The sequence below is a fragment of the Buteo buteo genome, chromosome 6 (assembly GCF_964188355.1).
Source record: "Buteo buteo chromosome 6, bButBut1.hap1.1, whole genome shotgun sequence".
NCBI classification, from domain to species: domain Eukaryota; kingdom Metazoa; phylum Chordata; class Aves; order Accipitriformes; family Accipitridae; genus Buteo; species Buteo buteo.
The window spans coordinates 9,968,198-10,088,642 of NC_134176.1; the positions used below are offsets into that span (position 1 = coordinate 9,968,198).

General features: G+C 45.3%; 1 protein-coding gene across 3 annotated transcripts; it reads left to right on the plus strand.

The window, feature by feature from the left end:
- The first annotated feature begins 22,871 nt into the window (after positions 1–22,871).
- GPR132 (G protein-coupled receptor 132) lies at positions 22,872–110,108 on the plus strand. Of its 3 annotated transcripts, none has more exons than XR_012650650.1 (2): positions 22,872–23,036; positions 61,150–61,409. XR_012650650.1 is itself a non-coding variant. In XM_075029681.1 (2 exons), exon 2 carries the CDS (start codon positions 106,073–106,075, stop codon positions 107,174–107,176), a length of 1,104 nt encoding a protein of 367 aa, XP_074885782.1. In that variant the 5' UTR covers positions 22,872–23,036; positions 106,049–106,072; the 3' UTR covers positions 107,177–110,108. The 3 variants fall into 3 exon arrangements, 1 of the variants encoding a protein (XP_074885782.1); XR_012650649.1 differs by lacking the exon at positions 61,150–61,409 and adding an exon at positions 56,085–56,429; XM_075029681.1 differs by lacking the exon at positions 61,150–61,409 and adding an exon at positions 106,049–110,108.
- Positions 110,109–120,445: the final 10,337 nt, after the last annotated feature.

Consider the following 120,445-nt stretch of genomic DNA (forward strand, 5'->3'; position numbering starts at 1 on the left):
CTAAATAAACACACAAAGATACTTCTGCATCTGGTTTTATTGGCAGCAGAAAGAGACATTATATGTCTCTGGAAATCTGATAAAGCACTGACATATAAATCCTGGATTGCAAACATTGCCAGTTTAACTCCACTGGACTGCATTTACTGCAATGCTTAAGGCTGAAAATAAGCTTTCTCACTTTTTCTAAGCACTGTAAACCAGACAATTTTAAAATTAGTATTTGGCAATACCTACAACTTTCTACCAGCAGATAATAACCCCTCAAATTCGGTTTCTGCAGTCTGACACGCTACAATGGGGTAATGACTTTTCATTTGTTCTGCCTTATTTGTGAATCATTGCACAAGCCTGTCTTTCTGCCATGAATATTTAAAAAAGCTGGATAGCTGCTTGGTAAAGGCCTGGGCTGGTGCCTGAGTATTGTGCAGTCTATACCATACTCTGCCACGAACTTTCTGCGTGACCTTGATAAGCGCCTGCGTTTCTCCCATTTCTCAGTTTCCCATAATTGCAGTGTGCATTTCCTTTCTTCTATGGTTTGTCTCTAAATTCCTTGAAGCACGAAATATCACTCTATGTATGCATCTTTATACAGGGCTTACCACAGATGTTGTTTAAGTTTTCAGATGCTAGAAGCAATGTGATTCAATTAAGAAAAAAAAAATTGTACTGTTGGTTTTGTCGCTACAATATTTGACATTATTTGAGCATGAGGTATATATATCTGTTTAGCCCATGTTTGCAAGAGCCATTCAACTAGCATGAGACAAGGAGAAAACAGCCAGTGCTATGAACTAGTGCTGGGATGCAGGCAGGAGACACAGCTGAGACGAGGGAAGAAGAGCAACACCCTTGAATCACTTGCAAGTGAGATTTAATACTTGGAACAGGAGAACCTTGCTGCAGAAGAGGACTGCCAGACCTTGTCTCTGCTACGAGCTGTGTGCCCTTTCCCAGCAGTGGACTGAAATGTCTCCGGTGCCATATTCAGGAGACCTGAAACGTGCCGATACCCCCACTCCCCAGCAGCAGTGCAAGCACGCCCCGTCCCGCTGCCATCAAATCCCACGGGCAATGTTCCCGTCCTGCCTCCTCCCTTCCCAACCCACCGGCTGTCACCCTTTGAAAGGAGGTAGCCAGGAGGGCGTTAGGGAGGAGATGGTTCTGGCAGCATTTTTCACCGTAGATGAGGAAAGCGAGCACGGTTTGGGGAAACCTGGAGCAAGGAAGGGCTTGAAGGATGAGTTTACAGAAGAGCAAGTGGCACAGTTGGGGTTGTACAGTAAAAGTGGAAGGAAATATGGTCAGTAGAGCACGAAGAACAGGGTAGATGGAGAGTTTGCAGAGAGTGATGGAGGAAGATGGAAAAAGAGTGCACTGGGAGTGAAGACAGGGAGTTCAACTTTGGCTATTGCTGATAGTGAGTCCTCATGAAGAAAAACATGATCAACAAGGACCTGAGAATTTCCCTCAGACCCCAGGACCTTCCTGGCCTGGAGAACCCAGAAGGAGCTGGCTGTTTTTAACAGGGAAACAAAGTCTGCATCTGTTTAAAATTTAGTCTCTCCTCCTGTAGTCCCTGTCCTTGCCCTTTTTAAGAATTGCAAGTGGGAGACTTTTGGCAAGAAACTTCCCTCCCTGCTACCAAAACAGAGCTGCCACCTTTCTTAGCAGACAGGGCAGTCTAGTGCAGCAGTGATGGAGAAAGTCATTGCTGAAATACTCAATTCAGGGTGTTTAAAGAGGTTTCATCAAACGAAATCAGAAAGAAGAATCCTGCAAGGGATAATGTTTTTATTTAAGCAACAAAATTAGGATTATTAGTGGTATAGCCAGTCACAGTGCATGTATATGGGCTACATTTAAGGAATGTATTATCTATACATTAAAAAGCCACTCAGAGTGTTATGGAAAAAGAATATCTACAGATAACATTGACACAAGCAAAGCTGTGAGTACTTAACTGCTTATCTTTGCTTAAGTGTCCTCTTAGAAACACACGTCTTCATATGCAACTTAATTTACAAAGCTTAGGTATGAAAGAAATTTGCCCCCCAGTTCTTCCTTTTGATTATGTCAGATACTGGACTAGATTCTTTTCTTACCTCCTTGGTTGAAGTGGATGTTTCTGTCTGTCAAATCTGGACGTCTTCTGAAGAAATGTTGTTAGTGCTCTTGCCCGTGTTTTGCTATAATTAAGTAGTTTCTATGTTTTCCCTTGATCAAAGTGTAGGATTTGTCCTTTGGGATCTATGCTGCATTTATAGTTTCTAAATGGGCCTTTGTAGTTAAATCCTAGAGATGTAATTCATTGCGGAGCAACGGTATACAGTTAAGCTTTGTTAAGTAAGAAAATACATGATATGTGTGCATAACAAGAAATTGAGGGCAAAATTCTTCTGGCTGAGCCACACAACGGGGGCAGAAGATGTGCTGGAGATGTACTGTGGCCAGCTGCTTGGGTACAATTGCATGATATGTTCGCTTTGATGGTAAAGCTAGCTTCAGATGTTCCAGTGAAATAGAAACATTCCAAACACTGTTTAATAATTTAATTTTCCACTAAAATATGCGTGTCCTTCAAACAATGCATTCTTGTTGAAACAACTTAATCAGTGACAGATATTACAAGGTATAATGTAGATCTTCCACACACTCTGTGGCTCAGAGGAGAGTTTTGCCAAGCTGGATTGGCCGAGGGGCACGGCATGTTCACACAAGAAAGATTGAAAATAGCTGCAGTGTGTAATTGTCATCCCAGAGTTTGGTGGATTTGACACTTTACACCAGCACCACTTGAGAATCAGGGAGGGTTACTGGAGCTGAGTGTTAAGTACATGAGCCTGAGCAGCGTAAATGTCACAGGAATAAGGCTGTTTGGGGAACCGGTGTTTTTTCATAAACGAGTCTCCTGCCTTTGTTTATAGACATGATTAAAGTCCGTGTACCAGTGTGTTCAAGCGCTATCTTTTTCCCCTCTCTCTTGCCCTTTTCTTCAGATAAGAGCATAGCACAGGTTATTCTAAGCTTACAGGAAATGACAGCGATATTAATCACGGATTAATCAGGATCTCTAACAAAGGCCCTGCTATTTTGAATATTCATATTGCCATGGCATTAGGAATGTCAGAATTGCCATTGTTCTGCTGATAGTGACACATCCCCGCTCTTCCTGCTTAGCATCTCCAGGATGCAGCTCCGATGAGAGTGAAAAGTGCTGCCCCTGTTCTCCAGATGGGAGGCAGCGGCACAGAGACATGAAATGACTTGGCCGGATCACATGGGATCCCACGGAGAGCCAGGAAAGAAATGCAGGTCTTCTTAATCCTGGCACAGGGAGGGAACTTTGTTTCTTATAAACAAAATAATTCGCATACCTGACACAAAAGGATGTATCAAGGTGATGAATGTATGTGTGAGTACATGTGCACGTAGATAATGCATATATAATGTGTGTAAGATATATAATATTAGATGTGTAACTCCTTGAGAGTTGGCCAGAAAGAGCTATAGTAGTGCCGGCTGAACAAATTTATGCAAATCAGTCACTGATGGAATTAAAAAGCTTTACGATATTCTTCAGGCAAATCAAATGCTTGTGGAACTGTTAGTCCCAAAGCCCCAACTTAGAAAATAGGTTATGATGGAAAAATGAGTCTTAACGGAGGCTGAAGGTGTATGAAGAGGGAGTTATCTGTTATCCGTCTCCCTGCCACCACCCCAAGGCCATTCTTGGCTTAGACCCCCAGGATTAGCCTTTGAGCCAGGACCTTTCTTGCACAGCTGGTAGTCAGCTTGTGGAGTTTGTTGCTTCAGGAGGCTGTGGAGTGCCAGCAGGGCCAAGGGGGATTAGACAAATTCATAAACAAAAGGAGCAACCAGGGTTGTGTCCTCTAATGTCACAAGTTGGAACATGGAAAATTCCAGTTAGATATAAAGCCAAAAAATTTTTTATCATGACAGTGGTCCAATATAGCACAAGTCACCCAGAGAGGCTGTGGGATTTCCATCCTCGGAGGTGTTCAAGGCTGGACTGGACAAGTCCCTGAGCAAATTGGTCTGATTAGCCCTACTTTAAGTTGGACTGAGTGGTCTCCGGAGGTGCCTCCCAGCCTAAATTATTCCTTGGTTCTCTAACCAAGTTACCAGCTCTTCCTTTTACTCCTCTCTCTCTTTCCTCTCTTCCCAACTGGCTCACTTTCTCCCTAACGCGTCTGGTCTTGCAGGAGGATGGGTTTGCTCTCCCCTCTTGCCCAGCCACTCTCTGGCTGTGGCCTTCAGGATTCCCATAATACTCTCAGTCCTCATGTCTTTCAAGGCTAATTTCTTTACTCTTCTCCCTGGAGATTTTCCAGTCCCAGCTCCTTGAAACAGAAATGCTGGTTTCCTTGGGCAGTTGGTCCACAGTGCTGTCACGCCAGCGGGAACCCCTGGGATTTAACTGGCCAGGGAAAGAGCTGGCCCAACCCTGCCACCAAACGGTGGTTTCCGTGGTCATGGTACACCAATTTCCTAACATTCATCACTCCCGTGCATTTTACCCGGCCCGTGTCCCCACATTGCCAGCCCTAGTATGGGAAGCCTGCAAAGATCTGGTAGAAATTTTGGCTGGGTATCAAGTAAGCATTCTCTCAAAAAAAAAGGTCAAACAATCTTGGCCCATCTGGCCCATGGTCTAACACTTAAAAAAGTGGAGGATGTACCCAGCTTAAATTGGTTTTGGTCTCTGCACAACAAATGCCTTGCTCTAGCTGGCCTGTCATTGCTCATTTATATCGATATGAAGAGGCAATGACAACGTGAGATGTATTAACAGGAAAGAAGATACCGAATTTCAAGTGTCCATACTAGAACTGGGAGACTGTTTTAATGTTTTGTGCGTCTTCCGGCCCTGAAGTATTTCAAACACTCATGTCTTGTTTGCTGAACACTCTGAACAATACACGTCTAGTTACAGATTGATGTCATTAATCACCTAAAGAACAAGACGATCTTTCAGAACAGACAGGACAATTTTGAGGAAGTTTATTTTTTAAATGGCAATATTTATCCGCTCTAGTACTGTAGAAAGAAAAAAAAGAAAATCTCAGCTGTTGGGCCTGAAAACCACCTGGAAAACATTAAAAAAGGCCTATATTCAGTCTTTGACATTGTACGTTTCTGTGTATGTGTGAATGCGCATGTATATATGTGTGTGTATGTATGAATGTATATAAAACAAAATAAAAGTGGATAAGATGGAATTTTCCAGGCCAAGTGAACTCCAAAGCTCAAATTTTATTTTAGATATATGCACATTTTTGAGCCAGTGTAGAGATATGAAGCTAAACAGGAACAGACTGGATAAGTGATGACGGAGGGTGAGTTTCTCCTTCAGAGGCTGTGCTGGAATGGCTGCATTGGCAGAGACCCCAGATGTAGCTGTGTATATACTAATCACAGGAGCTCCGTATGTGATACACTTACGCTGTGTCTCCTGGTAATATAAGCTGGGTCAGCAAAAGAAATCTTGGAAGGTCCTACTGAATGTTGATGTTCTGCCTCGGGAAGAATTCCAGAGTTTGTCTTTGTTGTGAGAGGGGTTGAAAACCTGAAATTTCAAAATTACTGTAAGGGAAAACTTTGGGGGAAAAAGCCAAACAAACATGGGTTATGGTTGCTTGATTTGAATTCAATCTATTCATCTGATTAATTGTGATTTTTCAAAGTTTCCATTTTGCAGTATATTGTATTAAGATTTTCTTACAGTATGGTCCATGCTATAATAGACTATCAAAATGAGAAGCTGTTCTATAGTGAAAAATACAAATTTCTTCTTTCTTCTTAGAAAGGTGGAATAGGTTCTTTCAACAACTTTTCTGCTTGATTTTACAAATTTTCCAGATTTTAATGGAATCAATTAGTCTTACTTCCATTGACATTTCTCTGCCTAGCTCAATTTTTAAATATTAAATAATTAGAGAGTAAAAGACATACCCAATGGCCAGCAGGTCCATGTAGACAAATCCTGCTTGTAAGTTAGGTACAGTTTTTCTCCCAATCAGAGAAGGCAATGTACTGTTGTAGGAGGTTGCCAAGAGGTGCAACAGACTCCCTAACACTTGAATTCTGTATCTGAAATCAAGATAAAATAATTTTTGAAAGGCATACTTTACATCACCTAGAAATTACGAGGGCAGCAGCAGGAACTGTGAAGTGAAATTCCGTAACCAGTGTAAATGATCAGAAAGACCTTTTTGGCCCTATATCAAGCCATGATTTTCTGATTCAGTTCTGAGTTCAGTAAAAGGGGACATTTGCAGTGATGTGCCATACCTATTACCCTCTCTGACAAACAGCTTCCTGTTCCAGAAGAATTCTCCATAAGAGACACAGCACAGCCATGCTGTATTTTTCATTTACGCAGGTGTGTTATTTATATACATTTCTATGGGATCAACTCAATTACCCAAGGAGTGACAACTCCAAGTTTTGCAAGTGGGGCTACTAAACACAGCAAGAGTTCAGCAGCTGGAATATGAAGTGGCTTCAACTTAAAGAGGTGTGTGACAGCTCATGCTGTTCCCACAGGCTATCCAGGGAAAGGGGATGTCCTCTCACTTCACACCGGCCTCTGTCTCTGTGCAAGTGATAAATCAGTGCCATACGTTTGCTCTCTGTCAAGAAGTGAACAGAGGAAGCAATTATCATTGCTGCTGTCTTCCAAATAATAGTGAAAACATCCCCTTCATTTTCATGGACTCTTCAGTATTTGATCACCCGCCCTTCTTGAGCAAAGTGTCCTCTTCCCAGGGGCACATCATGGGATCTGCTAGCCCTGCCAAAGGTTTGGCTTGGCTCCAGCTCTTCTGTGCACACGGACAAGTGTCTCCTTGGTACGAAGGGGTCCTGACTTACAAGGTCTCTGCTCTGAAAAGGCTTGTTGCAAAGCAGTTGTTCAGCAGCCTCTCAGACATAGAGGAGAAATGATGATGCTCCACTGTGGATTGCCACAATTTAGATCAGGAGGAAAAAACAAATCGGAAGAAATAAAACTAATTAAGGCTGCTGTCTTTCCTAACAAAGAGAATGAGAGAGAAAAGTCAGATTTCTCTAATTTCAGCCAGCCACATCTATCTTCACCTCTTCCCAGCCATTGTTGGAGGTCAGTGATGTTCTGAGCTTTTAAACTGGATCCAGCTGTGGTCCTCCTTCAGGCTGCTGGAGTTTAGTACACAAAAACATGCATGGTTTGGACAGGATTTCTGTGCTGATACTTTATAAGGGGGTCAACTGCTGCACTTGGTGTTTTCCTCAACTCTTTCTATACACCCCTTCATGATGGCTGATCACATCAGGAAAAAAAAGTCAGAAACTGAGGATGGGGGACCACAGAAGTGAGTCCACACTCCTTCCCCCAAAATAACAGACCCCTGAATATCAGTCTCCTTCCCATTTTTGTACAGAGCATGTACAGCACTGCACCTTGGAGCTCACTTCTGTGAAGAGTTAAAGCACTTCTCTTATATTTGTCTTCACCGCTATCCTGCCTTCTGGACCCTCTCCAGGCACGGTATGTCACGACCCAAGTGCAGCAATGCCCTTCCACAACGTGCGCTTTGGATGAAGAGATTTCAGGACACTTTGGGAGATGTTTTCCAGCACAAGACCTGTGCCCCTGCTCCGACCTCCATGGCAGGCAGAACCTGGGTTCCTCGGCTCTCCCCGTGCCAGCAGACCTCCCGGGGCTGCAGCCTGCCTCTGAGTCACTGCCTGCCTCTGGTTCACATCAAGGAATTGCATCTACAGCAATCTCCCCGCTTCCCTCCTTGCTCCTGCCATAATTTACTAGGGATCGATGCCAGGAGCAAATTGTCATCTGTTACCAGCTCAGTTGTGCTGCCGAGTGGGTGCTGGATGGGAGAGGAGTGCAGCCCCGCTACCCGCTCCCTGACCTCTCCAAAAGGCCATTTTCTGCTCCTGGAGGTTTTTTTAGCCTTTTGGAGAAGGAAGGGGCTCCCATTGCAATCTGGGCCCAGGAAAGAATGAGAGGAGGCAAAGAACAACCAGGAAGGAGAAAGAATGAGAAGAGGGCTCAGAGCCACTGAGCAAACAGACTCGTGGCATCCAGGCGTGCTGCACTTGTGTAGTTTCAATCCCGTGGCCAAATAGCCTTGGCTGTCCCAGGTCTTGGCCGTGGTGGGGTTGGGGGAGAGAGGGAGGGGACAGAGGTAATAGTTTCACAAGGACATACTGTTCTTGAGCAATTTCTGTGCAGGTATAAACATGATTTCCTGCGGCACTGATTGGTACATAAGTCTCCCCGCTGAAACAGGGCTGAATGCATTTGTTTACTGTGTCTGATGCAAGGAAAACTTCTGATATATGTTTTATTTATGAGGTGTCCTAACATAGTGATACTTTTTGTGTGCATGAGGTAGGGAGAGAATTGGTTGCCTCTCCATGGCTCCTAATTTGAATGGCTGAGGACTGGGTTTATAGACATGTGTGGCAGGATGACTTAAAAGCTATACAGACCTTGACTGTGTAAGATGATCAGTAAAAGAAGTGGAGTGCCTACTACTGGGTACATTCACAGACCCTGCAGCTTTCCCCAGGGCTTACCTGCTTCTTTAGAGATGCCTAAAAGACAGCAAAGGTGGTCCCAAAATCAGGAGGAGCAAGTCCAAAAGGTCTCAATCTTTCTGAGCTGCTGCTGCAGGAATTTGGAGCAGATGCAAGGACCAGCGGGAGGGGAAATGTCAGCAACCTCCAAAACCAGGAGAGCATAAGGACAGGAACAGCAGCATGGACAGGACAAGCCCTGTGCTTGCACTGGTGCTCGGGACAGCAGAGCAAGCCCACCAAGGAGAGGTCTGTGCAAGCTGATGTCCAAACCTATGGCAGACCCAACCTTTCCAAGTGGTTGAACTTGCTCAGCCTGTCCCTTCCCTTATCAGGTGGACATGGGTGTCATGAAGGAGGCGGCCAACTGATTTGAGTGCTGGGGGTTGAGAGCTTGCTGCGGAAGGGGAGATGTGGAGGAGAAGTTAATCAAAACATAAGAGGGGTTGTACCAATTCAGTCATCAGATCCATCTTACCCAGAAATCTCTCTCTTGGCCTTGACCTACTGGTTGCGGTGCTTAAAGATAAAAGTATGACAGATGTGTATGTTGCTGGAATATTGCTAGCCTCTGGGACTATATGGCACTCTTATTTCCCAGGTCAGGACTTGTACCCATGTAGCCCTCAATAATTTCTTCTGTTGTGATCAGGCATTGACTTCATGAAAATGTCTGATGTCTCCAATACCCTGCAGCAAGGATTTCCAGGAACTATGTGAGGAGAGGACTGCTGTTGCACTGGCAGAGTGGGTTGGAGGACATTTGTCCTGGCTGGGAAAAGATGCTCTTTCCAGAGGCTGAGGAGATGGCGGCTGCTTGGTCAAGGAGACTGGAACAGGTAACGAAATGGCAGCAGGAGGTGAAGAGGCAAAGCAGGTCCGAGGAAGAGCCCTGGTACAAGGTAGAAGCCAGTGAGACTGACCATGACCACAAGGTAAGAAAAATACAGAGCCTGGGTGAAGACTCCAAGAAGAATGATTCTGGGATTCATTGCAGACTGGGTGAGGAAATAGTGGAAAAGACAAGGAATAGAGAAACCAACCAGATGGGGAGCTGGGAGGAGAGTAGCCGGGACTGTTTGGGCCAGAGTACAGGCAAGAACTGGAGGCAATGGGTTGAGCTTCAAAAAATAGCACTGAGCAATGTCCTGCTCAAAAGTGAGTCATTTGAAGGCAGTTTGGGTGCATCTGCCCTGCAGTTACTTCTGTGAATGCGGTGAATTATTAGGTTTGCTGGCGTGGGCCATTCTGCACAGGGCAGGTTACTATAGCAGTGTTTACTTTTATGGCAAACAAACGTATCCAGTACAAGTTACCTTGGGGACAAGCCTCCCCGCTGAGCAATAGCAGTGTTACAGCTCAGCCCATATTTGAACCTTTCCTTAGGCTCTACTCCCAGGAGGATTTGACAGGAAAGTGCTTTAATATTCACTTTAGGAAAGCAAGCTGGATGGGGTTTCTGTGCAAACCAGTCCATTCAACAAACCCACAAACAGAGTTTTGGAGAAATGGATGCTATTCATGAGAACAGGTGGAATTTAGCAAGAGTTTTGGCCCAGCCAAATACAAACATGTGCTGTGCAGGAGAAGGATACGAGGGGTTGAAGAAGATGACAAAAAGGTCAAAGAAGATTTCAAAATTTTAATTTTCTTTGGTTTAGCGTTTTCTTTGGAAACACCATCTTTTCATTCCATTCTCATTCTCTTTTCATAGTCCCCTCCTTCCAAGTTTTTCTTAAGAGCTTGGGTAACTTGCAAAGAAATTAAACACTTTCTTTTCAGAAGGTCTAAGTGGTCTGGGGTTTCCAAAGTTATTTTCTCTTCCATCTCACAAAAAAGTAGTAATAAGGAATATTCCATATAATGTAAGTGGTGGAAATTAAGCCTGGTGCATGGTAGTCTGCCTGGAGCTGAGCCCTTGGGGACCACTGCCTGGAGTTAGAAATGGCCATGCTCTTTAGGAAGGAGAAGCAGCAATACGTGTGCGTGCCACTACTGGGGCAGGCTGGGGAAGGAAGCATTCGAGGATCTGGTCCCTCCCTCGGTCACACACAGGTCCATTGTATTACAACTCCTGTGCATTTGTAATATCCCCCCTGACCTGGCCATGCACATAAAGCGTGAGGCACTGGCTGGTCTATATATACTTGCCTGCAGGAAACACCAACGTCACTTCCCCTGCAATGTTTCTTCACCAACTTAACTGGAGAAAAGTCTGTGGTGACGTGGAGAGGAGAAGTGTCTGGCTGCCGCTGCAGCCAACTGCAGGCTACCCAGGCTCCCTAATGGCAAGGGCTAATTGCATCAGCTTCCTTACTGCAAAGACCTTCCTTCTCCCAGCAAGCACACAGCTCGCTTTCTTTTCCCCCTGAAACATCCCGGTCTCTGAGCCATCCTATCCACAGAATTCAGGGCAAAATTCAGCCCGTCATATCCTGCTTTTTATTTGAAGAAAACAATGAGCAACAAGTCTGCCAACAAGGTCCTAACACTCTGGGGACTACTGTAGGTCCCAAATGAAGTCCAAGGGGATGTGGCCAACTTCTATCCAGGAATCAAGATGGCTTCTTTGGTCCACATATCTGGGTGTATCAGAGGACACAGAGATGCACTTGAGTTTCCAGACAGCCCTCTTGCTTGTCACAAGTCTGCTGGTGGTGGCAGGAGTTTGCAAGGCCACTGCAATCAGCTTAAGGTATGATGATTCCTCTGGACTTCAGCAGGATGCACTGCCCCTTGCTTTTGGCATCCACCTCATGCACTTTGCCTTCCAAGTCACTTCTAACTGCTGGCTTTTGTTTATTTGGAAGATGCTCATTGTCCATCCATTTTGTTCTGCAGTTTTTAGGTAGCTCATTGACTGAAATCCCCATTCCCTTCATTTTTCTTAGGCTAGCACTAGTAGAAAGAGTGTGGCAGGCAATAGGTACCATGAAGCTGACAGCAAAAAAATTGCTGTGCAAAATGCTTCTGTCTCTGAAGGTTTGGAGACATTTTAGCATCCAGATACAAATGTGACATGATCTGTGTTGGACACAGCACTGTTTGTCCACTTTGTTCCAGCTGCAGGGCTAAAAAAGAAATTTGCTTTTCATCAGTATCAAAATGTTAGCAAATTCTATCAACACCCTATGTCATTCAAAAATAACAAATGTCTCTTCTTTAGAATGAGCCACAAGAAAATGTGCTTCGGAGTGATAATCCAAAGCAGTTCTCCTTTGACAGGCTGACTGCTCAAGTCACATGCAGAAAGTCCAAGGTAAGGCTGTTTTTCTGTAGGTTTTTTTTTTTCCAAAGCCCAGTTTGACTCTCTACAGGGTCTGTGAGCCATAGCTAAAATCTCTTTGACTTGGGTAGTGGAGGCTGTGGCTCCAGTAGCTGCTCAGGGATTTTGCAGCTGTTCTCCAGCAGAGATGTGCAATAACTGCGCGCAGTATCGTACACGTATTTTCTTTCATAGTGGATGTTAATTTATGAGCTCGCTTAGAACTTTAACACTCGGTTGGTTTATGCTGCACCTTTTTTTGTTACACATAGACAGCATTTCCTGAACCAGGACGGCAACTGGATATGGGGTTGCCTCAAATCCTTGGCGAGGTCTGCCGCTCAGAAATTCCACCCTAAACCCAGCCAGGTCTTTTGTCACAAAATATTATTAGTTCCCTCTAAAAGGCCCCGAGAGTAACTAAGTACTTTTGTTTTTTTAAAACCCTAACTTACCTCAAATGGGAGGGAGAAAAGGTGATGGGAGGCTTATTTCTGGTGAGAAGATGCAGACTGAGTATAGGACGCTTTTCTCTGGTGCTCTTGTAATACGTGACACATCTGCGAGTCTGAAGAGAAGCCCTCCTCTCTTTAAATCTGTCCTAGCATTACCAACAGAAGAAACTGCTTATTTGCTTCAGAGTGGAGGTCACATGGGGTGGATTTCTGACAGGCCCCCTGCAAACTACAGCCTTTGGAGAGGCACCCTAAAAAACAGGTTTCATGCAACCAACGCTCTGCAAAATAGGTGCTTGGGGCACTCACCCAGAGGGAAGGAAGGAAGAGCTGATGTTTATGTGGCTCTCCCAGTGCAGCGAAAGGGGATTCACATGCAGTAGGTGGGCATCCTACTCAGTGGGCTGTGGCATACAGATAGCATCCAGTCCCTGCTTCCCTATGCTACACACACACACTTCCAAAAAGCTCTGCAACTCTGGTACCTTTCCCTCCAAATTATCCTTTTCCTTTCCTGTAAAAGAAGTCTTCAAGTAGTCCCAGATGAAACAGATTATTAGGGCTGAAAAAAATGTTTTATATGGTCTGCTTTTTTTAAAATTTATTGGTTTTCTGAAACTCCCAGCAAACCAAAAAACCCAGGTTATTTCAAGCGTGGTTTAAGCATGTGGTTAACTTCTCACGGTTTCTAGAGGTACTTTATACAATACTTGGAGGTAAACACATGCCCAAGTGCTTCATTGAATGAATTCCCCCTGTTCTTCAATCGCAGGGAACAGACAACTGTGATAGCACAGTATCGCAGAGACACGTAAAAGGACCTCTTCTTGGGCTTCAGTTTAGGGCAGCCTTTCAGAGCTTCATTTCTAAACCCAGACAAATCTCTGGAAGTTGTTCTGACATGTATTATAACAATAAATAAATAATCACATGGCATTTTATTACACCATCAGAACTCTGCATGGGATACCAGTGGATCTGGATGAAGCCAATTCTAATTACAGATAAAAGGTTTGATGCATGAAAAGAAGCTGGTATTTACACCCAATTATCTGAGGGAGGAGAGATAGGGATATGCTTCCTTTTATCGTTTTCATTAAATTTCTTTTGAAATTAAAAGACTCCTTGAGTTTCTGAAGATGCAACAGTCTTTTCAACTTGCCGTCAGTGAGATACAGGTTGTTTTCCACGATGTGTTGCATAAATTCAGACACTGGGATCTCTCCCCCCTCCCTCAACTCCAGTAGAGCATTGCATGGTGCTTGTTCACCCTGTTGCTTCTTTAACAACCCTTTGCTGAAGTTTAATCTCCTGGATTTACATTTCATGTATTTCAGGTCTGAGGCCAGGCACGCTGTATTTGTAAACTGCCTCTGCCTTCACATCACCTGAAGTAAATCACTTTGAATGAATGAAACCTCCATCCCTTTGAGGCCAGTCACAATGGGTCCAGCAGCCTGGAGACCATTAGGGAGCAGTACACCAGCCCATTGCATGCCAACAGAGGGCAGCTGGACCTACAAATGCCATTTTACCCCAGACAACCCTCTAAGGGAACAGTGAGAGGGCATGGGAAGCAGCCAGGTGGGCGTGTTATCCCAAAGAAAAAAGCTCACAGGGATGGGGAGAGCAGGACCTTATCAGCTCCACGTGCTGCTCGCAGTTCAGAAGACCTGGTCTTTGCCACTCTTCTCCTCCCTCTCTCCAGGGCGCTCTGAGCCCAGGCTCTTTTCTTGATCTCAGAATAGGTCGCTTATTTCTCCTCTTCGTTTCTCCATCGGCAAATTGGGGATGATGTGCGTAAAGCTCCCTGAAATCCTCTGCAGGGAGGTGCCACAGAAGTGGAAAGTATTAGCTATCAGTATCCTTGTTAATATTCTGCTCGACTCCGAGTGAAGTCACATAATCCTGTGTTTGGGTCATCACTGTTTGTTGCTATGGAAATGTGTGTTATCAGATATTACAAATTCAGTGTCTGAGGACATCTGAGGAGGGGGAAAATCCTTTGTTTGAAGAGACGCTTGTGTCAGTGGCAGGAAACTTTGCCAGAAAGAAGAGAATTCACCTATTTGTCTTTTGTTCTCTGAAATTTGCTGGAATGAGTCAATACGAGTTCCCCACGCTCACCCCCCGAAAACCAGTATCTCTTACTCGATGCACTGTTCCAAAATGACTGCACATGCTGGGTGAATTTCCTGCAGTCATATGTGAGTGCATCTGGTAGGATCATTAACACTAGAGCAGAAGACAAATGCAAAGTATGTGCTTGACCATATGGGTGAACGTGAGCTGCTTAAGAGTGTGCACCGTAATGGAGATGGAAAGTCTTACGAGAGAAGATCAGTATCCCCCCATCTCTTTGGTAAGGGATTAAGGCAGTTGGTCTTGCAGGAGTATTCATAGAGCGTAAGGCCAAAGGGGACAGTTAGGTCACCTAGACTGACCTCCTGCATGCTACAGGTCATGGTATTTCATCCAGTGACCCCTGAGCTGGGCCCTATAACTTGTGTTGAGGCTACAGCAAAGCTTCCAGCAAAGCCAGACCGAAGAGGCAGATGCTAACAACTCCCTGCCCAGTTTGTCCCAGTGAATAAGCGCTCTCAACGGTAAGGCACAACTGGTAAGGGTGGGTGCAGATCGAACCGAGCTTGTTACAGTGGGGTCAAACCCAGAAATAGATGTGCTGGCCCAGTGCAGCTTCTAGGTCCGAGCTGGTGGGGTTACATCACGCTGCACCTCAATCCCCCCCTGGCTCCAAACCTCTGCATGAATATGCCTTTTCCATGGGAATGTGCTTACTCACCACGTGACCATGCAGTCTTCTTTGAATGAAACAGAACGGGCTTTTGGGGCAGCTTGCTGCTCATAACTACAGTTCTCTATTGCACCTGTACAAAATCTGACAATATTTTTTAAATCTATAGATGCCCAACACATGTAGGTACTCACTGTTAGTCCTGTGCATTGACTCTACAGATATAAAAATCTCCTTCTGGTACATATTCGGCATCACTGATTTCTAGACTTTACTGTCAGGTTTCCTGAACAAAGGCTGCTGTAAGAGAAAACATGGTTCAGGTTTTGATAATGTCTCTATTTGAGGTATTTCATGGCCACACTCTTATCTCATGCTTAAAGATGAAACACAAGCCACACCTTTATTTCCCTTTGGTTCTCTATATTGAGTGCATTCCTCATCCTTTACCAGTTTCTCACTGGGATTTTCCTCCCTGCTTCACAGAAAGCTGATTTCAGGCTGAACGCAGGGAGAAAGGTATATAAGACCAAGCTGGCCAGCCTGAGTTTTCTTAATTAAAGTCTTTATTTTCAGCTATTCAGGCAGGTTGTAAAAGCTCAGTAATACTTCGGGGGATGCAGTCACTGGCAGGCAGGGCTGATAAGAGCTGTTGCCTGAACATCATGCATATACTATTTTTAGCAGGCAAACACCTGCATGCAGCACTAACAGAAGGCTTTTGCAGTGAGAAATGGCCAACTCATGAAAATATGTATGTGTGTTTTTATGTATGTATATATGTGTGCATGTATATATATATACACACACATGCATATGTACATATACATATATGCATATATATTTACCAAGATTTTTTTCTATGACAAATATTTAGTCCATTTAAACTAAATTTTCCATATCTAATGGAAAGTTCTAGGGAAAGACTTTACTCTTCCTAAATGAAGGAATATACATTGGAGGGTAGTTGTACATTGTGCTCTATAAATTCCCTGTCTGCTAAGAAAGATGATACAGCTTTTATTTTGTACAAGTTTCAGGTTTATAACTCAGACAGTAAAGACCAGGCTGGGAATCTGAACAGCGGCTTACTATTCCTGCATCTCTACTACCATGGTGATTTTTACCATCAGAACTGAAAACAGCAATTACAAGGCTCAATCATGAAACGAGACGGGATATACTTGGCTTTTTCATCCAAATCAGCAGAACCTGCAAAGATTTTGATATTTGTAATTAGTATTAACACTGTCCAAGTCACATTTAAAAATCAAGACTTCCAGAACTGCCTAAGGTGTGGCTCATCAGGAGCAGAAATGGTGAATTTAGATCTTGTTTGTAGGAAGCCATTTTTGGACACTTTCCATTGCCAGGTCCATGCTATTACAAACTACTCCAGTGCCTGCGACATTGTCACCTCCTCTCACAGACTGCCAATATTCAGAACAGGTATTGCAGACGCTTATAGGAAAAAATGCTGGTGTGAAAAAACAGTATCTGTTCTCCCATGTGTGATGGGAGAATGCAGGTGCTACATGTTTTCCAGCTTGACAAGTTGCTCTTCACAGACCTCAGCTCTTCTCTTTGCTGAAGAGCAGACCACAATTCTGACCTTGCACGATGGTTTAGCAAGAATTATACAGACTTAATTGTTAGGGCTGTTGCAGATAAAAACCCCAAATAGACATATAATAACACACAACAGAGTGCCATATAATTTTAGAAATATTTAATACATCCAAATTCTGTACGTGATAGCCACAATAAACGCCACTCCTTAGTAAAACTCCACTTAATTAAAAAAAAGTTACAATTTTGTAGCTTCATTTCGTGCATTTTCTCTAATCAGGATTTGCAAGCGTGTTTGTACCATTCTTTTTCCCTCCAGGTCAACTTTTGATCATTTTGGCCACTTGTAACAAACATTTGGCAGAAGAGAAGGGCTCTCAGATACGCTACACTTTCAATATTTTTATGAATACTTGTGTCTGCTTTAAGGAGAGAGAAACCTCATTAGCTTGCAGGGGAAAGCTGCAAAATGACCTCAACCACAGCAGGCATAAAGGGCGTCTACAGAAGATGTTGTAACGGCGCAGCCACAGCCGCATCTCATGTTTTATTAGACACTGGAGTCTCCAGTCACAAGACACGCAGCCCTGGGCAGCTCAGCTTTGCCTCTTTGGCTCTTCTTGGAGCTACTTGTTTTAAAACCTCCCTGGGTATGCATCAGATGCCAACATGAGAAACCCAGCCCGCAGCCCATGATTTACGAACCGCATCAGCAAGACATGCTTCTTCACTTACACAGCTCCTTGCTGAACTCCAGCCAGTTTGAGCCAAACACAGCGTTTCTGCAGATCGGTCCTGACGCTGCTGAGCTTTAGCGTCAGTCATCTCCCGTCTCGATTTCTGCAAACGCCTCGATGGCAGCGAGTGCCAGGGACTGAGCAGAATAAAGAAAGGGATTGCCATGCACTGGAGAGCAAAGATCCTGGGTGCTGCCAGCTGCACTGTAGGCTGTTGCTAAATGCTGCACTGCCGTCGGTTAAGGAGTTTACTCAATCAGTAGTTGATTAGGACATCTCTAGGGTACACTCAAAGGGATATAGGTGCTAGGACACAACAACAGACACAGTTTTTAGTCCTGGGCTGGGCAGGAAGCAGTTGAATTGGGTTTAGCAGAAATGACTGGTAAAACCCATACTCAGAAAGCACCACTATCTGACCCCTTTTTGGGGAGCTGTGTGGCTGCAACAGAGCAGACCTCTTCTCCTGCCCCAGCTCCCTAGAAATCCTGCCCTGGCATTGCCCCATGGCTTTTTGCCATTGCCCTTGGGGCTGCATACCCCAGTATTTGCTGGCTTGGCTTCTCCATGCAGTGGAGGAGCGTGCCCCACATACTGCTGGATGTTTCTAGCCTGCTCCTGACTGCACGACTTCTGTCTGCTCTCTGCTTGCGCACTGGATTTTCCAGCAAAAAATATATGCCCCTTCCCTGCTCTCGTGCTCCCTTTCATTGGATTTAAATGGTGCCAGGTAAAGCTTAAGTGTTTTAACTGAGCAAAACAAAAACGATGGTGAAATGAAGCCATGGGTATACAAGGTAAGACCGATTGCATGTTTGCTACAGATACCTGAGGGCAATGTTTTGTTTTTTATTCACCTTGGCTGCTCCAGGATGCCTCTCAGCTCACACACATTTCAGCGCAGGCCTTTATGGCAGCACTGAATGATGACTTTTGGTTGCTAGTGACATTTTCCCTCTCTCCTAGCCTACTCAGTTTTTACCCTCCAGCCACCATTTCCTGGCTTATTTTCCACTTGGAAGCAGTTCTCCACCTCCCCCGGCCATGTCTACTCGATGTGTCACTGCTCCTTCTACTCCCTCCAGCTCGAAACCTCAGCCCTTTCTCCCACATCTCGCAAAAGCTGCGTCCTCCTCTCTGCAGGGACAAGCTGTAGGGAGAAGCTCCTTTCCCAGCCCTCTCCTCCACGCCCGCATCAGCAGCACACTTTCCAAGCCTCTTCCTTCCGTGCTCTTTTCTTAGGCTGGGCTCCCTTCTCTGGCTTCCCCCCACCACCTCCCCTCCTCTCCGGGAAAAACCAGCGCTCGCCCTGCCTCCAGCCTTGGGACGCCGACTTCTTCCTCCTCGAGCAGCCGCAGCAGCTTCCTCTGACTGCGGCTGTCCCAGACACTCTGGCTCCGCGGCACACCCTCCACGTGCATAAAAACACTGCACCAGGGCTTTGGCTTCTTCAAAAATTCAGCTCAGCCCAAGCAGCTGCGCCACTGAGGAAACACCTGTAATGCGTGTCACCCACCGTGCTACCGCCAGCACGGACACCCCAACTGGCTCCGCCGTGGGTGCCACTGGGGACTGTGGCATTCATTCATGTCCTTATGCATCCATGTGTCCTGTAGGACCATCCTGAGAGAGGATGATTTTTTTTACAAACCAGATCTGTTGTTTTGTTAAAACGCAGATGCCCCTGTGGTTTGCAGAGGGCAGCAAAATTTTAAGTGGAGCCATAGAAAAGCACCCTCCTTGGGTGGAAGTTTGCACAAGAGGTGGGGAATATTCAGCTGGAGTTAGTGCCCATGGGCAAGCTTGGCCCAAGGGGCCGCAGGGAAGGAGCAGGGAGAGATGGAGGCGCATCTCTGCCGGGGCAGCCCTGTTTGCTCAGCTGCCCTCCCAGGTGCCATGACTCACCCCCCGGCACTGTCAGCTTGTGTAATGGAGGGCGAATCCCTCCTTGCGAGCGGCTCCTGTTGGAGCTTGCTCGAAGGTAGGCTGCTCCGCGTGTGCAGCCACCCTGGGCAAAGCCCTTCAGGGATGGAGACGGGACCTGGCCGTCCCCGTGCAACCTTGCCGTTGCCACGCGGCGGTGGGGCTGGTAACGCGAGTGAAGCCCGGACCACCCCCGGTGGCCTGTGCCTGGTCTGTGCAGATGCCCCCGTGATTGCTGGCAAATGGACAACCCGGCTCCTAGCACAGTTCTTGCCTTTGATGCTGCCAGCTCTCAGCCAGCTGCCTGTTTTCAAGTCTCATGAACTCAGCAGGCTTGGAACAAGCTGCAACTTGGCAGAGACATCCAAAAAAAATCCAGATGTTGCAGGAAGTGCTGTCAGGCTGGGTCAACCTAGGACTAATTCAGTCCTGGTAGGGGCCATGGTGCTCCTGGCCTCCAGCCACCCAAATAGAAAAGCTAATTTTAATTTCCTGGTGGCTTGTGGCCACTAGAACTACCACGATCTCCCATTCCCAGATGCTGGAGTCTGAATGTCATTGGCCAAGCCCAGTTTTAACTTACTTAATCTTCTGCTGCGATTTAAACCAGAGTTTTGTTGAATTCCTCCTTTCTAGGCAATGGTTGTGTAACACTCCTGGCTTGGGATAGCTGTTGTGTTCCAGTCCAAAGCAGCTGTGTTGCAGCAGTGGATTTTGGTGATCCATATTAGTTAGATATAGTGTTTGTCATCTGTCTGGACACCCTTCAGTCTGGGAGGAATGATAATGATGATAATGAGTTAAATGCCTTGACCTTGTTTGGGAATTTTACTGGGGAACATGTGCAGAACTTGGCTAGCAAGGGGTAGTGATAGTCAGCCTGTTCTTTACATTTCTGTTTGCCTAAACTACATACGCTCTGACAAATGCTATCCGGAAAGTCTGGCACAGCCGCAGTCTCTCCATCTCAAGCAAACCCCTGTTCTACCTACAGGATGGGAGACTGCTTTGGGAAGCGGTGCCAACATGTCATGAGATGCTCTTCATGCAGCGGGGTGACAAAGAAAAGTCTGGGTCTTTCACAGAGGGATGGAAGCTGGAGTGACGTGCAATCAGGAAAGCAATCTTGCGTCTGTTACAAAAATGGCTTGTGCTAGGGCAGCAAGAGGACATGAAGACACCAGAGCGTGTAAAGGAGGATCAGTGAAGTGAGACTGCAGCTGGAAAATGAGCTTTGTGGATTGAGGACCAGGATGCTTTTTGCTTGTCAGACAGCAGGTTGAGAAGTGACTTAATCACTGCAGGTGGGTGATTCCACCTGGAAGAGATGTAACAGAGGGGAACTGGAGAGACTTTTCAGTCTTGCTAATGAAGGTGCAACACGATCAAACAACGTGAAGCCTGGCAAACCCAGCCTTGCAGTGAGGAGTCCACTGATATCTCACCTTCCCACTTTGTTGTAGCAAGAAAGGATGTTTTTCTGCATGATGTGCTTTGATCCAGCTACTGGGAATACTCCTCAGTGAAGAGAGTATGTAAAATAGGGCAAGACTGCATGATGTGAGGAGTACTTTTCCCTCTGAATCCAACTCCTGTTCTCCCTCTTCCCGGATGTTATGGAGAAGGCAGCCAGCTGCAATTGTCCTCAATATGTTTATCACATATGTGGCTCTGTCTTCAAAATATGACAGTAATACAAGCTCGTGGCTCCTACAGGAGTAGATGCATTCTAAGAGCATATTTTTTGTTCATTTACCACCTCCCTCTGAAGGCTCAGGATGCTTCCAGTTCCCAATATGACAGCAAAAGGGACAGACCTGCAAATTGAAGTGTTCCTGAAAATACTCTTCAGTCTGGCTGATATCTGGCTGATTGGCCTTGCCAGAGTACCTCCCATGCTCTAAGAGGGTGCACATAGATTGGTTTCTCCAGAGACAGAGTGAAACAGTGTGAAATGCACGTATGTCTGCAGAGGTCTGGGTGATTCAGCTGGGAGTTCCCAGAAGCAGCCAGTGAAAGGATGCAGCGCTTACTGGAAATGCTCAGGTGTCATTTCCCCAGGACAGAGCGTTAGCGTAGGCGGTCGTGCTGGGAGGTTGCACTCAGTCACACTCACCAAACCAGGGCGCAGAGAGAGAGGATTGTGTTTTAGCAGTTCTCTCTTGTGGACTCAGTTTGAGCAACCTGTTCCCCAGGGGAGCTGGACTTCATGGCATGTGTGGAAGGTGAGCAGGGGCCTTTGCCAGCAGCTGGGGGCTAAGGGGAAAGGTCTCTGGTAAAAGAAATGGAATAGAATAGAATAGAATAGAATAGAATAGAATAGAATAGAATATTTCAGTTGGAAGGGACCTACAACGATCATCTAGTCCAACTGCCTGACCACTTCAGGCTGACCAAAAGTTAAATCATGTTATTAAGGGCATTGTCTAAATGCCTCTTAAACACTGACAGGCATGGGGCATTGACCAACTCTCGAGGAAGCCTGTTCCAATGTTTGACCACCCGCTTGGTAAGGAAATGCTTCCTAATATCAAGTCTGAACCTCCCCTGGTGCAGCTTTGAACCATTCCCATGCATCCTATCACTGGATATCAGGGAGAAGAGCTCAGCACCTCCCTCTCCACTTCCCTTCCTCAGAAGTAGAGAGCGATGAGGTCACCCCTCAGCCTCCTTTTCTCTAAACTAGAGAAGCCCAAAGCCACTCCTCATAGGACATTCTTTCCAGCCCTTTCACCAGCCTTGTTGCCCTCCTCTGGATGCATTCTAGTACCTGAACATCCTTCCCAAATTGTGGGGCCCAGAGCTGCACATAGTACTCAATGTGATGCCACATTGATGCTAAATACAGCTGGATAATCACCTTTATTAGTTGATGAATTGCTTGTTGGGGAGAGGCTAAGGTGCTGCCATTCCCTCACTCTTGTAAGATGAGGACACTACAGAGGGGCATCATCTCTGAAAGATCTGGTGGGAATATGTGTTTACATACATACCTGATAGCAAATCCCCTTCTGAGACTTTATAGTATGTAACAGCAAGAAAAGGCCATATAAATGAGGAACACAAAAGAATTTATTGTTGAGGATTTCTAGGTTTACTGCCTGATATTTGATTTTCTTATAAGCTATTTCTAGTATTAAAATGGCACACACAAGTTTGTGTGCATCAAGTCTTTCATTAAGAAATTACTTATGTTCGTTTTACATGTTGTCTGGGAACGACTAACAATTACTAATGAGGATGTTATACACTATCACTCTGAACTTTTATTCAGTATTACACTGGCAAATCCTGTCCAGAAGGCTTGTGGGCCATGCTTGAGCAATAAGTGGAAGTGCAACAAGAAAAGTGGTGCAACAGTTGTACATGGCAATGTTGCCACATCCCCTTTTGACTCTTGACTCTAACTTGCTGAGGGTCAAAGTGATTACTGTGTTTGAGGTTCAAAACTGTTTTTTTCTCAGATCAGAGAGCAAGGACCTGGATTCTTTTTGGCATCCTCTACAGCAGTGCGTTGCTGATTGCCTGCTGGTATCATGGAGGCACAGCTCACCCAAGCCCTTCTCTGCCATCGATGAGGCATCAGACAACAGCAGGATCGGTCTATCCCATCCCAACTTTTGACTGAGACCCTATAGTCTTGAGACGACCAAGATATGTTGCCTAACCAAGTCGTCAGACCCAGTACTCGGGTGAAATCTGATGGTCTGTGATTGCCAAGCCAGGTAAGACAAACTAATGGCCCTTTCTGACTCCCAGCTGCGTCATGCGTTGCGTCTGTGTTGCTGTGTGTGTGGTGTCCCACGGGGCCTGGAGTATGGTCGCTTTTGGGGTGCGTGGAGGCGGAACCAGGGCTGAGCCACTCGGGCACAGCCAAGGGGACAGGTCCCCACCAGGGAGGCTGTGGGGAGGCTCGTCATGAGGGGAAGGTGCTGGTGCAGATGGAACGAGTGCCCTGACGTGCTTCCAGGAGGGCTCCCGAGAGCCAGAGGATGCTGTGCTTTCAAATCTCACCTGAGTTTTCCCCTGGGTGAGCGTGGCTGGGTTTCGGAGATGTCCTCAAACTGCTCAAGCGCTCACGTATCTGCAGGGTGTGCTAGGTACTCTCTCCGTGTCTAAGTCCTACCAACGTCTGCGGTGATTTTCTCACATTTCCTTTCCCGAATGCTGCCTCTCCCTTCTGTCTCCTCTCCCCGACTGCAGCCGTGGACGTGTCCCCACCACCCAGCTCCTGCAGTGGGCTCCAGCTGAGCTGCTTTGGGAGGGGAAGCAGCCCCCCAGGGGCAGCTCTGGGTGTTCGGTAGCTCCTGCCTCAGACATTAGCGTGACTGCTGATGTGTATCGCTCTCAGAGCACCGCTCACAAGGGAAAATTCTCACGTGTTCTCCTTGGCTCCTCTTTATTCCCAGTCACAGCAATTACGCGGCTGCTTTTTGGCCTTCGTTTGTCCTAAGCTGCTGTGCCTCAAGTGAGTGCTTATTAGCACTTCCTTCTCTAAAAAAGAGTGACTGCAAAATAAGCCAAGGGTCATTTCCCTTCCCTTGAGGCCAGGAGACATCCTGGCTTTTAAATCAAGCTCCATAAATTTTAAGCCTTAGCATCTCATGTGTTTTGCCTAGAAAGGGGTGGAGGTTCCCCTCGAGAGAGTGAGGAAAAGTAACTGCTCCTGATATGACAGTACATTGTTTGGGCAAGTGTTTTTAGGGCATCTGAGATAAATGACAGCACAGACCAGTGAAAAAAGCAATCACTAGTATACCAACTGTATGAAATAAATCAAAAGAAGAAGTGAAAGAAGGAAGTGACCATTTTCTGTTTCTTGCATCATCTTTACTTGCATATCATCCTGCAGGGTTGGGCATCAGCAGGTGGAGTTGCTAATCATCAGTCAGCAAAAAATGCTGCCAGTAAATAAAATGCTGTTATTGAAAATCAACACATATAGACTCTGTTACATGTGATGAATGTAAACTTTTAGACTAAAAATACTCCTGATATCTGCAGTGCTTACTATAGGCTCAGAAAGAAGGATTTGGTCTAATGTCAGAGGCTTGAAACTTTTACTGGTCCATAAAAATCCCAAATTTCCCAGCACATAAACTGCCTCCTCAGCACTACCCATGCTGATTCTTTCTGCAAGTGATTCCAGTGGGACAAGCCATCGGAGAACAAGGTGGCCCCTACCATGTGATATCAGGATTACGTGTTAGTGGGGTGATGTGGTAGGGAGATCAAGAGCTGCAATAGCTGGCTGGTTTTAGTGGTGAGCATGATATTTGTACCTCAACATGTTCTGCTCCTTTGACGGAGTATCCCTCTAATGCCTGTGTTTACATCCCAAGAGCACAAGCAAGGCTGCGCTAAGGATCTCCTCTCTGCCCCTTCCCTTTCAGGATGAGGGTCAGTACTGGTCGGTGGAGGTATGCATGCCCAGGGCAAACACCCTCACCGAGGCTGCACACCTGGCCCAGAAACAACTGGAGGCCTGGTCCTAGGCTTGGCACTGTTTCTTGGTTAAAGTCAATAGGTTCCCCGTGTCCCCTCACTAACAAGTCCCACGGACACTAGTACTAGCTTTGCTTTTCCCTATCAAGCCCCTGACTTCTCTTGGGCCTCAGTTTTAATTTCTTTTCTACAGACACAATGGTGATGCTGTTATAAGTTGTATGTTCAGGAGGGCTTATGGCCCAAAGAAGTCCAACTTTTCCAAATCCATGAGCTGCTTAGTGAGATTTTCACACAGCCCAGAACTGCAATACAACCCACCTCCCACCCAGAGGCAGCCCATGGGTAGGGGACAAGTGTGTGTCAAGGGCTCATTCACTCCATCCCACGGCATGACCACGGCAGGACAGTAGCTTGACGGTTTCATCCTCAGGTAGGGATTAGACCACCAACACCCCATCCACCAGTGCAACCCACAAGGTGTGTACGTGGGATGGTGCTAGCATAGGAGCCACACCTGAACACAAGCTGTGTGTGGCATACAAGCCCACTTCTGCCCGAAAATCTAAGCATTGCTCAGGGAATGGAGCAACCTACGTACGGAGGAAACCTGTTGTCATTTTCTCTGGCAACTGATAGGGCTATGGGTGAGGGTGTGCCACAGAGAGAGTGAGAAGCCAGGGAATTAGAAGAATATTATTTCTTGATTTCTATGCTGCAATTAAGAAAGGGTTGTGTTTTTCGTTTTCACGTGCCTCAACTCCCACCAGCTGCACGCACCCACCCACAGCATGTGTGCTGTGTTTTTATTACAGCTGTAGCCTCAGGTAGTGTGGAATCGGGGCCAAGCATACATTAGTAAAATTAGAATAAATATCATCTGACGGGTCTGGACGGTGCTGTGGGCAGAGCATATTTGGCAAGACTCTGCTTCCTTCGCAATCCAGCCCAGAGACATTCCCTGATCCTATCTGAACAGGGACTGAACTTGCAAAACGAGTCCCAGCTTGCAAGCTGTGAGTCAGGGATGTCTTAAACACTGCCTCAGCATCCAACACCAACAAGCTCTTTTTATCTTATTCATCCTGCTTAAATAAATACAGTGAGCCCTCACGTTAATAGAGCAGCCTTGAGGGCTGCAAGGCATAGGTCTGGGTTTTTCACACCCTCCAGCATTTGGCCTGTTGTATTTGGCCATTTTTGACCCATTATTCTCCTCTTCTCTGGCTCAACTAATGGGAGTCTTGACTGCACTGCTCACAGTGGTTTGAAACTTTCATCTGCTCCATATGGCCATGTTCGTGTTCCTCACTGGTGAGCCATAAGGATATACTCACTTTAGTGGCTTTCTCTGTGTAGCAGCCTTTGAAGGATGTGTGTCTGTGCTTAAAATCAAGTATACTTTCCAACTTCTTTTGAGTACCATCCTATTAAAGAAAGCCTCCTTCACAACTCAAGAGATTTCATAAATTGTCTGTCAAGATGGGCAGGAGTCTGTGGAATACCCTGCAGCACCCCTCCATTGTATCTGCAAAAGACTAATTAGAAATGTTGTGTTTGGGAACCAGTTGCTGAAAAATGGTAATGAAAAACATCAAATCAGGGGAAGACAGGACTTACATGGATCTCTTCCAGAAAATCCCACCTGGTAATGCTATTGCAATGGCTCAAGCTATCCTTGCCCAAGTTTCAGTGAGAAAGTGCAGATGTAAAGGCAGTAAGGAATAATGACTGCAAAGGTGCATTTACCTTATTACTAGAAGATGGAAAAAGAAAACATTATTTAGCTATGAAGTAAAGGAATTTAAGGCAAAAGTTTGTAGTGACAGAGAGTAGAAAGCATAGTGCTTTGTTCAAATACAGAACAACAGAGACAAAAAGCTGATAAAAAGGGACTACATGGGATGTGTCTGATGCTTCCATAGCCTTGATTTATCTTACTTCAAAGATGGGCAAGTCACAGAGAGGAAATGAGTCCTGCATGGTAATAAACAATTTGCAGTACTGTATGGGAGAGAGTCAACTCCCGCATACCACGGATGTATCAAGATTTACCACACTCTCATGTACCAAGAAAGACACATTCAAGTCTAAATTTCTAAGAAGGGAAAAGAAGGATCAGATTGGAAAAGAAAATAAAGGCAGCTTGAAACTGGCTTTTATCTTAAATGTATTTTGCTGCTCTTCCACAATACAGTGCAATGCAGTCTTCATGCCCCTTTTCTCACCTTCCTTTTGTTTTGCAGTATCACTCATTGCTCTTTACATGTCAGTACTGCCCACTATCAGCACAACGCACATTCCTTTAACAAACACCACCATTCCCCTCTCATGGGCTTAGGATGAATTATTTCAGAGATATCATTCAGGGGCCTTAAATATATTGGCTTTAGAGCTATTTTTACTTGCAAGTGCTTGAGCCAGAACTTTGATGTTTGGGTTCAGGGCAAAATAGAGAACACATTAAAATAAGCAAGAGCTGGTGGCTTTGTTCTAAGTGTTACCAGAAGCCAGGGTGAGACCCAGAAGAGGAAGAGAAGGGAATTGCCAAAGATTTCCGTTGCCTACTTACTCTCTCCAGGGTTTGTAAATCTGTCCTGTGACACTCTTAATCCCTCCTCCTGCAGGGGAGCACGGTATCACTGAAATCTTCACAATCTCCTGCAAACAGAGGTTTTAATGCAGCCCTTTGTTTATTGTCTCTGCAATTCTTTCATTTTTTCAGGAGATAAAAGGGGTCATTTCTTCTCTGGAGCCTGAAGGCTCAGGGAAGTTACCCAGTGTCCTACCCTGCTCTGCCCCCCATCCAGCACTTTGACAGGCGTGGAGTAGTCCATGGGCAGACACTGCCTCACTGGACATGCCGAAGGAATGGAGTGCTGGAGACCATGGCATGATGATTTTCCAAATTCAGGGTGAAGGGAAGGCAACCACAACTACCGGGCTTGAAGTCGACATCCATACAGCCTGGAAAGCAGCCTCTGGAGAGGCCTGAAGGCCATCCCAGCTGTCTGCTGCCCGGGGGTCTCCTCGCTGATGTTGTGCGCAGGGCCTGGGGGCTCCCTGCGTCTTTGCCAGGACCCTGAGCGCTGGGTCTGAAAAGGTATGAGGGGCTTGTGTACTCCTCCACGGCACTCCGTGGCTGTGCTCAGGGCATGTGCCGTGCAGGAGGGAGGCAAGCCCGGTCCTGAGAGCAGCCTTGGGAATACCCTTAGCCGGCAGTATCGATGCCATCAGAGGTGGCAGGGTTCAGGAGGCTGAACTGACCCGCTCCTGCCTCCCCACCCATGCAGGAGCTGAGGAAAGTCAGAAGCGCAGAGCAGCTCCAGCATAGTCCTTTTAGTGAGTCTGACCTGAGATGAGACAGCAGCTTTCTCATCTCGTGCCACCTAAAAGCGAGAAGGAAGGAGATTGTCCCTGTCCGTCCTCACTGGATTGTACAGGGAGTGGTTCACATCCAAACTGAAACCATCCTGGGAGTATGCCCTGGTAGATGTGCTCCCTACCTGCTGTTTCATCTAATGAATTTTACTCACCTTTTACTACATCTTTCAGCATGTGGATAGACCCATCATTTGTCTGTAGCTATTTCAAGGAGACTTTGTATTAGAGATAGCCCAGTATAAACCTGCTGTGTCTAACATGCATATGCAGAAAGGCAAATAATTAAAAAAAAAAAAGAAAAGGAAATCCTATAGAAGTCATTTTAAAGGAAAAATATGCTGGGAAGAATATGAGAGAATAGGAAGAAAAGGTTGGAGAAAAAATGAAAGTAAATAAATCACATATAAGTAAGCAGGGGAAATGCACAGCACAGCAGTATGGTGTTGATGCTAAAATGGGAGGAGTTTTGAATGTTATTGAACAGAGAAATTACCCTGTCGCACCTACAGAGATTAGCAATGTGGCCAGGAAATAACATAATGAAACTGGAATAATATAGGATAACAGCACTCAGGAAAAAATATCCCTGAAGGACACTCAGAGGCAGCCATGTAAGGAAAGGCTGGGAGGTGATATAGGACAACAATCTACATGTAACTTTTGGCAGCCAGCTTGAATTGCAAAAGACCAATGCCATTCTCAGTGGGCATCACGCTAACCGGCTTGGCTTAGATACAGCTGGAAGGTTGCTGTTATTTTCTTGGCATCCCAATGCCAAACACTGTAAAATCAGAGGCCTCAAAGAAGAGTAGAGACATGATCAGATCATTTGGTGTGGGTTTGATTTATGAAGATTAAGTGATGCTTAGATATAAGCTGGTGAAGAGATAAGAAAATAGCTGACATGAGTCTACAAGTATTTGAAGATGTAGGCAGGGTCACATAAATGTGCTTGGAGAGAGAGAAAATAGGACATGATAGGAAGAAGGGAAAATTCCCTACCAGGATCGAGTAGACAAGACTTGGATATAGGGTCTTAGAGTAAAAGAAAATTTTTTTGCATGGGACCTTTCAAATAGCAGAAAATGTTCTGTAGATGCAGCCTTGCTTGGATAGGGTGAAAGATACTAGTTGCAGCTCAGACTTTTAAAACTCAATGCTTCTTGAGGAAAGGTGAATTTTAAAAGTGAGTTCGTTTCTGCCATGGATACAGTGAGCTGAAAAAAATCATCACCTATTTCAGTTTTCTAAATTTCCTTTAAAAACATTATGTGCAATGAGCAATCAAAGGAAGCCAAGAAGCTGAGAGCTAAAAGTTAGCAAAATCATTAAAGAAACAGCAAAGAAATATTAAGAGCACAATGCATTCAAATCGGCACAGAGGGCCAGATGGTACATACCCGAGGGTATTAAAGGAATTAGCTGAAAAACTCTTAGGCCCATTATCCATTATATTCAAGTGCTCCTGAAGAACTGAGGAAGCCCTGATGACTGGCAGAGGGAAAACATCACGCTTCTTTTCCAAAAGGGGAATTACAGATCAATTAACTTAACATCCTTTCCAGGTGAAACTTGGTCTCTAATAATCAGAAACTACGAGCAGTTGTTCTGCAGGAAGAACAAAACAGAAATGTGTTACACACAAAGACAGGTCACATTAAGAGAAGCAGTTGCATCCAAGTGATAGATTCTACAGTCAGATTATACTCACAATGTTGATGGGAGGAGGAAAACCACAGGGGGTGTGTGTTGGGTGATGAGAGTGAAGAATAAGCAGCTGCTTATCCATCATGTGGGATGGAGTATAAACCATAGTGGGCCATGCTGGCAGGAAAGGGAGGCGGATACAGTCCCTTGAGTCGCTCAGTAAATTTGCCCTTAAGGGTTTCACTCATTGACAAGACAACTGGTTGTACAGAGAGCTCTCCTGCAGAGAGCTCCTTGATTTCAGTAAGTAATTTTATTCCTTTTCTTCAGACATAATATTCCTGTAGATCCTGATCCGTCCCTATAAGATTCCATGCAGACACAGTGGACTTTAACAGTGGTTGGACTGGGCCCAAAGCAGAACAAGAAAGTTGTAGGGTGGATACAGAGAATAACAATGAAAGAGATTAAAATCAGCCCTTACAATAGAAAGTGGAGTATGCTTGTAAATATTGCCATGCTAGGCTCCTCAGGGACTCCTGCTGTGTTGGACATTATATTCATCTGCAGTAGCATCGAGGAAGGAGAAGAAAAATACATCAATCAAATTCAAAGATAACACCCAGCTGGAGTGTGAATTGCAAATAATTTATTAGAAGCACCATCCTAAAGGGATTTCAAGAAATGAAGAGTGGAACATAGTGGGAATAGCAAGAAACTGAACAAATCTAAGTGCAGAAACATCCACAGGGTAACAATGCTCATTGAAGAGAGGTCAAAACAGTAAGCCAGAGGCTGTGGAGAGCAGTAATCCAGAAAAGACCCTTGGATGCAAATGTTGATAGAAAACTACAACTGATAATTCATTAAAAAAACCCAGATCAATCCACTTTTGAAGTGCTAATAAGAATACCACTTGGGGCAGGGCCTACTGAACAGAGTGCAGGCAAACAGGTAGTGTTATAGATTAACTGGTATAGACAAGAGGGTGGAAGGAATGACCTATTTACTAGGAAGATCAAAGGAAATAAACTCATACATAGCCTGGAAAAAAAGGGAGGCAGCAAGGTATAGTCTGATATAGAGACAAACCTTACCATGAAAGAATGCTGCTGAGTGGGAGGGAGAACGAGGGCTCATCAGTTGGCAATGGTGGGGCTACATGGGCCACACTCAGACTGGGAAAGGGGGTAAAGATTTGATGACTTGACAAGATCTCCAGCAGGATTGGCTTGCAAAGTCTCCATTGTCCAGAAGAATAAGGGTTTAAAACCACCATACACTCTGGTCCTCTGTTTGGTTCTCCACCTACATGGAGACTTGGCTGCCTCTGAGTTCACAGCATGTTTGCAGCTGTGATTTTCAGCAATGTTCCTTGGGCCAATAGATGTGAAAATGCAAGCAAAGTCAACAGAACTTGAATAGTGGGGGGAAAGCGTTATAGTGAGTGGAAGGAAAGTTGCTGCAGAAGAGATGGAAAGTCCCAGCTGCATGGGGTTAGATCATTCCAGGTGTGTACAGCCAGGGGTGGGCAAGGCAAATGTATGGTAGGTAAAGAAAAGGACATGAATTATCACATAGAGAAGCCCAGTCCCAGCATGAGGATTGCAGATGTCCTTTGCAGTGGTGCTATTTATTCCCCTTTTCTGGAGACTAATCAACGTGAGCCAGAGGAGAGATAAATTTCATCTCCTTCTTGATATCCCTGTGATAGTACTATGGTTCTTCAGTGTGGGAACTGGGAGAAAGCTATGCTACACTGCCATACCTCAAGGACTTAACTCCTGTTAGCTCACAGCCTCAACTAGACTTTCACTATAGACAGGAGATTAATGCTACATGTGAATACTAGTTTTGTCCATCATCTCTTGGTGTCTCTGCTTCCTCTGTGGACAACACCACCCAATCTGGGAAAAGATGAGAGGACCTATTGGGAATTTCAGTGGTTACCTTACAAAACTGCTGGACCATTCCACCAGTGCCCCCATTTCTCCGTGTTGGCTGCCCACCAACTTCTGGCTGGGATTCACAGTGCAGGTTATGATCCAGAAACCTCAAAATGTGTGTGGCCAGCTAGCCAATTCTTCTTCACTTTCACACACATTATTTCCAAGCCTTTACTATTGTGGGGCTTTCAGGAGCCTACAGCAGGATGTGTCAGCAGCAGGCCCTCTGCTTTTGAATTTGCACCCCGTAGAGACACTCCTCATTCTTATCTGATCTTCACCAGAAGTGGCAGGTCTTCAACTCTCTGCTCAGGCAGTGGCTGCTCACAGTAGGCTGAGGAATTCCTGGCAATTCTTCTGGGTGGAAAGGCTTTTGCTAAACATAAGAGATATGAAATCCGCCTACACGTTTGGGAGGGTGACAGCACATTATAATCATACGGCATCACTCGAGTGCCCGTAACAGCGACTGTAGCAACACTAACGGAAGCTCTGAAGGAAGGGAATGAGAAATTCACTCCCACCACTTGACTCATGTGGGTTGCTGCTTAGATACAGGTTGAAGCAGCCACTGAAGTCATGGATGTCTGTGGGCTGCCGAGTTTCTAACTTGATGTTTTATGGGGCTCTGCCTATCAAAATATTTGGGATCTGCTCATCTCTGGTTACCGTGCAGGTTTCAGCAACATGTTTTGGCTGCACCAAAGCCATAGTAAGGCACCATCTTGCTCAAACGCTGGCTGAGTTAGCTGCATTTTGAGCATGGTTATCATGGAAAGGCCATGCGTGTACAGTAACTGTGAGCTGTTGAAAACAGTTTTTAAGGGGCATCCCAAGGCTCCAGGGCTGCTATTCTGACTGGACAATGTGGTGCTTACATAAGTATTGTTTCAGAGAAACAATCACGATGGGAATATGCAGATATGTGAACAATCGTTGGATTTCAGACTGGTAATCAAGGACCCAAAATTAATATTATATTTTCAAAGGAAATGTTACATTGCCTAATCTTCAAATTGCACACCGCTTTGGTGTTACTAAATGAGAGGAAGTGCAGGCTGGTGGTTGAGATGGTGGGACGAGTAGTGCAGGGTCAGTTCCTAGTTCTAGCTCCGACTTCCTGAACCCAAGTTACTTAATCCTCCTGCCCTTATGTCTGACAGCTCCCTATCAGGAAGTCAGGGTACTACTACCTTTCTCCATACTTCTTCTATTTTATCTATTGTCGTGGTTTAACCTCAGCCGGCAACCAAGCACCACGCAGACACTCACTCACTTCCCACCCCCACCCACTGGGAGCGGGGAGAAAATTGGGAAAAGAAGTAAAGCTCATGGGTCAAGATAAGAACGGTTTAATAGAACAGAAAAGGAGAAACTAATAATGATAATGATAACACTAATAAAATTACAATAGTAATAATAAAAGGATTAGAATATACAAATGATGCACAAAGCAATTGCTCACCACCCGCCACTCAAGGCCCAGTTAATCCCTTAGCGGCGATCCCCCCACACCCACTCCCCCAGTTTATATACTAGATGTGACGTCACGTGGTATGGAACACTCTTTGGCCAGTTTGGGTCAGCTGCCCTGGCTGTGTCCCCTCCCAACTTCTTGTGCCCCTCCAGCTTTCTCACTGGCTGGGCATGAGAAGCTGAAAAATCCTTGACTTTAGACTAAACACTACTTAGCAACAACTGAAAACATCAGTATGTTATCAACATTCCTCTCATACCAAATTCAAAACATAGCACTGTATCAGCTACTAGAAAGACAATTAACTCCATCCCAGTTGAAACCAAGACATCTATGAAAGAATGGGGGGACACGGAAAGAAGATTTACTATAAAGATGCACAACCCCCTGCAGAGTGGAACACCTCATCTTGATTGATGACATATACATTATTGTTATTTATATTAATTTCAGCTGCCCCAACATATTCCCTTATACAAAGGAAGAACATTAGAGAACTGTTATCAAGCATGGCTAACTAGATATTACATGGGTCTGTCTCTCTGGTTTAAAGAGGCATATTTATCTGTCTAGGTGTGACAATGTGTGAGAGGCTGAGAGGTTTACAAAGGGGCCAAGTCTTGTGATGGAGAGTTTATTGTGACTGAAAGGCCGAAGTCTAGCTCTTCGTTTTCATGTAATGGCTCCCCAAACTAGCTATTATTCACTATATGTCTACTCTGTGAAAGGGTAGCACGTATAATTAAAATTAAAATAGGTATTTGGTCATTTTGGGTACAGATTACCATGCAAGTCTATTTTAATTCATAGTATAATATCTATTCTATGTTTTGCAAGCAAGAGTAAAAGTGTAAGGTATACTATTTTCCAAATCATGGTGAGGCAACGATAGACTATTTAAAACTTCCTATTCAGGTGAGCCATTATCCCCTTTTCTTCTTTCAAATTTATGATCGTCCTTCCTGCCTTTAATTATCCTAGTTTTCCTGAGGAAATCAAAACATAATAGTATAAACCAGTCATTTTGTTATACATGATGCATATGATTTGCCTTTTAACTTTAACATTTTTTACCCATCTAAGGCTAAGGCTGTGGGCCTGAGTCAATGCTGTGATGGTGGTGAGCAGGTTCTGCTGCCTGGTTGGATTTGTTTGGCTTATTCACCAAAGTGTCTGAGGACACTCAGGGCCACATCCAGGCCTGAAGTCATCTCATACAATCTCAGATGCTTGAAAGTCAGGAGCTTAATCTATGTTAGGCATCATAGTCACTGGAGAGACAACTCTGCAGAGCAATTCTTCATGTGGCTCTTCTATGGTCATTGTAAGAGCATGAAGAATCACCGGTGTTGCCAACCAGGCAGGGTAATTAACCCTGCTCGTTGGAGAACGTATCACAACGTGACAATCTGGTAAGAAAAAAGATCTGCCAGGGTCTAAAGGGGTTCACGCATAACTGCCCCTCCACCTATTGGGTTCAGGGTGACCAACTGCCCTGGAATTTATACAGTTACAAGAAAACAGCCTGATAGTGATCTAGGTCCTTCCACCCAAACCATCCCCACAAGGTCATATACAGCTTTCAAGTCCATAAACAGAAGCCTAAAGTACCTGCTTAGGTATCTGCTGTGCCCTTGTACTCAGCTTCCTGCAGGGATTGAGTTGTAGACATCTCTGAGATGAATTCTCCTCCATACCCTCTTGCCAGCTAACAGGGAAGGAAAGTTTAAAATTTCAGTTTCATTGTTTCTTACCCATGCCTGCATGAATTTATTCTAATAAATGGGATGGAAGGGGAGGTGTTAGTGTTTGCAAACCTGTTCTTGGCAGTATTGATGTGCCATTGATTTACGTTTGACACATGTCACTTTCTGTTTCTGTTCTCAACAATTGTAAGTGACCTGACACAGAGCACGCTGAAATCTGTGGGTTTTGGAGCAGGTCTGTGATGGGCTCGATGTGTAGAAACGCTGAGTATATTGATAATGCATGAGATTTTCAGTCAAGCTGGGGAAGCTGTGCCAAACTTTGAACTGCCTCAACATTACTTCCATTGATAAAATACCTTTTAACGTTATGCCCCATCTGAACTTTTCACAGGGACTAACTTAATCCTCCTTCATAAACCCTGTAGCAATAGCAGGGTCATATTTTATAACAAAAATCACAGTTTTACTTTGCATTTATAGAGGAGACTAATCTTGACAGTAAGGCTTTCATCACTGCAGCTTCTTCAAAGAAGTAAAAGGACATAAGGGAAACAGAGTTGGAAATACTGGGGGGGGTTTTAGGTAGTCAAATGCTGAATCACTGCAAAATATGCACTGTGCTCTTACACCTGCTGCCAAGGGAGAGTGAGAAAACAGACGCTTTTCCCATGTTTGTCTGTGTCATCCTCTCATAGTGTCTGTTCCACAAACAACACCATTTGTGCATTTGAGCATCGACAAGCTTGCAGATTGAACTCTCATGTAAACCAAAGGTGAGACAGACCCTGGTTGAGGAAAGTGCTCCAGGTTATACTGATGTCCTCTTGAGGTTACTTTGCTGAATATGGGTGTGCTGAACACATTCATAACTTCACTCCCATGGGTAGATGGGACAATTCACAGCAACCAGTCTGTATACCAAGCATAACCCCTGTGGCCACTGAATACTAGTTTCTTCAAATTTGGTAGCTATCTGAATCTCTACATTTTGTACATATTCTTTATGAGCAGTAGCATTTGAGTTGCAAAAGCGAGTCCTGCCAGGGCAAGCATTTCTGTTGGTTCATTTAAAATTTGTTTTCCCTAAACACACATGTGGCAATGCAACATTCACTTTCTACTCATTTGCCCCAAAAGGCCATGACAATGAGAGTTAAGTAAGATGTGAAGCAATATTAATAACATTTAAATTGTAATTACTGTCCATAGGGCATAGATACAAGTTAATACACCTCCTTCCACACTACAGTAGGATATATTTTGTTTTCAAAATATCCTAAATGGAGTGTCTTCCTGGAGTCTCTGCTGCTCCCATATGTTGCTTTTAAATATCAGATGAGTTTTTCCAGTTGGTTGCAACATCTTATGCTGTGGCCAGCTGATGTAAATTGGCACAGGTCCATTATACCATTGGAAATATGTCAGTCTATACCAGCTGAGATTACAGCACAGTTCTAGTTTAAAATACACTTAACATCTTTTTAGTTCTTTCTTGAACAATGCTGGTTAAGTCACCTGTTTTATCTCAGTTTCTGTCCTCAGTAAAGCGCATGGGTAAAAGTTAACATCCTGGGGAAGATGAAAGAGAACAGGACCTGTCCCCACTCCATCTTTAAGGCAAATATCCTTTACAAAGTCCTGATGGGATGGACTGAGTTTCCATAAGACCAGTAGGATAGAAGAACATAATTTACCATTTTAAGTGGTTCTGAAAACAGTGCTAAATTCAAAGCATTGAAACAAATCTTTTTGGCTTCAGCTCTGGTGCTGCTTAAATTATTCACTGTAAACATATGACCATACTGATTTAACACTTTTGCTGTTCTTTGTGATTTTGTTGAATGAGATGACCTTGATTTGCTGCCTGTTCAAAGCACAGTCTTGCCTATTAAATAACTTTCAGATGTTCACCTTGGGCTGCCTAAAGATATTACTGATAAGCTCACGTAATTCCTCCCCTTGAAGTGGCAGTCTAGTTATATCAAAAAGAAATACAGACACATTGATCTCATGCCCCCATGTAAAGTACTGCTTCAGCAGAGCTTTGTACTTGCCTGGAGTCGCCACGTCCTGGCAGTCCCTTGCGTGGTCTCTCATCTCCACACCTTGATGTTCCCCATGGGATGTTGCGAGGGCGGGCTGTCAGGGACTAGTCACGTTCTGGGATGGAGCAGTTAACTCCTATGTCTTCTCCCTCACCCTGGGTTCATTTTGCCCAAGTGTCTTTGGGATGGCTGCTGGTACCATGAGTGAAACCGAGCATCGCAAGCAGGGCTGTTGATGGGGAGGGCGAGCTGGCCTAAGCAGCGGCTGAAATGGAGCTTTCCCGAATGTCTGCCAGCTGCAGGAGTGGCATTCTAGTTCAGCAAAAGCCACTTTCCCACCTGAGCTCACCCCAGCACTAGGCAGTGCGGTACAAACCCACAGTGGGGTATATCCTGACATGTCCCTGAGCTTGGCACTCCAGTGATTTCCCATTGCTTTGAGGGAAGAGCCCAGCTCAGCTGTATGGGAGCTGCTCTCATGGGCTCTGGGAGCCTACAGATAGTCATCCCTGCTCTTTGGCCCCACTGCCAGCCACAGCCTGTACTACAGGGAATATGCTCCCCTGAGCTGTTCCTTGATGTATTTTGAGTTGACAGGAAACATGGGTAGTAACCAGCTACCTCAACAAAACCAGAAAGAATGAACAAGCACACAAAGGAAATGTGGGTTGATGAAGCTGAAGCTTGGATAAAGATGGGTGTTGTCAAAGTGGTAGGCGATTTACTTGACTAAATGTACCTCCTCCTGAAAGTTCAGTCGTTGTGGGAAGACTCATTTAGGTTGGCTGTAATGGATGTCCCTGGGTCATGCGGTCCCTGAGGTATAGAGCTTCAGCTGTGGAACAGAAGGGGTTTATCACAGCTGTTGTCCTTGCAGGGCCAACACTGGCTCCTTTCCTGTGGAAAAAGTGCCCCTTTTGGATGCTTTCAGAGAACTTCAGGAAACTCTGTCTGTCAGAGACCCCTCCTCATGCACCCCAGCCTTTCCTGGAACATCTTACTTCTTCCTTCTCCCACCTGGAGAAGTGCATGTCACTTTGGGGCTTTCCCTGCCTTCAGAAGGGAAAATTTGGATTATTTTTCTTTTAAAGCATTTTTTTAAGTCAGAATCATTTAAATTTCTGTCCTATTCTTGATATCTTTAAAAGCCTGTTTTGGACCATTCAGCTCAATTCTGAGGTTTGTGAGAGTTAAGTATATGAGTGAAAAAGAGCTGATGATACACATTTCTGTCTCTATCTTTCTATACCCTCAGCTTGTCTGCCAGGCAGTGCACTTGCTGTTTTTCAGATTCTCTGGTGATATCTGAAATCCTCTGAAGTGTGAGTGGGAAAGCAAGAAGGATGCCATTTGGGAACTGGTGATTTCAACAGAAGCACGTTACTGTGCTGCTTTTATGTAGCAACAAAACAAAGCTTAAAGGTATCCTCTGTGCGTGCCATTTTCAGTATGTCGGGGAAAATATATTTTTACATATATAAAGCAAAGCAAGCTCTGGGAGGCTGCCAGCTCCCTCCAGATGTCAAAAACACTAGTACCTGGAAAGAATAAGTTAAAACCTCAGAGCTGTGTGAAATAGTAAAATGCAGGGCACAGACTTGAGTAGTAAAACTCTTCTCCAAAGCAATTTGAGGATGCCTATGTGCAAGGTCATGCTGGTTTTAGCTGTCCATGTAAATGTCCCTCTTGTCAGAGTCTGCAACATAAGAAGCTTTTGGTAAGTTTGGGGCTTATTGTCATGTCCAGGGGGCATTTAAATATGCCCCTTTTGACCTGAAGGAAACATTGCTTGCCAAGGGAAGCTAAATGTCAATCCAAACTCAAATGAGAGTGGTAGCATTGTTATCTGTAACCCTGAATGCAGATGAAACTTCTAGCACTCACTGTATAAAATGCTCTTCTGCAAGGTCCGAGTCGAGTCCCTGAGATGTTTGAACTTGATCCTGTTCTGGTTTAAGACAGTTTGGTTGTGTTGCAGCCCTCAGCAATTCTGCCAGTCTATGCCAGCTGCACACATCTCCCTGACCATCGGTCTTCGCAGTGTGTTGCACCCAGCAACTGGCAAATATTCAGTGGTTTTTCTGTTGCTTGTGTTTCTCCTAATGGAACTCCTAAGTAACCTAATTGGTAATTCACATTTTAATGAGCTCCTTATTATGGGGTTAATAACCTGCATTATTTTGTGTGGTTATAACCATTAGCAGCTTGATGTTAAACGGTTTTAATTTGTTTTGATGCACATCTGTTGACTTAGCGCCTCAAAAAGTAAATAGTTCAGTGCAGATTTGATCAGGAACAAATTTGGGATATGCCCTTGAGGTCCTAAATGCAGGCAGCAACCCTCCCACTATCTGCTCTTTTTCAATTTGCCTTATGAAGACTTTCCCAAGACCCAGCAGGATGTGTTTTTCCAATATGATGCTCCACAAAGTTGTCCCTCCACTGCAGTAACTGGTGGCATGCTATTGTAACCCAACGAGTTGTTTCCACAGCATCCCCCTAGGTATTCAGCTCAAGGAATGAATTGATACTGGCACCTTGGGAAAAAAAAAAAAAAAAAAAGGAGAGAAAGCTGAAAAGGGACCTGAATGGGTGGGGGAGGAGGAGGAGGACCGGTTCCCAGGGATTTCACACATAACTTCTGTTGCTATGGCAATCACTCTGTCTGTCTGTACTTGCTCCAGAGCAACAGCTTCATCCGAAGCTGCACAGTCAGGCAATTTTGATAGTTCTCATTTGGGAGCGTGGGGGACAAGCAACGGGGATGAATTCTCCAAAAAAATTGGTGTTGGGGGTGTGTGATAGAGAGAGAAGAAGAGTTTGCAAATATGCATTAGCCTGGTCCCTGCTCTCACCAGGGTGCCATCTGGGGCACGTCTGTGTATGGCACCCAGCACAACCACCACCTGAGGTTCAGCTGGAGCTTCTAGGCAGAGCCACGGTACAGATAAGCAGAAGGGTTTGGGTCAGGGAAGTGAGAATTCAGCAATCACACCCTCCAGCATATGGAGGAACTGCAAAATGTGTCTTGTATCCAAACTTCGCTTTTACGTGCTCTCAAACTAGCAGGATAGGAGAAAGTGTTGAATCATAGATATTGTCCTTGGTAAAACACCGTCTCACCCACATTGCTTATAACACTAATAGAAACACGGCTCAGACAAGAATCTGTGGGAAGAGTGAATCACTGGAAATGACATATTTATATAGCACCTCTCGGCATCGTATTATGGCAGCTCTGCTTCCGCGGGATCTGATCCTAGAGGTCCTGCCGCGCTCTAGACCTTGAGGATGGTACTCAGCCTTCAAGCTCTGCTTAATCATGGCTTTTCCACATACAGGAGCCAAAGTGTCCCCTCCAATAGGGTACCAGGTCGCTCAATTCCCTTGGCCTTGAGGCAGGACAAATTTCAGCTGTGCTTCATGATGCTACATGCCCACAGAACAAGAGGGTGCAGGGTAAGTCTAAGCCTGGGAACAAGTAGTCTTGCTTCTGCAGAAGGTATTTTCACCAGGGTAGAATCGAAGAAGAACTCCATACCTTCCCACACCCTTTTCACCGTGTGATTTCAGGAAACTGCTCCCTTGTGATGAAAAGTTCCTGCAATAATGCACCCCGAGGTGTTGGTTTTTAAGCTTTTCCAGTGAACAAGACGTGTCCTGCTTACAGAATTGTACTCGCCAGGGCACAGCTTGCCAAGTGCTAGGATTCAGACTCAGAGAATTGATTTTTTTTTTTTCTAAATTGAGCTGGATCAAGTCTTTGTAAGAAAAGAGTATTTTGGCACAGCCTGGAGAGAAAACAGAGATAATGCCAGTTGCGTGTTAACTTTTCAACTGGCACGTATTTTGTTGTTTAGAGCTGGTACTAGTGGGATGTGATCTTCTTTCAGGTGCCAGAGAGGTTAATGTAACTGTCACTACAAGCATTTGAGTTAGGTAACACATATCTCAGTTTAAATCATGCTTCTCATGTAGACTTAGTGAATTGAAAGCATTTTGGATTTCAGTCCACACTTCCTCTATCAAGTCAAGGCTTCTTTCAGCTTCTCCAAATACTTTTTAAGGACTTTTTAAAGAAACTGAACTAAGTGGAGACAGTGCTTGATACAATTTCCAGCATGTAGAGCAGTGTAAGCTCTGCACCACAATCATCACACCCAGCAAGCCTTGCTCTGAGCATGGACTGCATGGCAGTGCCTGCCGTCCTTCCCTGAACCCTCATTGCCACCAGTGATGGTCCAGAGGAGCTTCTGCTCCATTTCCCTGCATCTTCTAGAAATGTTTCCTGGCCCCATGAGCCCTGAAGTCCACTATTATCTGAAAAAAATGTGAGGTGTCCTCTCGTGTTCTGGTTGCTGGTGTATGTAGCACCATCAGGAAGGGAGCATCTAATCAGGGAAAACTATCAGAAAGTCCTGCTCAGAATAAACACCGGGCAACTCAGGGAAGGGTCTGTTTTGTTGGGCCACACAGCTCCCCTGGTTTCTGCTGGCTGGAGTCATGTGAATCTCTCACGCTTTCAGCAGCGGGGTGGGTTTTTTCCCAGCTGTTGAAGTATTCCCCTTAAATAAATGGGCTTCTAATGGGGTTGCCTCCCCACTACAAGAGTGAGAAGTAGCAGGACCTATCTGAAGTGAACTGCCTGCAATCGTGTTTCTCTTTGAGAAAAATCTCACTTTTTCCAGAGGGCTCCCGCAGCCTGGAAGCCTGGAGATAAGGTGAAGATAAAGGCGGAGCTGTGGGGCTGTTTTCATTGGAAGAGACAATAAAGTTGATGATAGTGAATGCTGAGTGTATGAGACTGAATGGATGGATGGAAAATTACTGAGATATTATATGCTGCTTTATCTTGGGAACTCAGCAAGCAAATGTGATTTCTAGCGCAGCGTGATATGATACTAGCTGAGCTGCATCCTAAGATATACAGGAGAACGGCTGGCCTCTCCCGCATGCCAGTCTCTGCTCTTCTCAGGCTTCTTTTCAGAGTGCTTCACACCACGGACACTCTGTGGCCTGAGGACTGGCACGTCCACTGGGGACCACCAGGCTGTTGGGATTCGTGTCCTACCTGTGCCACCCCTGGGAAAGTCACGCAGGACTGTTCCTCGCATCCCTTTGATTTTTCTCTCAGTTCTTCTGGCGTTCTGAGCCTTCATCTACCTGTCAGTCGCTCTACGTTAATTTATTTTTTTTAAGGGTTAACAGCACTTCCCTTCCCACAGCCGTGTTGTGTAGATAAATAGGAGGTGCCTGAGGGTGTATACTCCAAGCCTTTCTGACAGAGTAAACCTGAGGCCAGCACTGGGAGTTGGCTGCTGGGACAGCAGAACAAGAGACCGTAGTGCTCTTAAAACAACATCCAAACCAACGAACAAATGAGTGAGACGCCTACCATCTGAAGCCTTCCTAATCCTTACCCAGGGCTCACAGCTGCCAGAGAAAGTCTTTGCAGAGCACCGAGCCGGTTGAATGGAGGCACAAGGAGACTTTCTTTCCTCCAGCTTGCGGGTTGCGGTGTCGCACCAGAAACCTCCGCGATGACGGGAGGAATTCTTAAATTCAAAATGCATAAAAGCAGAAGGTTGCTGATGTAGCTGAGCTGGAATTAGGGTGGAGCCTTCGTTATTCCTTTATATTTTTCCCTTCCTCCTCCTCTTCCCCGCCCTCCGCCCCCCCCAATTTCAGTGAGTCCAAGCAAGGACTGGAGGGCAGGAGTGGGACTAGGTTGCATGTGGGGAAGCACATCCAAAGTCTGAAGGGTGTACCTAGGACCTTTCCAGGGAACTGATTGCAGCCTGTGGGCCATCTGTACCCCATAACCAGGTCTGCTCCTGGTTAGCCCCCATGCAGGGCTCAGCCTCATGCATTTGGATCCAAAACGGAGGAATGGTATGTGACCAGCTCAACAGCAACCTGCACACTTCTCCTTTCCAAATTTCCTGCAGAAACACTCTGGGCACTGCAGAGACTACAGCTTTGTTTTGCTTTACACACGATGTTTCCAAAGGAAAGATGTTAGCCCTTGAAGCACAGGGAGAATGGGAAGGGTGGAAATAAAAGCATGGTCTACATTCCTTTTAGATATAAAGGAACTGGGGCCACCAGGAATTAACTTGCCCCATTGCCTTCTAATTTGAATCACAATCTTTTTTTTTTTTTACTCACAGAAAGGCACGTCCTTTCCAGAGGTAGGCACAGAGGTTTTCAGATGTGAGCTTCAGAGCTTCAGGTGGGGTTCCCAGTTGAACCTCTGGGGTCTGAGAAAAGAGCTCCTGTTCCCAGGCTGCACTGAACAATGGAGACAATTTAGCATCTCCCAGCAGCACGCCGATCCTCTCTTTGCTTTGGTCGATGGTGCAGAGCTTTCCTGCCCAACATGCTGTTTCTTCACAAGCCTGGAATCTGACAGGGCTTAAAAAAAGACAAAAATTATACAGATGTGCATTCCAGGCATCATTCCCACATGAACCGACGGGGCCCAAATTAGCCTGGATTTACACCAGCGCAGTAGGTCAGCCCAGATGTGAGAACGGAGCTAAGCATGGACTCAGGAGCCCAGCCCCACTGCCCCGATGTCTCTGCATCTCTTGGACCAACTCAGTGTGAAAGGGATGGGGAAGGGTCAGGGCAGACCCCGTTGCCATGGTCGTCTCTGCAGCAGCTGCTGTCTCAGTTTCCCTATTCCCAGGCCAGTCTGGAAGAAGCCTTTGGCAGGGATTGATTAGTCCTGTGGTGTGTGCATGGGGAGGTTATCCTGTGTTTCCCCATCTCACAGGTAATTGGAAGGCTGGGAGAGGGTCCCAGAGCCTTGGCTAGTATCCAAGGGGCAGCACATGTACTCTAATATCATACCACTGTTTCATGACCCACGCGAGGGTGCTTCTCATTATGGGCTGCCCTGCATATTGACCCTGCAAACTGCAGATCTTCCTAGCAGCTTTGTGATTGATATTCATATATATATATCTCAGAGATTACTGGACCAGAGCCTTAGCTGGCATAAATATGTGCAGGTCCAATAGGGCCAGCTGGTGTATGCCAGAAAATATGGCTGTATGTGACTGAGGCCGAAAAATCTTACTAGGAGGGAATTGTCTGTGACATTTTGTCACATGTCACATTCTTAGTAAAGCTGAGCAAATAACTCACTGTAAATCATCCAGTCAATGGATGCAGCCACATTGCTGCTTCCAAAGTCAGCATGAGACTGATGAGCACTCTCCTCCCAAGCCCCAAATCTGTGCTGGGACAAGGGCTGGCCATGCACGATTCCCCTTCCCATCTCCCCAGTTCACTCGGGAAGGACCCCCTCCACCAGGCTGGAGAGAGGAGACAAGCTCTGCCTTGGAGTTCACATCCTCCCTAGTCTGGGCATGGCCAAATTATCCAGGAGCAATGTCCAGTATTCACAGATTAATTTCCCATGACTCACGATATAATAATTCCTGCCATAATTCGCGGTATGACTCCTAGCGTTGTGCTTCTAGGATTCACCATCTGAAATTTGAGGAGAACCACGAGGGCTTGATTGGATGTGCGGATTACAGGGCGTCTCCCAGGGATCTCACGGCCCGAGCGGTGAAAGCAGCCGGTTCTCGGCTACAAATGTTTCCAGCCCAGAAGTGTGGTGGATTTCCTGTTTGCAGAGATCCCAGATGTTTGCTTTAAAATTCACTCCAGCCCAAATGTTCATGCTGGTGAACTTGTTCGCTGGAGCATTTCCAGAAAATGAATGCAAAAACGGGGCTGGGACACAGGGAGGGAGTGACAGGCGATGGTTTATTAGTTTGCCATGGGTGAATCAAATGCACACAGACACTGTCTGGGATTTGACCAGCCGTGATTGGAAAACTTGTAGGAATCAAGTAATGGAGATGGTAGAGGAAATCCTGTCATTCATTGTTTTAGTCTTACTGATGTCACTTTTATGTCCCTTTTATCCCTTGTCTCATCCAAGGCTTCCAGAGGGAAAGTTGTGACTGACAGTTCTGGTCAGACAACCAGACATGACGTGCAAGAGGTCAATTCATTCTCTGTTTGTCAGAGAGGAAGAGATTTATTTGCTGTAGGTACATCCGGCTTTGACTTCTTTGCGATGCTCTTTTGTTTATGCAAACCAGTCGGCTGGGGGCATGGAGGTCAAGATCTACATCCCAAGTAGGAAATCGGTGCTCAGAAATAGCAGCCCTGGGAGTTCACGAGATGAAGGTCCCTCCAGGCTCCCTCTCAAATGCACCCCATGGAAGGGAAAACAAAAGCCCTGTATTTCTACAGGACAGCATATTTATGGCTTTAAATTGCAAAGCCAAGCTTTATCACAATGCAACCAAATGATTTCAGGGCAGATACACAGAGGAGGTGATCGGGAACTATTAGCTACCCACATTCTTCAAGTGGAAATTCCAAGCGCTTTAGAACATGTTGTGTTTTGATAAATTTTGCTATACCAGCCCCTTTTGCAAAAACATTTGGGGATCAAGACAACGAGTCCCTCTTTTCTATTTAAACACAGAATAAAGGTCAGGTTTGTGCTCAAAAGAACACAGACTCTTAATAAATCTATTCAGGTGGCTTTCTTCTCTTGATCTGCAGTTATGTGGTAACCACTGGGGTTTTTATGAGCTGAAGGCTATCTCTACATGACATAGGACCTGTCTTTCTTTGCAAGTTACTTTTACTACTTGTTTGCAGACGTGGCTTCTTTCTTGTTTTCCTAACTCATTGCTGTTAAAAATTGAAAGTGGTTCAAGTCTCAGGTGAAATAACTCCCTCCACCGACCCTGTTAATGATAGACCTATGTACTTGCCTTGCACTGAGTTCACGAAGTTGGTTGGTTTCCTTGTGCTGCCATCTACAGAGCAAGCAACAGGTAGTGCCTGGGGATTATTAACAGCCAGATAATTCCAAATTCTCCTCTTTCTTTAAATCTTTGTGATCAGTACCTTCTACAGCTCTGATAACCACCGGTGGCAGCTGGGACTGCTGGTTTTCTCTCTCAAGATTGTCCTTGAAGTCATCATCATAAGACCAGCAATCCAGATGGCTTTCCTGCAGGTCTGTGTCACAGGCTGCTCCAATACTAGGGAGATTCAAGTCTCCAACCCTCTGACCAGAGATCAAGAGCCAAGTCTCAACTCTAGGAGTTTCTGGGCCATCCAGCAAGTGACCTCTTTCTGCCTCATTCTCACTTCATGCTTTGATTCTTCATCCTGGTCTGCACAAGACTTCTGTCTCTCCTTCAGCCACGTGAGGCTCTGAAATATTCTTGTGGCATCAGTGGCGACCTGTTTGGGGACACTTTTCTGCACACCAGCGTTCCTAGTGTGGCACAAGGGAACTGGAGTCTCTGCCACCGAGCTGCTGCATGTCCTCAGTCACATCACTTCACCCCAGTGGCGCTCTGAGACAAGGCAGGGTTGTGACATTCTTCTGTAAATGAGGAAAAGATTGCCTGGGGTGATCCTTAATCTTTCTATTGATTTCAGTAGTTTCAGGGTTAGGTCTCCAGAGCTAACTGAGTATTGCTCATGCCAGATTGAGTGTTCTCTGCGTACAGGTACACAACATTGTACCTGCAGGACCCAAGAAGTGGGCAAGAAACCCCTTGAGACAATGAGGCTGACGGGAACCCAGTTACTCCTGGTGTTTCAGACATTGCAAAAATGTCCTTTAGCAAATCCTGATGGTACTTAAACAGTGTCTGGAACCTCAAGGTGCTGGATGGACCTTCTAACAGAAATGAAGAAAGCAGACGGGGAATGTATTGATTTATAACGTGTTAACAGCTTTAAAAATCTGATCCAGCCTGAATGCTCCAAGGGTCTCTGTATGAAACCCTACCCTGGGTGACTCCCTTTAGGTTAAAAATAAATGCTGCATTTTCTGTATGTGGTGCAAATGACTGCAGTCAGGAAGCCTGGATGCAAAGTGTACGGACTGGCCTGCAGAGGGGATTGCAGCGCAAGGAAGTTTGTCACCGGCATGGGGCTGATGCCGGGTGTTCCCCTGCGGCGGCGAGAAAGAAGCACTCCGGCACGATGGCCTTCTCCTTCCTGTTGCGTTTGTTCCCTGGGATGGCAGCGGGCAGGAAAGCCCAAGGTCTGGTGCGAGGTTATAGGTTCAGCGCGCAGACCGGCGGCAGGGCACGCAGTAAAGACGTTTGCAGACACAGAAAAGCCAGACTCTTGGGAGGCTGCAGCAAGCACGGCCCGTCGTTTCTCCAGCCCGGTGGGAGACAGGGGGGTTAAAAAGTGCCAGCCCTCCTGAGGGTCTGCCTGGGTCTGGAGAGCAACCAGGCACCGCAGAGGCAAGGGAAACGCCGTGCTCCCCCCGATCCGTTCCGTGCCGGAGGCTCCCGTCCCCCTTCACGACTCTTCCTCCCGCACAAAGTGGCCTTGCAGGAACCAAGGAGGGGAAGGGGTGAGCTACGGCTGGCGGAGCGGCGTTGGGAAACCAGCCTACGCGCCGGCATGGCATTACGCAGACCGGGCACTGCCTGGGCCAGCTGCAGCTCCCGGGACGGGCTGTGGGGCAAAGCTTTCGCCCAGCTCATGGCTGAGTCGAGCTTGCCAAAGCAAGTAAAGCTATAACCTGCAGCTCCCTCGACGTGTTTGTGCAGCTCTTTGACTGTGTCTTGGAGAGGAAGGAGGGCAGTAGGCAATAACTCACATACCTGCACTGGATTGTGCAAAATGTGGCTGTGAGCACCCGTCTGCCATGTTGCTGCATGTGCGTTGGTTTTATTACTCTCTGCCCCAACAGTGTGTACACTGGTATTTTCAGGGTGGGGTTCATCACAGGTTTCCATGATTTATTTCCCTTCTCTTTGCTGGGGTTTCTCAAGCCTCTGAAGAGGCTTTTGAGACTGATAGAAGGAATCACATTTTTGTGTCTCTGCCTATTTTTCTGGGTGGGGCTGTGTCCTAAGTGTCTTTGGCTTTAGGGTCACTCTGTAGTATCCGCAAGGAAGAGGACTGCGAATAGAGGGGTTTTATGCTGCTGAGGCAAGGTCTGAGTGCTCTGAAGTAGATCAGAAACTACCCTTGGCTAGGATAAGAATTGGTTTTATTCCCAAAGACAGACATGCAGGGCTCTGCAGAAGCCAGCACTGGCCAACAACTTAGGGCCACCATGTAGGTTTTGCTGAAAGCCTTACTTACACTGTATAGACAGCCTGCTGGCCTCTCGTGTAGAATCCAAATCCATCGCAAAGGAGAGCCTAACAAGCAACAGCAGCCAGCCTGACTCTTCAATGGCAATTCCCAGGATGCTTGCTCCACCCCACACATCCCACACGGTGCCTTAATTCCCCTGTGCCACCTTCCCCTCCCAGGCTGATGGGGATCCACCAAGTCATCCGCGGCAGGGATCAGCTGCAGGCACTCATTGCTGCCTGTGGCTGCCTTGCAAGAGGCTGGGGGTACAGGCAAGCGCTCCTCCTTTCCTGCAGAGGACGTTCGGATTTATTTAAAAAGGCGTGATTGACATTAGTAGCATGCACAGCTACCTGGAGGCTGCAAAAGCCTGTAGGAAAAGATGCCATGAGATGAAAAGAAGTCGCCTACGGCGGAGGAAGCATCACGTTGAGCTGCTGCCCTCAGCTGCTGTGCAGCCCTGACCCAGGCAGGCGGTCGGGGTGCGCATCCATTTCCAGCAAAACTTCTCACCGGAGGCTCCCACGGGCTGCGGGACCAAAGCTGCTGGAGTCTGCCATCCTGCCTCGCCTAAGGACTGGGAAGCTTCTCCCAGGTTTTTATTCAGGATCAAAGGAAACAGATTTGTTCAGCTTGTCCTTAGCCCTCATTGTCAACGTAGGTAGCCTACAAGGAAGTAACTGTCATTTACCAAGATAAAAGGTTGCAATTTAATCACTAATTATCTCTTATCGTGCTTTGCTGGCCTGACACGAGCCAAAATGAATGCAGTGCTGCCAATAGGTGCTGCCCTGGTGTCCGGGGAGAAGGAGCCTCTGGGCTCCTCTGCAGAACATGGGCAGATGGGGCCTGGGGTTTTGGTGTCCTCAGAGCCTTGTCATGTGCCTGGTACCCCCTGCACACTACACAGCATCCCCATCAGTCATATATTAATGTAACACTACTTTTTAAACAGATCTTTGACCTGTTCTGCTGCACTGATCAGTACCTAAATGCTGTTTAAAAGCCAGGAGCCGGAGGTAGCTGGGAGAGGTAATAGCACAAGGAATGAACTGCTTGATGGACACCCAAAACGGGCACAGGAGCTCCTGCTGGGGTGCCTTCAGGCCGAACTGTGGACAAATGCATAGGGACAGATGACACGGGGAAGCCATTTCAGGGAGGGCTGTAGGCGGTCCTGAATAACAGCAGGGTCTAGACAGCAGTATTAAGAGCAAAAGTCTGGGAGGCACCTGAAGCACAACTTGGCTCCTGATTCAAATTGTTTTTGTAGAATAGAATAGTTCAGTTGGAAGAGACCTACAATGATCATCTAGTTCAACTGCATGTTAGATAGATAAGCAAGTATTTTTACAGAGTTGTGTATAAATTCTTAAAATTACACAAAAATTCTTAAAATTGGATGGTTCTTTAGTAATACTGGGTAAAATGCCTCATCTTGAGCAGAGTGTACGATTACAATCAGCACCCAAAACAAAGATCACAGACTACATCCCTGATGCTGCTGCTCTCTTCACTCTAGAAACATTATGCCCCAGATATACCATAATATTTTTTCAGCAAATTAGCAAAAAAAGTCTGTTTTAGTTAGCATATTAAATGTATTCTGTGCACTGCTACTGTCAAAATTGTAACTGACTGCATAATGAAATATAATTTGGGATGTAAAAATGGCATTTTAATACGCTCTACTCAGGGAGCAGAATTTGATATGTCATGCTGGCTTACTGGTAATATACATTTCCCATTGGGCAAACTAAAAGACAAGTAGTCATGGTATCCAGGAAGGTGTCAGGTCATACCCACTTGAGAATATGCTTTTCTAGGCCGTACAGAAAAAATGTTAAATTTTGCAACACGTCTTAATTCAGAGAAGATAACTGGAGCCACGTGCTTTAGACCAAAATTACAGTAGTCAGGTGATTGCTAGAGGAGACAGTCACAATCACACCAAACTGGAAACAAGCAGAAATGCTCTGGCATTGCGCAGCCTAAATCTTGCTCTGCTCTGCTGCTTGGGGTGCCGCAATTTAGGGGCTAGGCTCGGCCAAGGGCTGCTGTTGGAGTTGGGTATGATAACTGGAGTTGCCCAGGGCGCAAGGCATTGGGAGCTGCAGTTCTTGACAGATAGCTTTAACCAGCCTTCCCTTTTGGATACAAGCTGGGGAGATGGTTTCTCAGATGTGTGACTTAAAACCAGAATTTCTGTTGACCACCGCACAGAGGAACCCGCCAGTTACATCTCGGAGTAGCTGCCAGAAAAGACCAAGAGAGCTGAGCTTGTGACTAAACACCTATTTCCATTTAAAAATAGCCTTGTTTCTGAATCGGGACCCTACCGCTTTACAAAAGACACGCTGTGCATGGTGGCAGATGTGCAGAAGAGTCCGCAGACCCCGCCGCTGCCACCACCGTCCATAACAACAGGCTGCAGGGAAGGGGGTTTGTCCCTGGACAGCAGGAATCTCCTAAACTGGGGCTGTTCTGCACCCGAAGGTGCCCCTTCACCTCCTGCAGTGACCCTGAGCCCAGCGGCACGTCCGAGCTTCCCCTCGGCCGCACACCACGCACCCGGGAAGGTTGAGGTGGGAGCTGGGACGCGTCCACCCCAGCAGCGGACGCTACAGACCCCGCACCCTGGGCGCGGGGAGGTGCCCCCCACCCGCGGCGCCCGCCGCCTTCACTGGTGGCGTTTCCAACGCCAAAATCCACTCGCTGTGCTTCATCCTGATTGCTCCTCGACCAATTAGCGAGCTTCCTAACAGGATGTCATGTCACGTTATCTTTATTTGCACAGCGCTTCAAATGCCAGAGAGCTGGCTGGGCAGCAGGGCAAAGCTAGACGCTGACTTAAAGGAATATTGGCCAGTTTATCATCTGCTCCCTTAACTTCTGATTGCTTCACGGGGAATCCTCTGGCCTCTCTCCTCCGACTTAGAGCCTGGACTCACAAGCAACCCCTCCACGCCCCCATTTATTTTTTTTTTTGTTTTGCCTCATTTCTGTTTTATTTTGGGGTGAGGGACAAGAAAAGCCCGGTCCCTCCTACAGCTCTAACTGCGTCAGGCCAGGCTCATCCTGAAGGTCCGAGCGGAAGCGCTTCCCAGGCTCCGGGACCCACCCTTCTGGGAGCCGCAGTGGCGGAGGAGACTTCTGCCAAGGGAAAGGAGCTTTCAAATCCCACCAGAACATCTTGCCTGGGAAAAGGGAGTCTCTGAGTCACCACAGCTCCTGCTTCCCCTTTCCACAACATCCCACCAAAAACGTTGGTTCTCGCTGCTTGCGCCAGGCAGGGTTGGAGCCGGGGATGGTGAAGGTGGAGGAGGCGCAAGTACTGCAGTGACCGGCTCTCACCATCCACCAGTATAAAGCTGCCGGCTGGCAAGTGGGGCTTCTCCATCAAGTGCTCACAGAGCCCAGTATCCAGTGCTGTACGGCCAGCAGACCAGGACGCCTGCCCCCAGGATGAGCCCACCTTGCCTCTGACTTACCCCAGCCACAAACAGACACTTCCAAAAACCTGTGCAGTAGTATACAACCCCCCTTTCGGAAACAGCATGTTAGCGGTCAGCTGCTTATTATCCTGATCGGTTTAGCATTGCGTTTTGGCTGATGCACAAAAGCCTGACAGTCGCACAAAGGAGCCAGTGTCACACTAGCTGCAGCTGAGCAGTAACATCGTTAAGGCTAACGAAGGTAGAAGAGAGCCTGGATCCCCATGAAGGCTGGGGCTGTCACGTCAGGGAGTCTCTTAATGCTGCAGCTTCACTTTAGCATCGTGAAGGATTTAGGATCACTGCTTTGGCCCAACAGCCTCCACAAACTAGAGTGCCTGCTGCAGGATGGTCCATATGACTGAGAGGGGGTTACAAGCATGGGGAAATGGCACGCACACCAAGTATGTAATGAGGTGTGTGTGTGCACATTCATTGAACATGCAGAAGTGGAGGTTAGACTCAGAAGTGAGGCCAAAATGGAGGAGAGACTTACAGAACTGGTGACCCTTGGCACCTATTTCTGTACTGTAGTAGGGTAGGAATACTGCAGTAGCCTCCACCAGCTCCATCAGCATCTGAATTACCTGGGATTCCCTGGTATACCATCTCCACTAAAGCCTTTCCTTATCTTTCCTGTTCCCGCTGGCTGTACCTTTTCAAGCCTAATTTAACTGACCGTTTGTTGAACTTCATTTTCTCCAGCTGGACTAGAAACATTGTGTGTAGGTGCAGGAAACATGGAGAAGCAGTTTAAACTACGTTCTTTAACTCCGCTGGAGAAAGGGACCTGGCTGGTGATTACATGCTGCAAAACCACGCAGATGAGGCTTTCCAATACTGCCTCAAGGAGTATAATTTCAGGGAAGCTAAGCCTGGCCTTGAGTTGGTGTCCAGAGGTGGGAGAAGCAGAGAAGCAGCTTGCAGGCAGCCTGCACTCCTCTTCCAGGCTCTCCGCAAAGCACGAGGCTCAGGGTTTCTGTGCAGTTGTCCTGGAGACCAGATTTGAGCCAATGCGTCGGTGCTCAGCGGAAGGATTTCTTCACAAGCATGTGTCTTTGTCCACAGTGCAGTTCCTGGGACCTGACAGTGAATTATGAGACAACTGCATATAGAACAGATCACCTCTGGGAAGACAAGGGGAAATAAATTGTCACAAAAATATGTGTCAGAAAAGGAAGTCATTGCTCTTAGAAAATGGGGTATGTTGTCCCTCTGCAAGCCCAAATGTGCTCTTTCCAGTTAAGGCACTTTAATAGCAATGGGGAATTGTTCTGTCCCATCTGCAGAGCGCACCTTTGGACTTCTCCTTTGTAAATGGAGCTGAGATTTCCCCATCCCCCAGTGATGACTGGAGTAGGTGGCCTGAGGAAAAATTCTTTATTCATGTGAAGACAACCCATCAGGTTCATTAAACTGCAGATTACATAGGCTGATGACAGAAAGAAATTAAATAAGGTTTTGTCTCTTTACTTCCTTATTTTTAATTGAATAATAGACAATTAATTTGATTGAAGCTAGTCATGTTAAACAGTTTCCTAGGATACCAGATTGAGAAACGTCTCATCCTTCAGGTTGCCCTGTGACTTGGTCACTTTGGCAGTGATTTTGTGGCAGTGATTTTGAGATGCCTACTGAGGTGTTGCTCCTTGCTTGCTATGCCTTTTCTTTTTTTCGAGGGGGTGGTGGAAAGTAGGGTTACTATCATTATTCCATATTTAAATCAGACCCAGGAGTGGTGGAAAAGCAAGCTAGCATGAAAGTGGGACAACTCCAGTGAGGGCTAGGAGGGAAGAGAGCACAAGACCCGGGCTGCTGAAATGGAGAAGGTCCAGGATGAACACTGCATGGACAGACACCCCTCTCCTGTTCCTTGCGCTCGTGCCCATGTCAGCATTAGCATATCCGTCAGGAAGTTTGCCTGGACACGTGAAAGACTGCTTGAAGCAAAACAGGCTGAGCGCTTTCCAGTCGACATCTGCAAAGCCCATGGGGGTGGGCAGATCCTCAGGGACGGCTGCCCAATGAGTTATGGACGGGCAAGCCACTTCCTCACCCCAGTGCCCCTGCCAGCACCCATGTCGATGCCGAGGCTGATCAAATCTGGTGTGGAAATGAAGCACGAGCTCAGTGGAGAAGGAGCGTGGTGAGGTAGCTGCCCCTTGATGAGGCTGGCTCCCTCCCCACCGCAGAATGTGGAATACTGTTTTGCTCCGAGCACGCATAGTTTGTGTGGGTGTAGATTTACATTTCGTTAAGGAAAATGAAATAAGGGGGCTGGTTTCAACTAGCCTGCAGTTTTTTTATTTGCAAGAGCCCTTGCCTTCATGTGATGCTTTACGTAACAGCCTTACACATCTGCAAAGTATGTAAAGCATTTCCACTGTTGGGAAAAAGAAAAAAGGGGAGGAGATTTCTGAAAGGTACTGTATCCCCTGGGAGGACTTGACAAGGAATTTTTAGCTCCCACAAAGCAACAAAACAGCAAGGTCTGCTCTGCAGGGCCGACTTTCCCTAGGTTTATGGGGTAGCAGACCACATTTCCAGGGATGACCACAAAGCATGCTTGAGAACATACCCGATAATGGCTTCAGTTCAGAAATAAAATGTTAAAATGAGACAGGCTGAATGGGAATAAAAGCAGCAGGAAATTGGGACATGCATCCTGATCTCAGGGAGAAACAATGGTACCAGGAAGAACATGAAATTAAGAAATGGATAGAGCTCAGCGAGCAGGAGAGGTGTTGCCGTGAGCAGCATCTGAGTGGCTGCAGAGCTGCAGAGAGCTGAGCTGAGGGCTACATTTCTGTCTTACATCACCTAGAAGACATGAACAAGCACACTCCTTCTTTAATGCTTATTATTGCCCTATCTGATAGTGCAATGTATATACATGTAAGGCTGTGGAAAAAAATAGCAAAAATGTTATGAATGCCTCCAAGGAGGATTGGAATGAATGAAAAATGTCTGAAGTCGTTCAAGTGCAAAGTGTAGTGAATCAGCCCATCCACTTTTCTTTGGCTTCTGAGTCTGGGTGGACCCAAACCGCAAAGAAAAGAGGAAACAAAGGTGGAGTAGACATCGAGAAAGATCTTTCTGAAACTTGGCATTAAAATGTAAGAGCTCCCAATCACTGCACAGCCCACGCAATGTGAGGCAATTGGAAAGGACTGGAAAATCACTGCACAGTGCCCTGAGATGCAGGGGGTGTTTTGTTTGTTTCTTTTCCCCAGGAGCTGCTTAAGAGCTATACGATTTCTGAGGAGTTGTCACCAAGTTCCTCTTCTATTAAGGTCTCCCTTAAAATGACCTGAAAAAACACAGGAAATGTGAATCTTCAGTTCAATTCACTAGTTCTGCTTCTGCTTTGCACTTAGTTGTCCTCATTGGGAGGTATGTCACCAATTTGAACAGTCTTCCCCATTTTTATAGTCAGGAATAAATCTCAGGCTGTGAGACTCCTTCAGAACAGAAACTTGTAACCTTGGTATACAGAGTTTCTAAGTGCACATCTTTTGGACATAATCCTGCAGGTACTTCCTACAATGAGCATGGCTTACCCCTGAAAGCAGATCCCCAGTCCAAAGCTCCGTAGAGTCAGTCTTAGTTCATCAGGTCTCAGGAGCATAAGACCGTCCAGCTCCTTTCTGCCAGTTCCCATACTAAAATCATATTACAAATCCTAAAATACCAGCGTTTCTCATACCTGCACCCACAATCCCTCATGGAGCTCAGCCTAGAAAAGGAAGGTAGATGAATATGAAGTCATAGAGTAGCTAAGACATATTCATGCCTTCAAAAAAAGGGTTGGATCCAGTACTGTCCTAGCCCCTTTACCAAATCAGCAGAAAGGCAAGAAAAATCGATACCCTGTTTCATGTGGGCCCTTTGCCATGGGTCTGCTCCTGTCCCACAAACCTGTTGTGCACAAGCCAGCAGATGCTTTCAAGCAAAGGAACCCTGCTCCAGGAGGCAGGGGCACATCCACCAGCCTCTCACATCCCTTCTGGGGGACCATAAACCTCTCAGACGTGGTGCAGATAGGACAGTTAGTTCCCCTGCTCCCTGCCAGGGCCGTAGCCATCTAAGGAGAACAGACATTGCATTTTCCAGCAAATGAAGAGGGTGATACTTCCTCTGTGGATTTCTTTAGATCCCCAATTCTGTCATACAAAACGCATGTCGAAGCACTGCTGCCCCCATGACTGGATGTCGCTCTTTCCCTTTCTTTCCCTGAACATCTTCTTGGCTGGGAGCCATTTACCAGGAACCTTTCCTTCTCTCAGTTGTGTGCTTGATTTGTTCTGCTGTTTTATCCTCTCCTTCTTCCTTCTGAAAGGTTTGCCACTTGGTACAAATATTTGCTTTACTAATCTATCTCAGGCCTTTTTACTGCTGCCCATCTCCACAGAATCTGTTCCTCTTCCTTATCACTTTTCATCACTTATTCATATTTTTATACAATATAGGACTCAGAGATCACTACCAGAAACATGCTCCTATTGTGCCAGGCCCACAGGGAGAAATGGTCCATCATCTGAGGACTTCACAATTGAAATGGCCAAGACAGATGGACACCTGGGGTGCAGAAGGACTGACCACCATGCTTGCACCTCTCATCTGGACTGCTAGAGTGTGCTCCTTGCCCCTGACTGTGGTTTCCCCTGCCTGCCACATTGTAGTGAAGCGTGACATGAACAATTATCTCTTGTTTCACAAGCAAGCACCAAGAAGCTGGAGGAGTCCTCTCCCTCCCCTGACCCACCCTGCAGTACTGTCCTCTTCAGGTCAGGTCCTTCTCCATGGGAGCTCCATCCCAGCATGAGCATGGTGCAACTTATTCAGCTTTCAAAATGATTTGCAGGGCACAGTTTTTACTGTTTGACCCCTGAGTCGCAGCCTTTCCCCATTGTGCATACATACTGTTCTTTTGCCAAGCAAACGGCAGTTTTTCTTTGCTGAAGGGATAAAGGCAAAATTTGGTCCCAGAGAGAAAGGGGAACTTTTCTTGTCCTTTTTTTGCCCCTTTTTGTAGTGCTGGCACCAAGCCAACTCACTGTGTTTTACTTTCTTTCCTCTGTATGTGTGAATTTTTTATTTTTTTTTTTGCACAGCTCCAAAGGAAAAGGATTTCTCAGTCTTAACATCCTGTTCACTTCTGCATACTTTTGAATGCTCATTATTAAAAGCTAGCTATTTATACACAGGAACAAAGTACATTCCACTAACCCCTTGTGGCATAACTCTGCATGCTGACTGCTAATCTCTGGAAAGGTGAACTGAATGTATGACAGAGAGCTTTTTATAGGGATTGAATACCCACTGTACATCAACACAGTAATACCCTTTTAAAATTCTCTTTGCTATCATGTCTTTGGAAATATGAAAGGAAAACCTTTCAACAACCTCATTCCCTCTGACTCTAATCTTGATTGTGTTGAGAGGGATAGGTGCCAGATAACTGTATTGGTGGAAACAAAGATAAGAAGGCTGTGCATTCCATAAACAGTTATATTGCTTGAATTATGTTCTTGGACAGATGCAGTGACAATACCAGGACAGCATTAATAGGGTGAGCGGTTAATTTACCTGCCTGGTATCTTTCAAAAAGATCAAGTTGCATTTCATTACTGGAAAATTCCTAAGGACCTAAAATGAATCAAGAACAAGTGCATTATCTCAAAATCACCCGTCTGACAATACAACACAGTGGGCATCTCACAAGGAGACGTTAATTTAAGTGATGCCTTTGTGCATCTCACAAAAGGGACTGGGGTTGAAAACAAGATGTCAAAGCAATCTCTCAGCTGAAGAATAGAAGGATCCTTCAGAGAGGATTTGAATGTTTTGGGTCTATCTACTCTTGGAATATCTTTAAGACAAAAGATTGGTGCCCAAGGTGCAATTCAACATTTTTGCTTTGATTTTCACCTTTTTTATATTCCCATCAAAGGATACATGATGCCCCCTCCGATTCACAGCTGGTACATTGGTTTCAAACCCAACTGAATCACGCTTTTAATCTTGATGGAAGATTCTTCCACCTGCCTACCCCAAAAATGCTTTAGTGTATGCACAGCTGTGACTGCAGTTCCACCTGGCATTCACCACCTGAGTGTTTGCTCTGAGCCTTAAGAAAAAAAAAAATCTACCCACACAACAGTGTCTCCACAGAGCATCATGCCCCAGGTCTCCAGGAGGGGATTCTGGTGATACCATGTCATGACTTGCACCAGTATATCGTGGGAACAGAGCAGGTACAGCACTTCATTCGAAGTCCCAGCCTTTCAAGAGGACAGAGGCTGTGATGCCATCCCACCTCATTTGTAGAGACGCTGATAAATGCATCGCCCAGTTTTCATAGGTCCTCGTTCTTGTACTGTGCTGGTACAAACTGTTTCAGAAAACTTTGGCAAAAGAGAGCAGAAAAAGTAGCCCTTCTTAACCCAGTTTACTTGACAGTTTCCATAACAACTTGACACAGCTATTTATATAGCAGGAGAATATAATTTGCGTTTCATCATTTTTAGAACCTTTGTTGCCATATCAACCTCAGCGCCATGTAGCAGAGCACAGCCCCATTCAATTCTCTCTTGTTTGCTCAGAAAGAAACTTCTCTCTCAATGAATTGAAATTCAGTTGGTCTCAGAAGGACCCTTGAGAGGCCTGCATGTCACTTTTAAAGTATCATTTGAGTCCTAATTCAAATGGGCTTGTGCCTATGTGACCTATCTGCACCAGACGGATGCCTCCATCTGCACTGGGAAGCAAAGATGAGGACAGGACGGACAAGCAGACCAGCAGATTGCTTATCTTTCTTGGAAAGCAAATAATCAGAGGGACTTGGCAGATGCTGACTTTCTCTGTGATGGGTGGGGAGGGAAAAACTAATTTTGAAATATCAGGGTTTCAAAGGCTCGGTGTTAGCATTCCTGAGTCAGCATTTTGGGAGGGAGATTGAGTGTCAAGGAGTTCCAGCAAAGAGCAAGGTTAGGATGCAGTGAAAGTAAGGATGGGTAGAAAAGTGGCAGAAGACAACTGCCAAGAAAGAGACTGCATTCCCAGAGGAGGAGGAGAGGAACCTTCCTGGTGTGAGCTCAGGTGCTGCTCAGTCCTGTATTCATTCCCTGCAATGCTAAGCACCAAAAGGCAGCTCAGAAAGAGGCAGTACAACTCAGGTGGGGATTAGGTGTCTCCCAGTACCTCTCTTTGAAGGAAGCCATGGTGATTAGGCACTTCAGTTAAGTCCTCACAGCCAGGGGAAACGAATTGGGGCCTCAGGTTCTCACCAAGGCTTTATTTGCAGTTCCTGCTGGCTGGTCCAGCAAGTGCTTATCACTCACATAGCTAACGGTCTGTCTGGGGAAGTTCCCTCCCAGGTCAGAATAGAATTAATTTTAAAATATACAATGTGCAATCACAAGTATCTATAATCCACCTGAAACCTTCGGCTGACTAAAAGCATTCAAATAATCCTTTGGCTGCACTGCATTTTGTCACTCACACTTCCTCCTCCTGTCGGGAGATGGCAGGTCTGCTGTCCATGCCCTGACACCCCACTGTATCAACCTGCTGTGGTTGCTCCTTTGCCAAGATATACCTGTTCAAATAGGTGTCCCCCATCTCCTCTCCTCCTGAGATCTGAAGGTGTCTATGTAGTCCCTGGAGCAGGCATCCATCTGGCACAGCAAACTTCATAAAAAGAAGGTGACCAGTCACCGAAGTGCCAGTGATTTAGCCTGCCTTCCACCAGCAGAAACGCACACAGCGGCATTTCTAAGAAGCGGTGTCAGCTCCTGGTTTGCATTAGTCGTACTGTTCTGTCTTGTCTTAATCGTCTCAGTATTTCTACAGGGTCTCCAGTGAGACTGAAAAGCATGTTAGCAGCTCCAGCACGGCTGGGTTTAGCTGTCTGTGTCAGCAGACGAGAACCTCTGCCTCATGGATGTGTTTTGTCATGTAGCAGTGCTGAATACAGACTCCGCTGGCTTTATTAATAGCAGCCCTATTATTTTAACATGATGTTCTACCAACCCCTTGGACTGGGGACAATAGGAAATGGCACTTACATGTTTAAATCTGCGGCACGCTGAACTGTTTGAATCTGTATGATTCATTGTCAGACAGTACTATGTCAGGCACTGCAGGCAAAATAAAAAAGACGGCATATGCATGATCTATATCTGTTCTACACGTAAGCTGTATGAAATGCATCCTGCCCAACTTCTGCTTGCAGAAGCCATAAATGAACTCCATGTATCCTTTAATTAGCATTCTAGCATTATCCTTTATCCAGCATTCCTGGTAAGATCTTGGGAAGTGCCAACCTGGTGCTTTTAACCATAACCCCAGATGGTGCTAGGAGCTCTCTATTGTCTTGTCTGCAGGTGCTTGGAGGATGTCTGGCCGGCTACTGGAAGGAAATAGCTTTAGTATGTTCTGGAAGAGGTCATGTGATTCCTAAACCCATGAGTTACCACCCACACTTCATCAAAAACCAGAAAGTTTTGGAGTTTTGGGGTGGGTTTTTTTCATACTGACAAGTACTAGTTTAGCCCTGAGAAATATGGGAAGACTTGTGCCCTGGTTTCAGCTGGGTAGAGTTAATTTTCTTTCTACTAGCTGGTATAGTGTAATGTTTTGGATTTAATATGAGAATAATGTTGTTAGCACACTGATATTTTCAGTTGTTGCTAAGTAATGTTCAGTCTAAAGTCAAGGATTTTACAGCTTCTGATGCCCAGCCAGCAAGAAGGCTGGAGGAGGACGAGAAGTTAGGAGGGGACGCAGCCAGGGCAGCTGACCCGAACTGTCCAAAGGAATATCCCATACCATGTGATGTCATGCCCAGTATATAAACTGGGAGGAGTTGGTTTGGGGGGGGTGGATCACTGCTTGGGAACTAACTGGGCATCAGTGGGCTAGTGGTGAGCAATTGCATTGTGCATCACTTGTTTTGTATATGCCAATTCTATCACTATTATTATTATCGTTGTTGTTATTATTATTATTATCATCATCATCATCTTTCTTTCTGTCCTATTAAACTGTCTTTATCTCAACCCAAGAGTTTTACTTTTTTTCAATTCTCTCCCCCATCCCACTGGGTGGGGGGAATGAGCGAGCGGCTGTGTGGTGCTTAGTTGCCGCCTGGGGTTAAACCACGACACCCTGAAAGTTTGAAATTTGCACTGCTCACATTCCTCCAGCATCTGTCTTGACTGATTTGTATTTCTGGATTTTGTTTCTCTCCCCTCTCCCCTTACCCCTGCTTGATTTGCAGCATAATTGATACTATTTAAAGTCACTGAATTCAAGGTGAAATTTCACATTTGAAAAACTGTATCCTGAAAACACTACTCTCTGCAACAAAATAATAACTCTAAAAGCTGTAACATACCCTGAAAGCTTGTAGCTCACTGTACAAATGGACCAATGTAAGACTTTTCTAGAATGATATGCTTTATTCAGACTGCAATTCCAGTCCTGGAATAGAAATGGTCCTAAGCAACATGTATGTGATTCTTCCTTTAGGATCTTCAGCCTAAACACAGATGCCTCTTTCTTGAGAGCAACCTGTCTGAGGAGGAGACTAAGGCAGAGACAAACTCCGCTGCTGCTAACACCCCTTTGAAAGATTGAAATTCTCATATCCAAATCAGGATTTCTTCAAAAACTGAACAATGCCTGCAAACTAAACTAAAGAGATCTGATAAAACCTTTGTGTTCCCTGGTAATTCCCAGCCCAGCAATGTGCTCCATCTCTATTGCTATTAAAATAGTGTCTTATTCTCTGCTAGTTCCTTTCAGTATGAAATTAGACCTTACACACAGTACCTTTTTTTTTACTTGTCTGCAGAAAGTAGTTCTCAATTTACATTCATATGACAGTGATAGTTACCATCTTAAAGATAAATCCGTTTGTCTGAAAGCTGCAGCAAAATCACTGCCTTTCCCCCATCCCCCAAAGTCAGACAGGTTTCTGCTCTGATCATCTCGCATCGTCACCATTTAATCCAGCTTTTCCCTTCTCCCAGCTCTGCTCCTGAAACTGTGTCCAACCCAGCCTGTCTGGCCCTGCTAGGGACTAAAATCCATCCCAGAGAGGCTTTTCTTTGGAAAGCAGCAGGGAAATCCAGAAGGACTGTAGCCCCTGTAGCACCACGGACGTACACAGCCTGTGGTGTGCCTTCCCTGCTATGATGAGCCACCAGGTAGGACCTTCTAGAGACATCAAGCCCTCTGCTTGTTGCTGATCAAAAATCTTGGGCAAAAACCTCCCAGATCTTGTGACTACCAAGACAATTTCCTCACTGTCCTCCTTGGCCCTTGGTGTCTGCCCTCCTGCTGCAGATCACCCCCAGCCCAGCAACGGTTTTAGCAACGGGCAGAGATCTGCAGGCATCATCTCCCAGCGAGACCTGTAGAACAGCCCACCTGCCAAAAGCATAACCTGCTCTTTGCCCTTTGTACGTCAGGTAGACTCTGTATCTCTAGTTTTTCTACACCTAAAACAAAGAAAGGGGAAAAAAAATCCATGCTCCAAATGCCAAGTCAGGGTCTGGTATACTATAACGTGATCCATCCCATTTATTTTATAGCACTTTAATGCCTCTCTCAGTTGTCTAACTACACAGACTTCAGGCAGAGTGGAGCCATGTTACTTAGCAACTCACAGTACACATGACAAAATTAACCCAAACAGTTTTGTTTATTAACTCTTAATAAGGAGCAAACAAAACAGCACCCTGAGAGTTTCACAACAAGAATGTTTTCCATTTTGGGTGCATTACTAATATTACAGACGACAATGTTATCTTGGGTGTTCTGTGGGATTTTTTTTAGCCCTTTTGTGAAGACCTATTTGAAGCACAAAAGTCTTCCCCACCCTCCCCAATGCCTGATGTTTCTATAATGGAAAAAGTATATGTAATAATAGAAAAATTAAAACACTACTGGAGCTAACAAGCTCTAGCTGATGCCTGCTTGGCCCTGTGAAATCCAGGCTTGGAGGCTGGAGATGTGAGTGTTACCCCCAGACTCTCCCAGAGCTTGGACAAATTGCAGGGGTGGGGTTTTCAAACTGCTCTGATTTACTCCAGGCTCTTCAGAAAACGTGACCATATGTTACTCTGTCCCTGTACCCCAACCCTTGAAATACAGTCCTGCTTCCTAGAGAATCAGGATATGAGGATACATCTATTAACACATGCAAGGCAGCACAGGCTTGATTTGAAAAGGTATTTAAGTGGCTAACTAAATCACACTGATTTCAGCAGCAATTAGATGTCTATAGATCTGGTCTTCCGCTGCTCTAGAGATGTGAGCCAGGCCTGTTCCTAAGAAGAATATCAAGGATGTCACTTGTGGAATATGTTGGTTTATGTCCATCATAAAAAGCGACTAGATGTATTCTTTTTATGGCTCCTGTCATATGAAGATTAAAAAAAAAAAAAAATTTAATTGCTTTTCAAAAATACGTAAAACTTGCCAGGCTTTACCAGAGGACGAAAGCCCATTGCCTTGCTCTCTCAGGGGATTCGGATGAAAGGCTCCTGCCAAGAATTTCAGCCCTAGGAGAGACTTCTGCAAGATTATTTCCAGATATGAAACCCTTTTCCTGCTGTGCTGCTGAGCCCTCCCTGTCCAACACTTCATGGCGATTGCTGATAATGAAAGCGCAGAGGCCTCCCTCCAAAGCATTAACCACAACAGCTGATCCAGGCAGTCTTTTCCGGCTTTTATGGAGAAGAATGAGTGACTTGTGTGTTCTTGTGAGAAACTACTTAGACACCAGATACAGCATCTATAGGTTTTTATGGAAGCAGAATGCAGATCCTTATCAGACTCCATTTATTTAGCAAGTAATGACAAATGAATTCCTTGGAAACTTACTCCCAGTAATCCTGGAGCACCGAGTGCTCGGCATTGAAACGGCGTGGAGGCAGGGTGGTCAGAGGCACGTACTCCAAGGGTCATGCTCGGCCTGGTGCCAGCTGGTGGAAGGGGTGGCAGGGACGAAAGAGAAGGAGAGGGACTGGAAAGGGAGCAGGAGGTGAGGGAGAAGGTCCGCTTGCGCTCTCAGCTCTGCAGCTGGGCTCAGTCTCTTTGATGGGTCTCTGCCCAGATGCAAGAGGAGGTACAGGCTGGAAGGATGCCAACACACCCTCGCGCGATGCAACGTGGTGTAAGCAAACAGATAGGATCTGCGAGCCTGACAAGATCGCTTATCTTATCCAAGCCATCCTCTGTCCTAGACAAGAATTTTTCCTTTTTGTACCTTTTCCAGTATGCTAAACCTCAGTGCATGTAAGCATTTCCCTTAGGAAGTCTTTCACAAGTGACTCGCTTTCCCTGCCAGGAGGTCTCGCACAGACTGCAGCTAAAGCCCCGTGGCCAGGTGTTCTCTACAGAAAAATAATAGGGAGTTGGTTCAAATACATAGGAGATTCCTGCTAAAACTAGCCTGCAGCCTTGCTCACCTCCCCACCCAAAATTTTGGCTAACATCTTCCAAGGCTCCCTGAGCATCAACTATTTCCCCTTTCATGAGCACTCAGCGCAGAGGGGAAACAGTCAGTCTGGGAAGGCACAGAGGCAGTAAATCAGCCTACCGGTGTATACCAAGCGTAAGGCAGATTCCCCTCCTATAGTGCCTGCTCAGGTTCATTTACTACACAGCCCATGGGCTCTTCACGCTCTGCCCCAGCTCTTTCTGTTCACCCCCTTATAATCTTATTACTGGTAGCTGTGAGATCCCAGAGCATATCAGGAAAAATGGTCCCATCCAGCTTGGAGTAGGCAAGGGCGTCCCTGTTTCCCCTCCAAATTGCCATCTCTGTACCACTATGGCCTTGGCACAGTCTTGTCCTGTATTTTGTCCTCCAAGGAAAGCCAGGCCAGCTTTACTCCTACATCTCAGGTAAGAACCCAACCCTTCTTCCCTATTGTTTTCTCCTACCTAAGCTCCACAGCCCCTGTGATCCTTGACATCTCTGGGGCACATTAGGGTCAGGTATGCTGCCTTTCAGTAATAAAAAGTTGGTAAAATCAAACGAACCTCAGAATCAAAACTGAAGAGACTTTCAGCTTCTACTCTCTAAGAGTGCCATGTCTATGTTGGCACAACATAGTGGCCATGGTTGAAGGGTACACACTTGACAGCACATCTACAACTGCAGCATCAAGAAGGTTGAGGTTTTGACTCTTTGCTGAGGACAGCAAGAAATATGACCGGGTCTCCCTGACCCAGACTGGGCTGCAGCTTTCTCAACTCAACTGGGTGCTTATCTCAACTGATAGCTACTTGGTGTTGAGTGTTGATGCTGTGTGACATAGCAGGAATATCAAAACCTACACCATATGGACCAAACCTGGCACTGATTTTCAACCTCTCCTGGGCTCCATAACATGTAAATGAGATCAACTGAGGCTTGTGGAGCTATCTGTCCATCCATCCATCACTAAAGCCTGCTGTTAAGTGTGGCTCTGGGAACAAGGAAGGGGCAGGCATGTGGCTCCAGACCTCAGCCCTGAGATCTGCTTCTGCTGGCTCCAGTGTGGACAGGCTCTGAGAAGAGAAAGCTGGGCGGATAATTCACACCTGATCCCCCTTAAGATGCCCAGTCTGTTTTCTTGCTCCCTCACCATCTCCAGCAGAGAGGAGGAGGAGCAAAATATCCAGCCACTGTTCTGCCCCCAAACCGGCATCTGAGAAAAGGAGAGGCAAGCTTTAGCTAAAGTGTTGCTGAAGAAAAGGGCAGGATACCATGGGGAAAGGAGGGGGCTGTCCAAAATATCTTGCCCCAATCCACTCGCCAAGATTTCTCTTCTTTCTATTTTTAATTTTTTCCCCTTTCTCTGTGCACTTTCTCTAAGAGGAAATCTGAAAGCTGACATTGCCTCAAAACCTCATTTTAAGCCTTCCCCATTCCCCATTTCTACTTTTTTTCATCCACAGCTCCCTCAGTCACACCCATCTAACTCTGTGCCTTGCAGCAAGAAGACTTGGATACACATGAAGGTAGATTTGAACTATTGCCTTTGATAGTTACAGGGTCTGCTTGTGCAAGCTAGGCTTAATATAAAAGTTTCTAATGAAATTTTATACCATCCAGGTCTCTCCTGGCTTAGACAGCAGCTACAGAAGTCTCTCTCAGCCCAGCTCAGAGGGACATTTGCAAGTTTGGTTCACATTCTCCTATCAAACCCATCTTGTAGAGTTTGGGGAATGCTCAGATGTTCCAGCCACCCTGGCTCCTTCATGCTCAGTTCATCGTAAAAACTATTCAGGTGAAAGTGCCCTAAACCAGTGGAAAATGTTCCCCAGGAGACTGGGTAGATTATTCTCCTCCACCCCTTTCCCTTCTTTTCCTTTCTTTGTTCCAGGGCACTGGTCAGCCCCTGGCTCACCACCCTCAGACACGTGCGCGCACAGCCGGGCCAAGAGGGGAAATGAATCATTTGCAGTTGGAGATCATGATTGCAGGATTCTTATCTTGAAAATGAACGTGCACATCTTCAGGAGCCTGGTGGAGCAAAAAACATCTTGGCCAACTCAAGGTCTTCCAAACAAGATTTCCTGGGGGTCAGGAACAAGTCTAGCTTCTTATCCATCATGAGCTTCACCAAAAAAAAACCCAACCCAAACAACCTATACACCAACCTTTTCAACTATAAAGTATGCACACTGGGAATAGGGAGATGAGAAAATCCCTACAAGATCAGTAGCTCCAGGCAGGATATCCTCTGTGTTGTGAGCTTCAAGGGTCTTTCAGATTCCCAAAAGCTGGCAGGCTGCAGCCATTGTATCAAATTGGATTACATGGGTAAGAATTCCTGATCTGAATGTCATTTGGCTGCGGCTGCTGTGTACAAGCCAATGCTACGTAGACAATGCTCTGAAAATCCAACAGGTCCTCTGAGAACTTAGAGCTTCTCAAGGCAAAATTAATTAAGAAGTAATGAACTGAGCTTTTGATACCACAGTGGAAGCGTTGCTGCAGGCACAAACACTAAGAGAAGGGTGCTTTTGACTGATTTTTAATTAGAATTTAATAGTGCCCTGAAGTTACATCTCTCATTAAAAAAAAAAAAACAACTTACCTAGTTCTATGTGATGAACAACTCAAATTAGATTTTAACATATGCAAATAAATGGTCTAAAAGATCTGCGTGGGAGTAATAGAGATAGGACAGGTTAAATCTTTGACCCTTTACAGTTGATTTTTCTTTAACTGATCCATCAATCAGTTTGTTTACAATTAAACATTAGAATTAATAGAGTTTAAAGGAAGCACTGAAAAGCCATGCGAAATGCAGACACTGAGGGCTTCAGCTGAGGTGAATTAGCACAGCCCATTGATTTTAACCACATTAACTGCATTAACTATCTCACTGGAGTGTGCAGATCTTAACTGTATGCAATATTTCCAAGTCACGGCTAGTCCTGAGTCCCTACTTACACTGAATAGCCTCTTACTCTCCAAGATGTCCCATTAGTTAAATACAGCTCAGCATGTATAAGCCTGAGGAAATCTGCCCGTAAAGTCATCCAGATTGCTCAAAAAGCCCTAGCTGGAAAACAGTGTGTGTTAGGGCAACTCCAGGGGCTCCTGGGGTGGCTTAGCCAAGGAGGTTTGTATCTCTAAGACCTTTGCAGGTATGTTGCCACTACTGATAGCATCAAGAAACCCTGCTAAGCAAGAGCCCACAGGGTCTGGCCCGAGGTGAGTTGCCATGACAGGAGGCCAGCAAAATGTTTTAGCTCATCCTGAGCAAACAGCTCCTTTCGCTACTCTGAATGTAATAGAATATTTATGTCACGTAAATATAACTGACCTTCTCTGTCCGGAATGCTGTGCTTTTGCTGCACTTCTCTCAATAAACGTCCGCCTCAAGGTGAACAACATCATGCAATGCTAAATAGTAAAATTAAATAATAAATGTGATTCCCCTCAAATGATCCCGCCTAGCAGAGATTACCACTTAGCTGCTTTTCAAACGCATCTCAAACCCATCTCATTCAGAGGCACGATACAGCTGCTTAGCTATTTAAAAACAAAGACAAAACTCCATCCTCATCTTACAACGTCTGGTGGCGATGAAGCTTTTCACACAGCTAAGCAGAAGGGAGAGGAGCTGACAAGACACACAAAAATCATACCTCCTGCTCGAGACAAAGGGCATTTGGGTACCTAATGTAAGTGTCACAGTTATTTTTCACTACTCACTGTACCAAAGCCTTGCAGTCCTGGATAATAAGTAACCTGAACTGCTTACACATCTCTTGCAGTCGTATGCTATAGCAGTTGGCTGTGTGCAGTGCCAGCAGCAGACTGGATACAGCCCATAAGTTCTGGTCTGTCGTGCTCAGGAGTCTTGTCTGTACAGTTCTCTAGTCTTTAGGACTTCATTAAGCACAGGGAGAGCAATAAAAAGTGGTGCTTGTTGTGGTTTGGGGTTTTTTCCTTGCTTCTTTTTAATTACACAAGAATTTAAAGGTAGTGTAGAAAGGCCATGCCAAGAAACTGTATCTTTCCTCGCCAGTTCCATGTTAGTTAAGCATTGATTCTGCAACTACTGAAAAGCAAGTTCGTACCTTCTCTTTGATGGGACCATGATCTGCCAGAAAGGTTTCTGTTTATATACGGGAGGAAACATCCTATTGCCATCCTACCTGTGTCTGGGACACAGCACGGGGAGAGTTGTTGATGTAGCTTGAATGTCTAGGCCATAATAATCTCTTCATGTGACCCATGGCAGGTTGCATTCCCAAAGACAGAGGCTATCAACGTGTGAGGGAATGGGCAGGGTGAGAGTTTCAGGTCATGGGCAGGTAATCCATGCAGCACTGGGCAAGGGGCCGAAGGTTCACTACTTTTGACGGGAAGCTGTGCATTTGGGTTGCTTCTGAAGCAGTGTGGTGGTAGGGGATCATGCTTCATCTGGCTGAGTGATATATAGAGTCTTTCCCCACTTTGAATCCTGTTGTATTAGTATCAGTCACCATCCGCAGTGAACTCCCTACAAATGCATTTCTAGAGACACGTTTTGCTTTTGCAGCCATGGGACTTTTCCACCCTGCATTCAGATTTGGTGCTGAAATCAAGATGCTGACTTTCCTTCAGACCTAGTCTGTCATCTCAGTGCTTAAATCAACTCACATCAGCACCAAATTTTGCTTGGTTGGCTCCTTATTTTAATCTTCAAGATCCCAGATCACTCCTCCAACACTTCTCCCAGAAATCCTTGACTGTTTTGTTCCTTATTCATGCCAACCTCGGAAACCCCAGTATTTACCAAGGAAATATGGGGCATCCCAGCAAGCAGTGTTGAAAGCAGCAGCATCTAAATGCCCAAGGTAGCTGAACTATCAAGGTGAGTCCTTTGGGAATGGAGAAGGACACAGGTATAAATTTGGGCTTGAGCTGCTTTTGTGTGGCAAGAACAGCTGGGAAAGCTCATGGGTAAATCGTTCTCTTGGTGTTCAGTGGGACCTCTCATCACTGGTTTGTACTTTCTCCTTAGCTCAGACACAAGCCCAGGGAGAATGTATGGGGGCTTGACAGGTAGATAATGATAACAGCTCCTCGGCAATTACTCTGCGTCACCCCCCTGGCATGATGTGTTTAGAGAGTGTCTAAAGTGGGTGTTGTTTCAAAGGGACAAAGCAGCTCCTCAAGCAGTTTTATGGCTTTGTAATTTATTTACCAAGGCAAGCTCAGGTCAGTCACACTATCTATTTCTTTTTTAATGAGGTGCTGTTTATTTTTCACTCTCTTGTTCTGGATGGACTGAGACACAAGGAGGTCAAACGACTTCTCCCTGAAGTCTCTGGGGCTTCCAAAGCTAAGTCATTCCACCTTTTAATGTGTTAAGCACGGAGCTTGACTTGAAGTCAGGGGAACTGCAAACACGTTTAAAGGTGCTTAAAAACCTCTCTAACGAGGAGCCTACATGAAAGCCTTGGTCTTCTGTGTACTACTGAGTTTTAACACCCATGCAGCTCCTCTGACTTCAGCTGAGTCTCACTACCAGCTGAGGTGATCTAAGGATATCCTTTGGGAAAGGTCTGCAGAGGAATATTTTTCATTACGTCAACTACTGATCTGGACGAATTCAGATAACCCCACTGGTTTTCAGGTCTGAAATAGAAGCTCCTAAACTTAGCCTGGAGTTTTCTGTTTCGGAGCAGTCAAGGCCTGGACACTTGCCTTTCTGTCCAAATATACCAGAGGGAGTTATAAAAGATACTGACTCTCTTTCCACACCTCGCCTCCACTTTAAAATTGGTGCAACAGACTGGGGAATTGAGAGGTACTTTGATGGTACATAGAAGTTAAATATTCAGAGGCTTTTTTCAAAAAGAAGCACTTTTTCTTTTCCCCTTTTGCAAAATAAGCAAACCCAATCTGAGACTAAATAAAATCATCCCAGATGCTCTTGCACAACTAGGTCATTAGAGAAAAGCATCAGGTGAAAAAAAAGAGGGGCTGGTGTCACTTATGGCAGTAAAACACTGAACCAGCACTCAGTTCTGTGCTATAGCAGTGCCTGTGGCTTTCAGACATGCGCAATGCTCGGTGCTGCACACCAATAAACCTGCAGACAATGCTCACCTCTGAGGCACACAGCCACCCCAGGGATCTCCCAGCTCAGATTTGGGTGTCCAGCCCTCTGCCACAGGCTATAAGAAAAATGAGGGGCTCAAGGTCATAAGAAATGAGCTAACTGGGTAAGGCACAAGAATAAGCCATGGAGAACCCAGGAGAGGTGCCCAGGTGTTTATATCCACTTGGGAAAGTCATCACTTCTGGTGGCCCAGCCTGTGTCCTGGGGAGGTATCATTAAGGATTTACCTCGTGGTTTTGCTCTTCCACCAACACCTGCTTTCAGCCAAGGCTGGAGACAGACACGGAGCTGGATGGACCTTTCTGACCCAGCTCACGCTTCAGGCTTTATGTGAGGCAGCTCAGGTTCTTCCCACAGAGACATGTCAGCTCTTACATCAGCAGTTAAGACGCTTGCAGATTTTGCAGGTGGCTTTTGATTTCCTTTCTCCTCTGTTTCAGAGGAATGCCTGAATGAGCAGGCTCTGGATGGTCTTGGGAAAGGGGGGACTCAGCCTCTCCTGTTGGAGCTGGTCCAGTTTGTGCTGCTAGTTAGCTGTTCACTGGAGCAGGAACCTGTAACTTGACTTTCCCACATCACACACAAGAGTGTCCTGACTATGGGGCTGGAGAGTCCATCTTCCACTTCTTCTCTCTGGTTCAGTGAATGTTTAATTATTTATATAACATGGAACAGCTTCAGCAGGAGACTTTGAGACCAAACCCCAGAGGATGTATCAGTTGGATGCTCACGGCTCTTTTTCAGGACATGGGAGGCTCTACATAAACTATAGCAAATAGAGGTTCAGTCTGGGTTTCCAACAGCCTGGGAGAGGGCTTAAACCAGTGGCATCTGTCTTCAGTGCAGATTACTGGTGCGCTGAGAAAGCTTATGGGATATAGCCATTTATAGAGCTTCTTGTGCCCTGTAAATTTAGAGGATGAACTCTGAGTCAAATCAGGGGAGAGGATGGACTTCCCGTTTGTTTCCCTGGGCTGGGAAGTTATCAGGCAGTATTTAGGCATGATCTTTTCAGCCAAGCCAAGATTTAGGCAGATTTGCATATATCAGCATGTCAGAAATGTAAACACTACAGCTAGATGCGGCAGATGGCCCCGCGTTAGATTTAGGCTCAAAGTGGCAATTAGATACCTGCCTTCCTATATGGAGTTCATCTGCAATAACTCCACAACATAAAGCTGCAGAAATGCTGCTTAAGTGATTGGGAACATATAGTGAAAACGGAGAGGAAGGAAAGATATAAGGGCATACACAAATGCGACCTTCCTGCAGCATAGCCTTTGCTTAGGTTGTATATCACAGGGAGAGATTTTTATTAGAGCTCATTAAATTTTAAAGCCTTAATGGTACCTTCTGTACTGCGCGATTGGTACAAAAAGGAGAGCTTGGCAAACCCTTAATGCAGCAGGATGGGAGGCATCCTCCACTGCAGTGGTTGGGGCTGGAGATTGGCGGAGCATCCACGGGGTGAGCGTGACATCGTCTGGTGAGAGCTGGTACGAGTCCTCCGGCTCAAGGCTGGAGCATCCCTGGGTTCTCAGGAGCCCGTCAGAGAAGCAGAAAAGGTTTGCCAAGTGAATGAACCCGTCCCGATGCCTTTCAGGGGAGCGTGACGGCCAGGAGCATAGGGAGGACTGCAGCAAATAAAGCAGCATAGTATAGCAAACTTGGTGTAACAAAGCTGTAAGCAACTCAAAACTACAGATTCTCACTCTGTAGTAATTGGTTCTGCTGTGGCTAAACCTGCCTGCTGGGTCTACTGGGTTTTTTTTCTTCTTTCTTTTGTCTCATTTTCCCCATTCTTGGCATTTTTTAAACTTCAAAACTTTAACAATTTGGTGACACATTTTCTCCTTCCTCTTGTCTGCCACCTCCAGCCACACTTTGCAGACCAGGTGAAACACAGTCGTGGGACAGTGCTGCTGGCTGTAGTAGGAATGGGTAGGAGCAGGAGAAGTGAGTCCCAGCAGAGCAATAAAGCTGCTCTCAGGTGGATGCTCTGTGCATGACTTTGCATTTAGAAACCAAGAATCCATCCGTAAGGCTGCTATATTTTAGGGGCACCAGGACTGAAATGTTCAAAAAATCCCTAAGGGTGTTGCACATCTGAAACTTGGACTCCTTGGATGTCGAAGACCTAAACACACTTGGGTCTCTCCCTCTCTGAGCTGTACACCCACAGCGGTAATCTGAAACTGTGTATGTTTGTATCCAGGTCAGGGAGATGGCATAAGAGCTCATTTGCCTGACTCACCAACTTCCTTGCCAAGTGAGCATGAAATTTTCATGACACTGCAAAGTAGCTGATCCACAGCCTCCTAAATGTCACTGCTCCAGAGATTTTTATACCCAGGAAGCACCCTGAATAATTGATTTGCTTTTGGGATGCAGGATTATTTATTTATTTATTCATTTGTGGTGGTGGTAGTGCTGGTGGTTTAGGAATAATATATTGACTTAGCTGGGGAAACCAAAGTCTCTATAAAACCTTGGGTGGGACAAGACCACCTACCAGCTCTGTATATAAAAAACTAGGACAAGCCACGGGAAGATGATGCATGGCTGTGATTTTAAGCTCATCCCTGGGCCAGGGGAACAGTGTCCAGTCTTGGAGATGGAGTTCCCACCAGTCCACATTTTTAATATGACCACTGTCAATCATTCAGATGAAGCTACTGTTCTCCAGGCATACTGAACATCTGTCCAAAAACCTTTTAATGCTAATGCTCAGAAGGGCCTCCCTGGCTTTGCCCATTGTACCTTTTTGCCCTTCAGTGTCTTTTCCCTGCCAAGACTGAGCAGTTTCTAAGACCAGGATCATCCAGCCAGGTGTAGCCAAGAGGAGCTAGAGCTGTGGGGACAGACTGACGGCTCAGTGAGAACAGAGAGTTGTGCCCCATGCCCTGAGGATGACATCCATTCTACAGAACCAGTATTTGTAGAGTCAGCCTAGGCCATTCCTGAATTCCTCTGGTTTGAGAGGTTCAGACAAAAAGTCACTGAACAGTTAGAGGTACAAGATACTTCGAAGCCACATGTTGCAAGCTGAGTCTTGCTTTAACACTCAGTGGGGCCCAGACTGGGTTGCTTTATTATTCAAATGCACTACATCTTAGTCATGTTATTTTTTCAACATGGAAAGAGCTACATTCCTTCTATGAGCAAAAAAGTTGGATGTGTAGCCTGCACAGATGAGGCATGTCTGAATTTGCCTCTTTTAAACTCTTTGATAATTTTCTCTATCCCTGAGTAACCCAAATAGTTTTACAGTGAGTGACCCATGGAAAAAAAAAAAAAAAAACGGCTATCCCTGACTGCATAAGCTTTGAAAAGTTCCCTTCAGATCACTAAACTGTGACAGCTTTTCCATGCCACCTCTGAGTCCTCTGTGTGAAAGTGCATGAGTTCCCTTCAGTCGTGTAAGAACAAGAAGATCTCTGCATGGGCAGCAGGCATTTGAGGATATTTATCGAGGCAGCCAGCCTAACACAACACAGGCAACATGTAAATGAGCACTGTCTGAGTGCTCACACGCCGAGAGCGTGCACAGGCTCCTCACCGCCAGCGTCTCTTTAATAAATAGCCAAGTAGAAAATTAAAAGCAGCTTGGTATCAGCAGTTCTGATAGGTATAGTTCTGCTTGGTATCAGGTAGTTCTGTCAAGCTACTCCTGGCCCAGTGTGAGGCTTCATCCCTGGTGGCCTCTCGGGCAGAGTCGTGCTCTTCTGCCTGTGGGGGTCCAGGCTCTGTCCTTTGGATGCATGGAACCAAATACGTGTCCATGAGGGAAGAAGGCACCTACATCTGAGAGGGGCTGTGGTGGTTATCCACGAGGAGTAAAGAAGTAAAGTAAATTTTTTAGTTTTCAGAAGTAAAACCTAAGATTTTTGCTTTTAAGAGTTAGAAGTTATCTTTCCTGTCAAAAACAGGGCTGCATTCAGACCATCTCTCATGTAACCTTCTGGACCTGGAGCGGTGACCCTGGCCCGGTGGCCCGGTGGTGACAGCCCTGGCTGTAGCAGTTACGATTCTGCACCTCTAGCCAGCTGTCCAACCGTCCAGGAGGTCCTGCCTGGGGCCAGACAAGTAGACAGACAGACAGGCAACCAGCTCCCCTCTGACACGTGCTTTCCCAGTGACTTACTCTATTTCTCAGTCAGACCGACAGTCAGAGGAGCTAGAAAGCTTCGTTTGCATTTTGTCAGTCCCCCCAAAACAACCACAAAACAGTTTTGATGCGTGCGAGGGGAGGACTTTCAGCACGGTCTCGGGACATGTTCTGAGTCACTGGGAAGGTACCGCGGTGCCACCAGCCCGAGGGACGGAGGAAAACCCCGCAGTGCTCCCGGCCATCACTAGATGCCCTCCTAGCTTGCTCCTGGGGAGAGCTCCTAGGTTCTCTTCCTTAAATCCTTGGAATAGCTCTGCAGTCCCTTTCTCCATTCGGGACAGTTGTTCTCAGCTCTCTTGTAGTCATGTCTTATTTCAAAAAACTAGGGACTTCGTGCTTCACCTCTCAGGACAACTAATACTGCCTGCTCATCTGCCCAGTCTCTACTCATGAGCTCCTCCTTACCACCTTCATCTCCAAGGAGAAAATGACAAACCTGGTGGTGGGTACAACTGACTCCATCCAGATTCTCCCTAATAAACCTTCAGTCCTGTCTGCTCCAAAAGCTGGACTTTAATCCCATGGTGTCTGCCCCACGAGTCATCTCTGCAGGCCTTGCCAGTGAAGGCGTATTCACCGTTTGCCAGTCCCTCCCCTGGAAAACTTGTCTCTATTCCTTTTTACAGTAAATATTTTCCTGAGAAGGATATTTTCATCTGTGTCATTAGTCTGACCTCTCTGAAACTGTGAACTCTTACATGTCCCACCACCAGCTCAAAGACAGCTCTTCCTATAATAAACCTTTCTTTTAGCCCCATTCCCATTCCTGCTAACTCCCTCCTCCACCTCCATGCCAAATTCACTCTCCTTTTCTTCTCCCGTCTTCTTACTCTCTCCCTGCAGCCAGATTTGATAACTTCTGCTTTTGCTTACAGCATCACCAAACTGTGGGGCTTTTCTCATCTTGCTTATAGTAAAATCTCCTGCCCCCACCTTCTTCACCATCCCCAACCTTCAGAAGCACAAATTCTCTCACCTGACTTCCTATCCAAAATGCCACTCCTATAGAAACCACCTTGCCCTCCCTGCAGCAGCCCATTCTTCCCATCTTTTCTTTTTGTGCCTACTCTGACTGTAATACTTTTAAGTCTCGCCCTGAGTTTCTAGACCTGACACAATGGTGAGTCTTTACCATCCTTACGTTCCTTACTACTCTCAGGAGGCTCCATCAAACCCTCTTCCCACTACCTGATGCAGCATCCATGTTGTGGGCCATGGGACTGTAGTACCTATCCGCCCCAGGAGCCTTCTGCCTTTACGCAGAAGATGCCTTCCTCTGGCTCAAGATTTCCATTATGTTCCTCCAGCCCATTCTAGGCTCTGCAACCAGTAGCTAGGCCACCCTCTCCACCTGGGCAAGTCCTGGGTGGACTTGGCCACCCTGTTATGGGGTGGAAGCTGGGAGCCAAGAGCTGGGACTGTGCTGCTGGGCACTGTGTTGCCCTGCCACGTACCACAGCAGCTGCCCAAGTAGGAGGCTGTCTGGCTCATGAAGTTTCTCACTTTCTCAAATACAGACTCACTTGCTGTTTCTGTCTCCCACTCACTTCCCTTCCTCCTTCTTGAAAGACACTCCCACCACAACAGCTTGTCTCACAAGCACCTTCCCTTGACCCAGATATTATAGATGATGTTTCATTTTTTATTACTATAGCAGTGGTTTAGAGTCAGTCTCGCTTGTTGGTGTTCATGTGGATAGCAACAGATCAGCAAAACTGATCTTGAAACCTCCTGAAACTAAATATTTTCTCATGAGCATTCAGATCTTTCTTGTTTTCATCCAGCTAGAGCTGATATGAAATAGCAACCTGAACACAAAAAGGAAAAAATGAATTATTTGACTGATATTCTGACCTATCAAGGCAAACCAGAACAACCATAGAATCATAGAATCATTTAGGTTGGAAAAGACCTTTAAGATCGTCGAGTCCAATCATCAACCCAACACCACCATGCCCACTAAACCATGTCCTGAAACTTTGGGAGTAAGCTGTAGGTGGCTAGCACAATGGGTGTGAGGCAACCAGGTTTCGTTTTGCTTGTGTCCTATTCTTGAGGAAGAGGGGTAACTGCAGAAACAGAAAAAAAAAATGACTGTCACACGTAGGTTCCACATATTTTTACAGGAGGGCTATATGGTGCTGGTTAGACCAGCAACACTAAAGACAGTGCTGAGAAAGTGAGCGTTGTGCAACTCCACACAGAGACAGCAACTCAGCAAGGCTGAACAAGAAAAAAAATGAGAACTTGTAGTCATTTCTATTGGTGCTAGAAAGGTCAGTAACAAATTAAAGGAACAGGAAGTTATGTTACTTGTTTGGCGTGACTGATGCCACAGAAGCCAGGTGAGATGACTTTTCTGATTACTGTAATAAAACTGTTGATTAGGAAGGGCAAACCAGGGGCAGTTCTCTACATCATCACTATCGGCTTGTGAGTTGCTAAATCAGATTTACAAGATGCTGAGCAGAAGAGGAAGAATATCTGCAGAATGATCTGCTACAGACCATCAAACAAAGTCAGAAAGTCAAAAAGCAGGATGAGTTGTTCCTTAAACCTATTATAAATTAAATTCTCGTCTAATTTGTGGAAAGAAAAGTTCTGTATCCATGGAGGACTTCAGAATGGGAGACATATACTAGAGGTGTACGCAGCCAAGAGAAAAATGGCATTTAGGTGATACAGGTGAATTCTCTAACCCAGCAGCTACTGCACCCAAGGTGAGATCATTCATTATGACATACCATGGTGAACTGATTGCTGGGTAGAAAGTTTGTTGCTCTCTGAAGACCAACCGTCATGATTGTGATCTGATTATTTGGGGCATTGACTGCCCTAAACACTCAGCATTAAAATGGTAAGTTCTCTAACTCGAGGAAAGTTACTATCCAGATTCATTGGTAGAAAAAATGTGGGTAGAAAAATCTGAATGAAAGTTGAGTCCTTCGATGAAGAGTTTATCAGATGGTCAAAAAGTCAGAATTTCCCAGTCAGGAGTGCAAACAGATCATGCTAAAAATCTCATCCCGGTCCAGTGACAAGGTGAAAGAATCAATGGGAAATAGAAAAGCAATCTATCACAGATGTGAAAAGGGGAAACAGCTGCCAATTAATATAAAATAGAAGTAACTAAATGTGAGAAATGAGTAAATGAAATTAAAAACATCTGGAAACACCTCAGAACAGACAGAGCAAAGAAAGTGTTCTAACATCTACTAAGAAAAAAGTAGTTTAACAATAGTGCAGGAATATCACTAGGGAGAGGTAGTAAAATTAATAGTAATGTAAAAGAAGGAGAATGCTTAATAGATAGTTGTCTGTATTCAGAAAGAAGTCAGATCATGTACATGTATAACATGGGGCTGATCATGGACTTTTTTGCTCAGTAATATCGAGAAGATGATAAACAAGGTCTACTAGGGAAAAATATTTAAAATGAATGGTCTGGCTAATTAGCATTCCTGAAAGAGATGACATGATCTTGTTCCTGCTTCTGTTTGAAGAAGTGCTCATAGTGCATCAATACTCCAAAAGGGTAAAGAGGATGAACTGGGTAAGTACAGTCAAATAGAAGTGACAGATGCAAACAACTTGACCTAAGGGTGGAAGTGTTGCAATTGCTAATAAGCATCTTTCAAACAACAACAGGATTTATTTGCCAAACTGAGTTCCAGCCTTTATGAGTCTGGCCCAGACATGATGCATTCAGAGCTTTCCAGGCATTGGATGCTGTACCAGGAAACAAAAATGTGGCCTGCAAAACACTAAAAGTTACCCCATAACTGATGTGAGAGCTGGAGAAGTGAGAGGTTTCAAATACAAATGAATGACCACAGCATGGGCCCCCAGTACAGTCCTCTAAATAAGGAAATAAAGCAACTGTGAGTGTGTATATGCTGTTACATGTAGGCAGAGGTGTAGGGAAATTATTTTAGCTGTGCATGTTCGTGCATAGCAGTAGAAAGATCAATGCTGAACTAGTCTCTGACCTGCAGGCTCGTGGAGTCAGGGAGAGGCTTTGGGGAGAGGATGCTGTGTGCTGCCTCCGTTACGCTGCTTTTCCCCAGGGACTGCTTTTAGCCACGGCTGGAGACCGGATCTTGAGCTAGACAGACCTTTGGTCCCCCAGTAACGCCACTCTTATTGTCTTCTGTTGTCTGCACACTTCCCATGTGTGCGTTCTTCAAAGCAGTCTGAAAAAAGGAAACCATGAACTACCTGCAACAGCAATCTGCAAAGACCAGAGCAAACACCATCCTATGTGAGGTTCAGGACTCACTCTGCTCTTTGGTCTTTTATTGGCTTTAGCCCTTTTTCATCATGTTAAATCACTTCTCAGTCTCCTCTGACTGTGTGCAAGTTAATTGCACAAATATTCGCACAAAACCCACTTGTTTCTTGAGTTCCTAGCTATCACCACAGCCTTTTAGCCTTGCCAGCGCAGGTCTGGCCTTGGGCATGACCTTTGGCAGGGTGCACGGGCAGCAGTTGTGGGCCCAGCCATCAGGACTGTTTCTCCGTTTGATCCACTACAGCTGTCTGCTAAAGGATAAAAATAACCCTGGCACCAGGCACTGGGACTTCCTTCTGAGAACCGAGTTCCTCTGTTGCCAGGCCAGTTCCCCAACTGCTTTCCTTCTGAAACATAAATGTATTTTCCATATACTTGGCCTGCTTTTGGTGGGAGAGGTACAGACCTCACCCTCTTACACCCCCCCATCTCTTCATCACATCTTTTCTCCAGAGCAACCAAGATCCTCGTAGGAACCGACAGGCACAGACTGGTACCTGCCACCGGCCGGGGACTCAAGGACCACAGCTGCTGGATTGCCATATACTAAAGAAAAAGATAACAGCAGGATTTGAAAAGTAAATCCTGGGTGCATTGGCATTTTCTGGAAGGACCTGCTGATGTGGGGTGGTTGTCCTCAGTGCAGATCTGCTGTGCTGAGACTCTTGGGCAGAGGGACCATGATTTCAGCCCATTTTTGAATCCACACTAGGATTAGGTGCTTTGCTGCTCAGCACTGGGCACATGGGAAGACTCAGCTGCAGGTGTCTACAGATCACAGATGATAAAAAGCATGATTTCTAAAGAGAGGAAACAGATTGTTGGTTAGATGTGGGCTAAACAGAAAGGGGGGTTCATGTTAAGTGTCTGTTGCTCTACTAAGGATGGCTTCCAGGAGTTACGCCTTATTTTGTACCTTGAATTTACATCGAAGAAAATACCAGGAACTAAAGACTGCTTTACTTTAGGTGAGGAGGTTGAAATAGGCGTGTTCCTTATGTATTAAACAGGTGTATTCCGTGCATATAAATGATGCACTGGCTTCTGCTGAGTCCAGGCACCCTGAGCCTGGAAGAAAGGAGACAGTTTGCAGCAGTGCTCTTTGACAACTGGGACAAAATACTATGGGAAGTGACCAAACACAGCGGGGGACTGGTGGGCTCTCCTTTGCATCTCCAGAGCAAGGCTGCCCATCTCTGCAGGAGATGCTTTAACCCAGCAGGACCTCTTCAGACTCAACGCAGAGCGACAGGGTGAAACGGGAGGGAGATGCAAAGCCCAGACTCAGTGACCATGCACCAATGCCGGCAGAAAGCTCCCCCACCAGGGACCTGGCCCACTTTTAGCATACTGGAAATCTAGGGGAGGTTTGGAGAGAAGGGGTTTGTTTGGGCTGGTTTTTCTTTTGAACCTTATAATAACACTACTCATGTCTAGTTTGCACGCTCCTTCAAGAGCTGGGATTCCCCCTTCTGATAGAAGTTACATAGCAGTCACACTTCCTTTAATCTCCATCAAACTATTATTTCAACATACCACCTACATGGCCAGATGAAAAAGCACCAGTGAAAGGGAACTGTTGTTGTTTTGTTTTTTTCCTTCTCAGAAAAAAACCCAAAGCTTAGAAGAAAAGCTCAGAGTCTGGCTTTGTACATACTAACTCCTCCTTTCCATCTGGAAATTCCCCTTAGTTATACCATAAACAAACTCCCCTCAAATATGCTAAATAAAGTGAAATGAAATTCAGTAGCCGACATGGAAGTAGGGACTATTTGTAATCTGGTGGTTACCAGAAGAAGACCAAGAGCAGATAGAATCTGATTTTTCATTTTAGACCATTTTGAATTTCTTATTCAGTGAAGTAATCAGTCACCTTATAAAGTATGTTGCATTTGAATACAGCTTTTCATTTCATTTTGTGATTGAGCTTGATAAGGTTTTAACTACAAGAGGTTGCTTCTCTTCATTCCCAAATAATGGATTAGACTTTGAAGAGTAAATACCACCATGCTGGTAGCATTTTTGAAAAGGATTTTGCCATCATAAGATGACTGTTTATTGTTTTGTTGTCCTACCACTGATGCTTCTAGTAAGACCCCCCTATAACAGGGAAATAAAAGATGGTGTCCTAAGAGAAAACAGTATTGCTAGGAATAGGTGCACAAATTTTTTACCATGACAGACTCATAATTTGTTACAACAAACCACTACAGGGGAACCACAGAACAATGACAGAAAACACCAGATGTCCTTTTTTATAAATAATACACCAGCCTTCATTCTCTGCTCCTGTTTTTATTGCTAAGAAGATCTCTAGGGAAATAGGCCTGGTGTCCACTGTGTCCATTTTATTAATTATTTTTTAAAATAAAAATTCAAAGCAACAAAATTAGCTGACGCATCCCTGGCTGTCATTCCACCAGCCAGCAGACAGAAGCAAAGCATTTTTTAAATTGTGCTGCCATGTGCTAATAGGAACAGCCACTGGGAGCCTGACGCTGTTCTAATAGAGATCTACTTACTAAAGCAGCCCAGTTCTAACTCCATAGCTCTGAACCAGTAATAAGACCTCAATTCATAAAGCATTTTATCTTCAGACTGATATAAGCTGCAGTTCTGCAAGCAGCTGAGCCAACATAGCAATTTGCTGCCAACCACCTTTGTACCATCTCTGGAATTTGTCAGAGCCTTGGTTGGGCCAATTCTTCTCACTAAAATGGCAGAAAACTATCCTACTGTTTATTTTTCAAAGGGAGCTGGACATTCCCCTTTGGATAGAGGCAGACTGTGATGTTGGCTTATCCTGCCTCATGGAGCTGTGTCCTCAAGCTCTGTTAAATCGCAGTTTACAGCACTCTGGTTTCCCTTCGTGCCGCTTTTGCGCAGTGCCTGTAAGAAACAGGGTCTGGTCCATACAGCAGTGTGTGAACTGCAACAGTACAAATAAAAATATTGCAAACTGGACTCAACAGAAACTGCAGGCCTAGGTGGCTTTTTCAGGAGGTCTGCTGGGGAGCAGACAGAGAGCACAAGTGGCTGTTTTCATACAAAGCAAAATGTATAGAAACGAATCACCTGGGGTGGGTAACAGGAGGCTGGTGACAAACACTTCTGCTGTGGCTGCTGCTTTCCTGGTCTTCAAAGAAGTCCTGAGCAAAGGGACTGCCTGACTGTAGTAATACAATGTCAGGTTTCTCCAGGGCACCCAAAAACATCCATAGGATTATCAGTGACTGCTCCTAGAGCTACCTACAGATACTCATATTCATCTGTCCACAGAAAAAATTAACTCATGTATCTCAGCCCAGAGCCCTCACCAACATCTAGGCATCTCAAGCATCTTGAAACCAAGCAGAGCAAAGACGCTGCATCCTTTCTAGACCATCTTCCTTCTTCTTTTGTCCTCACAGCACTTTCCTCCTGGTCCCAAAAGCACTGGGATGTCACCCAAGGTGATGGGACAAGAAAGGGCCATTGTAGTGTAATGGAAGTCAGACTTTATGGGTTTACTTGTCTAAGTGTTTTCTTGGGTATCTGGCACTTGGGAGCCTAACAAGACAGGCTTTATTTTGACCTATATATCTGCTGTATATATTCCGTAAGCTGCAGCTCCAGGATGCAGCTGGACTGCAACCCGCCTTTGTCCTGCCAGAGGTTCTGTTTGCCAGGGATCTGAGCGGTGATGTTGGCACAGCACACCATGACACTTTCGCCCAGTCAGGTCAGCAGGAGTCTTGGCATATAATTCTGTAGAATTCTGTGAATTTCATGCATGTTCATTACATGTAGATATATGGGGGGGGTTGAATTTGTAATAATACCTGGGTCTCATACAGTATCTTTTTGCAGCTTTATCTCAAAATATCTTCAAAGGAAGTAGACATCACAGCTGTCTTTTTAAGTAGAGAAAAAGAAGACTCAGACAGAGATGAGATTAATGAAAAGAGCCCACAAGATCAGCCCAGAACTGAGTTGCATCTGTTTCCTTCCCATTATTTGGTCACATACTCTACCAAAGGGGGTGCAGAATTACTAGATATTTGCATTTCTTAAAATGGTGAAGCCTGCAGGTTTGCCTGCGCTGAAGTTTCATGCAAAAACACCCCACATCTGGGCAACCTGGAGTAGACAGAGCTTTGTGGTGTCAAGGTCCACCTGCTTCCACTCTGCAAACTCATGCTAGAAAAGCTAACTCAGGTATCGCTCTCAAGCACCGCAGACTGTGGGGCAGACAGACTTCCCATCTCCAGTCTCATGTGTTAAAATATGTCTGTACTACACCAGCACCAGGTAAAGCTACACCATTTATCTTTCCATGGGTAGCTCTGTTTACAAAATGATTGAAGCTGCTAGTGTCAGGAGAAAAGGCAATGGAAGGGACATCTTATACTGTTAAAGAATCTTTCCAATTGATGTCGTTGCTTCGCAAATGCATCTTCAAAAATACATTCCCGGCACCAAGTAGGGCATGGAAATAGTGTTTGGAAAATGAGGCTGTAAATTCATTGTTTAAGTGAATGGAAATGGCTGAACACAAGCCAAAATCCTAGGTGTCTACAGGAAGACCAATTTATAGGAAGATCTATTTATACTGACAAAATTGTGCCAGAGCTCAAAAGTCTGTGTTTTCAAGGGTGGTTTCCAGTAGATTTTTCTGTTGTCTCTTCCATCTTTATGATGGAGTAAGAGGATCTGAAAAACTGGTGGGGAAGGAGGGGAAAAAACTTGGGGTTTTTCCCCTTGGTGTGTATACATACCTAGAAAACTCAAGGAAGACCATACTTATTTTTTCAGACTGTTTCAGGGAATTTTTTTGAGAAAAGATGAAGCAAATATCTCAAGATATGTGCCCCACTAAATCTTTCACTTTAATTGAAGACTGAATGTCATACCTTCATCAGGCACTTTCCCTTCTCCAAAACATTAAGTTGCTTGTGAAAATACAGCAGCAGAGACTGGAAGAGGCCTTTCCCAACTACCAGCATCCCTCAAGACTCAGAGAAGATGCCTCAAGAAAGGCATCAGAGGTAACTACGTAACTCTGCAGGAGGTGGTTCCATGGCCTGGCCACTGCAGAGTGGTATCATCACCCAGATCATCATCCACATATGAGCCCCGGTTTCCCCAGCAGAGGCCAGTGGCACAAAGAAAGTGGAGCAAAATTAAGAAACGAGTAATTGTAAAGGAGAGCCTGGGCAGCTCTGTGAGCTCCCTCATTGAGGTGCATTCAGGTAGATCACAAAATGCCTGGCAGAGGCTCAAAAAATTCAGTTGTGCAGAGAGGTTCTCCCTGATGCTCTTACGGAGATAGTTGCGGCTGGCAAGAGGTGTGTCTCCCGTTGCTTCCTGAGGCTCATATCATGTGGGGGGTTCACCTCACATGAAGTCACACAGACCTCTGTGGTCTTCTTGCAAAAGGAGCTTTTGAGAAAATCTGAGAAATGGAGCACAGCAGTGACAACTCTGCCATCACATGCCTGCTCTGCAACCACTTCTCCATCACACAGAGGTTTTGAAGTTAAGATCAGTGGCTCAGGGACCAGTTTGTTCTAGATAAGGGCTAGCATGCCCAGGGTGATTCCAGCTGTATACAAGAGTGAATTCCCAGTGCAGGAGAATCCCAAGATGATGCAAGTTGCCCATCTTGTTAAATAAATACAGACATTTCCTTTTGAATCAAAGGATTCGCATCCTCAGTGTCAATGTGTGATCACAGACCTCCACAACACATCGTGCTTAGGAGAAACCCCAGAACATTACATCCTGTCCGCAGTGCAATCTGCCAACCTGTTTTGTTGTCCTGTTGCCTTTTTCCTCCCACTCCTCCTCCTCCGTCCCGTTTCCTTTTCCTGTGATGCTTACATGGCAGCTCCTGTACATGCAAATCAGTAAATCAAACCGTTTACAGAGTATTATTTTCAATGTTATCTCTGCTCTGCAAAACGTTTCCTGCTTTCCTGTCTGTGGCATTTCTCTAAGGTGCCCCTTGGCAATGAAGTCCCAGCACAGACGTGCCGGGGATAACCCACGGGCGCCTGCCAGTTCAGCGGCAATTTCCCCCAGCAGGGTACAACCTTCCTAAAGCCACTCACTCTCTGAGGGTTTGTGCAGGTCTCCAGGGCAGACTGCCGGGGTCTTTGGCGTGGAAAGCTGGCAGCAAGGCTCCCTGACCTTACTAGGAGGAGGTGTTTCAATGTAAACACCGGAGCCCTTTGAATCTCTGCTGCATCAGCTTGGTCAAGCCTAGCTGCAGAGCAAACCATTGGAGGCTAAAGGGAGAAAAACCCAAGTAAAATCAAGGTTTGGATATACGGCAGAAGTATTTGAGTGGGATTTGGTTGATCCATACCCCAGGTTTGTCCAAGGCACTTACTCTGTGTATACCAATTGCCTGCCCTTCAGCCATTCACCCCACTGGGGATTTCAAACAGAGGACAAATTTTACGACTTTGTTTCCATGGTTGACACAGTTTTTATATTAACCCGAGATATAATAACCAAAACCAAAAGAACCATGCAGTACCACAGAGCTCAGGGTAGCCACATTAAAAAGTCATACCTCCTCAGTAAATGAGCCCCTTAATGCATACTGAAATACTGCAATTTCATCACCTTTTGGCTCTGTCACGGAAACCTTCCAAGTTAAAAACAAAGTGAGGCTTGAAATTACAGTGCTGTGCATAGAAGGTGCAAAACCAGCTTGAATTTCTGTATATTTGCACCACAGGATAAATGTGGTTGCTCAGGAGTGTAGGTGATGCTATAGATACGTAATTGGTTCTTCCCTCCAAGTTTGCTAAGGTTAAACCAACTTCAGAAGTTTGTAAAAAAACATTAGAAACACATACTCTTTGAACCTCACCCCTTTCCTCCCCCCATGCACTAACAACTGTAGCCTTTTTAACCGTGTGGGTGTTATAGTTTCCTAGTATAAGGAGGGGTTTTTATTAAAAAAAAGCCAGACACATCAATCAAAATGCTGCAACCTGGGCTGCAAGCGTGGCACGAGGGGCAGTCGGGGCTGCCAGGCAGTGATCAGTGTCTGCTATCTGAGTCTATTTATAGTTTTCAGTTGCCTTTTATTCCAGCAGTTCGAGCTGAAGAGAAGAACAATATGGATGGGCTGGGATGTCTGGGGACAGGTACGTTCAGGATCGAGTTTGAAGCGTGGAGCCAAATCCATTGCTGCTGCAGCACACTCACTTGTCGCAGGTTTGGCTGCGGGTGCGTCGCTGGCAGCAGGCTCTCCCCAAAAGGCTGTTAGATATAATACAGCTGTGTACCCCACCTCATCCCAAAGACCACTAAGTACAGACTGGCACCTCTTTACTCTTACCATACAGCAGACAAATCTGTCATTGCCCCAGAGAAGTCGATAGACTCAAAGGTCTCTAAGACCTTTGTCACCATGTGCCAACCAGCTGTGCTGTGCCAAGGAGCTCTTGCCAGGGTACATATTAATGCCAGTGCATGAAGGGGTAGGACTGTCAAACATGATAGAGTTTTTCTCTTTGGGATGAGAGACTTTTGCTTGATGAAGGCATGATCAGTCAAATATTTGACTTATGGATTTCCACCCCTGAGGCACACAGTACATCACTGCATCAGTGAAAATTGAGGACGACCAGATTTCTACATGCCATTCACAAAAAACGGCAAATCAAAAGCAGGAGGACTTTCAAGAGCAGATGTGGGATGCAGGCATTTATGCAGCCTGACAAACCAGAAGGAATCTGACACTGTCATCCTGCCCTATGACAGTACAGCATGCATCACACAGGGAAAGGCCAGTGCATTGAAAGTCTCAGCAGCTGACACTTCTGCGTTTCATTTCCAGCAGCAGAACAAGAAGGTTTCTGCATTCCCTGCAGACTGTGTGCTATAAACTGAATGTGCATGGAAAGCCAGAAAGACATGTGAGGTCTGTGCTGGGCTCAGCTCAATGGTTTTGCCGTTCAGCCGGCCTGACGGCCAGAGTGGAGCAGAGCTACACTGCATGTGTAAGGGGAAGACTCTGCAGGTAGGCAGTTGCTGGGAGGAAGCTGAGCTTTGGTTTTAGCACAGAGCTCATCCCACACCATCTAGCTTGAGGGATCCAACCTATGGTTGATCCTGATACCAACTGCAAAAACACCATGGGTGTTTGTCCCTGTCCCAGATCAACAGCATCGCAGCCACTGTCACAGATAAACCAGGTTTGAACCACAGCCTCTGAGATTCTTTATTAGGTACCGCTGTATATCATATCAGTGCAGGGGGACTTGTACAGTGCTTGGCCAGAGGACCACAGAGCTGAGCAGACTTCAGACCTCAATGCTTCTTAGCCCCAGGCCATTGCTGTCCTAGAGAGACTCTTGAGCACTTTTCTGCCTTGCTTTTATCATTTAGAAAGTCCTTTTTGCCATCCTGTACATGCTGCGTTCCCCAGACAGGTCTGCAGCTCAGTCCCCATTCAGTGTGCTGTCTGGTAACAAGAGAAAAGCCAGACATTTGGCTTTTTCCTACCAAGACCCATACTTCAAGGAGTTGTTTGCATTTCTTCATTTCCCCTGCTGCAAAATGTAAAGCTGTATGCCATCTTTTTCCAAGAAAAATGAGCTTCAGTTGCTTACAAAAAAGATGCACAACTGTACAAAAATTGTCTTCTTGGTTAATCTTTTGCAGAGCTGTTGTGTGAGTGTGACTCTGTGTTCATCTGTAGGTGGAGGTAGGAGAGATAGATGATCTGAAGTTTCCTTCATTCATAGGTTCTTCTTGGTCATGGCCGGGGAACATAACGCTAACACAGAGCATTTTCATGTGCGGTAGAACACAGAAATGCCAAATATCCTACCAGATTTCCTCTGGATAGTTTCTAAATGAAAAAGGGAATGAAAAACTCAGTCTGAAAGTCTTTGAAAGACACTGGACCCCATCAGTCTTCTACAGTTATTTCTGTTTACTGGTCAATGGTGCACAAGCATTTTCTCTATCATAGTGCTGCAAACACCACCCCCCCCAAAAAAAAAAAAGGTCTGTGTTATGCAGCAGTGAGCTAAAACAAAGCTCTTTTCTACCTTAGTCTTTGGATAGTCACTGTACTCCAGTAAGCAAATGATGAAGAGTCCAGCATCTTGTATGCAGCTTAACTTGCTTAGACATGCTACCTTAAAGGCAACTATCTAAATAGCACCCAACAATTAAAACGTAGAAAGAAATATGCTCAAAATGCCCAATCTAAACTCATTGAGGCTCAAAGAAACATTTCCATTTACTTCAACTGGATGTAGACAGAGGCCAGAGGGTTTCTGCCTTCTGCTATAAATGGTTCTTTATCTGATCTTTTTTTCTGCCTGGATATGACATCAGCACAATACAACTCAGGCCAAAATTTATATTGCTGTACTGCTTGTATTATCTCTACTGAATACAGACTAAACTTACTTGAAATGTTTGGTTTGTTTTTACCACCCACAGAACTGCTAGCTCTGTTTTCATCTCCAGTCACAGAAGATCTTGTCAAAAGTTTCTGAAAGCATCTTCAAATGTAAAATCTTGGCATCAGTCTTCAGCTTGCGAGGGCAATGAATGTGGGTGATGCTGATTGGGGCCATATTACTGAGAGAAGCATGAAGCAGCAGTGACTCTAGTAATGTTTTTCAGGTCCATCTGGAAGATTCTAGGCTAGAGAGACATGTTGTCTTCCATTTCTCTATGGAAGACCACTCAATTTTCAATGTTTCACCATAAAATCTAGTTGGCAAATGCATATGTGTCTCTGAATATCCTAATCCCTGTATCAGTGTGTGCAAGTAAGCACCACAGAGAGCATAATCAGGCAGGTATTTGACTGCACAGTTGACTGCACCCAAATGGGAACTGTGATCTGGTACACCAAAAATATCACAGAGGAGCCCACTGGTCTCTACAAAAACTCCAGCTCTTCATGACAGAGAGCGCTATCCCCTTTTCTGCCCCACATCTCTGAATGAAGAATGGTCACTACAGTTCTAGCCATCACAGAAACGTTATTCCCATCCTTCTTCATGGTTTCCATTGGGTTTGGTATCTACGCAGAGAAGGACAAAGATGAAATCATGGTTTTGGAGCAGTGCACAGACTGAGTCCAACACTATGTCCAGCCAGGCTGAGCTGGTACAGACACAAATTTCACCTGTTATCCTCCACAGATGGAGGCTACCAAGCTGGCTTCAGCCTCTTCTTCCCCAGTTCCTTCTGGCCCCTGAGAATAAATTGCCCTTCACAGAAAGACTCTTCCCCAGAAACCCTCTCCAGCAGAACTGAACCGAAGTAACTTTTTCACCCCAGAAGGAAAGTACATGCCAAGCATTTCTTTAACTTTGCAGAAGAAATGTTTCACTTTCAATATAGCTATCAAAAGTAAATTCAGTTATCTGCTTGTCTTGGGCTGCCACCCCAGTTCCTCCCTCTCCTACCTTAGCCCTCAGCAGCCTGCAAGCACTGACAGATCCTTATGGGGTGCTGTAAGCACCTCACCGCAGATGGAATTGGTAGAAGTTGATCAGGAAGTTGCCTGAAAACTTAATAAATCTGGTCATAACTGACTTTCGCAGGGTCATGCACAGCATCTGCAACGACACATGGAACGGGTCTCACAAACAAGGTCTAGGCTGGCAACATAACACTGGGGTCTTCTTCCTCCTTCAGTTAAAGCCTGAGCTAGGGCACTTGGTAAAGCTCATACTCTACTCCCTATCAATGCTCTTTGCCATTAAGGAACTCCTCCAAATGAACTCTTCTTCTCCAAGCTGCTCAAACCACCATCTCATCTTCTTTAGCATTCTCAGCCTTTTCTAGCATGACTGGCACCAGAATTGTCCATCCCTTATATCACCACCTCCTTTTATTGGGCTTTAATACTGTTCTTAATTCATTTCATACATATTCAAGTGAATATATGTGTAGCACCCAGAGTGGGAATTACCCCTGCTGTACAAATAAGGAATAAGCACCTACTGCAGGCATCCCGTTCCTGACAGAGCCTGGCAACCCAAGCCAGTAAGGTTTGGGGGAGTTCATTGGTCTCTTGTCCCTCCAGGGCACGTTAGCACAATGATTAAGGTGCACACGCAGAACAGTGGTCCGAGAGATGAAACTTCTGGCCACAAATGGAGTTTGGCAGTAACAAGAGCTGAACCTACGTCTTCTCACCCCTGTACAAGTGACAGAATTTGAAAGCAATCACTTCCCTTGTAAAGGCTTTCTTTTCTCTTAGCTGCTCTTCTGACTGCACTGGTCAGTCTTTGCTCCCTCCACCAGCCAGCCAAAGCCGTTGATCGTGCCACAGCTACACGTGCCCAGGAAAGAGCCCAACCATACCTATGCATGTCTCACAGCCTTGCTGTCACGGCAAGAAGGATAGATTAAATAGAGGCTGATGTCAAACAACAACAGCCCAAACCCTCCCAGGCCGGGCTGTGCTGTCTGCTGTGGCGCAGGGGGGCAGGAAGCACAGCCTTTCTCACAGCCCCCCCCTAAAATGTCACCCTTGTTTGATGAGCCACTGACTTGTGAAAGGCAGCAGCCGTGCACGGCTGATCTCAAGTCCACTGTGCAAGAGCCGTGTTGTGCGTGGGCACTATTTCATATCTGAAAGCAATACAGCGGACAGCAATGAGAACAGGCTGTTTCAGAAGACTGTTTGAAACCTTTGACTTTGCACCAATCTTGCAGAAACTGATAATCCCGTGTGCTCTACTTGGTAAAAACATATAGCCTTCCAACCTTGGGCTGTGCTTACACAGACACCCACCAGCACAATGCTTTTTATTCCTTCTATCTTCCTGCTAATTCCTCATTTTCCTGTCCTGACCATTTGGTTTTTTCTCCTTTCTGTTTATCCTCTACTTACAGCAACTAGTAAATAGTTTGTTCTGCCTCTTCTCACTCTTTCAATATATTTTCAGGAGTGGATCTTCCCCACAGATGTTCCTTGTCGTGGATGTCTTTTTACAATGACTTTCTCAAGTGATGACAGGACTAAGATTTTCAAGGCTGGGCTATTCCAGTCGCCCTCCTATCTGTAAGTGTGCGCCTAACTACAAGCGACACATTTTGGGAGCCCGATGAAGTCATAAGCAATCTACTTTCTTCTAGCTCACGCCACTTATGACTGTATGCGGTATCGTTAGCAACTTCCTGCAGTTTTACAGAGCAGCCTGTGAGTACGGCAGGAGTTGGAGCACTTCATTGTCTCCTCTGCAAAAGCCAGAGAAAAAAGAAGTAAGTGACTTCTGTCCCTAAGGCAAGGCATTACTTCTACTTAGCAGTATTTTGCTTTGTTCTGCTTTGATTACTGCTTCTCCATGCTGTGCATTTGCGCTTCAGAAATGCAGACTCTGTTGATGTTTCACTGTAGTCTAAATCTCCTTGCAATTGATATAACAGACATAAAGTGTTGTTGGGTCTGTATTAATTAGAGTTCATTGCAGCTGATGGAGACTTTGCTACCTGTCTTCCTTAGGAATTCCCTTTCCTATAAAAAACATATTTCTCTCTTACAAAACAATTTTAGTTCCAGTCAGGGGTAGAAGATAATTAGGAGTGAAGGATTTTGGCAGGACACAGGTTGCTGTGAGGTTAGATTTAACTATCACTGCAGAGCATGAGGCATGAATACAGAATTGTATTAGAAACAGGAATGCTGGGCTTCCTTTAGTAGACCATAAGGAGAATTCACATGCAGCCTTTCCTCTCATCCTTAATCTGCTGGAAAAGCCTGCTGCTCTATAGTGACTGATTGGATACACTACATTTCTTCTTTTCTCCATCTTTTATTCACACAGTACTGCTGATCTCTGGCACTTGGAAATGTGGAGACTGAGTTAAGATTTTTTTTTTGTCAAATATTTTGGGAGTTGACTTTTTTCTCTGAGACTTCAAAAATACTGGGACCATGCTTAATGCTCTCCTCAGCAAACCAAAGACCTTGCTTTTAAATGAAAGCAGATACTCCTTTGCATTTAGCGTAGCTGTTATTTTGCGTAGTAGCTGCAGCTTTAAGGAGACTACAAGTCTTGTGATAAAGTCACAGGTCGGTAACAGCAATCGCACCACACTACTGGATGGGCAGAATGAATCAGTTCGGGTTCCTTCCTTTGAGACTTTAATGGATGCTACTTTTGCTTTGAGAGATTCTGAGATCAGAGAGGATTTTTCCTATGCCAAATAAGATTTAGCATAGGCTGAACATCCTACCAGAGCTGGGCTGGCCTGCTGACTTGATCAAACTGAATTGTTTCCTGAATTTAGTTTGTCACAGGGTCTTCTTGGCTGGTTTGCTCTGTTACCTCCCCCATTTGTTTCGTTTGTGTTGCAATAGAAAGCATTACAGATTATAGCTACTGGCTTCTCTTGAAATTTTAACATAAAGTTTGCTACTCTGCCAAAGACAAAGGAGCTTCTGGACTCAGTTTTAACCTGCCCTTCCCATAATCCCATTTAGATCAGCTGCTGCCTCTAAAGCAGCGGTTCCTTAACTTCCAGTAACCTCATTTGGCCAGGGAGGCGGGGGGGGAGAAGGAAAAAGCCCCACTTATTTGGCTCCTAAGCACTCAATGGGCAAGGCTGATTTCCTTCTGAGAACTTTTCATAGATCTGTTCACAGGACACTACCTTTAAAAAAATCCTCACGGTTTGAATTGATCATCCCTCTGTACAGATTTCTGCCTGAAACTGCAGATGACTCTTTCAGGTTCAGCATTTCCCATGCCTCTTGGGGAGACATCGATCTTATAGCCTTATCATCATCACACAAATAGCATTGCTGTCAAAGTAGAAGTGCCCGAGGGCAGCATTTCAACTATCTCAGCTGCCCTGACAAAGCTCAGTCCCATTTCAGAGCTGAAATGGAAATTTCACAGCTTTGTGCAGAATGATTTTGCCCTCCCAGCCAGGTTCCAATATTTTTGTATGCAAGAGGCTACAAAAGTTCATGTAAGCCAGTGATCCCCACACCAGAAAGAGCCTGGAGTGGGGAAGTGGAGAGCAGGATTGCTGCAGTTACAAAGAGGGTCGTGCCACTGCTCACGTTAGCAGTTGCGGTCCCAATGCAAGAGAAACGTGACTGGAGTGGCGGCTGCAGTAACTGCTGCATCAGACAACATGAGGACAGGTTTCCGTGGCTGCTCTCGGTTACTCAGTGCCTGTACATCTGGGCTGAGCTCAGCACAAGCTCAGGTTTTGCTTGCCTTTTCTTGATACTCAGTGCAAAGCTACTGTGTTCTCAGTGTGCCATGGGGTATAATTAGCAATGAGCAGTTCAGTGCTGAAACTAGTGTTGTCCCATTTCCACCTGAGGTTGTTTTTTCTCCTTTTGCCCCTTTTCCCTCCCTGCACAGACTCAGCTGCCCGTAGAAAAACGTCTGGATATCTCCACACTGCTCCTGGCTCCAGGGTTGCTGTGCATGTCTCATGCACGGAGCCAGGACCGGTCTGGCAGGGTTTAGCTGACGGGACATCTTCCCACATCCCTCTGCCACATGTTATTGCCTCCTGAGTGGGGTGTGCCTGGCTGTGTGAAAATCACCGCTTTCAACTGAACCCTTTTGGGGCCAATGTATATGGGGAACAAGATTTTTGTTTATCCCTGTCTCCTATGCTGGGGCTATAATGGACCAGCGGAGGAGGGGGTAGTCAAGGATCCCACCATACTAGCAGAAATCCTATCATCGTTACAGCTGCTTTCTGTAGAGCACATCAGGCTTGACAGAATCTGTCTCTTAGACTACCGCTACTTTGATCTTACCTGCTTTCATGAATCAAGGCTATTTTTAAAGCAGGGTGTTTAGTGCAGATACATACTACCAAACACATCTAAGGTTCAGACCTGGCTGCTGCTGTTGGTGGAGCACAGCATGTGACAAAAAAGTTCTCCAAGGATAAAATATCCCGTTGCAGACCTGAAGTCTGTAAACACAAAGGATTCAGCATTGTGTCTGGGACCTTGAAAGTGAAGTGGGTTGTATCAGTGCACAGGCGAGCAGGGCCTGACTGGCACGGAAAGGTCTGAGAGAAGTGGGAAATTCAGAACAGGGTCTACTGGAAACAATGTATGATTTTGATATCCCTAAAGAAGGACACTTTGGGGAATATCTGGCAACTGGGATACATCAGTATCTTCCAGTGTAGACTCTAAGGGTCCCAACCAAGAATGAGATGCTCATTGTGGTTGATGAGCAAACAGCTGGAAGAGATCGCAGCTGAGGATTTGGACAAGACACTACAGGAGATTTAGCAGACTTAAGTGGGCTCACAGAGATAGATGTCAGAGACGTGTAGGTGCAAAGATGAACCTTTGAGTGTCACAGTTTTTGCTGGTATAACTGAGGTCTTAAGGGGAAAACCCTGCTGCTGGTATGTGAGCTAGCTAGCTATGGGAGGTGACCCAGATGGCAAAAACAGAAAGCAGTAGTTCTCCAATTAGTTGAACATGAATCGTAGGACAAGCAGTAAAAAAGAAATCAAGTTTTATGGTAAATGGAAAAGGAGGAAATATTGATGTCTAAGTTCAGAGCACATATAAAAACCATCTTTAACTGCTCTGTTAAAAATAGGATTGTTTCAAGTATAGAAGGCACTGTGGTTTTCACAAAGCTTTGCAGATGCCACCTACTGAGACGCATTCACTTTAGCCAAAAGTAAAACAATTTTGAGGGGAAACCAGCTAGATTTCTCAGCAACAGGCAATATGTCAGTGAGCCCAAGTCTGGCAGGTCACGAAATTACTTTTGACATCTTTTTGCTGTTTTTCCCTGGCAACCTCTTTAGTACTGATGATGCTACCAGCAGCAGTGCAGCTCCCATGTCGCAGCAGCTCCCACACAGACCCACAAGAGCAGTGCCAAGACCAGTAAGTCCCCCATGGGAAAGAGTTAATCTACTGTCACAAGGTCAAAGCTCAACGCCGTCTTTGCATTTTCCTACTACTGGCAAAAAGCAGCCAACCTGTCTATGCTCACTCTTTTCAGTACACCTAAGCTGTATTGGGGAATTTCAGAGGGATGAAAGGGGCAATCATATTTTGGGGATGTAGGAAAAGCCTGTGATCCCTGTGTCTGTCACTATTGCAATAGAGGTGTCAGTGCAGGAACGGGGGAAGCTTGTGAATTTGGGAGTTTGATCAGGAGATGTGTTTGATTATGAGTAAATACACTCTGCAAGTGTCACTGCCTGGTGGCAGTCCTGCCTGGAAACTTGTCCCCTGAGCCGGCATCCTCTGGCTTCCACGGGAACTTGAGTGACAAAAAAGGCCTGAGTTACCATTTGTGGATCCCCTGGGACAGCAGTGGTTTGAAAACCACTGACTGACTTGGGACAGAGGCAGGGAGAGCAGCAGTGGGAAGGTGAAAGGCAGGAATGAACCATGGCAATGCAGAGACCACATATATGGAAAGAGAGACCCAGGCAAAGAGAGGCTGGCAGGATGCAACCAGGTCAGCAACGGAGGGCAGAGCCTGGGCAGGGCTCCGCAGTGACAGGCCAACAGCACGCAGGACCAAGCAGTGGTCAGACACAGCCCTCGGCCATTAATAAAACCAAACCAATATAGGGAAACAGACAGAGCCACTGGCCAGCCACAATCCACAGCCAGCTTACAAACAAGCAGAGGAGCTTACCACAAGGTAGGATAGCTGCATGGTCACTAAAACACATGCTCTCTACCCGACTCTGCTACCACCACGTTGCTCTGTTCATGGGTGGCAGCAACGGAGCCCGAGGTCCCCATAGCGTCCGTGGGTCCAGGAGCATGGAGGTGCTGGGTGCCACGAGCCATAGGCACGGCTCTGCTGTTCCCATGCTGATCGCCCTGCCTGCTGAGAGGTGGTGAGATTGAATGCTGGACATGATGCTCCTCCTAGCAAGGACAAGTGTCTCTCTTGGCTGCAGGGTGGCTGTGGTTGTCCTTCACTTGCCATACACAGACTTGAAAGCCTTTACGTAGGCTTTGTGTGGGTCCAGGTGTCACACGTGGCCACCTACCAGCATTCACTGGAGGGTGAAAAGATAAATGGCCTTAGTCCAGAAATCGCCAGCAACTCCAGGTGAACAGTCGCTGCTCCAGAGGTGATTTTGAGTTATGATAGTTTGGGGTGAAAATGGCTCTAGTACAGGCCTTTCTGTGGCTCCTAGCATGTTTGTAACTGCAGGTGCCGGAGGTTTGGCAGGAGCCTCCTGTTTGAAGGCCTGGATGACTGAGGCCCAGAAGAAGGAGGGAAGTGTCCATAAGTAGCTGCTGGGGACATCCTAAAGTCTAGAGGGTGACAGAGCATCTCTTTGTTAGGGGCACACCTTGGGGTTTGAACACAGGTCTTTGCAGTTCTTTGGTCAGCCACCAGAAGTTGGATTTTCCTTAAACCTGTCAGTTAGACACACTCAGCTCTAGCAGTGTGCTGGCATGGCCAGACCTCCTGGACTTGTTAAAACTGCTCTTTCTGGAGTCTAGAGTAATATTCATGCACATATAAGCCCTCAGTGTCAAATCTGCCAGCCCTTGGCTGTGCTTTCACATCCAGGAGCACCCCAGGGCAGGTCAGAGAAGCTGTGCATGTCAATCCCCCCTCTCATCTCCTTCTTCCAAGACTTCATAGTTTCAACACAAGCCAACGAGAAAGTCTGGCCAGTTAGGCTCACAAATAAGCCACTCAAGTAACAGAAGCCTCGTTTAAATAGCCCCCACGGCCAAGGCTATCAATTAAGCTGTGATAGCTTTAGGGAGGCTTTATAGTTTAGCCTCAAATTTACAACAGCTTTTCTAGGGTTCCTGATGGCTCTCCTGGCCATGAAACCATTCCTCTGGCTGCGGCACCTTTTCTAGACAAGCTGATAGGTACCAGGGAGTAAATCTGCCCCACAACAGCCACTCTCTGATGCTCTCAGGGAGGGGCTGAGAAACTTTACCAGGTCCAAAAGTCCCAAAATCATGAGTCATGGCCTCCAAATCATGAGACTGGGGAAAAAAATTCCACTGGTACAGGGGGATTTTGGGGTCTGTTTTTCACCTGTGAACTTCCCCTGTCTACTTCGTATGACACTGTCATGGTTTAACCCCAGCTGGCAACTAAGGACTACGCAACCACTTTCTCACCTCCCTCACAGTGGGATGGGGGAGAGAATCAGAAGGGTAAAAGTGAGAAAAGCTTGTGGGCTGAGACAAAGTTTAATACGTAAAGCAAAAGCTGCACACGCAAGCAAAGCAAAATAAGGAATCCATTCCCCACTTCCCATGGGCAGGCAGGTGTTCAGCCATCTCCAGGAAAGCAGGGCTCCAGCACGTGTAACAGTGACTTGGGAAGACAAATGCCATCGCTCCAAATGGCTCCCCCTTCCTTCTTCTTCCCCCGATTTATATGCTGAGCATGACACCATATGGTCTGGAATATCCCTTTGGTAAGTCGGGGTCAGCTGTCCCGGCTGTGTCCCCTCCCAACTCCTTGTGCACCCCCAGCCTCCTCGCTGGTAGGGTGGGCTGAGAAGCAGAAAAGGCCTTGGCTCTGTGTAAGCACTGCTCAGCAATAACTAAAACATCCCTGTATTATCAACAGTTTTCAGCATAAATCCAAAGCATAGCCCCATGCTAACTACTATGAAGAAAATTAACTCTATCCCAGCCCAAACCAGCACAGACACGTATGTAGCTTTACCTACTTTTAGATGTGTTGAATAAGATGGTTTTAAACCCTGTAGCAGGAGCTTTCATTTACACATTTCTCTCGTACCTGCCTGGCATTCTTCTCTCCTCTGCAGTCCCTCGCTAGGTAGTATAACATGGCACTAAGACATCCAGTTCATGGAAGGATCACAGTTTTAAGCCTGGTCTTTTGTCAACCCTGAATTATGTGACAGTTCACTCACAGATGCTTATTTTAGCAACATAGTACATTTAGTTGTAGATTGTGGGATGAGGGAAGTGGATGTGTGGATCTGCGTAAACGCCCACAGACAGGTATTTAAAACCTCTAGCTGCTGAGAGTTCATCTCTATGAACAGTGTATCACGAGGTAAATCAAACACCTGCCTCTCATCAGAAATGATTGCTGAGTTCCCCTCCTAAGTGGCAGGTGATTAATGTCATCTCTCTTTTGACAAAAATCTTCTTTTTTTAATAAGATTGCTTATATCTGCAGTATAGAGTGAAATATTAAGGCTGTACAACTAATCCCAAGGTCCTGCTGCTTCCTTACAGCAGCTATTTTCAGCCTACAAATGCTCCATAGCTTGTTTTAACCAGCACTAGTCAACAGAAGGATTACCTTCTTCACCCCAGTACACTCTGTCCGGCGTCTCCTAGTTGGAGGTTAGTGTAAGCACTGATGCAGAAGTGCTTACTTCTAGCAAAAAGCCTACCTGAACTTCAGATGACTACACTTGGTGACCAAAACAAAGCATATGCCATACCTTGGTTCAGCAGAAGGCTGCTTAGAGGTCTTGTTTCTTGAGAGTCTTCTCCACAGCTGCAGCAGCCAGGGAGCGTTCAAAAGAGGGTAAAACTTAAACAGAAATCTAGCAAATACAAGAAACTTGCCACTTTCATCTTTCAGGAATCACACGGAGATTTTTTTTTTTGTCCTGACTAGGCATTAAAGCTGCTTTGTACAGTGTTTATTTGTCTCTGCATTCAAATCCCATTGGTGGTTTCCTGATCAAGCTAGGGTGGAGGCAGATATTTTAAGATGGAGTTGTGCTCAGGCTGGATTCCCAGTATAGTCCTGTAGCTTTAAAACACCCTTTTTTCTCTACAAAGTTTTGAAACTATATAGTTTCAAAATTATATATTCATATATAATATTGAAATTTGAAACTATATAGTTTCAAATCCCACTATCTTATGTGTGTCAGTAAAAATGATCCATCTGCTGGGTAACTAAGTGGAGTCATTGCTGCTTTTCCTTTGTATGCTGGGACTTGCTTATAGGAGTGACTTCATCTTGGACTTCATTAGTTTATTACTAATGGAAAAAATAAACCCAACCCCCAAAATAAAACAGTTCACTGACTTGCTGGGCTAATGGGTCATAATCTATTTTTATCCACAAACATACCACAAACTTTTTTTCTACTTTCAAGAACAGCAGAGCAAATAATCCACGGTAATTTCTTACTTTCTATTAAAGTTAACAGACACAAAAGCTAGTGGCCAGAAAGTTTAATAGGTCATAAAGTTTACAGGCAAGTAATGTAGGTTCTGCATGAGAAAGAGAAGCCCAGGTTCAGAGGAGGAACGATATTGCTGGTGATGAGTATTGTAGGTGACATATATGGGAACTGATGTCTTACGATACTACATCTGAGTGGTCAGACTGACATCATGTTAGTACTCTTGTGTCAAATAGTTACAGTACCACGTGCTTCTAAGGAAAGCACACAAAAACCCTCAGGAGAAACTCAGGTCCCGTTTCATTGAAGACTGATTTAGGCTTTAAAATATGCAAGTTGTTATCCTTTCCAAATATTGGGGGCAGGAAGGAAGGTGTGAAGGGATGGTTTGTTTTTATCTTAACCATTATAAGCATGGCGATTTTTTAAATTATTCTTAATATCTACATAAAGTCCTCAAAATTTTCAGCTATAACAATAATCCTTGCCATAGAAGGATGATCAGAAAATTATTAGAAAGTGAAAAATATATGAAATAATGTGCTCTGCTAAGTCTTTTTTCTCTTCTGTCCCTCTGTATTAATCCAAATTAATTCTGTCCCTCTGTGAATTAATCCAAAGACTTTCAACCAGTGCTCTGTTCAACTATTGTGCATTTTTTGACTTCTCCCTCTTTTCCCTGTAACTGTATCTGGAATTTTTTTTTCACCTTTCTTAATAGGGGTTGTTTTTATCACTCCAACTTCTCTGTTGGAAATTGACAGTTTCACATGAGTAGCTTATAGAAAAACAAAGCAAAAAAAAAAAAGCAAAATAAAGCCTTTTGCTTTCCCCCTTGTTTTCACTTCCCTCTTTACACCTCAGTGTTAGCAAAAACACTTCAGTCTCTTGAGGGAAGATCAGATATTAATGCAACTGGCCCGAGTGAGCAGCAGGAGCCACCAGTCAAGTCTCTGCACCTCCCAGGACCTTTTTCTGCTTCATTCAGGGACCAGACTCCAGTGAAGATCTTTACATTCACCCTGAAGCAATAAGCTCTAAGCTGACAGGCTCCCAAAAGTCCACATGCTTTTCAGGGCTTAGCAGTGGCATTTTCAAGGCAAAAGAACTGAAGAGAGTGATGCAGTTAGAGCTGCTGCCCTCGTGACCCAAATGGCCAGATGCACTGCTTATCCCAAGCGCTCTGCTCAGGACCTGCAGCATCCACAGAGAAGGTGCCCCGTTGGGTACCTCGGTTGCAAAGACCCCTAAATAGTCAGCAGAGATCGGCAGTGCCTCTGGAGACTGACGGAGCGTGCAGCTCACACCGCGGCCGCGCGGCTCTCACTGCAACCCTCCCTCCTCCTTCCTCTGGCTGCTCCGCTCTTGGCCGTGTGCTACTTACTACTAATTCCCTCGTGCCAGCCCTGGTGAGGCACTTCAGAAAGTTCAACTGGTGGACAGCTGACCCAGATAGAAAAAGGGGACAAGTTTTCTGCTGGCTTACCACTCCGTGCACATTCACGGCAGGGTCAGGCGACCTACCGGTCAGGGGCAAGGCAGAGAGAAAAAAAAAGGTGAGAGGCAGGCTGTTATTTTGGCATGGCTGTGATGTGAAACCACATCCTCACAGCATCCCAGGTCTGTGATTTCATCTCCCACGAGCTGCGCAGGGCACATCTCTAGGATAGTTCAATGGTCCCTGATGCTGGGTAGGGGAGAGGACAGATGACCGTCGCACAGGCTCTCCTGCACAACAAAGCAGTGCTTTGGCCCCTGTCCACATGATGGAAGATCGGATTTCGAGACCAGACATCAGTGTGGCATTTGGAATCTGCAATTTTCTAGGAAAGTCTGAGAAAGGGTACCTTTCCATTCCTCCTGGTAAATCCAGGCCACCTGCCATGAGGGATGTAAGGTGCACTGGATCAAAGAGAAGGTGAGGAAAGGGCAGTCAATCTCAAACTCATTTCATAGCCCTGCTTGGTGAGTCTGCAGAAAGATACTTCTGCTGCTTTCTCATGACACCCCAAGAAAATGGCATTTCACATCCATCATGCCTCTTCCATCCACAACCCTTTTTACTGGGCATCTCCAGGTGCCCTGCTCTTTTCCAGGGTTTTCTCTCCTTATGCAGATACATTAAGGCATGTAGGCACTCCATTTTAGGAGTAAGAAATGTAATGATCTATTCGTCTAACAGCGTGAGCATAACACAACAACGTTAGATATGCTAGGCCTACCTACCCCAATATTGTGGCTATAACCTAGGCCAAGAGCAGTTGTCCAGGGAGAAGTTTAAATACAGAGCAGGCACACAGCAAATTTTCCTTAGTGGATTACCCCATTTTCCACTCATTTGTGGTGGGGTCTCTGTCCTGGAAGATGAGATGTTTTGCTCATCTTGAAGGTAAGAAACATGCACATGCTGACTGCGGTTTGTCATGTGCAGTGAGTCTCACGGAGCAAGAAGCCTCAGAACAAAAACACAGCCAGGACCTGATATAGCACCTAGTAATAGTTGGTGAGCTCTAGCAGAACAGGATAGATCACAGAAAGGTGAGAACTGCTACTTTGGACAGGCTTTGCTCAACTGAAAGCTACAGGGCAGCTAAGAAACCTAATGCATTGAAACTGCTTGTCTCACAAATGTGTTCTTGGATATGGCTCATCTTTGGCATCACAGCGATGTTTGACCCTTTACAAATGCTTGAAAATTGCTGGATGTGATAAATCTCTTAAGTTCTGCTGTTCCAACCAATGTTGCAATCACTAAAATCGCTCATTGCAAATATTAGCAGAAAATGAACCCTGAAATTGTGTATGTTTTTTTTCAGTTGTTATTATTTTTTATTTGAATGAATATCTGAGATGCAGGTTAGCCTGCTCCAGTCCTGCACCAGTGTGGGACAACAACAAAGTGCTCACAGGTAGCCAGCTGCCTCTTTAGATAAAGCAGTAGAGTAATGAATGACATATTCGAGAGGTTTGGGGTACGTCCATCACAGCCCAGCCACCACAGAAGACAGAAGTGGGAATCTTCTGGGCTGAGCCAAGTATCAAAACAGCAGACTCTAAAGGCCTGAGAAGAAGATTAAAATGTGCATTCAATTGCAGAGAGGCAATGTCAGAGGGAGAAATTTCATAAATTGTCCGCTGAGTGCTGCTTTCTGATCCTCAGTTTGAGGAGGGAACCCCTCTGCAGGCCTGGGGAGCTGAGCAGAGACAAGGGGAGCTCAGAACTGGGGCTGGATGCAGCGGCCAGGGCCAGAAGACTCTTCCCTGGTCGGGGCAAAGAATCAGGAGAAGGCGAGGGAGGGGAGCAAATGGATGCCCTCCTCTCCTCCTTCCTGATATGGGGCTGGGACATAGATCACTACTGCTGGGAAAGATCCAGGCTCCTGAGCTGAGAGGCCAGGCCTTCAGGAGAGGCGTTCAGCACACGGTTTTTCTCTACAAGTGTAAATTCACGCCTATGGCTGCACTTTGTCAGCTGAGGCTTTGTGCTTGGCAGCTGACAGTCATTTAAGGGTGAAGGTCTCTTCAGCTCAGCCTCAGCCCAGCGGCTTAGGCCATATGCCAAAAGCCAAGGGAAAAAAGCATCCTCCACGCAGGCAACTTAAAAAGTCACAGCCACCTCCTTCCTGAGGCTCACTCACGGGTGCTAAGCACGGGAAGGAGATTTGGAGCGGAGCAGGAAGGGAGGAGGCGAAGGGAAGGAGGCAAAAGAAAGAAACATCGGGAACCATGTGTCTACAGAATAACTCTTCTACCACTTCCTTCCTGCCCTGCACCATCGCCGGCTGCTCGCTGGTGGGACAGGTACCCCCAGGGGAAGCATGCCTTCGCACAACCAGCGGCGAACAGCCCGCCTAGGCAGTGCAGAAAGGAGAATATTCAGACGAACGCAGGGTCAAAAGAAGTACGCAAAGCCCAGGGGGAGGGGAGGAGACCGCACCTTCAACCACTCTTGGTTTTGTTTTTTGTTGTTAAGTCGCGGGGGGTAGACAATGACTAACGGAGACGGTGTGCAACCGTGCCGCATCCTGGCTGTCGCCATCTGCCTCACGTAGGCGTTGTGTTCACCTGCTGTGCTTCACCTTGGAAGGGGAGGTCCCCAGGACCGCTCTGTGGTGTGCAGGTGTACAGCAGCTCTCACATCGCTCAGATGCACCTGAGTCGAGGACAAGCTCTCGTATGCTGCGTCCCAGGTGAGACCCGGGCAGAGAACCGCTGCTGACCCTGAATCGAGCACCCTTTTTATCCCCTCTACACAGCGGTTTGGCAGGTGGCCCAGAGAAGACCCCACCTCATCCACCAAGGGTGGCAGATGCCCAGAGGCAGCAAAACCTCAAGTCACCACCAGCCATTATCACAGCTGTCGTTTTTTCTAGGTTAACACCAGCTACCAGTACACTTTCACTGCTAGGAAAGAAGGGAAGTAACTTTACACCCTCTCCTGCAGAAACCTTGCGGCAGCCCCGCTGAGTACCGTGCAGTCTTCCCTACACAGCAGTGAGGATCCTCTTCTCCAGTCATTCTTAAGATGGGACATTGGAAACTAAAGGAAACTTCAGATCCCCCTTGAGAGGGCTTCAACATACCCGTCGGACTCCAGTCTGATTCTCAGATGTGGAGGGATGTGACCCTTTGGTGAGACACTTTGGCCCAGCTAGCGCAGCAGCCACTGCCTGCTAACCCTCATCAACGTCAGCACGCCAGCAGAGCACGGTTTGCCGCAGGGGGAAGTGGAAGGTAGTCGCACCCTCCGCTGTATTTCTTACACAGACACAGCACTTTCTCAGTTCCTCTGTCTGTGGAGGCCCCTTCCAAATGTTCTCACCCCAGGGAACAGCTGCTGGTGCCGGGGACGGCAGGTACCACTTGCCTCTGCCCCGTCCGCTCACTTGACAGGACATCTTCACTCAGAAGCTGCTGTCATTGAGTGGGGTCTGGCTGCATTGGGGTACTTGACGGAAGCAAACGCCTCTGAACACGGGCCAGGAGATCCTCTCTGGGTGTTTATGGCTGTGGCTGGCACCGCACTGCTGCCTAGGGCAGCCTAGGGCAACCTGTGTACATTTTCTCATACCGTTCTCATCATCTGGTAACTAAACTAAGTCAGGAGACCTGACTGCCCTTCAAGCTCTAGGGATCTTGCACAGCAGGTACTCTGTTAGGCGTTCAGGGTGGAGTTGCTTGTGCCACCGCAGAGACTGCTCTTGCCCATGTGGAGGGGAAGGAACAGCCCCACCAGGTTGTCCACCCTCCCAGAGATGAAGGAGACAATCCCACTGCACTGGGAGCAGACTGCTTCCCCTCGGTCTTCTTGAGATGGGCCCAAACAAACAACAAATAAATGTTCAGAGGCTGCTAAAAGCTACCTTCTCCCCTGCATGAACTCAGGGTTAAAGAAATTGCTCATGCACAGTGTAAACCAGGAGAGCTCATGCCCCTCCTCTGTCTGAAGGGACTCGGTCTCTTGTCAACACATCTCTTTCTTGTGGAATTAGCTGGCTGTTCCCTGGAGCAGATGTCCACCCCATAAGAGAATGACCAAAAGATTAGGCCAGACAAGATCTCTTTTTATCAAGGATGTTATACAATGGGCACCTACAACTCATAAATACAGCAAAGTACAATTTTCAAGGGCACACAACAGCATTACTGCACGCCCAGCTCCATATTCCTCTGTTCACTTGGGGAAGGCTTCTGCATGGAAATCATCAACGTGACTTTGCAAGAAATGCTTCTCCTAGCACTACTTAACACTAACCAAACACCAGGTCTGCTTTTGTGTTTGGTCGTCTTGGAAAAGTGGAGGTTTTTGTAACCGCTTCTGTTCAAAGAGCATTAAACTTCTTTGCCTCCATTTCTCAAAGATGTGTATGTTCTTCTCTTTGGTCTGTTTACTTCCTCTAGCTGCCCTTATTTCCTGTTGTTTCCCAGAGGCATCAGACTGATGTGGTAGGCAGTTTCACTGGCTTACTATGGTAGTGTTGTGGTTTAACCCCAGCCAGCAGCTAAGCATCACGCAGCCTCTTGCTCACTCCCCCAGCTCCGCAGTGGGATAGGGGAGAGAATGAGGCGGGGGCAGGGGGCGGAATTCATGGGTTGAGATAAAGACAGTTTAATAGGATAGAAAAGAAAGGGAAAATAATAATAATAATAATAATAATAATAATGGAATATATGAAACAAGTGAGGTACAATACAATTGCTTACCACCCACTGACCAATGCCCAGCTAATCCCCAAGCCGTGGTGCCCCCTGGCCAACTTCCCCCAGTTTATGTACTGGCCATGATGTAATATGGTATGGAATACCCCTTCGGCTCGTTTGGGTCAGCTGTCGTGGCTGCATTCCCTCCAACTTCTCGTGCACTCCCAGCCTCTGCTGGCAGGGCAGTATGAGAAGCTGGAAAGTCCTTGACATAGTATAAACACGGCTTAGCAACAATTAAAACCTCACTGTGTTACCAACATTACTCTCATCCTACATCCAAAACACAGCACTATACCAGCTGCTAGGAAGACAATTGACTTTATTCCAGCTGAAACGAGGACAGGTGGGTGTTAAATCGCACTACAAGTTTATGTTCTTCAGCTGCAGTTATTCATTAAGAGGAGGGAGAAGAGAGGTATGAATTAGCTAGATCTGAACCACTGTGTTGTAATATCTTGTGGAGGTACATGTCAGTGACCGGATTCTCTTTCCTATATGCTGGGTAGTCTCTGACACAAAACTACCACCACCCACTTCAGACGGTTCCCCCAGCTGACTGACCATAAATGATAGCTTCTTTTGGAAGTCTGCTTCTGAAATCTCTGTGGTTTGCAATTTTTGTTACTCAGTTTGAAAAAAAAAAAAAAAAGATTAATGCCCTCAGTTTCCTCTGGGAAGTGACTTTAGTAATTGATCAGCAGCTCAGTCTTATTTATGAGGCAGCCTGATTTAGGGACAGTCCCCAGTACCCTGTTCTGGTGAATAGGCATGCTGTAGTCAAGAAATTCCTTGTGAAGAAAGGCACTTTTTCCTGGAAATAAATCAGACCTGACTCCCTGGGGACACTGCAGTAGACCAGCAGGTCTTGGAAAACTTGCCTATTTTAGATGCTTCCCCAAGACAAGCATCCCACTTGTTCCCCTGACATGTCCTGCTGGCACCTATGGGACCATAACCTTTACTGACACTTTTTTTAAGTGATGCAAGTGCTAACTTTCCACCTTGTCTTCTGATTCTCAGGAAACACCAGCTGGAAAAAGAATAATGGAAAATTGTACAGACACAAATAATAGCTCCACTTGCACAGGAATTCCCTACAAAGACAGCAAGACACTTCTGGTTGCAGTTTACAGCATCGTTTTTGCCATAGGCCTTCCAGCAAATTGCTTAACTTCCCTGCTTACATTTCTACAAATACAAAGGAATAAAGTAATCGCCATCTACATTTTCAGTTTATCATTGTGTGAGCTGATGTATTTAAGTACCTTGCCTCTCTGGATTATCTACGTGCAAAATGAGCACCGATGGAATATGGGTATACAGGCTTGCAGAATAACAGGATTCATCTTTTTCTGCAACATATACATCAGTATTCTGCTTTTGTGCTGCATTTCTTTGGATCGTTACGTGGCACTGGTGTATGCTCTGGAATCAAGGGGGAGAAGAGGACAGAAAAAGGCAATCATAATAGTGTGTTTTCTCTTTGCTGTGGTTGCAATAATCCACACTCCAGTATTTTACATGGAAGATAATCCAGAACGTATGAATAGGAAGACCTGCTTTGAAACTTTGCCCCTTGACATAAAATTGGCTTCTTTCAGCTTTGCTAGATTCCTATTTGGATTTGTCATACCTTTCACAATCCTCATTTTCACAAACTACAAAATCTTCCAAAGTACAAAAACAAGCAGCAGCTTGACTTGTCGCCAAAAAGCCAAAGTGAAGTATCTGGCTGTCGCCATTATTGTCATTTTCCTGATCTGCTTTGCTCCCTACCATGTGGTACTCATAATAAGATCCATATACTTTATGCTTCATCAAAATTGCTCATGTCCATTTGAAAAAAATATCTATTCAATTTTTACAGCGTTTCTGTGTTTAGCCACTGCAAACAGTGTTGCAGATCCAATCATCTACGTGCTGGTTAGTGAAAACGTCAGAAAAGATTTTTATAGGACTCTGAGAAGATGGAGATTGAACTCAGCCAGGCTGAATTCATCCATTAATCACAAGACTGACAGCCTAAAACTGAAAATGTCAAAAGAATCACAGGAAGGAGGGCTAAAAGAAGAAAACGAAGAAATACCAGATTCATCTGACATTCAAAAGACCTGTAACAGTGGCAAAGACCAAGAAGGTGGCAGCTAGCAGTTAGCTGCTGACACAAATAAGAAGTTCCCACCACTAGCTGTGGGCTGCAGACTGCAGCACACAAGTATTTACATTCTGATGTCTGTAGGAAGTTTCGTCATTGTGTGTGAGCCAGCAACTCCTTGAAGACGCTACAGGAGTGATACTTCTTATTTCTGTTTGTCTCCTACAATAAAGTTCATCCACCAGTATGACTGGTGAAAATATTTCTTACTAAGGACACGTGGAATAAACTAAGTAATTTACTTTGACTCAAATTGAAATCTTAAAAGCTTATTTTTGGGGCTGCCTTTTTCTTCATATGAATTCAGAACCAGTTTTATCTTCTGAGATGGACAAAAAAATCCCTGCTGAGGAGAACAACATAGGACCCATTCCTAAGGTTGAAATTTTTAGTTCTTGAGGACGTACATGTTCAGATTCTCATACACAAACTCTGTTGTTACCGTTTGTGGTTAACCAGTGGAAAATATTAAAAATGAGGAAGTCTTTCAACGAGAGCCTTAAAAAATGTTCCTAATACTTCAGTATGCAGCTTTATTTACCTTGCACATTCTGGGGAGAATCAAAGGGCAAAACAGTGGCCCGATAACACAGAACAACAGTACTTCTACTGTATTAGTCAAGATCCTGCACTGTCCTGAAATTCTTAAAATGTACAATTCTAATGCTTGATATTTTACAATTAGTAGATTTTACTCATTTTGCAGTTAAATCTGGAATGCACTGTAGTATACAGAAAATTTATACATTTCCAACTGGTGTCATGGATTGTTTGTACGCCATCCCTGAACGTTTGTTGAACTTGTGTTTCATTTCTGACTAAGCTAAAACTTCCCTTCTGGTACTGATCCAACTTTCACTGTGTAGGAGTTTGTACAAGAGTTAAGTGCCTTACTGACAAGGAGGGGCTGGCAGCAGGGAGAACACAGTCCCTTCTCCCCATAGATGGGAACTCCCTCGGACATGCTGGTGGTCCATACATGAGACTATACCAGGGCAGATTTAATTGTTGCTGCTGCCACTTTCACTATGAATAAATTATTGATGGTAGTTTCCTGTGCCTTCAAACCAGAAATTCGAAAATAAGAATGATACAAATCTGGCAAGATTTATCTAAACAGCTTCCTCATATTTTTATGCAATCAAAGTAAAGCAGACAAAGATCATTAATCAGTTGGATGTTTATTTGAGTACGAGTTTGTAAAAGTGTTTCACAGTGTCATTCTGCTTCGTCTGTAATGTTGTATTTCTGTAATATTTTCAAATTGTCATTAATGTTGACATTTCTGAATTGAACTAACATTAGCCAATGTTCAAGTAAATACAATACTTGTTAATGTTTTAAAATTGTCATAGGTATTTCTGTATATTATGCTTTATTCTTATATACTTTTGCAAAGAAGCATTGTGCCACAATGGCATTTCCTCAAGTTATTGTATTTATGACATATTTAATTTTTTTATTATTTAATGATTCCTCTGGCATCTACCTATGAAAGGCTTGTGTCCTCAAAAGTAGTTCACATAATATTTAATTGAATAGGAGATTGTTTCTTGGAAAAATGTGAAATTCTGTTGTGATGCTAATTAACAAACTGTGGTTTTGTATTTGCATAGGCATGCCAGAGATCAAAGTCTCTAAGGTATCAGGGAGAGATCTGCAAAGTGCTGAACATCTGTAACTTTGCTGAAAATCAAACTTTCCATTACTAAAAAAATCAGCGGCAGGCGTTGCTTGTAACAGCCCAGTCAGCCAGAGCACTGGTGATTAATCTCTGAAGACACATATGCAAACTGCCCCAACCTCAGGATTTTCATAGTCTAAATGTAAAACTCTGATGAATAATAGCAGTGAACTTAGAAGAAACTAAAGATACAAGCTTCTGAACTGATTGAAATGGATGCAAATTAGATATTCATTTCAATGAAGTCTGAAATCTCTCTGATGTTTTTCCTCTGATAAAACGTGAGTATCTTTAGAGCAACCAGTATCGGAGCCCAGTGCCATAGGTGCGGGGGACAGGGATTAGCAGGGTCTGATGCAACATCTGCAATTCTTTTGCATTGCCTAATTTACATGCTGTTCTAAATTACTATATCATTATGCATCTTCTTGTAATAAAAATCCTTGGAGCTTTTTTGTTCAGATGCACTCTGAAATAAAAGCCCTAGGGGTGCCAAGGCCCTGTACATCCTGATCCAATTTTGAAGATGACCTCGATGATCTCCAGAGGTGCTTTCCAAACTAAAATATTCCATGACAGGGATTAGGGGCCAGGTACCAAGCAATGTATCCACATGGGAAAATCGCAAATCGTGACTTCTTTGGATAAATGGAAAAGCAGCTTTACGTCTCAGTGAGTACATCAAGAAATGCTATTTCCATGTTGTTAAACTATCCCATCAGAGAAGCCGACTGTTTCTCATGTGACAAATTGAAGCATGAGATCTGTTTTGTCACACGGTATCTGACTGTGCCATACAGGCAAAGGAAGGGTCTCAGCACTGGGACACTTGCTGGAGACACAGCAAAGGACACTACTCAGGTCTGAGGAGATCTGAAGGATGGCTTGATTGTGTGAGTCCCTCCATCCTTTCCTCCTGCAGGGACATTTCCAGTGAGCCTGCAGGGACTGCTTCGTGCTCTGAAGGGTCACCTACTACATCAGATCTGCAGTTCTCAGCCCAGTTATTTGGATCTGTCCCCCGACTTCCTCAACTCAGCTTAAGCTATAAAATGACTTGGAGAAAGTACAAAACTTAGGCCGTGCTTCCAAATTTGATCTTTAGATGGCCAGGTCTCCACACATATGGGTCAGAGTGGGTAAGTAGGTCACCAGTGTAACAGGACAAGAGTCAAAAATTCCGCTCTCTTTTGTATTCAGCATTTACTCAGGTATAACTTCCATAATTTGATTTAAAGAAGAGTGGGCTACTCAATAAATAAAACTTGATTTTATTTTAACAGGTGTCTCAGACATTCATAACATACCTGGGAAATAAGTGGATGGCTGATTGTTTTAAGTATGACTGTGAAGCATGAAGTGAATAATTTCTGGCTATGAACTAGAGCTGGCCAAACTAGTTTTTCCAGACAATATATCTGATTTGTTTGTTTATTCATCAATTTTAAGTTATTTCTAGAGACTGCATTTTTTAAGTAATTGTTTGGGGTAACTCACTTCTTATAAAACTCTATTCCTGTCTAAGAAATGCTTTCATGTTCAGTACTAAATTTTGCTTCAAGAGGATAGGTACGCAAAACGGCAAAACCAGATACAAATGAACTCAGACCCTCTGTACATGACAAAGTTTCATCCGCAATTAGTGATCCTGTAGCTGGTCTGATTTAGCCTCTGCTATCATATACAACCCAATGTCGAATTTCTGTTGGGTAGTGAGTGATGAAACCCAACTCAGAACCAGGCTTTCAAAAACATCCGCAATCTAATAGCTTTTTTCATGAGCATATTGTCATCCTACAGGTCACGCTGTGGGATAGGCCTTTTAGGAAACATCGTCTACATAGTGAAATGATGCCAGAGTTGCCTCACAGGTTGGAAAACCTGTCTTATTTTCAAACTAGCACAAACTAAAGGTAGCAAATAAGGGTGGAGGGATTGCATCAGAAAGATGCAATCATTTTTTTGAACCTCTTTGGTGTGCAGGGGATGCATACAGGTGGTAACATCCCCAAAGGTGGATCTCCCAGCATGTCTTCTGCCACTAGTGTCTAGAGATGAGGGCACCTACCAGTCCTCTCCACTTCTTCTTGTCCCTCTTGGGTGGTTTGCATCCCACTGCGCTCCCTCTCTCCCCTGCACAATTAACCTTTGCACAGGAGAGGGCGCTTCTCATAGTCTATTTGCACCAGGGATGCAGCACGGCCTCATGATGCAATCTTCAAATTAGAGGAATGTGAACCATCAAAAGAGAAATCTGTTATCCCAAATTAGACTAGTACTAATATCCTGGTAATAAACTTTAGTTGCATGAGCAATTGGTAAGAAAGAGTAGGACTCAACTCATTATGTCTCATCGCTATAATTCAGATCACTGATAAATTCCAGGGTTTTACTCTCTTTACTCCATCCTGTAAGAAATGCTCAGGGATAACAAAGCAAAAACCAGCCTTGCAGACAGATGGAAAGTCTGCTGAGGAGAAATGATAAGCTATGTGGTAAGAATTTCACAAAACATCACATGAATATCATCTATACCAGCAACCTCAAAATAAGCCTTCTCAGTGCGCCATAAAATTACCCATCCTGTTTGGCAGCCTCAGTCTGTGACAGGGCCCACACATTTCAGCCCATGATCACAAAGTATCCCTTGTATGTTCAAAGATCTGTCATGAAATATTTTCTTGAGGGAGGCAAAGAATCAAAGAGGAGAGAGATACTGTGGGAAAAAGGGTGTTGTATGATGTACAAAGTCCTGAAAAGCCTTGTAAACCTAAAGTCACAGATGTTCTGAACAAGTATGCAAATACCTGAGTGTTCAGAAAGCTACTTAGAAATACATCAGCTTGTATCACAGTTCCCCATCTGTAAAATGGGACGCTTCTTCCCTTGAGCATTGTCTGTCTTCTCGGTTTAAAATACAAGCCCTTGCAGGAGATACTAGAAAGAGTGGGCAGGTGTGTTGTATGCATATTCAGAGCTTACTGCAGCGGAGCGGCGAACAGTGTGGAGGCAAATATAAGGCACTAAAGCACAAATTCTAATGAGTCAGCACTTTCAGGGTCAGATTCAAAGCACTTTATTTGCTTCTATTCATGCTGGGGCATCAGAGGAAAAAAAAATATGCAAACTTTCATTTTAATTTTGGGTCTCCTTCTGGCAACATGGGCACTAGACCCTCTGGGTCTTCGCTGGGATTTTTCCTCACTGGGATATTTTGGTATTTGGAGGTGTTTTATTGCTTCCAAAAGGTAAGAGTAATACCGATCCACAGAGTTGACTTCAGACTGGAAACACTTAGGGCCAAGCACTCACAAAGTTCATAGTACCTCTCTGGGTAGAGGACTGAAAAACAATCAGTAACACTAACAGCATTGCTGTTGCAACTTCTGTACACAGTAGGCCACCAGTAATAATCTCTAAAGTCCTTAGTGCTCTGAGATGTATCCTTGTGGACACTGCCTCTCAAGTTCTTCCCTTCCTGGCACTGTTTTCATGGGTTGGGAAGCACTTTCTTAGCATTAGATTTCTGGAATGTGTCTCTGGCAGTGTGAGCCTGATATGCGTGAGGCAACAGCACTATTGCTTACCTATTTGATTAATTTTGGGGTTTCTTTTTGCCTTTCTTAAATATAGTCAAGACAACTAGGCTCACATAAACCACTACAGGTAGGTTTTTTTATTGTATGTTTGACATTTATAGGTGACTTGACAATATGTTGGATAAAGGACATTTGATAAGGTATTTAAAAAAAATCCTGCAATTTTCCATGTAGCCGCATGTACAGTTCCTGACTACCTCTAATTCAAATCTTTCTTAAAATAAGGCCTATGAAAATGGACAGTCCATAGCTCTCAATGGAATGGTGCACTTAACTGTGCCGCTTGCAGTAATAGCTGCATCCCAAAGATAACAAATGCACAAGCCTCAAACTAAACTCAGCAGAGGATGCAGCAATATGCAAAAGAGAAGAAAAATGCACATTAAATAACAAGGGAACTCAGGAGTATGACTGATTTCTTGCTTTCTTGACTGTTACTGTGGGAGTCGCCCATCAACAAAAGGCAGGAGATTCTAGCCAGGCCAAGCACAAATCTGAAGTTTCTATCAGGAACAAGAAAAAGGGGGCGAATAGGGAACTTCGTTTGGACACAGGGGTGTGAAGCAGATACAGACAGACTGTAACGCAGTAACAGAAGAGATTCAATGGGAAATGAACGGTCAGCAGGTAACTTCAGTACTCCACAAAAGCAGAATTCAAAGGCATGCGTGATTTTGTAACTCAGCAAGGGGCTTTCCCTAATGAGAGGCTGAGTGGCCCCTGCTTGCTTTAGTCAAGCACCAGTCACTCCCTCTTCTGACCAGAAATGTTCCTCTCTCATGAGAGGGAAGAAGCTGGAAATTACATTAAATATTTGCCTTTTTGTTTTCTTAGCATTCAGTTTCAGATACTAGAACCACATCTTAGTCAAATTCTAAGATGAGAAATAACACTGTACAAGAAAAAATCCCAGAAAATAATCTTTTTTTTTTCTCTGGAGATACTGAGAACTATTACGAATAAATCAACATGAAGTTAAACCAAAGCTGTGAAACGAGGCCTCCTCCCCTGAAGGCTGTGCAAAATTGAATATGAATCTGAACTTTTTTTGCTGGCCCATACTTTCAGATCATAATGACTTCAAACCTCCAGAACTGGGAGGAAAATCTCTTTTTTTTTAATGTAGAAATGTAGATGGGACCTATTCTTCCATGATGAAAAGCAATATTAATGTATAATCCTGACTTGCCTGTACTTCAGTATCATGTCTAATTGACTAGCATGAAGAAAAGCTTTTATGAAAGCAAGATATCACAGAAATATTCAACACACCAGTCAACTATGGGTTGTGAGTCTACTGCCTCTATTCTGAACCATGCAGCAGAAGTTTCATTTCAGAAATGACACTGAGAGGTTAATCCCCCTTTTCTCTACTCCCGGCTTTTATTTTGCATAAATTTCTTTGTGTTTTCCAGTGTAACTGAAGCCCTGATCGCTTTTAAATCATGAGATTATGTTTTTCCAGGAGTTTAAAGTAGTCACAAGAGGGCACCAAACTCTAGCCTATTTCTCCTGCTGGCCATGGTGGACTTCACAGTGCAAGAAAAAAAATTAGTATCTCTTTCTCTTCTAAATTCGCAGCCTGTAATCATAAATTTGTAAGACTTCGTGCTGCTAGATAAAACAGTCCATACAGATGAGTGTGTGTGTATGTGTGCTCATGCTTACCATACTGATAGCTGTTGAGACAGATCCAGGATTGGATTATAATGTTTATCCAGCTATGGCAGAAACATGCAACTTTTTTCAAATGGTGGCTACAAACAGGCAGAAAAACAAGAAGCAAAAAACCCAGGACTGAAAACAAGCAAGAAAAATCATGGGGACAAAAAGAGAGAGACAATTCCCTTGCATCACACAATAAAAAACAGAAGATGGTGGAACTTGCCAGGATCTGCCCATGATTCCCTGGAGAGGATGTAAGTGGCAGGCGGCAAATATAACATATAAGCCATTCAGCTGAGCCAGCCCCTGCGGTATCTAAACACCCACCAAATTCTAAACAACTCTTTCAGGAGCCCTACTTTGCCTCCCTGCCTTGGCAAACCACACTCCACATCGTCCTGCACCACTGTTCACTGCAGCTCCAGTGTCTTTATCCCAAGTCTATTGGCATTTGGTGCTATTTGTGAGTCAGATTAAGTAAGGCCAATTAAAGATTTATTATTCCGTTAACATTAGATATGTTGAAATGATTGCTGGGAAACCACTGGCTATCGACAGAGCACCAAGATACATGAGTTAACATTCCTTTATTGCTACAAAAGTCAAAGCTGTTGTTCCCATCAAGGTATGGGACCAGAGCAGAGAACAAGACCAGCTCACAGCCTGTTATATGTGTTCATACTCATGCTTCTAATTGGGTTAACCCTTTAACCAGATAAGGCAGACAGGCATTAGCAATCATTCTCTTAGGAATAGGGTAAAAAAATTAGGTAAAAAAACAGTAAAAAGATTACATTTTTAATATGCCTTTTCATGCCTTAGTTTACCTACTTCTTATGCTCATTTTTGGATACCCTCATTAAACTGTAATTGCTATGCTTTTACTATAATTTATTATATATTTTTTCTTACAGACTGTATAATTCAGATAAGTCACCATCAAATCAACATCAGCAATAATTTGTGGATACGTTTTCCAGTTTAACCTATCAATTCACCGGACTCTAAAACAAAATTTGGAAACAATCCAAACACTCCAACAAGCCATCACAGCCTTCATCTCCTCTTCCAAGGAGCATAGAGGGTCATTTTAACTGGCAGATAAAGCATTAACTTCTACAACCAGCATATTTCTCTTACTGATGCTTAATTTTATTCTCCTAATTATTTATGATGGGTCTAAGGAAAATCACATTTTTGTTTTGGAAAATGTAAAACAACTATGCTGTCAATGGTTTGTTACTGAAGTCTCAACCACCAGAATTAAGTTACTGCATAAGAAACTCAGTGTTCTTACTTTTTCTACCTTTTCCCCCTAGTTTTCATGGTCCAAATGCTTAACAACTTTAAGGCAAGCTTAAACATAAACAACTGACCTACATAGTCTCAAAAGTTTTGTTAGCTTTAACTGTGCTTTTGAATTATAACTCTCCAGTTTCCCACTGGTATTATAATTTTCAGGGACATGGCTTCTAGAAACAGCACAGAGCCTTCCAAAAGGCTGGTTTCAAGAGCAAACCACTGTAATATCAAAAGATGCAGAACAGCAAAGGTGTTAAGCCTCAAATCTGGCCTAAAAGATCTGAAAGCCACGCTCTAATGTATGTTCAAGGATATATGAAAAAGGAATTATTCATTAACTTCTTCAGCTTGCAACCGCTTCAGGCTATTTTGTTCTTACAGTATCTGCAGTTTTTCAAAGGAAGGTAGAGCTGGTGGGGGAAAAAAGATCTTCACATGCACAGCACAAACACATTCATCAGAAACAGACTAACTCCCGAGATGAAAATATGGTACTTAGCTTGCTGCAAAGAAAGGAATACCTTGTGTAGTGACAGGCTGCACATGTTTTTTGAGCTTGTGGGTGCTATTTAATAGTAGATGCTTAGTTGCTATAGCAACTGTCATACCCTATGGTATTTATGCTTAGATATGGAACACATATTTTAAGCAGCACCAGACAACATGGCATTCAAGTGTCCAAAATACAGGTTTAAAAGAAAATCCCTCTTATGAAGGAAGTAGGTGTGTTCCTCTAGTTATTAGAAAGCCTTTATAACGCAACACTTTTGCAACAACAAAACAACCCTGTCCCTCACAAACATAAAACAGAACTACCACGATGATCCAGAAGAGGGCTTAGAAGCCTTAAAATAAAACCCCAAACAACATTCAGGACTTTAAAAAATCCATCTTTGCTGACTGCTACTGCATAATCTGGAGACTTTTGCTGTTCGGTACGGTGCGTGGTGCTTTGCCACTAGAGGTTTCTATTGTAGTTTTAGTATCTCACCAGGTACCTCTTCAAAAGTCTTAATTTCGTATCCTCTGGGCTTTGCTCCTACCACAGATGTCCACTACCAACACAAAGCAACATACTGGCTGTCGGCCTCTGCCTGCCAGTGCGCATACGCATTATTTGTGGTTTCGTGGCTGGAATTTCTCAGGCATGCTTTGTAGCCCCTTTGGCTTTTGTAGTTTTGCATACCACCCACCATGGAGAACACTTTCTCTGAATTGGCTGGCAACTGTAAATCTTGCTGAAAACATTTATTTTGTCACATCCTGATGGTTGAGGTGTATAAACAAATATTGTAATATGAGGGCACTCTTTCTTTCAGGTCCTTTCCACCATAAGAGGAAACGGGTGTCAGTAACTTCTACAGCTGCTTATGAAGGGACCTTAACTCCAACACAACGACTTCAGCCAGGCAGGCTAAAAGAGTTTGCAGACTAGTACAAGCCTAACAGCTTCCCCGTGTCCTGTTTGCACTGTATTTCCTGCAGTCAAAACGTATTACTACCTCTTCTTAGCAATTTATTGTGGGTTCCATAAAGTTACTAGCTGACGTCGATAAACAGTGGTGCTGGTTTTAGCTCACAGAGTTTCTTAGTCTGTACATGTTCTTAAAAAGAACTCGTTTCTTAGCTCATGTTACCCCTAATCCCCCTGGCCTCCTAGTCCATAGATCAGATACCCACAGCCATAAGGCCTGAGGCTGGTGGCCTGAGGCAGACAGATCTCTGCCTAAGAAAGGATTTGCCTTGCCACTGTTGTACTGACAGCCACATACCCTCCCTCCCATCACCTGCCTACCACCACTCCAGTTCTTCGCCAGCACAAACACCCAGCTGAGCCAATACAGCCAGCCAGCTGTTGCCATATTCAGACACGTATTAGCTGGTGCATGGATTGGTTGGTGTGATGAGTGCTCTGACTATGTTACTCTCATTTTGTAAGCCACTAACATTTGATGACAGCATCATTATCCTCCAACATCAAGCTACAGTTAGCCCACAAATGCTCGCTCCCTTACTAGGAATGCTTTGGTTTGTTTTACAGGCACCAGACGCCCGGTGTTCTTTGTCCAACCCCCTCCGACAGGTAGAGCGACAGCCTTTCCAGGCTCAGAGCAGTGAAGGAGAAGCTTACGCTCACTGAAGGCTGAGCAGAACTTTCAGCCACCTTTGGTGGTCCACCCATTAACATGTTGTAACGATGCAGAAACACTTTCTCTTAAATTCAGTGTGCTGTGACTGCAGACCGCACGCAATGAAGTTGTATCCTGTACCTGGCTTACGGGGCCCAGCTGAGCTGCTACAACAGGCTTACTTCTTAGGGAACAGCCACATTTAATTACCCTCCTTAGCCTTTCTTCCATCTGCTCCTGGATTTTTTAGGCTAGCTCTGCTGCAGGAATGTGCTTGTCTGCAGAAGCACTCAGGACTGTTTCATAACGCTGCCTATCTCAGAGGTAATCAGAATTTGCCAGGTCGGGCTTAAAGGAAACGGTACATTACGAGTGGGCCTCCTGCCCTACTCTGGAGCCAAATTAAAAAGACAAACATATCTTAAATGCTTTAATCAAACAGTAATTATGAGAGAAACAATACAGACTCAGAGCAAGTACACGTTGTCTTTAGCAGGCAGAGGCAAGCACCCTCCGTCCCCGTTCTGAACCGGCGAGATCACAGCCAAAACTCTTCCAAACCTCACATGGTCGTGCCAGTACAGCACAGAGCTTGAGCTAACACACCTAGTGTCTCCATGCAGCCCACTAGCCAGAGCACAGCACTGCACTGACGACAGCTCACGGCTTCCAGTTCAGGGCTGAGTCATGTCTGGTTGGCTCCAAGCACCGGCAGCGCAGGCACACGTTTTCCTGCCTCGGACTGCACAGCCCTACTCCGAACTGTTCGCCCAGCTCCATAAACCCCAGGGCCCTCGGACCAGAGACAGAAAACACTGCAGCCACACAGCAGTGCAGAGTGGAAAACGCTTCGCTGTCAGCTCGGTATTGGTATTGAGACAGGACTCTGTCCTATCTCGCTGAAACTATTTGTTTCAAAGCTTAAGCAACCTCCTGACTAATTTTCCTACCCTCTTTATCTGAGGGCTTGCAAGCCACTGGTTGTGAAACACTGCGCTAAGCCTCGTACAAACACTGAGCAAGACCGTGCCTATCAAAGCCCAAGAAACACTCCCTCCGAGAGACCTTGCCACGGGCTAGAAATAATATCAGTGCAGTGACCCAGTGGAAAGTGAGGAACTTCATTCTGCATGTATTTCTGTTTCTTATTCACCTATGTGAAGATTATCTGTATTAGCTATTTAAAACTATTAAAACTCCCTGTTATTATAATCATTTGTAATGTGGAAATGTGATGGACCGAGATCCTTTGTGCAGCTTGAAACTGCACAAATAAACTGGAAATTCTGTCGTCTTTTTTTTTTTTCTTTTAAAAGCGCAGTTTCAGCCCTGCTCCCAGCCATTGAGTGCCTATTAATTTCTGCGGTTTTGTAAACACTGTCCAACTCTAAACCAGCCTTCCCGTCACCGCCAATGTGTGAAAGCCTGGCCAGCTCAGCAGGGGCTGAGCAGCTCTGAGAAAGGAGCAGCAAAGCTCCCGAGGCATCAAGCACAGCCCAGCACAGGCTTGCTCCAGAAGGGAAGGAAGGGGGCTGGGAGGGAGGGAGTAGTGGCTGCTTTCCAACCAGCATGGCACGCAGGTCACGCCACCCGGTACCAGCCACCGCCGGAGGAAGAGGCAGGCCGAGGCTCCCGGGAGAGCGGGCTCTCTGCCGGAGCAGGCGGGCTGTGGGCTGGGGAGAGCCGGAGCTGGCTGCCAAGCACAGCTCCCGCAGCCGCTGCTGCTCAGCTGCCGAGGAGGCAGCATGGCTGAAGCCCGTGTGTACAGACTGAAGGCGAGCCCATCCTTCATCCACGGCGAGCACGAGCTAACCCCTGCCCAGCCAAGGGAAGGGGCTCAGGGTAGCAGCTCCACTTGATGCAGCCCTCCTGCTCCGGGGCAGAGGCTCCAGCTCAAATAAGCCGCACCATGTGCCAAGGATGGATCTGCACCTTGGACCCGCTCGGAGCGGTCGAGGCAACGCCCGCTCCTGTTAAACCAGCCCCGTACCTCTTGTTTTCACACAAAAAGGGCATCCCATTCACCCCTCTGGCGATCACACTTCTCTAAAGGCTGGCAGTGCTTTTAAATCCCCTCAGGACTGCCACTCACTCTGAAGATTTTGCTGGATGCCAGCGGTGACCCGTCTTCCTAGGAGAGATCTGCTGAGCTGGTTTGCATCATTTTCTTCCCCGTCACCCATGTTAGTCATTTCATCAGCAAGCAGGTTGCTCTGCAGTGTCTCACTAGGTGCAATGCCTCCCAATTGTCTAGAAGCTTTGAGTACATATTATGAACCACCTTTCAATTTAAGTGTCTCCTGCCATTTCTGACCAGTAATTCCCCCCCACCTTTATTTTGTATGCAGTTATTGTCTTCATTTCACTTTCCCCTATCAGGTTGCTTTGCAGACGTTTCTTTCCAGTTCTGCTCCACGCTTTGTCTCTAGAACTTCAACTTAGGCATCGGTTCTGCTTTTGCTTGCAGATTATCTTAGCTGTGAAAGTTTCATGGGCTGAGATAGTTTTTTCAATATATAAATAACTGTTTAGGAAATTACCAGGTTTTCACCTGTTCTTTTTAACTCTGGTGTTAAAATTTCATTTACTGAAACCAGTAGGAGGATGAAAAACTTCAGCGTGTAACTAAAATTTGATCATTTTCTTTATCACATGGTGGTTACAATTCAATTATATTCTTTATAACGCTATTTTAGTCGTATCAGAGATTGTTTGCTTTCTAGTAAACACTTTGGTCTGTATTGTTTTGCATAGGTCTGTCCAGATTTTTCCATTTTGACTTTTCAAGTTTTGTTTCTCACATGTGTGAGATGTGAGAGTTGTTTTCTCCGGAGAATAATCAAATGTGGTCATACCTCGATGAGACATAGTTTCTCAGCTTTT

Coding starts and splice junctions, on each gene's coding strand:
- GPR132 (XM_075029681.1), top strand. CDS start 106,073: ATGGAAAATTGTACAGACACAAATAATAGCTCCACTTGCACAGGAATT.